This window comes from Triturus cristatus, chromosome 8, assembly GCF_964204655.1.
Source record: "Triturus cristatus chromosome 8, aTriCri1.1, whole genome shotgun sequence".
Classification (NCBI taxonomy): Eukaryota; Metazoa; Chordata; class Amphibia; order Caudata; family Salamandridae; genus Triturus; species Triturus cristatus.
This window is the reverse complement of record NC_140591.1, coordinates 1,468,257,769-1,468,401,947: the sequence shown is the minus strand read 5'-3', so window position 1 is coordinate 1,468,401,947 and position 144,179 is coordinate 1,468,257,769. Positions and strand designations below refer to the sequence as shown.

Here is a 144,179-nt window from a genome sequence, read left to right as displayed (position 1 = left end):
ATCACTCCTTTACTTCTGGGTGACAGGCACATTTCTTACTAAGATGTACATCTGTACCGTGAGTTTCCCTATATGGATGGGAATAAAAGCATGGGAAAAATAATATGATGAGAGTTGAGGAGATTTGCTGAAGTCAGATCTGAGACACTAGGCAAAAAGCACATCCAGAACTGCAATGATTGGTTTATTGTATCAAAAATTTAGATGAGAACACAATTTACCAGAGTAGAGGCTACCCCCCACAAATGGGAAAAGATTTGTGGTGCTTGGATAAAATATAGGAGTGAGTTAAATGAGGGATCTGGAGGATAGTCTAGGAAGAAGTCATAGGGCTGAGGTAGCAGAAAATGAGCCAGCCTCCTCAGATAATAACTGTATACGGAATTGGAAATGAGAGAAGTGGACACTTGTCAACCTTTTGTATGTCAAATTCCATGCAGTTTATGTATCGTGCTGCATTATGTCTGAATCATATGTTTAATAAAAATATCTCTAAAAAAATGTAGATGATAAATAGTTGCAAGCCATTAACACCACCATTCCTGTAGTGCTATATCAACTTGACTTTGTACAATTTATAGAATACATGCTAGAGGGTTTAACTTCACCAACAGCCAACTCTCTGCAGTGTTAGATATTGCTTCTGCATATCAGAGAGAAGTAGGCACAACTACATGGAATTCTTGCTAGACAGTAGCCCCTCTTTTGACACAACGATCCTTTGAAGAAAGAGTTTAAATTCACATATTCTTACTAAACTAACTCTCGGATTCCAAGGCAGCTTGAACCCATCATCTCTGTGCCCCACCTGGAATGTTTACTAAATTCTAAACTATCAAGGGGACCTCATATTGATGAAACATCTGCCAGTAACACATTCTATAGAAAACAAAACCACAGATTATACAGGATGACTTCAGAACCTCTGTTATATACCTTCATTTGTCAAATTTGCTGCAAAATGTTTCGAGAAAATGAAAGCTAGCAGGTGTATTCCCCCGCGGCCCCCCACAGAGTTATGCTTGTATGGGAAGGGTGGTAGGAGTCAAACAAATCTATCAGGGTGTCTTTCATCTGCAGGTGAAAATGCAGGAACCCCTCCCCGAACCTCAAAACCAAAACAAATAAAAAATATTGGTATTTTTCAACAAATTATGTGCTATTTTCCTACAAATAATATATTAATTATTGACATAATTATTATTATCCACCATGGTAAAATGACTGACATGGTGGCACATAAAAATACCCCAGCCAATCATATTTCATCAAACATCCATAACTAGTTATTTTAATCCCTGCTACTAGATGATTTCCAGAATTGTTTTTAATATAATATCTATGTCGAGTAATGGACCGCCCCACATACCTTTATGCCATTAGGCCTGAGGTCAGAAATTCCTCTCTCAGCTTCTCTCTTGCAACTAGTCTATCTGCCTGGCCCTGCCCCTCTACCGGTATCTTTCAAACCTCTTTCTTATATGGCAGTCTACGGAGCTAGGAAGGGTCTGCCATGCTTGACTCTTGTTTTTATTACACTGAAGGTAAACAATGGTTTCCTTCAGACTTCATGCTGAATACTGATGATGCCTCTTTTGTATTTTTTGGTTCCTCTGATAGACCAGAATGCAAGGCCATTCATGCTTGCAGAGTTGTCCCACAACTTCCATGAAAGCACCTGTTGTGTAAAGTGAAAACAGCAGTTCTCTGGCTTAATAATTAGAGCAACAGAAATTGAGTGACACTTGAGTACACATAATTTAAAAACTGAAATGTCCATATTAGTTTTGAACAGACCTATTTCTGAGGCCCTGAACTACGGTTAAGTGCACTCAATCCACAAATAATTGTCATATTAACATTCAGTAAGGCCTGTGTTGTATGTAACATCACATACACATTTTCGTGAAAGCTACTAAACCAATTACAGTAAAGCACTAGTGAAGCACTGAGCCTGATCACTATTCAGAAAGCCAGAAAACACAGCAAATGCACATTTCTTATGCCAACCTTTCAATGTCCCTTTTTGCTACTTCTGGATGGTTGTAAGTAACCTTCGTTAGCATGGGTCCATATGTGCAATGTGGGTAATTAACAGAACTTACATCCTCAGCAGGGGTCAGGAATGTGAAACTATTGTGGGATCCTTTGGAAATGTGATTGAATATCTTTAAAGCAAACACAAGGAGATGATGGACAGAGCACTGAAACGTTTCAGACACTCACCCCCACTCTTTAGACACATTTTTATTTTGTTTCCTTTATTGTTGACATTACTTACTCATGGAGGGAAGAACTCCATCCAAGAATGTAATTCAGCGGCTCTGCCATTTTTGTCTTTTAAAAATGGATTCTCCTCACCTGCCACATCATCACCATCTGATACATAATAGTAGTTTGCAATAAAAAATATTTCTAGTAAAACGGATCAAAGGTTACTAACAAAATGCTACACCTGGTGCTGCACATTGGTAGACCATTTGGCCAGGATAACTGATCATCTCTCCACTGGATTCAGATGTTAAACTGGGACAATGAGGTGAAACGTTTTACCAGACCATAATAATGTGTGTTAAAGTCACACATTAGTGAAATAATATAGATGGCATTATGCCACAGCATTACCGTTTCCTTGCTGCATAATTTATTCATCTCCACCTCTTAATTTCAGTGGCTCTGACTGTAGTGTAGACCAACTCAAAACAAAAAAGTAGGGTTGGATGCACCTTTGACATGCAAAGTAGGCTCCGCTGATGTCACGTGAGCGGCTGGGATCTTAGTACATCTCAGTGAAGGTATACCACATAGTTGTTGTGTGATGCATGCTGCAAAATATGGATACAAGCCATATTATTCAATTGTAGAAGATCCGGAGACTTCAGGGAACAGACATCGAATGCCAAAGAGAAGCGGCTGTAAAGAACCTCTTCATCTGAAGGTTGATCAGAGGCGCATATGTACAAGCCCCTATCGCCACCACAACTTCACCTATAGTGACGTTGTGGTGGTGATAGGGGCTGCGCCTTATGCACAAGGCAGAGTTAAGCCACTTAACGTGGCTTAATGATGCCTTGTACATAAGGCCCCCTCTCACGCTATGGTTAGCGTGAAAGGGGTGGGCAGTGGGTGTTTCAGTGGGCATTCCACCGCAACACCCATTCATTTTGACGCTGCCCCCTATGTACCAGGGTGCCATACATAGGAGGCAGCGCCTAAATTAAGACCAGGTAAAAACTGGTCTTAAGATGGCGAAACTAGGACAAATGCATCATTTCTCCTCGTTTTTGCTTTTTCTATGTGTGCTGCACAAAAGCAAAATGTCATTGTTTGTTTATGTGTAGGAAGGTGTCCCTTCCTGTACATAAACAAACTTTTTTTTAAATGCCATGAAATTGCATGAAGCAGCACACATGAAAGCGTTAAGCCAGGAGGGCTAATGCCTCTCTCCGCTGGCTTAACGCCTCTCTCCGCCACTTCACTGTACATATGGTCCAGAGCTCCTTTGATTAGGAGCTACTACAAGCAAATATATTTAAAAAGGTCAAATGAAATGTGTATTTCTCTTTTTTGCCTTTAGAGTCTATGACAGATCCTTATAAATAAATGCATTACAGTCTTCTGTATCATTTGACGACCTCCTGTGCCATTGCTGCTTGGAAGGAACAAAGAGACAATTTGGCCTTGGATAAACTCTCACTTACCAACCATTTCAAGAAGTAAAATTTAGATCACGCTTGCTCGTTCTAAGAATACTTTCATATCAGAATTGCTGCAATATCATATGTTTTCTTTTTTCCTTGGATTAGGAACTTTCTGAATTTTTGGAACAGCCACACTTAAAGAGTGTTGTACATGCATTATCCGTGTCCTAATTTATGAAACCATACCATTAAAGGCACCCCAAAGATACCCATTAATGCCTATCATCGACCTCTTAAATGTTTAAAGAAGCAAAGATCAGCAGAAATTGTAGATGACTGCCATTTCACAGGGCACAAAGAGGCACACACAAGCAAATGTATTGTCTATACACTTCTGTGAATCGCCACCATCTCTTCGATGTCCATGTAGTGGACACCGCAACTGGAATTTCGGCAACTGTCCCTCCAGAGGCTGGAGACCCATCATTCTCATTGGCTAATGGAATATGAGGCTGCAGAGGCGAGGAACCATCATGTGACATGCACAGCTCTTTCACAGGACAAGATTAATTTTCAGTTCTCTTGAAACATCTCCACTCATAAGAATGGCATCTTTCAGGTTTTGTGAGCAAGAAGTGGTTGACTCTATGTAGGCCTTCAAAGTTATTTTAACATATGCAGCATAAGTTACTGCATAGGCACTGGAAGTAGGGTTGCTGGAGTGTGGGGCTGCAGCACCCCCAAAATAACAATGCTGGGGTTCACAAGGTGAATGAGTAATTACGTTTCCTTAAAATTTAGTTTTTATCTTTTCACATTTGCTGTGCTTTTGAAGACAGAGGCTAAATGTGAGGCTATGCCTTCTAACAAATTGCTGCTTATTCTTTTAATGTGGAGATTGGTGTTTACTTTTCTTTGACTCTAAAGTTAGAGGTTTCTGTAAAGTGAACTTTTTGAGAATCTTGCTGGGGTGCACGGAGTGTGAAGGGAGAGGCTATAGGATGTCATTTTTGTTTCTAACCCATATCAAACTGTAAATATCTATAAATAAACTGTACAAATATTTCAGAATATACCAGAAATAAGGAACGTACAAATAAAGCATAGGATTGAACCAAACCACAACACTATAGTTGTTGATGTGTAAATGAAAAATATTTGGTGAAACACAATTTCCACACAATAGCATTTCTGCACCATGTGGTTTCATGAATAAAACTGTGAATTGTGTGGTCGTTTCAATGAAAAATGTGCTGTCTGGAAATGACAGTGTCCTACCACACCATGCTTCCGTAATATATTTGTGACAGTGTACTCCACTCTCCTGCTGGAAGGACGTGGCTCCTTTGCTACACTTGTTCTTTGTGTGACACTTGGATTTTTCGCATTGCCTATGACTTTAGTGATTTAACATTGATGGCAGCAGCCCTACTCTGAAAATCGTCCCAGCACCACTGAATTATTGTACATTTTGAACTGAAGATTTTGAAGATTATCCACACTTATCAACACTCTCTTCAACCTGCATCAATGTGCAAAATTGCTAGCTTACTATGTGTAGAAGTATGTGGTACTTCACAGTAACTCTGCGGTATATTCACAAGGAAATGGTGCAGCGGCAAATTCTGCAGCACCGTGCTGCGTAATTTCAAAAATGCAAGAATATGGCAAACCTCTGTGTTTCGCCTTGCGCTGGCGCTAAAAATAACAGCCTAGCGTAAACACAGAGGGGCTTATTTACAAGCCCCTTGCGCTGCTAGTGCTCCACCTTTAACATGGGAAAAAGTGACTTACTGGTGGTGCAAAGGGCTAGTAAAAAAGCCCCAGACACCCTTATACCATAGTACAAGAGTGTTTGCATTGGAGGGTATGATTGTTTATGTGCAGGAAGGGACACCGTCCTGTACATAAACAATCTTTAAAGGCGATTTGCTCTTTTGCAAAATGCAGCACACATACAAAGAGCAAAAAACAAAGAGCAATAGAAGTATTTCTCCTCATTGCACCAATCTAATGCCTGCTTTTGCATGGCGTTCGTATTTGGCGCTGCCTCAGATTTACACATGCTTGTAAATCTGGGGCAGCATCAAAAAGCAATGGTGTTGAGCCCACAGCACCACCAGTTGCACGTCCCTTTCAAGCAGAAAACTACATGAAAGGGTACAATATTTACAAAGTGGCGTTAATCCACGCAAAGTGGCTTAACGCCGCTCTGTAAATATACTGCAGGGCATTGTGCCACTGGAACGTCAAAAAAAGTGACGTTCCGGTGGCGCAATCTCCTTGTAAATATGTCCCTATGTGTCTTAGTGCACTTTCGTTGCATAATATTCTGCACCAACACATATACGTGCAGTAATAGCTTTCACAGAGGTATTGTCAACGTGTAGTGTGCCATTTATGGAAGTACAGTTGCTCTCTCAATAAGGGGCTTCTGTAGGAATTATGGATGCTAAGGGGTTGCTCATCTAACAGTTCTTTTGCACATCAACTGAAATGTTGTACAATAGAGCACCGCCAAGACAAAAGAAGGACTTAAGATTGTTTGTGTTTCCGACAAACAGCACTTTCTGGTGCGAGAGCATGCGCACTAGTAAAGGCAGTAAATAGCCTAGGCAGGTATAGAAAATAAAAGATGCATTGATGTGGTTTAATGTATGAAAATTGAGGATTTCTGAAGCACTTAGGTAATTTTTAGGGACAATTGAAGGCTTCTGAACCAACTTCTTTAAAACAAAATATTTATTTAAAATGATAAATATTACCAACGATTTTTAAAAACCAACGAGCTGCATATGGTAAATGTGGAAATATATGGCGGTAAGTAACTTGCAACATAAGAAGTGAAATGAAGCAAGTAAAAGATGTTAACTGTCTGTGTCTACCCCCGTGCCTGTAACTGGAACAACAAATCCGAATGTTTCCTTCTCGCCTAGTTGAGGTGACTGAGATAAAGTAATGAGTTTAAAGTTTTCTTTATTTGTGTTAACACCTTCAGGATTTTGTATACTGGAGATTTCTTTTTAATGTATTTGTGAAGGAGATAGTGAACACTAAATGAATGACCAAGATTGGGGAGTATGAAGTTGCCAAGTAACGTGGCACTTGTGGAAAAAATGCCAAATTGTGCAAAACATGCCAAAATTCCAGCACGCAGTCTTGGAAATCAGTGAATTCAATTTGGTGCCATATTTGTTTTGTAACTCTCTGTAGCAAAGGGGGGCAAAAAGTCCTATAAATCTACAGGCATCGATCAACCAAGACCATGTTGGCAGTATGCATCATCGAGCATTTTAAAGTAAACAGAACCAAAATTATATTTGTAGGAAAAAAGTGTTTACAATACATTTGAACAGTTAGAAATGCTGAAAAATAGCACGTTTTGCAGAAATATGATCTTACATACATGCAGACACATAACTTGCCTGCAGTTCACCTTCTCGTGAATTGGACTTGGGTAGGACCCGGATGCAGGTGTCAACACTTGCTGGGAACGAGAATTTATATGTGTGGAGATATAGACTGATAGTAGTCCACAGAGTATGTATAATATGTGAATTTTAGGTAAAACATAAAAGTTGGCAAGCGTATTGTTTATATCAAAATTGAGATTTTAAGGGAGAATTTGTGAAATTTGCTTTCATGTAATTAAACATAATTTGAAAATTATGCAGAATTACGCATAACTACCATCCACTACTACCCAAATTGTGAATTTAAGGGAGGATGTGTGAAATTTGCTTTCATGTAATTAAACTTAGTTTGAAAATTATGCGAAATTACGCATAACTACTTGAAATGCAAATCAATCATTTAGAGTTATATTTCAACATGGAATGCATCCTTGTATCAATTTATGATGCGAGGACACATTTTGCGCTTAAACAAAGGACAAGAAACACAATTGCCGGAGACAGCTAATGAATTGTTTCTGTTCTGATTGTTCACATTGTTCCCACTCTATAAATTTACCGCACAATGTATAGAAGTTATGTGACATAGCGTAATGGCATAATTTCAAGAATTTCACATAATAAGCATAACATGAAATCCCCACAAATATGTAAATTGTGCAAGAGTAATTTCAATTTCACCCAGACCAAATTTTAAGTATTGCAGGCCCATGTTCCAAGCAAGTGTTATCATGCACTGCATTTATTATGATGCATCGAGGCAAACTGAGTGCTGGAGTGTGAGGCAGTGTGCGCCCACCCTCCTCCTATTTTAAATGGCTCCCTTGAGCGAACGAGCTGACGAGCTCTGGTTGATGGACCTGCGCCCAGCGAGTGGTACTGAGACCTGAGAAGACTTTGGGCAGCATCTCCAGCACCCCCCAAAAAAGTGTTTCTCTCTACTGAAGAAGGACAATTATCCTGAAACACGTGTCTAGAGATACACAGCACTGGCTGCACCAACAAGGGTGAAAAACTAAAGCCTGACACCGAAGAAAGTGTTATCATGCACTGCATTTATTATGATGCATCAGGGCAAACTGAGTGCTGGAGTGTGAGGTAGTGTGCACCCACCTCCCTCCATGTTCCAAGCACAAAGTGGCACCATATTCGAAAATGGCCACAAAAATACATTTTTTCACTCATACTTCCTTAATGGATCAACTGATTTCCTTTTTTTTGTTTAGCAGTCAGGAAAGAACAACATTTTTGCAGGATCAAGTTTTAGCTATTAAATTATTAATAACTGTTAGGCCCACTTTCTTCCAGTAATACTGAAAAATCATGAATTATACACAAAATAGGTCAATTATGTTTCCATGTTACAAAGTGAATTGAAAAAAGTAGAGTATTACTAAAAAACGTAATCTCAAATATCAGTGAAATTTCTTATTGTTAGTAACATTTTAAAGTAAACTACATTTTGTAATCATTTAACAAAATGAAAACCAAGTTAACAGTGGAAAATTGAGTTTATTTTATTCCATTTTTTACTTTCTGTCCCTGGTAAAAAAAGATTTTGCAAAAAAGATCGAAATTGATTAGGTTTAAAATACCGTGTTCCAATTTGTTTCTTCTTTGTTCTAACTTGAAAGTTCGTTCTCTAAAAAGTTTGAAAAAGTATGTTCATGAAATTAAAAATCACCATACTCATTAACAGAGAGGATGTCTGGGTAAATGATCCTTTGCTTGTTTGCATGTGTTGGATTCTGGACTGGACTGAGCCTTCTGTCTTGACTTTGGTGTTGACTGATGCTTGCACAACTCCTTCCTGTATCTATGATGCCATCTAGACTGGTTTGCATATGGCTGGGTCCAGGTCAAGACTGATTTTGCATATATTTTTACAAATTTCGGTAACTATACTGGTTATTCAATCAGCTGGTTTAAATCGGTGATTTTTGCGATTCATGGTCCTATTCCAAGACTACCCTCAGGATATGAGGTAGAGATAGCTACCGTGGGATTCCAATACCTTCGAATATATATAACTTCGGATCCTCAGATCTTTTACGACAAAAACCTGGCCGTCCTTCTGGAGAGACTGCATAATGACTTTAAACATTGGAGGTCATTTCCCCTCTCCTTACTGGGACGTGCAGCCTTCTTCAAGATGTTGGCTCTTCTCCGGTTTTTATATATCCTTCAAAATTGTCCGCATAAGGTCCCCGACTCCTACTTTAGGAGCACAGAGAGTGAGGTTAGAACCCTTCTATGGGATGGAAGAGCGCCATGTATAGCATTGCATAAACTAACCAAAGGCTGGTATGATTGATGTATTGCACTCCCCGATTTGCGACTATATTATTGGCCTTCACAGTTAATAGTGGTGAATCACTGGATGTATTGCTTACCGATGGACCCGGCATATCTGTTGGATAAATATTAAATGGGCAGGAAGGGCCATCTAGGAGCCCTCTACTCGAAAGTCTGAAAAGACCGATACCTGGGCCCAACAGCCCACACTGTTGAGATCTGGCACCAAGCTAATCGACGCCTCGGATGGTCGGACAGACTGACTCAAGCCACTCCATTATGGTCCACCCGAAAACTAGGATTACTATGTGACCAACTGGGATTTGATTGGTGGGATACTATCGCAATCTCCACATTAGGCCACTTAGTAAAAATGGGGAAAATATAAACATTCGCGGAATTAGGGGAGCAGTATGAACTAGCTCAGGGGGAGATCTTCCGTTACCTACAGGTCCGTCACGCCCCTAAAGCAGCACTCTTAGACCTATCAAGCATACCGGAGTCATCCCCTCTAGAAGACCGATTGCTCTCGGAACCTATGTCAGAGAAAGCCATATCGCTGACATATAGGAAACAATGTGATAACATGCCGGATCCGTTTTGCACTCTTCGAGAACAGTGGCAAGCCGATATTGGGCAAATTCAAGATCATGATTGGCAAACAACACTGATGTCCCCGAGAAAAGCCGCCATTCCTCCTAGGCTCCGTTTGATTCAATTAAAAATGCTGCCTAGAACTTATCTTACGGGGGTGACACTAGCAAAAATGGGGCATAGACCAGATACAATGTGTCTCCGCCGCTGTCATAAAGAGACAACCTTTAACCACATTATATGGGATTGCCTCCACATACAAACACTATGGGAAGAATGATTTGCATATGGCTGGGTCCACGGTCAAGACTGATTTGCATATGGCTGGGTCCAAACTGGGGTGGTGAAGTGAGCTAAAGAAAGATGATGGATTCAACCCAGATCTGTGACTGTGGGTGATTGTCTAAAAAGTTTCAGCGCTCTGTCCATCATCTCCTTGTGTTTGATTTATTCGCCTTAAGTTGGCATGGTATGTCCAGACGTGGATCCCTTACTCACTTTGCCACTGGATTCAAGCTAGCCTGGCTGATGAGGAGTGTTACCCCGAAACTGGTCCCAGGATGCCTGTTTCCGGTCCAGGGAAGACCTGGCTTGGCAGTTCGGGCTGGACTGTTCCCATGAGGAACGGGGTCAAGACAGATTTTATATGGCTGGGTCTGAACTGGGGTGGCGAAGTGAGCTAAAGAACAATAATGGATTCAACCCAGATCTGTGACTGGGGGTGAGTGTCTGAAAAGTTTCAGTCCTCCGTCCATCATCTCCTTGTGTTTGCAATCTAGACAGTGACAATAATGAAGGGTCAGCAGGTGTCCTTAAGAAAGGTAGTAAGGGAGGAAAACTCCTGAACGGAAAAAACCTCCAGAGGCAACTGGAAAAGGAATTTTAGAGAAACAAATCAGGTGTTGATGTGACGATGAGAATCAGAACACTTCACTTCCCCAGGACTGAATAATGAAGAATTTGGAATCAGAGGACTTGGAGGAGAGAATCCAAGGAAAAGTCAAAGGAAAAAACAATGAGACACTTATCTAGAGCAACGGGCGAAGAATGCAATGAAAAATACTATTAGTTGCATTTCGACACATCTTCCTCTGAATTCTGCAGCCTTTTATACTAAAAATAATTAAGTGACATAACAGAAAATACATGAGGCATCTTGAATTAGGAAGCAGGCATAGGGATCCACTATGACCAAAATCTCGTACTGGGAATAATAATCTATTCCAGCTCCGCTTCTTCCTGAAGACCTATGAAAGTGAGAAGACAATTTGGAGCATTCAAGAAGGTAAGCCAGTGTCATCCTGGAATAAGTAAGCTTTCTCAAACACCTTGTCTCCTAAGATGTTTCTTGCAGAGATTTAGGCTTTTATGTGGAAAAAATGAGTAGATTCATGTTTCCATAAACCTGGAATAACATTCTTGCATTCTCAGCATCGATGAGGCACAACACATCCATTTACACTTGCACCTGATTATGGTTCTTATGACTTGGCACATGAAGGTGGTTGAGTAATCTATTGAGCTTATCACAGAGAGAATGGTCGATTTTGGGGCCAAACTGGTAATTTCACTGCCCACTCTAAATCGAGCGGGCACTCAAATGCCCAAACCTCTGACAGCCCTTAATCTGTCGGGCCATCAGAGATGTATGTCAGTGGCGGAGACAGAGTAATCTAAATGAGGTGGGTGGACCTTCAGTTTGGCAGAAAGTGTACTCTCATGGGTGTGAAGAAGTACCTCTCTGTCAAACTCTAAATCAGGCTGTAAGATTGGAGGATGTCGTGCATGTCCTTTTATTAGACTGGAGAGCTGTTTTGCATCGAATGTCGGGTTCATCTGCCAAAAGTGGGGAGTCATTTGATCTGATCCAGTGGGTGAGTTGTTCATTTGTACTTTTTTGCTTTTAATTAAGGTTTCATTATGGTATGTTTGGTATTTCAGAATCTCTGATGTGTTGAAATAATGCTGTATAAACAACTTGTTTAGCATATGCACCATTTTACAACTACATTATGTTTGTGTTATGACTCTGCAGCCACTGTATTGATGCTATTATTGCCAACGGTCTGTACTGGTGTTTTGTGTTGTATCAGGTTTAAATGAAACTTGCAAAAATTAAATAGTTTTAAAAAGTCAGGTTGTATTGTTGAAACTGTATACTTGGTGGGCTAATATGTGCGGGCTGTATACAGGGACCAGGTTACGCCCACTGAGCATTGTACCTTTATGTCCTTGATGTGGGCCACTGTGCCGCACAGCAGTGGTTCTGAGGAGCGCTGAGGGTTCCTGCATTGCGATGCATCATGCAGCATTGGTTCCAGTGAGGAGCTGCAAGGGTTGCAATGCGAGGTCCGCGTTGCGTTGCATTGTTTTGTGTCAGATCTGATGCGGACCACAGCTTTGCTGGCAGAGTACCTTTATCCCCACTTCCAGGGGTAAAGGACTGGGGACACCACCAGTGACTATAGCTTCAGGGGGGTGTTTGGGGTGCTACACCCACACAAATACATTTTCTTTTGAGAAATAGTTGGGCACAGGTGCTTTCAGTTGGGTATGGTGAGGTGTCTGTCGGATTGCACCAGGAATGTTTGCATACACACAGGCAAAAAAGCACACACACTCTCGCCCTCTCTCTGTTTTGAAAGTCTTTGAAAATGTTGGTAAGTTAACAAAATACTGTGTTTTCCCACACTTAGTAACTCCACCAATCTGCATTCCTCTCCCTTTCCACTGCGCCTTAAGCCCCTCTCATACACCCTGCCCCCGTATAAAGTATTTTCCCATTACATAGCAGTGTGATTGTTGGAAAATCTGAAGCTCACCACCCCAAATCTTACTAACCAAGCTACGCCCCTGGGCACCACTTAGGGGGTAACAGCAGGCAGAGTGCAGGTGCAGGGTTCAGGGGTGGTGGACCTTGTTGTATCCCTGTAGCTTCAAAACAGGAGGCCCGCCCCCTACTTCTTAGAGTCACTGCCAAGTTTAAGGTGCAGAGCAGCATGGCAGTAGAGCAGTCCTTCCTCTGAGTCTTTCACTGGTCCAGAAGTGATCTGAAGAGTTGGTCTAATATTTATACCTGGTGTCCACTTTGAAGTGGGAGAAGCTTCTGGAAGTGTCTGGAATTTCCTGTCTCCCTGCCCTGGCCTGTCTGTCTGGGGGGCACAATAGGCTGTTGAGTAGTCCTTTGTGTGTGAAATGAGCCAGTACCTTTGAAGTGCAAGTGTTGTAGGTGACAGCTCCGCCCCCACCTATCAAGTCAGAGATGGCCCATCCTGCCACCACTTATAAACTTTATTGTGATGCTGTCTTGTAGGAATGCACAAAGGCCAACTGCCAAAAAACCTAGTCTTGTGACTCAGGAACAGCTACAGGCAACCAAGAAAATGCCCACCTTCTAAAAGTGACATTTTCAGACGTGCGACTTAAAATACGACTTTGCCATTAAAGAAGATTTAAAATTACAATTCCACAGACACCAAACTTGACTTTCCTACCTGCTCTAAATCTAAAGTTAACACTTATTAATTGTAATACGGCAACCCAATGATATTATATGGGAGAGATAGGCTTTGCACTAGTGAAAAAACAAATTTAGGAGTTGTTCACCATCAGGACATGTACAATTTAAAAGTACATGCCCAACTTTTTAACTACACAGCACCCTGCCCTATGGGCTGTTTAGGCCATACCCCAGTGGTGGCTTATATGTATTATAAAGGAAGGATTAGGCTTGGCAAAAGGTTAATTTTGCCAGGTCGATGGGAAGTTTAAAACTGCACACACAATTACATTCTATTATTACTAAAGATATAAGGGAGAAGAAGAAAGAAAATCTATACAGCGTGTGAGACAACAAATCTTTTATTATTGGCAATTGAATACAAGCAACAGGATGATCTGCCATAACAAGACGTGCTCAATAGAATTAAATATAGACCATATTATTCAATTAAATATTACTCTATGTATGATGTTTCACGGCCATACATATCTCTTTTGTACTCTGCTTTCTAGTGTATGTGGTTTAGAGTGAATGTTGATGCGAAAGTTGTATACATGAACCACTGTCGTTTTTTTTAGATATGCGTTTTTTAACTCCATATTTTTGTTATATTTTATACATAAATTATTGACTGTTAACCAATAATAAAAGATTTATTGTCTCACACGCTGTATATATGTTTCTTGTCACCTCCGGTATATCTTTATTAATAATAGAATGTAATTGTTGTGGTTACCTAAGGTTTTTTCACACATAGGCTGCAATGCTAGACGTGCGACATGTTTAAAAGGGCTTCTTAAATGGGTGGCACAACAAATGCTGCAGTTCCACTAGTAGCATTTAAATGACAGGCCCTGGGTATATGTAGTACCACTTTACTAGGGAGTATAAGTAAATTAAATGTGCCAATTGGGTGTAAGCCAATTTTACCAAGTTTAAAGGAAAGAGCACAAGCACTTTAGTACTTGTTAGCAGTGGTAAAGTCTGCAGAGTCCTAAGAGCTCAAAAAAGTGTTCAGAAAATAGGAGGGTGAAGGCAAAAAGTTTGGGAACGACCCTGCAGAGAGGGCCAAGTCCAACACTAATATTTCCAAGAATGCCTTACTGTTGGTACATAGGCCTTGGGAATGTATTGAGACTGGAAAACGAAGGGACGCACAAGCTGAGAGGAGAAGAGAAATTAACTTCCCTCAGGACTTTGCCGAAGGGGCTGGGCCATGTGAGGAGCTGAGCTGAGCCCCCTTTGTGAGACGCGATATGAAGCGCTGGGACCCCTTGTGCAGCGCGGGATGCGCAAGCTGAGAAGAGAGGGAGACTTCATCTCCCACAGGACTTTGATGCATGGGCTGGGGCACATGAGGAGCAGAGCCCGCCCCCTTTGTGTGATGTGCTATAAAGCGCTGGACCCCCCCTCACCACGAGAGATGCAGAAGCTGAGAGAAGAGGGGGGCTTCATCTCACACAGGTCTTTGCTGCAGGGGCTGGAGCACATGAGGAACTGAGCCCCACTTCCTTCATGAGATGTGCTATAAAGCGATGAGATCACCTCGTGTGGACTGGCCCAAGGGCAGGCCCATCCTTGCCCATCAGTGGCCAGAAGAGGCCAGGCGGAGCTACCCCTCTTGGCCTCTGAACTCGGGTACTGTAAGGTGCTGTATAAGCAAGCACCTCTACTCACTTGTTTTGGTCCTGATTGCATAATGTTATTCCAACAAGGATAAGGACCAAGGACGTTGCTATCAATTAAACTCAGACATGGTTTTAATATTATCTTGCCACACCCTGGTGTTTTCTACAGCGATTGTTACAAGGAGAGTTAGTGAAAGAAGTTAGCGGAAAATTGGGCATAGTATTCATTAGTGGCCTTTGTATTTGGCAAACGCTCATTTTGTTAAGTACTGCACAGTTTAACTGTATTTGGTTGTAGGAACTTTTGTGCTGTATATGATTGCCGCTCTCAGAGTACCTTGTAGTGGTGGCTGAAATCATTACCTGGCACAATCAAAAATCTTGTTAAGGCAGAGAAAGATCTAGTGTTATCTAGCATTCTTCTGTCTGAATTTTAATTAACACTCGTATTTACTCATATGCTGTGGTATATAGGTGTATATTGTAAATTATATATTTAAAACAATCTGGGTGGATTGGTGGTAAGCAGTTGATTTGTAGTAGTCAATTATGGGGTAGAGAAATACCATGACTAATTCTAGCTCCTCTGCTCCACATATTAGGGTACCATGTGTCACAAAATCCATTCTTAACTATCTAACCTTGGCCGTAGGGGCTCTAGATGACCAAATAACATCACTAGAGGAGGAGCTAGCCCAACTCAAAGAGGCTCCACTTTTAGAAGGGCACACCAGTAGCAGCATTAGTAGCTGTCAGATGCAGTCTGTATGTAATGCTGACTCTGTGCCACCTCTCTTTACCCGAATCTCCCCGGTATGCACGAGATCCACAAGTGCGCAAGTCCATACCACCTCGAATGACCATCCTCCTAGGTTACCAATGTTGATTCAATCTTTAATTAAAGACCAGAGAGGTTCTGGTGCTGTAACAAGCATGGAAGTGGCCAAAGCTAAAGGGTTAAGCAGTACTCCAAAGAAAAGCAGCCCCCCCAGGAAAATCTAAGACCAGTAATCCCATTAGGGATGGTACCCAGGCTAGGAAATAACATAAAAACCTGCTTCATAGCACTTTGACCAGACTGGTAGACCAACAGGGAGAGGACTTAACACAAGATACCCTAACCAATATACCCTTAGACCTGCCACAAGTGAAATCTCCCGTTATTCCACAGGGTTCGACTGTAAGCTCTACTAGTATAACTACGCCACCGCGCTCATCACATTTAAGTAGGGACTCTTTTAACGTAGCAAGACAATACTCTAGGGAGCAGCAAGGGAAAGGTTTGGCCGTTGGGAACAAAGCTCCCATTCCATACTTAGCAGGCTCCAGGGCAATAAATTCACCCACCTGACCTCATCAGAGTAACTTGGACACAACCACTAGCAACTCTGGGCACAAGGGATATGCACTACATGCCAGGGACACTTTGAATTTACCGCCTGAGGCAGAACCTTTGGTATTGGTTTTGCCCTGGCACGTAATAAAATTATTCACAGCACAAAAACAAGGTTCACTGGTTCAACACTTATGTAGGGGCTCTATTTTCAGTTCTGCAAGATAAATAAGGTCAGCAGAGTTAGCTGGGTGGCTTCAGATCAGAAGACCTTTGAAGGAGATTGTGTTGTTATATACTTTAGGGCAGAGGAGGTTGTTATGGGCATATTATCGGCTTCTGAACTTCACCCCCTGTTGAATACCAGCATTAGTTTGTACCTTCTTGGTTTCTTTTATAAACACTTCATGCCTTCCATTAGTAGTCATGTCCCTCCTATACCTCGCAAAGCCACATCAACTCAAGTTGAAGGGTTTTGGGGGCTTCCCTTTATCCCTACTTACAATCTTTTACCCCACTGGAGAACATGAACAAAGTAGACTGACTAACCCCTACCTTAACCATTGCGCCATCATCCACAATTGGCAAGAGGTCCATTTCAAGAGCACACAACTCTAATAGGCACACTATCAATCTGATTATTTGTAATACGTCTTTTAAGGATTTTTGTTTTGTGTAATTATTACATAATCACATTGCAAGAAACTTGGGATACATCTTGTACCTTTTACTTAGATGGATATGAGTCCTTGTGGGTACTGGCCAATATTTTGCATCATGGAAGAGCAAAGGGGGGTTTATTGCATTTGATAGCATTGGCCCTAAGATCTGAAGAAATTCCATCTGGTTCCCCGAACTTTCAAGCAGTTTCACTTAGGTTTGGCAACAACCCTAGTTTGTTATTAGTGAATATAAATAATCCCTCTCCCCAGGTCGATTTTTCTCATTTTTCCAGCGAATTGAGAACTTTTTCACAGAAATTCACATCAGCACCCCGGGAAGCATTTTTTAAATGGGTGACTTTAATGCTCATCCCTGTAGTGGTGTTTGTCATGCTTACACTATGGAGGAACTCCTACTTTTGGGTCACTTTGAGCATACACAAGCTGGTGACTGCTTTTATGACTTGTTTTGCAGGTTAAATCTAGTCAGCTCTTACGACTTCCTTTGGAAAGATGAATTCGCTCTTCTACCAGTGAAATCGTAGGGAGAAATTGTGCCACTACTGTTGACTACATTGCTGTGTCTGGGGCTCTGTTTTCTTTAATTTAACGTATGAAAGTGTTATGAGTGGGTAATAGTGATCATTATCCTATTTGCCTCTGTCTTTACCATCAGGGGAGGGACTGTATGGACCCTGCCATTAAGGGTCCAAAGGCAATCATGCAAGAGACAGAAGAAAAAGGCTAAAATGGACGGGTGAGGTTCCTGAAACTTTTTTTCAGTTCTTACTTCTCAATTGTCAATCTAATTTTGACACCTTACTACATCTGGTTTCACAATTAGGAATACATGTGGGAACATAACTAAAACAACAAAAGCTCTTCTGACTAGGGCTCCTGCACGGCCCATTTCCAACTCCCCATGATAGTTCGACAGGGCCTGTTCCAAAAGCTAGTTGAAATCTGCATTCAGCGCTGAATAGTCAACCGAGAAACAGAGATATAGTAACCACTAACAGGAGGGCAACAACTTGGTTGGAGGCCCCTGGGTGGTATTTCTGATATCCAGTATGGATTCAGGCCCGTTCTGTGCAAAATTGATCAAGGCTTAAATCTCCACCATGGCAGGGACCGGGTCGGTCCATCTGGCTTTCATGGATCTCACCTCAGCCTTCGACCGAGTAAACAGGTTTAAGCTTTGGTCTCTTTTAACCCAGATGGGTATAAACCTGGAAATAGTTTTATTTTTGAGGGACTTACATAGTGATGTGAACGCCATCATCCATTATCACCCGGACGGAAGCTGCTCAGAGGAGTTTGCCATGCAGAAGGGGGTATTTCAGGGTTGGATACTGGATCCTTTTCTGTTTACTCTATTTGTCTATCATTTAGAGCAAGCTCTATTAAGGTGTAGATCAGACTGCCCTAGTATTGGAGTCCATGCGAACCATCATGTCTTGTATGTGGACGATGCAGTCCAAATTTCCCGGACTGCGTTGGGGCTGCAAAATCTCGTGGACACAATTGTGTTCTTCATGGAAGATCTAGACCTCTCAACCAACTTTAGTAAGTCTTTTGTAATGGTTGTAGGGCGTACAAATACAAGAGGCAGGAGATTCAGGGCTAATGACCATGAGCTTTTAAAGGTTAGCTCTTTTCCCTATTTAGGGTTGGTATTTGGTAATGGCTGCTCCTGGAATCCTCTAATTGAGTGTAAGAGAAATATTTTTAGCTGAACAACTACAGCAATTTTTAGCTTTGCAAGGCTTTTGGGGGAGTCTCTGGTTGGTACAATAATTAAGCCATTAGGCTGTGCAACTCCAAGTGTGTTTCTGCTGTGGTATATAGTAGCGACATATGGGGTTATAAAGACATTACCACTCTACAGGTGGTCGAAAACAATTTCTGTAGCAGGTTGCTGGGTGTACTGCAGAGCAAACCTCCTTGGATGGCCCACCAAGAGTTACGCTACTGTATTTATCAGATGTCATCGCCTTTCTGCCTTTACTGAAATGGATGATTATCTGGACACTCCCAGAATGTCATCTAAACAGGGCGCTTCTTTGACCCTGTTTGAAAATGGATAACTGTGCAGTTATTGGATGGCTAAAATTGGTTAAGGAATATTGGAGATCAATGGGAAGGGAAGAGCTCTTCGACCACCCTGAGTCAATTGTTTAAAAAGACATCATTTAGACCAAAATGTATTTTAAATTATGGAAGGATACACTCAGAAAGGAGATGGAAATAACAAAATCAACAGTTAGAAGTTACCTCTCATTGAAATACTCTCCCCATTGTGAACCATATTTGTTATAAGTCACAAATGGTTATCACTGTAAGCTGTTAACACAGTTTCGTTTGCATTGGATAAGCAACCTTTTAGGCTGCGGATGGGAGTTTCGTAATCGAGGTCCCTGCTGTTGCGAAAACGTATCTACGCAGGATGACCTACATTTTTAATGATCTGTACGTTTTATGAATTACCACAAAAGGCTTTTATCCTTCCACTTTTTTAAGAGTTGGGATTTATTCAGGTTCACCCAGCAATGCAATATTTGAAAATTTTGCACAGTGACTATTTGAAATTTTCAATTGCATGTTTATTATCAGCTGCTGTGAATAGTCATTGTAATTCTTGCAACAACCCAAGGGCTAGCTAGTTGGAGACTTTTAATCTCCAGCCCTTTTTCGAGGTAGCATTTAGTACTTTATCCTGGTCTACACTATTCGCTCATAAAGTTATTTATGTATTATACACTGTAAAGCAGAATGAAGTAACCTCTTTTTCTATTAGCTGAAAGCATAGTGGACCCATTGAGGTTTTTTTTCTCGGGTTTGAGAACTTTTATTGTTTTTATGAGCTATAGAGGTTTGTTTGTATTTTTCTTTTTCTTGTATGTACCTGTGATATGTATACATATTTTATTGTTCTTTTATGGTTCATCTTAAACCCTATAAAGATCTATGACTGACTGAATGAATCCCAGTTCTGAAGCGGTCTCAGACCTTCAGCTTGATATTTACACTTAAGGTGGTACGATTGCTCATATGAGCCTGGACTTTAACCCCTCAATGGGAAATAAACTTTTTGCAGGGAAGAACCTCCAATCACATATAGGTTTAGATTTAAGATTTATACTATAGGTTTGCTTAGTGGGTTATCATAGGATTTCTTGGTGCATTATCAAAATTAAAACAGATAGCCTTAAGGTAATTAAAGATCAGTCAAACAGAAAGCTAGTCAAATGTTCCTGAAAGAACTACATTTTAAGTAATTTGCAAAAATCCAAGTGGTTGAGCGAAATGAAACATGAATGTCAGGCTGTTCCAGAACTGAGGATCCAGCACACACAAGGCTCTACCAACGTTTTACTTTGTGGGATAGTGAGAAACCTGCAGATAAAGGAGGGACAGTGGTGTTTCTCCCCAAGGAGATGTATAGACAAGAATGTCTAAGACTTTTAAGTGACAGGAGGAACTATAAGAGATTGCTAAAAGATCCAACGAACAACATTGTGGAGGATACATGTTCAAACAAGCTGAGGAACAAGAGTGGACCACAAAAGAGGAAGCAGACTTCCTTTAAAAAAAAAACAATATGCTGTATTTGTATGTCCTGCCCAAAATACACAAGGGAAACCTCCACCACCTGGACGGCCAATTGGGCAGGCATTGGTTCAGCCCTGGAGCCATTATCTACGTTTGCTGATCACTTCCTGATACCTTTGGAAAAAAGAATGCCATATTTTGTGCAGGATACCAAAGATATGCTCAACACCCTCAGCCACAGTGAGTTCAACCCAGAATGTCAGCTACTCATGACGATAGACGTCGAAGCTTTGTACACAAGCATTCCCCAAGACGAATCATTAAGAGTACTAGATCATCTATGACAACAGGTTGAATGGAACTCCATAACCCCACGAGAATTTGTGATGGACTGCACACATACAGCCCTGGTAAAGAACTATTTCAAATTTGAAGAACAGTTCTATTTACAGATCCATGGGACTTCAATGGGCAGCACTTTTGCCCCCAGTGTAGCCTGTTTGTATGTCCATGCATTCGAGTGAGGTCAACTCGTTCGTGATCACATAAAAGTTTGGAAGCGTTATATAGATGATATTTTCATAATTTGGTCAGGCAAAATGGACTCGGCACAATGACTGTAAGCAGAAACGAGACAGCATTCTTGGACTTGAAGATTACTCCACATGATAATACTTTACACAGTGAAGTATATGACACGCCCACTGAAAAGAGCAATCTACTCCAATACAACAGCAACCATCCTAAAACCTTACGGGGCATCCTGCCAGTAGGAAAATTACTCAGGTTGAGAAGAAATTGCACAGACAAAAAGGATTTCTCAAAACATGAAGATATCCTCGTGGAAAAGTTGAGAGAGAAAAAGTACCCGAAACAGATTATAGCAAAATCAATCAAAAGAGCATCAAATATTCCAAGAGAAGCGCCTTGGCTACCTCCCCAAAAACAGCACCAGAATGGCTGATCACTGTGACAACATTTGGAGTACACTCAACAGGAGTCCAAAAAATTGTAAACAAACATTGGAACATCTTAACATCTGGCTCTTTGAAGTACGAGAAACCTATGTTCTCCTTCAAATGGAGCAAATCTATCAAGGCTGATCTAGTTCATACTCATCCAAAACTGGGTAGGATACAAAGTAATATACCAACACTATGGAACGCACCAGACCTAACAGGACATGCACCCTGTGAACACTGCAGTACATGCAAGCTGAAAAAAGAAACCTAAGAGCTGGATTTAAGTGTGAAGACACTGCGGATTCAAATGAAATTCACTAACTGACTCTAAAAATGTAATTTATATATTGACCTGTAACTGCGGAGAAAGATATGTGGGTATTACCACAAGAAAAGAAAAAACTCAGATCAATGAACACCGGAGTACGTTCAGGTGCCAGAAGAATCTGACTAAACTAATGAGACATTTCATTGAAAAAAGTCATGCAGCAGATGATGTTGTATGAACCATCATTGAGCAAATCAAACAGAATGGTGGCAATAATACCACCCTGTTCAGAATGGAGCAAAGGTGGATCTATCGTCTGGATACATGAAACAGGGACCTAAATGATGAAGTGAAATGGACGCAGCTGCAAGATAATGAACCATTTCTGCACCAGGACTGCTAGGCCATTACATTTCATACAACATATACTCTTCTCAGCCAACAATAGGGAGGACAATTTATTTATATACCCCTACCAGACTCCTTACTTCTAGATCTGTAGTATATAGTACAAACCATTGGAAAACTAACATCATCCTAGCTCAATAACCCTGGGACTAACTGTTGTAAAACTAACATTTTCCAAAGCTTAGTAATCCTGGGTATGAGGAGATGGAGAGAACCAGACACAATACCTTTATTTATAACCAGCATGCTCGTAGCCAGCTAGGTTCCAATACGAGGTTATATGTATTACATTCACTTAACATATGAGAAACTAACCAATGCCCTTACGGGCAACCGCATACATATTGCGGGCCCAAGGTTAGAATATAGTGTGTTTGGGCAACACTTCCACTAGCTAGGGGTCCCAGACTACAGTTCCCAGGAATATTGCAGTCCTTATGGTTTAACGCCTGCAAAAATGGTGTCATAGAGTAGGCGGCAACAAGCGACAGCGGCTTACTCAAGTAGCGATCACCTCTGTGGCTCGTTTCCCAACATACGGCAGTGGACGGGGCACGATTAGGTGCAACCACCGCGTCATCCTTCTAAAGAAGTAAGTGGATCTTATAATGACATAACATCACCTTCCTCTCGCAGCCCCGTGGTGAATCATCAGTATGTGAACAACCGCCTTCTTTTTTGTAGGAATGTGTCCGTTTTAGTACAGCCCTCTCTAGTCTAGTGGCATATACCTTGATGCAGCACTTATATTATTAAAGTATTGTGCATGTTATTCCATTTTCTGGGTGATTGTGACACTCCTCGGTGATGTCGGCATGCTAAAAATATGTTGTCCAAAAACTATACTCTCACAGACAGTAGACCTGGGATACAAATGTTCGAATGCTTGCCTGTTATACTTGCATTGACACTGGTGGGTATTATGACATATATATTGTATTGATAAAAGAATGCTACATCGTTATTGGAAGCTGATAGCCATTTGGCATTGTATATGAACCTAACTGTTATTTTATAAATGTGTGACAACAAAGGTGACGCCCCCCACTTCTGGCCATGATGCCCGTAGTACATTTTAACCCGGGTAAGTGAAGAATGAAACAAAAAACTCTTGCATGGAGTGTTGTATGGGAAGACAGACGTATGATTCACTAAGGAGGTGGGGTTTATGATCTGGACCCTCCTCACAGTGATATGAACGATGATGTATACCTTTAGGAAAATCCATTAAAAACAAATGCTTCTAGTGGTTATCCATATGCTGGTGAATCAAAATATGCCAACAGTGGGAGCTCATTGCTATCGTTTCCCTTCATCCATACCATTAGAATATGCCAGCAATAACAGTATCAGAAATAACATTTATTTTAAATACGGACTATAATAGTCATTGTAGTGGTGGGAGGTTAGGTACAAGTTTACCCTACTAATATAGTTTATTATTTGGATCATCAACAATTAACATTGTCCCCCTTTATTTAATTGTATTTGTTGTTTGTATTTTAGGTGGTACAATGAATACAAGGGACTGGTAGGGTTTCAGTAGTTACCCTTAATTTTCTTACCAATTTTCCACATGGTGTGTTAACATACCACATTGTGCTTTAGATTACCCTGAAAAACATGTTGTAAATTACAGTTCCTAAAGGTCAAGTGTTTCATTGAGTACACATTATGACCTGTATCAGAGCATTTTAATCATATCATAGGTACTCTGTAATAAACTGATGGACTATACCCCTAGGTATTTTTAATTAAGAGTTTCCTTCTTGTCGAAATAACAGGAACTAAGACATTGTCCTGACAACAGATTTCAAAGAACTCCCAGGGTCAAGATTAGCTGCCGTCGGTTGAGTTCGCTGGAGTGGCACTGTTCACTCGTAGAAAATCAGAACTGTGAGATACCAGTTTGAACCTTTTGACTCTCAAGTAGCCTTTTGTTGTGCAATTTGTGTCAGGGGGACATATTTGAGTGTTTTATCTCCTCCTCTCATAGCGTGTGGAGCAGCTTAGCTCCGAGAGGTATTAGCGACATTGGTAGTCAATCGACTAGGGACAATGTATACCAGTTGACAAAAATAGAACCATGGCACAGCGCTGTACCCTACAATGTTGATACTCCCACAGATTGTTCGGAATCATAAGTGCGAGTGCCCAAATTGAGGTGCTCGGCAGCATTCTAAACATCTTGCAGGTGGTTCATCAAATACATATTCAGAAACAGAGCGTTACCATGAATAAGTCTGGATTCCACCAGGGCTTTGGTGGCTGAGACGCCACTAAATGGAAGAAGACATGGTAGGTAGAGTGCTTTACAAAAGCTTCACTTGAAAAAATACAAGCATAAGAGATGGACACAATCTTAGACTCCCATGGGAAACAGGCGGATGATAAGTGGGTAATGAATGAGTAAGTGCAAAGATTGAAGGATGGGTAAGTAAGAGCATGAATAGATGAATGAGTGCATGAATTGATAAATAGGTGTTAGAATGACTGCTTTTGTCCTCCACTGCTGCAGCCCATGAGTTGTACTCCATTCTGCATCCCTTAGTTCATGTTCGGCCTTGTACCATCACTCATTATTCCTAACTACCAGTGCAGTTTTGCCCCACCACTCATCCTTAATTCAAACCAGATTTACCCCTTCCCTCATCATTCCTTACTGTTTGCTCAGACCCTCAATTACTCCTATTAGTACTAAATGCATGCAAATTGGCACCATGACTCAGAAATTTTGCAAGTCTGTCAAGATTTGCACATCACCCGAAAAGCTATATGTGGCCATGATTTGCACCATCACCAACGAATTCATAGTGAATGTTCCAATTTGCCCCATCACTAAGTAATCCTTAGCGCAGGTTTAAGTTTGCCTCATTACTCAGTAGTCCTTAATGCTTGTTTAGATTTTGACCATCCCTCACTAATCATGAATGCATGCTCAGATTTGCACAATTATACAGCCATAATCATTGCATGCTGATATTTGCACAATCATAAATCTTGAGTGCCTGCCTAGGTTTGCATAATCACTAATAGTGCTGAGAACAACTTACTATTCAGGCATCGCTCAAGTGCTCACTCATAAATTTGCCCCACAAAGTGCTGGAACGAAGACAAGGGCCAAGTTCCCTTTTTGGGTGAAATATGTCTGGGACCTATGAGCACAGGAGAATGTTTTGGGAAACCTCTATCCTCACATTTGCAGTGACAACATTCGCTTGGCTTTTGTAAAGTAGAGTCTGTCACTCAGAACCCAGAAACCTTGCTGTACAGGTGACAGTCTATTCTAGACACAGCAAAGAGCTGGTCTAGGCTCACATCCACCTTTGACCAGGGCAAACAGAAAAGCAGTGCCCCCAGAACACATAGGGAACCAGGATGGGACACAGCTAGCTGTGATTTTCCCCCTCCTCCTTTTCCCTTCTGCTCCTACAGTGTTTGCAGCACTCCATTGAATAAAAATAAATTATATTTCTCATGCAGGTTTAGATACCATTTGATGGTTGCAATCACATGACATCTGATCCAGTGGAGAAGAGGCGCAATGCAGTTTCTTGCAATGAGTCTATTGTGCATGAGGTTTCCTTGCAGAGAAGAAGGCAGGACATTTGTTGGTGTGATATGCAGGTGGTTGGCCATGCCAAGTCCCACACCTGTGTCTGCGCCATTCAAGTTTCAGATATGTCATCTATGTTTTGACTAACTATAGAAGAGTCGGTCAAAACACAGCTGCTGCACGGACATACACCTTGTTCTTCCACAACACAAATAACAGGGCTAAAGATTACGTGTGCAGCAGGTGTACTCCATACGTCGTGAATGGCAGTATCAATCAGCCAATGATTGATCACTGTCAGTTGACCAATATGTGAATGGCACCTACGACCACCAGTGTCTGAAGGGGGACGATCCTTTCTCTGTATGGAACATAATAAACACTGTGACAACTAAACTGGTCTTTAACCAGACATAAAACTCATTAGTGCAGTGTTTCTTGAAAGAAATCTAGGGCCAAATAATTTCCTTCAGGCAGTGTGTCTATGCTATGGAAACAAATTTGAGGGCTTTTGTAAATTTGAAACTTTATGGGCATACTGAGAAATAAGGCTATGACTAGTTAGCAGAGAGGTTGACATTTAATATTTTAGTAACTGGAGCACAGTGGCAATCCTGCTGATTCCTATGTCAGATTACAAGTACAGTGAAATATCAAACTGTAACAATAATATTATATGGACATAAAAAACAACCTCAACTTTCAATAAAGAAAAATGGAAATAAATAGGGTGTGCCAGCTAATGAAATATGGACAAAGCATTGCTAATGTTGTTAGACAGATGAACGAGGGAAATTGCTGGCCATGTCAGCACATTAGTGCAACCATCATTACCACTGCACTTTGATCAACTTGATGTGTTTACAATACATGTTTGCAAATTATTATTTTAGCTCATCTTAAGCTGTCATGCTTCCTTTTTCAGTGCTAAATGTAAAAAGGGCAAACATATCCCAGACCTAAGCTGCCAGATAATGACCTGGCATGTGTAGTGTCTTCTCCCAACAAAATACAAATGAAAGTCATTCTTCTTCAGCATTTATTTATATTTGAAATTATTTTGGGCAAGCAAATCTCACAAGCACGTCACAATCAGTTGGTTATACATTAGTATCTTTAGTCATTCTCATACTTACAAGAATGAAATAGCACCAAGAGTGGTGTGCCCAACACATTACATAGACAATCTGTGATATGCCACCAAACCTAGGCCACAAAATAACAATTAGATACTTCATATCTGCCGCCAGGATGAACCATGGAGTAAAAAAATGATTGGCTGTAATTTTAATGTTACGTGGCTTTGGCATGAATAGACATGTGGGAAAACATTGAGTGCTTGCAAATGTAAAAGTTGTAGCATTTCAATAAATAAATAACAATAAAATAAATATAATACATACAAAAATCTTAAATAAGCAGCAAAACATTTAACATGACATATATATTAATTACTTGTAACAAGGTGTAGTTACAGTGTAATACAAAAAATGGTCTATCTATACCACAGACATGTGATGAAACGTAATTGCCTAAGAAATTCTAAAATAGAAAAAGGATAACCTTTAGTTTATTGTTTGCTGGATAATGTTATACCATTGGGTAAACCATGCTACTAACTGCTCAGCATTTACATTTTCATACATGTAATTAATGTGCATTTTATAAATATATGTACAATACTTACAGTACATTGCACTTACACAATTTATTGAGTTACAAAAGGGCATGAATGCTCAAAGTACAAATCAGTGTGAGGAGCTGAATTCAACCATTGTGAAACAGAGAATGGCATATTTAATAATTATACCATTACTAGAACAATCACAGTCAATCTGAATGCCTACAGTGTGTCCTCACTTCTATCACATCCAACAAATTATCAAGCAATTACCAATCAATAAAGAAAGCTTGGTATAGAAATTAAAATAGTGCATTTGCTTCTATGTATGTGAAAACTGTTTACCCCACAGCACAACACATACCTGAGGTGTCCATTGGAGACCTGGCCCTCATCAATTTAAGTTATGTGACTAAATATTTGTGCATGATTATATGAGAAAAATATTTGAACTTCCATTTCCAAATATCCCTTTTGTTTTATGCCTGAAATTGGAATCAGTTGGCAATATATTCAGGTTTTATCAATTTCTCTAATGAATATTGGAGCTGTAGAAATTGATGGACAACAGGTATATTCTTATGATGATTAATCATTTCACATTAACAGTAATCTTGGATTATTAAAAATCCACTTGAACCTTGTGTTTCACCTGTTTGAGTTACTCTACACCTTCTTCTGTTTAACAGTCCTCTACCTCCGAGTCCGGAAGCTGTTGAACCTATAATCAGTAAATAGAAGAAATGCCCATTTAAAGAGACTCTTGAATATGGAGATAAATAAACAAATATTTGCAGATCTGGGATCTTCCTAAACATTGAAAATGTATTTTGATTAAATTAATGGTGGAAACTGGCATCCTAATTCAGCGGATTGGACAAAAAGTGAAATTCATTTTGTAAAATTTGCATGAGTCTCGGGGCATTGATTAAAGTAGTTGGGCTTTATCATCAAGTGGCCCATTTAGGTCCTTTGCATTCAATACTAGATCTGTCGGATTCCGAGGTTCATTGTTTGTTCTGGAAAAGAGAGAATAAATAATATATTTACTGCTGAAATACAATCAAATCAAATTTGCGTCCTGATGCGGTATGCAAAGCAGTGTTTATTTACTGCAGTCAGGGCACTGCATCTAGGTTTTGACAAATACATTGGTGTGAAGGGGAATTCAAAATAAAAGTGCATGCAATGAACTGATGCTGTAAGGCAGTGTGGATATTGTGATCAAATGCAATTAATGGATCTTGACATGCTTTAGGTAGAAATGACCACTGTTGATATTTCAAACAGGTTGTTTCCCAAAAGCATGCATTCCTGGATAAAATATGAAGTGATCCCAAATTTAGTAGAATTATTGGGTATCTATTAGGAAATAGGCAAGACTAACTGGCATACACTGTACAGAGACATTCCTGCTACTTTGTACTATAGTATACAGCTCTACCACAGACACAGTCCACTCTAAGAAACACACCACTAATCTTAAATAATCACCTTTTAAAACCTGCCATAATTTCCCAGTTTATAGTATAAAAGCACATTATACAACACCACCATGCTTTGTGTGACTCCCTTAGTCAGGTCTGAATCATTTGCTCAAGGTTTTCTCATCAAAGTGGAAGGATTAAAGTGTATATTTTTATTCTTTCCCTTCAGAAGCCTTATTATTCAGGTAGAAATCTATTCCTTTCAAAGTACTTCACATTTATAAATGATTAACCAACGTAAGAGAGAGAGCACCTGTGTTACCTAAGATCAGACTTAGAATTTATGACTTATGATGAGAAATCCCTTGTTAAAGCTACTCAAGTACATCTAAAATCGGCCAACCACAGAACACAAAGTCTCAAAAGTGTAGACACCACTTGCGGTTCATCGGATACTACATTCTTGCAGAACGGAAAGATATTGTAACTTCCTATTATTTGTCACTGGTTCCATAATTAGCATATATCTTGCTTTTGCTCCTAAAATTGATAAAGGACCTCCGGCATTTATGATGCTTAGATGTGCTTTTCCTCTATTTAAAACAGACTGTGCAGATGCTTGGTAAAAAAGAAAGTATGCTGCTTTCTTTGACCTGTTATCAAAATCATCCAGTTAATAATTCCTACTGTGCTAGAACACTCAATCTATCAACTGGCAAGTATTGTGCCCCCCCATAGGATTTGCAGGTCAATTTAGGAAAGGATCACATTTTTATCCCATCAACATTGATACTGCAATTTTAACAAAAACCTGGATTGCAGTAGGCTACAGTTTCATCCTGTCAGCAAAAATATATTTTGCTTTAAATGCATTAGTTTGCTGAGCTGTAGGAACTCATAGATGTGCGAACCTCAATTAAATAACTAGAAAAATGTCTACTATTTTGATGTACAAAGGGAAATTACAGATAAAAAGTCCTTGCTAATAAAATCACAAATCATTTTTCTCTTAGAACACCAATAAATTGCCATTAACAAATCTTTCCTCCAGTTTCAAGAAGATGGAAAGCAACAGGGAAAGTTAGAAAAAGCTGATGGTTCGAAAAGTGCGAAAAATCTAATATAACCCACCCACAAGTGATCTTTTTCAATGCCTTGATTTGATTTCAAGTATTCTTTCTTTACACATGCTCTTAATTCACAAAGAATTGTGTATGCTGCCACAAGACCCTCTCAAGATTCTCTAGGCATTCACTTTCCTCTATCATGGGCTATATAGCATGATGCAATCAAATCATTTTACACTATACCTGTCCTCTAAAATGAGGAATTCTATTTCCCCTTTTGGAAAAACAAATCAATACAATCAGAATAACAGCAGGTTTGAAGCTTCTAATAGGTTTTGCGGCCTTTGTTAAAAACAGAACAAAACCAAAAAAAAAGTGCAGTGAAATTACTCTTTAGCCTCTGCCAATTTATTGTTAATCTCTTTGCTTTTCTCTTTGTCCTCTGGCTTTGCAGCAGTGGCACCCTCAGCACTCTTTTTCTTGGTAGCACGGCCAGATGGAATCAGCTTTTCTTTGGCCTTTTTCAAAGGTTTATGGCTTGTTGTCTTCTTCAGCTTTGGAGTCTGAACGCTAGGCTTCTCTACCTAGACAGACATGCATAAAAAAAACACAAACACAGAGAACACACAAGAAAGGGTGGAAAACAGGAAGCAGCATCAGAATACAAATTCACCATAAGCAAATGATGACAGTAGTCATAAAGATCTTTATAAGAAGCCTTATATATTGCTTTGTTTAACATAACCACAAAATAATATTTAGCACACCAGATCACCATAACCCCAAATAGCCCTTTTCCCCAACCCTTCGACCATTTCCTACACATTTCATCATGTCACTTAAATTAGGCCTGAACTCCACAATGTTGTAATACGCAGTCATTGCTCTATTTAACAGCCATCTATGGATGCTGTGCATCCAGATAATTAAACATCCATCTCCTTACTCCCCTCCCCTGATGGCCACATTGTTGAGAGAAACAGTCACAGAGGAGCAGTTACACATTTTTTTGAGGCTTCGGGTTTTCTTGACCTGCCCTAGGTAGGGTTTCAACTATCAAGACAAATATAATTTGTGCTGCAAGACATACTATTGGGACTTTTGATGATGCTGATACTGCTGTAATATAACATGTGGAGTTACTAATCAGTGCATCAATGTGATTTTCTATTTATAGGTTGGATCTTCTGTATGGCTAATGACACTGAACTGTATTTCTAAAATGCATCATTGGTACAGCCTTATGTCGCTAGAATGAATGTCACACAACACAGGTTTTTCATACATTGTTGGACTGCTTTGTTATGTAACTGTTTTGGACGTTAGACTACATGATGGCCCCTAAGCACTGACTTGCATTGCTTTGCTTCACCTGGTTACCCTAGCAGAGACATCTTCATCTTACAATGCACAAACATTTCTTCCATTTTCAGTAATTTTCTGTTAGGTTCTGTCAGCTACAATATGCGCACAACTTTTACTTCTGCCTAAATTGTTATTTTTCTAAATTCAGACAATCTTAATCCTTTTTTGAGAGTTTAGAGTTTTTTCTGAGCTGAAGTGCAAGCAATGGCTGTATTTTATCTAATCTCCTTAGCTGCTGCATCTTTCCTCTGGTCTGCAAATCTCCTGAGCCTATTCCTCTTTGCTCATGGTGATTTTCATTTCAATGTCCTGCATGGCATTTCAATTACCCACTTGTCCTTAATGATCCCAGTGGTTATTATTTGTTAAGCTCCCCTTGAGGCTTGGCTTCTCTTTCATTAGCATATATTTTGTGTGACATTCCCTTGGGTTCTTTACCAACAACTCTCCTTTTTCTACATAATTCTCATTTGTAGGTCCTCACCTAAAATGACCATCATTGAAGACAGCAGTTGCTAAAAATAAAGTCATTTTTTTAAATTCTTTCACTGTGATTGTCTACATTTTCACTCAATTGATGTGGGTCTTTGGGGGACACATTTCGAGTTAATATTGACTCATTGAAGAAGTAATAGGAGTTCTCACACCTCTGTTGGATTTACGGCTTGCTAAATTTGTATTTATGCAATGCATGAACTACAATTGTTGGGCTTGGTCCTCAGTTACTCTTTTCATTGGATGTCTATCCTTTTGGTGTAATTGATATGACCCTATATTTAAGTGGAATAGGTTTCAATATGTTGTCGCATAATTCTGAATTGTCCACCCCAAAAATGAATGGCAACAAGTACGCAACATGCTATTGCCTTGAGCCACACCCTGTCTGATACTTGATAATAATGTTGAAACATGGATATATTCCACAAGCAGATTGTTTGGATTCAGACTATGGGGCTGATTTATATGTTGGTAGTAAAGATCCTCTGTTGCAATGGTAAATGTGTATCCTTACAACCAACATAATAGTCTGCCCGCCTGATCTAGATGCGGGTGGACCATAGGTTTGGGTACAGCGGTGACCAGTCCGTCACCACGATAACCAAACCTACCTCCAGGATGGAGCCCAATGGAGAAAGTGCAGTCGAAGAAATTGCTTTATGTCCGCCTACCCAAACAGGAAGGTTAGATATATAGCCATTTTGTTTACTGTCTGCCACTGCCAGGGAACCCTGTGGGAGGTTGTTTTTGAGAAATGTAAAACTCTATAAAAATTTGGTAACCGGCCATCCTGTTTGACAGAGCCGTCTGTCAAACCTTTACAACACTGACAGGAACTGCTATGATGGTGGTTCCTGGCAATGTTAAGAGATGTCCATGGAGCCGGCAGACACCTACAACTTTGGTGGATGGCATGTAACAGTATGCCAAAACATAAATCAGGCCCCAAAAGGCCATTTGTCGACCAGGGCGGCAAAGTACAATAATCTATCGCCCTGATGAACTTGCCATTGACCAAAGTTAAAGATGGAGTATGCCCCGTTGTCAACATACTTTCAGTCTGCCTGCCTCTAAATTATATTTTGGCTGGGAGAGTACTACGTCTGTATTCTGAAGCAGACGAACAGTGTGTGTTCCTTTGCCTTTGTTGGGTGAAAATAGTAGGTCAGATGTTAATTGCATTGTCACTCATATGCTGCCTGACATTAAAAGCTGGTAACTGCCATCAGTCTTATTTTTCATCGATGCTCCACTTAGGTCCATTTTTGCTGGGCGGGCTGCTAAATGTTGACTCTGCCAAGTGTGTTAGCACCATTAATGACCTGAGCAGAGGTCAGTAATGCAGTAATGCTTAATAATAAATGTGTCACTGAGGCCTACCAACATTGCATTCAATACTCAGTAAATGTTCGAGGATTTGCAATAACATGAACGCATGATGCATTTTATTGCACGTACCACAGATGTAGGGCTACCCCTATACCAGCTTTCCGTTGTTGCTGCACTTTTGCATTCTGTGCACTATGATTTGCAACTCTGGACTTAGTGTTTGCAAAACCATCAACTTTACTCTGTGCCGGCTTTCTGAATTAAAAAATCTTCATTGAATGTGGCCATTGACATTCCCAGACGTAAAACAAGAGAAGTGATTTGCACTGTTAGTTGGTTAGAATTAAAATGTGTTTTCTATCATGATGTTAGAATAGAAGCAATCTAGTAGTGGGAGGGGCTTCATGTCTCATGCAGACGGGCATCTGTGTTTCCTAAAATGGCTGTTCTGCGCCTACACCCTTACCTTGGATGGTTCTTTGTAGGGCTCGCTGTAGAGGCTGCGTATTCTCCTGCGCTCAGTCAGCTTGTTATCCCCAGGTGCAGGCTTGATTAACTCTCCCTTGAAGGTGGCCTTGTAACTGGTTTCATGTATCACTTTGTCCTCAGGAGGCTTGTACTGAGGTTGGGCCTTGATAGGTTTCACTGGCTTCACATCCGTCCAGGCTCTGAACTCATTCCTGTAGAGAAAACACAGGACACAGTCAAGTACATTAAACCAATGTATTTATTTATTTATGCTATTTAATATAGTGTGGGCATGGCCCGAAGGCATCAGAGCGCTTTACAACCAGGGCTGGACTGGCCGTAGCGGGCACCAGACATTCCCCCAGTGGGCCGCCAGGGTGGGGCCGGTTTTGGGACCCTACGGGACCGGTTTTTTTATGGGGAAATGCAATATCGGCCCCCTGTAGCAAAATCAGCCAAAAACGGCCCTGGCAAACAGCTCGGCCGCACCTCTCTCACTTTATCTCCTCCTCTCTCTGTCTCTCTCTCTCTCTCTCTCGCTCTCTCTTCAGGGCTCTTACATTTCCATCCGAGTCCACTTCAACTTCAATCACCTGTTTCCCCATATTTCTGCTTCAGTCCCAGATTAAGGTACCCTGGTCATCCCTTATCTTTAGTTCTCCAGACCTACACAACTCAGAGGCACACAGGTAATCACTGTATCAGTATTGCCATTGTGCCTAAAACTACAGAACTAAGTTACTACTGCATGTTCTCTAAGATGCAAATGCTTTCTCTTTAGGCTTCCGCTTCCAATGAAAAGTGACATTGAACAGGTAAGGTTCACTCTAACAGAGTGGTTAAAATGCAGAACATCTCGTTTAGACTGCACACGTATCACTCACAATAGATAGTTTGTTCAATGATGGCTCGGCTTCTCCAACTTCATCACAGGAAAACGTTCTCCCTAAACTTTCGATGAGCAGGTTGAGTCTCTCACACCTGGGAAGTCTACCTCTAGGATCCATTAACAACAGCCGAACAGTTTGTTATCAGCCGCAATGGTATAGGCATTACCCCAAAAAGAGGGTTAGGTTAGCTGCAGAATCTTCCTCTGGTCCTCATCTTCCTGGTGTGCTAGCTCCTGGGGTGAAAAAGTAAATACTGAAGATGGTAGAAGGGCAGCTTATATCCAGTACGGTGGATGGATGGCTTTTCCAATGTCCAGTCAAGTTCAACGTTGACACCACTGGCTTGCAGTGAAATGCATAATTCTTTTGGTTAACTTCAGCTCCATGGCAACCTTTTGAAATTAAGATTGATACATTCCTTATTGTGCATTCCATATGCACTGTTCTTGTCCATAGTGCAAAGGATTAGGTGTATCGCAAGGGGGTCAATCTTTCGATGATGTTTGTGCCGCATGCCAGGCGTACAGAACACAGTCTTTGTTCAATTGTTACTCTCTGGCCAGGTCACACCTTGACCTGCTCGAACTTGTTAAATTCAGTAACTTAAAGCAAATGGTCCTTCCTCTAGATGATGATTCACAGTCAGATACTGACTTGGCTTTAAAATACATTTCGACAGGGGAACCTAAAGAACAGTACAAGGGATTGTGCAGCCAGAGCGGTAGAGCGGAGAAAGATTCCTCTGGTTACCCCCAACCCTATAGTGCACCATAAACCTTTATGAGCTATATACATACAAGTGAGGCCCAAGCATGGGTAAACAACTTCATGTTACCCAAGCACACACAAGCAAGTTTGAGCACACTTCATGTACCATCAGGGGCAATGAAGCAGACTAACCAAAACATGATCTATGGATTCATTAAAGACAGCCAGATGGCAATCTCTGCACTGTGTTCAGGTAAACGTCCTGTACCTGTCTACTAGAATCAGAGGGGCACCAACTTTTATAATTGCAATGGACTGGTTACGGAGACAGCAGTCATCCATGCTAAAAGGAGTGCCTCTCTGGGTGTTCTTCAATATCCCCAACAGAGTCTAGCACTCTGTTGGTCACCAACATGACATAAGTATGGTTTACACTGGTCAAGAGGCTAGTGTCATGAGTCTCTTACATAAGAAAACATACCACGTTAGGCAAAACAGAAAACTGAGCCCCAGGTTATCACACAGCCACTCCGCCGAGAGTCTCTCCAGACCCTAGAGTCTCCCAAATGTGGTTTTAGAGCCATTGTACCCCCTTTAGAGTACTTTAGTTCCTTCTATATTTTTTATTACTTTGTATGGATGACCACTAATGACTCTTTGAAAGACTCTCATCCTTTGGGCGTTTCTATCTACTTTCAAGTGTATCAACCTTCTTCAAGCTCAGAGTGGATGCACACAGGAAGACTTTTCAGACTGTGCATTTTCGCTATTTAATGCTTTTTGAATACCTCTCCCTCTTCAGTACCTACCTCTTGTACCATTGTGGTTGGGGGGTGTACCCTGGGGTCATGTCCAATAAATAATTGTGTGAGGGCTAATTAGCATATGCTACGTTGTCACAAAAGTCATAAACATTTACCCCTATGTAAAAGGAAACTATTCTACTTTACAGTCAACCCTGAGACACTGTTCTTGCTATATTTAAGAAGGCAATTATACGTAGACAAGCAATGTATTCATTTCGTAAATAAAAATACATGGACTTCAACTTGTTGATTGTGAACACAAAGCAGTGAATGTTTTAGACAATAAGGGAGACTACATTTAAAGCATAATCTTTACGTATAAACATTTAATCTTTTGCATAGTATTAAAAATTTGACAAATGTATATACTTGATGTACTCATAACAATATATTAATACTTTTATAAGCCTTTGGTGACCATGCTTTACATATTGAACACCCTAAGGCGTTACTGGCCCCAATTTTAAATCTGTTATAAAAATGTAAACTTACCTCATCTGTTCTCTTTTGAAACAGAAGTATCTAATATTGTGGAGTTGATGTACTCATGCCAAACAACTTACTCAGTCAGACACACTGTCATCTGTCTTGCTCTTCCTTGGTGTTAAATACAAATACTCATTGTGCCATGTTTATTGTAAATGAATAGCATTTGCATCTAATATTGAATTTCTGAGATTCATCTTTTATAGTTTTTGCAAAACATGCTGCATTCCATGGCATTAGTACTTCAGCATAGTTATTAGACTTCACCCTATCTTGTTGAGTTTGATCTAAGGTTTTAGATCTGCTATCAAGATCAAAGCACCTTTTAGCCCAACCAAGTATTCGTAAGTTCCAACTTTGATATGGGTGATCTAGAATGTGTAGTCAACTACATTAATTAGCTTCTACATGTATCTGGAGTGCCTGACGGTTATCATATGTAAAGTAAAATTCATGGCATTCCTTGATAAGTGAAACGAATTTTCTGGTTTGTAAACTCGACCCTCAATAACATGCAACATTTAGGGTTTTTGATCAAACAAAGCTTAAGTAAATTTTGCTGGATTATCAGCTTTGTAGATAGTAAAACTTAATTCAAATTGTTAGGAAAGCAGAAGTTTCGATATTTACACATGTTCTTATATGGGATATACAAAAAGTGATCCTTATTGCGTCTTGGTGAGAATTATCATCATTGCTTCTCAGTGAAAATGTAATAAGATTACAATAACACAAGTTCTTGAGTTCTTGTAATCTTATTAGATCTTTAAAAGATGTCCCTCTATTGAGGTAATCATGCTTCCCAGCTGAGAAGAACATTGGTACAAATTTGATGAATTTAAGCATGTCACAAGCCTCAAATGACCTAGACATATTATATAGCAAATGTTCCTTTGATGCCAGTTTTCAAAACATAGGTAAATTTGCTCATATCATATCATAGTCTGCATTCTGGGCGGAGAACTCCACATGGTAAAGTATAGGAAAATATAAAAAAGTTTATTTAAACGGAAAATAAGTATTAAACATGTTTTGATATTAAATAAGAATGCACATTAATTGTATGTATTTATTTTAAAATGTAGAACAACAAACAAATGCTACAGCACTATTAAAACTTTAATAGATGGAAATATAAACACACAAATGCTACAGCACCATTAAAACTTTAATAAATGGAAATCTATTAACTTAAATTTAAATTATTTTTCTGAAGCTTAAAATAAAAAACAATTTCCACCTAAAGAATAAATATTTTTTATCTTGCATTATTAATCATTAAAAATGTAATTTCATTTTCTTAATGACATTACTGTAAAATTGTATAACTAAATAATGAATACAGGCTATTTAAAAAAAAAATATTAGCATTATATTTTATCTATTCATATTTTTAACTATTTTAAATGATCTAATTTAACAATATTTGATATGGAGTTATCTTTTAAGTCTCTACCTCAATTATTTTCTATAGCAGGGTTTTGCAGTGCCATATGGTTTTGCAGTGCCATATGTGGTGCTGAACTGACTATTGGTTTTTTAGTAGCAACCTACTCTTGGATTTTGTGAAAAAGCAAAAAGTAGCAAATTTACACATAAGTATAAGTTACCTTTGTGAATCAGGCCTGTTGTGAATAGCCAAAATCAGAAAAGTTACTTAAAAGTGTTAAGTTACCTTTGTGAACTAGGCCCTATGTATTTTGGTTGATTGAGGGAAGTTTCCAAGGCAGAACCAATTCTGTGAGGATGATTGCTTTGTTCCTGTTGCTGCCCATGATTTACCTTTTCTGTGTGCTAGAGAAGCTTTAATTGGTGCTACTTTATATTTTGTACCTGTTCTGTATTTGTTGGAATCTTGAAAACCTGTTGCCCAAACTTGAAATTTGCTCCCTTGGCTCTAAGTGTTCCAGATGGGCAGGAGCGGTGCACTGGTGATGCCTCTGATGCAGCTATTTTCTCAGGTAGAACGTGTATACACAAACTTTGTGTATGCACCGTCTACATGAGAAAACCTTTTTTACAATAAAACAAACATAACTATTGGCTTTGTCAGTACTTGCTGGAGGTTGGTGATGGGGGTAGTTGATAGTCCTACACTGCTTAATATATTTTGCATGGCACACATCAGATTTGATGGGGTGAAGATGTGTCTACGTGGGTATCTTTGAGAGCGTGGATCTGATTCTGGTGGATGTTGCAGTAATTTGGCAATGGGGCTTGTGCTCTGATTCCTTCTACCATGATATCTTTGATCTTAGATCAAATTTCACCAGTACAGATTCTTTTTTATTTGCAAAACATGAACAAAAATATATTATTTATCGTCAATTTGAAAGGAGAATAAAGAAAACATGCTATATACATTTCAAATAGATAATTTAATAAAATTATTTAATTTGCTGCTAGCCCTAACATGCAAATGTGCGCATCTTTCCCTTCTCCAAGCCAAGACATAGCTCCCTACACACAAGGGGGTTTAATTGTGTGTGGGGGGTATGGTCACAGGAGACACCCCCTATATAACTCATACACACAAAATCTCTGGCCCTGATACCTTCATATAATGTAGAATGAAAAATGAATGAGATGGCAGAGAATTCTAGCGATAGATGGAAACCCCCTACCCACCTTGACAGAGGCATGCTTCATCATTAGGCCTCTCCTGCCACTGGTCAAAGAGATCCAAGTGCAAGCTACAACCATAAATGGGAGCTCGGGAGGATTTTTGAAGCCAGGAAGAATCAGGGTACCCGTATAATGTGAAGTCTCAATGGTGGTGCTGGGACTCGTGATGCAGAGGGGTGTCAGGAGTGATGGTAAAATTACCTTTTCTGTTGAAATATGGGGAAGAGGGAGAAGAACAGGTACCACTCAACAGGTTCACTGGAGAATGCTGCTCTCACCATGCAGGATGAGGTGCCAAATGATGAACAAATGACTTTGAACGAGAAGCAGCACTTAAGAAGCCGATTTCAATGTCGGTCGGAAAGCCTCCAACCGGCATCCGCTGTTTGTATTCCAACTGCTGTATTATGAATACAATGGCCAGAATTCAAATCGGCCAGTCATTCTGGCTGGATTCCGACAGGCTCGAGGAGTCGGTCAGCCAATCAGGGACCGGCCCGTAATCCCTATGGACAATGTTTTCGCCTTAGGGATTACCATGTTGGGTTTTTGGACATGGAAAGCCTTAAGGAAAGTGACATTGGGGACTCCTAGCAGGGCCCCCTTCACCCTGCGGCCTCCTGGTGGGGGCCGAGAGGGCACCTATGGCTCCTGTGCAGGGAAGAACAGATCCTCCAATTTGTCTATGGGAGCTTGTGCTACGGCCGGGTTTATCGCTGCAGCACAGGCTCTCATAGACAAATGGAAGTATGTGACCGCACCATGTGCAGTTACATCTGGACTGCCGATCTGAGGTCGGTCCCGTGACCGTGATGGTGTTGGTCGGAGGCAACTCTGACCGACTTTAATATGAGGCCCTTAGTGGTTAATCTCAGCAACCCCACCCTCTCGGAACCAGAGAATAAACTTCTAAATCAGGGCTTGGTTCCATACCTACACACAAAGTAGACTGGTTTACAGCCAGGTTGGAACTTGCAGGAACCACTTGAAACATTTCTTTGCCACCTATGGACAACAAAGGCCCAGAGAAAAGAATACTGGGTTAATATAGAAATCCACTTTCAATCCTCACACAAATTGTGCTCCACTGGAAATAGCCTTTGGGCAGAACATCATTAGGACCATCTAAGAATGAGGAGAATGCAGAACAATAGATTTTCCAGAATCTATTTAAAGAAGAAAAGACACTAATCAATGAACTGTCAAATAACACTTCAAACACCATGAAGCTAGCAGACAAAAGAGGACTCATGATGGTATGAACATTGAAGTATACAGACAGGAGTGCCTTAGACAACTTAATAATCATTCTTCAAGAGGATCTGGATAAACCCCACAAATCGACTAAGAAAGACCATAGACAAAATGACTGGCCAGGCGGTCAACAACCATTGGATAACCAAAGCAGAAGCCAAATTCCTCAATTCATAAAACTCGAAAATACCATATTTTATATACCCTAACAAATACATAAGAATGTACTACCTCCACCTAGATGGCCTATAGTGCCAGCAATTGGCTCTATGTAGAAGCTTCTTTTGTAATCCACAGATTTCTTTTGATAGAAGAAATGCCAGCGTACACAAAAGACAGCAAAAACAACCATTCATACTTTAGAAGACATACCATTCAATCCAGAAGAGCAATTCCTTAGTGGATTAGATGGGGAGTCACTGTACACCTGCATCCCACAGACAGATGCACGGGTAACAATTGAGTGTCTACTAAACAATACATATAGAACATATATGAGCCCAATACAGTATATATTGTAATGCTCATGAATATCCCTAACTGAGGATTTCTGCAAATTTGAAAACCAACTCTACTTACAGAAGAACAGGACCTCCATGGGACGCACGTTCACGCAAAGCATGCAAATGTCTACAGCCACAACTTTAAAACCAAATTCATATATGCAAACAATAATTAATTTCCTCAGAAGATCTGTTTGTGGAGATGGTACATTGATGACATTATTATTATATGGCAATCGGAGACATATTCCATAGGGAAGTTTTTATTCTGGATAAATAACCTTGACCCCAACTTAAAATTCTTCTGTACCCATAGTATCTCTATTCTACAATCTTTTGACATCTTGAGTTAGGCCACAGCAGGAAAACTATATAAAGAGGACATTTTTACAAGCCCATAGATCTGAACTCCAATGTGATTTACAGTAGTTTGTATTCCATAGCACTCAGTAACAACGCCCTTTAGGTCAAGTCCTATGATTACAAAGGAACTCTGATTTGTATAGTTTTCAGAAACATGCACATCTAATGTAAGAATCGTCAGTAATGTGCCTACACCAAGAGGATAATCACCCAGGCTAGGAAAAGGCAAAACACAACAATAGATTGGCTCTACTGACATCCCATGAGAAGATAGCAGTGGAACAATGTTTCTGTGTAATGACGTTTTCCTCACTCACAGACAATATTAAAAAAGCAGTCCTAAAGAATTGCCACATTCTAAACTCAAGAAATGTTAACTTTGAAAGGCCATTGTTTGCCTTTGAAAGAAGTAAGAACTTGAGTGATTTGTTGGTCCATACCTGCTCAAGACCATCCAAACCATCTATGACAGAGAACCTGTGGAACCTCCCTAGAGCTGAAGGACCTTTCACCTGTGGTTCCTGTACTGTTTGCATTCAGACTAGACTTATGACACCGATAGACATCGGATTTAGGACACCCAGGAAACAGCAATCATTTACTAACTGCAGTAGTGAAGGTGAGAGATGTATGGTTGCTTGACCGTCTGGTTTATCGTAAGGAATATTAGAATCAGAACTATGGAACATAGGAGCACAATCAAGTGTCTAATGTAATACTACAAAAATGACCAATCACTTTCTTATGAAATGACATCCGGAAGAGATGATACAGTGGACAGTGATTGACAAACCTGTACTTAAAGGATCACAAAGGAGAAGTCAGACATATTCCTTCTATGGGAACAACATTGGATTTTCAGATTGAAATAAGAAAATAATGGTTTGATTGATTACATGGATCTCGCTGTACCAACTAACCTAGCTGTACTAACCAGCCTTGGACCGGAGTGAAAAGGCCTCTTTGCACCCTACTGGCTAGTATTTCCTGATTGAGAATACTGGCACACCTCCGAGTGGTGTTAAATAATTTCCTGCAGCAACGATGCCATGACATGATGGAGATTCGGTACATTGAAAATATCCATGTCTGGAAATAGGACTCTTGTCCCCATACCGTAATGTATGTACCAAAATATGCAACAGCAACAAGATGTTGGATGGAATGCTAAAATTAATCCCAGCTACTGGCAATCCCACAGGCTGCACTCCAATCCTTGGTTTTTAGCCCACTATGCCACGTCTGAATGGACCCAGCCATATGCTATTCAGTCTGGACCCTGCTCCAACAGGAACAGTCCAGCCCTGATACAAGCTAAAACATTCCTTGATCATTTTACTATTGTCTCCTTGTTGTACTGAAGGGACGCACCTTGGCGGGAACCATGCAGCATCTCAGGTAAGTTCTGTGTGCGTTATTTCAAGAGCACAGTAGTTTGCATTAATGGGCCACTGTAACTGGCCTTTTTACTTCTCACTCAGTTACATAGCTTTGACAAAGGAGGTCAGACTACTCCTCAAAGGACAATATGCTGCCTATTTCCCATAGTAGTGTGGATCCTACCCTCAGCAAATAGTAGAGGCAACCCATCCTCAATAAGAGGGGTAAGATGCTGTTTATGATATCACACAATGAGTGTACAGTGCTTGCATGTCCCAAATGAATTCACATATGAGGACAGTATTTTGTGTACCATGCTTGTGTTTTTGTCCTTTTATAATAATTCCAGTTCGTCAATATTATATGTGAGATTTGTCTGTCTTTGCTTTTCAGAACCAAGACTCCATTACTGACACATGGAAATACAACACAGTCAGACTGCAGCGGTGGGTTGTTATCACTTTCTTTCATTGATTTATAACTATCAATTTCCCAGCAGACGGAGACTTAGATGGTCCTGATGAATTCCCACACACATCTTGAAAGGGTTGAGAAGGGCAAAAACATATTGAGCAGAAATAACTGGTCAAATTAGTCACAACTCATTTTAATCCTACCTATCAGGGACCTGAATAAAGCTTACCTGCCACTCCACTAATAAAGAGGTTTTAGCATCACCCCTGACACCTCTCTGTAAAACGAGTCTCCGCACCACCATTGGGACTTCACATTATATAGGTACCCTGATTCTTTCTGGCTTAAAAAAATCTCCAGAGCTCCATATTTGAGGTTGTAGCTCGCAGTTGGATCTGTTTGACTAGTGCTAGGAGGTGCCCGATGATGAAGCATGCCAGCATCAAGGTGGGCAAAAACATAGCTCCTGCATCTACTCAGTGAACTGTCAAGTTTCAATGTGAAAACTGATCCTTTATTCACTTAATCTGAAGAGACATGTATCTAATTTATAAACACACAACAACAACAAATCCAGAATGTTATCACCTATTCCATCCCAATAAATAAAACAGGTACAGTATAAACAAACACAGCTAAGTTACCGTGTCCTGTAACATTTACAAAAGAGATGCAAAATCACACTAACAGGTTGTATTCAGTTGTTTTTAAATTATAGATGCCACTTCGATTAATGAGCGCATGGAGAACTCAATTCATCCTCATTCCTTGACCATCCCAATTAGACACTTACCTCCCTACTGGTTACTTTCAGTACTAGCTGAATGAATGATGTACTCGTTGAGTTGAATAATACTCATTAGGATTGTAGAACTACAGCCACAATGCTGGTGTCTCCTTTAATCTTCTGTCCTGATGATGACCCTTTTCTGATTTTTTTGGCATTGCGGGCCGAAACTTATACAATTTTCAAGTGTGGACTGTTTTAAATTTGATTGTGAATTGTGAGACTCTTAAGACGAGTGTCTTTATTGATATCATACTTTTCTTTTCAGTCACCGGTATATAGTATTGTAATATAGTATTGTATATAACACCAGTGCACTACTTACTCACTTTATCACTTTACACTGTGCCATCGCCAGATAGGAGCACCTTGATTCAGTATTGGATATTACTTGATTTTGAATTAATTATTTGTTTAAATGCAATAAAATGCATTACATGTATGAATAATCCTTACTTGTCAGAAAGGTTCCTTAAGAAACTATTGCCATGCAAGTTAAGGGCTACACTTCACCTGTTGGAAACATTTGTGTCTTTAATCTCTATTCTAACAAGGTCCCTGGGTTACTGGATGCCCCCTCTTTTTTCTAAAAGTTATGAATTATTGACACATTTGTCCTCCACCTAGAGGATGATGGAATAAGCATCCCGAATGACTGATTTGAAACACATTTCCTTGAGCACTACATCTACAACTACATACAAAACAACACATATCCCTCCATGAAGGACCCATATTAAAAAATGTACGGACATAAAACAAAGCTATATGTTTTATGTTTACATTTGAAGAGAATGGAGTTGCACTCAAACAAATTAGTATGTCAAGTACACTGAACTGGGGGTCTAACAGTGCACTGGCATTAATTAGTCTATTATCTCTTATCATGGCCAAAGATGTTGCTCCACAAAGATTCTATATACATCATTGACAATTAAATTACTTTGCATTCAAATGCATCGTGGTGAATGTATTTTTCTAGAATAATCAGATATTTGCTTTACAGTTGCATGGTTCCTAATGATATTTTTGTATTTCTTTCCCCTATCACAGAAGTATGATATGTACATTGTGTGCCAAATGCATGCAGTTACAATCAAAAACTTAGGGGGTCATTTATGGCCAGGCAGCCAGACAGCTAGGTCAGCCTAGACACTGGCTCCCCTTGTGGAAGACCACCCACTGAACTGAGAGATCAGTGAGGTTGTTGGATGAAGCATCGAACGGTTCTTGACAGATGCCTCACATCCGCCTACCTCTAATTAATCTTCTTAGTGTCTTAAGTGCCTGCTAAACCAACAGCCTGCTGTGCACGAGGACATTCTCCTCAGTGTTTTCTCACCTGGATCTATTGATTGCTCAGCATAGTTGCAATTATAGAAGATGTGGCCGTACTCGAATAAATCAGCATGCTAAATGTTCACTATGTGTGCTAACATCAGTGAGGCAAACCTTACGTAGTTTCTATATAGTAATGCAGCCCAATTTTCTTAAATTGAAGTTATTTTTGAGTCTGAGTTGACAGAACAGCTGTTGCCATACCTTATGTGATCAACAGAAAAATAGCTTCATGAAGCATTACTGAGAGAGGGACTATGGCCCGCACAAATGTTGATCCCCTAGAGTACAGAATCTGATTGAGCAGAAGTTGTGTACTCCCACTAAAAAAGAGTGTGAGTATTGCACTCTTTGCCTTGTGGATTATGCTCAACACAGCAGGACTAAGTCAGTTATAGCGACAATCCATTAATCAAGGCCATAGGTCTGATCTGTTTATTGTCACTCAGTTGCTTCAAAGCATGTAGGTCTAGTTTATTTATTGTGAAAAGCAATAGGCCTGGGTGTATTGTAATTTTTTTGTGTTAAAGCATGTAGGCAGGTATTTTGTTACAAAGAATCTCATAGACTGTCACAGAAAGCATGGGGTTCGGTATTAAAATCCCTTATGACAAACATTCGGGGTAAAAGATTTGCACTTTAACAATCCATGCTATGCCGTTTTAGGAAGGGATGTACATTGTTTTGACGATTATACCTTTGCACATATTTGTGATTTTAAGACTACACTGATCGTTGCCTTTTTGAAGCATCTTATACAGACTATGGGAGGCCTGTGTTGGTTATTGTGACAAGCCAGTGATTGGTTCATTTGAAACTTTATGGCGGAAGCCAGAGGTCTAGTCTTATTATTATAAAACCTGACAACAAATTTCGCAGAACCCCGGATACTAAAGTTTCCTCTCGCTTTCTTGACTTGGGGTTGGTGGTGGCTAAGCGATTACTAACTAAGAGGTGAAAGGCGCACGACCCGTCGCACATACAGGCATGGAGGTATTCGCTCCTAGCGTGGGATAAAGCAGAAGGAACAGCCATTCTACGAGAGGAAACGCTGGGACTCCGGAAGACACCTATTGCGACACAATGGGAGGGACTGCTCCAGGCCTTGGCACAAACTGGGGAGGTAAGCTTGGAGGGGCAACCGGGACATAGGAGTGGTGCCCTAATGGAGAGTGATGGATAGCCTGTCAGTAGACAATTGCAACACCATGTAAACACACGTGCTCCGTCTGGCGCCCAGGGAAGACACCGTCATGGTCGCTGGGTGTTGGTGGCGGCCTGTGGGGAGCCATGGGATGGGACAGCAAGGTTGGAGGGGAGGCGGGGGGGACATGGTGAGGAGCGTACATCCAAAAGTCGAACTGCTGCTGTTACTGGTTTTGAGGTTTTTTTGCTTTTGTGTTTAATTCCTAACATCTGTGCACTTACGTATGCTCAAGAATCTGAGAAGACTCTGTATACTACACTAATAGAACCATGTCTCTAATGTATGATAGCATTTACCCTGTCGAGGTCCCACTTGTAACTAGGCCAACAATGGCATCGACATGTACGTTTGTACTATTTCTATACAATCGAAATGATGATTTGCTATTGCTAAATGGTTCAATGTATGGTTGGCTTTATATGATGCATTTAGTCTTTAATGACGATGGAAAAAAAATTGAAAACAATAAAAACAGATGTGAACAAAAAAAAAAAACCTGACAACAAATATTTATTTGTTGCAAAGATAATGAGTTAAAGTCAAAGGGCCCTTATGCATGGTTGTTATTACACTGTGTTAAAGCCTGTAGATGGATATTGTGTTTCATGGGTTATCACAGATTAAAGTACTAGCCAATGGTCGTTTCCCTCTCTGGTTCCCCCTTCTAACAAACCCTTTGGGTAGAAGATATGCACTTTGACAATCTTTATTATGCTGTTTTACCAGCTATAATTGTGTGTATATTTATAATTTTATGACAAAATGCATAAGGGGTGCCTTGTAGAAAAGCTTAAGTAGAATTCAGTAGGCTTGAGTTGGTTAATGTGACAAGCTTATGAAAAAGGCTGTAGGCCTTACTTGGTATAATTTAAGACTTTAGGAATTCACCTTGTTATATGGATTCTGAGGTATTACCATATTAGGCCAGGCCAGGAGTTGATTACACCCTGTGACAAGCAGTTTCAGAATGGTTGTTATGTCGGTTTAGGATTAGGTGTGCCTGGATGGGTGATCTGCTTACTGGATTGGGGGAGCGCAGCAGAGAACTGCACTGCCTTCACACAAAGGGTCTAACAACCCCGCATTGTCACTTCATTCAGCTTGGAGCCAGAGCAGGTGAGGCAGGGAATTCCATGCACATCAAAGTTACTGTCTAGAAGCTTCTCTCACTTTCCAGAACCATGCCACCGGGGTATAAAAGAAGGACCTCGCACACCAACTCTTCTGTACACTGTTTACAGTGCTGGGTAGAATGACTGCTGTGCTGCTACAAAGACTGCCTCTCTGCTGGATTGCTGCTCTGAAGGAATGGCTGCCCTGCTGTGCTGACCTGCTGCCCTCTTGCTTGGGGAAGAACTGGACCTGCATCTCCATCTTGAACCCAGGACCACAGAGTGACTCAAAGGGCTAGTCTGCTGGCCTCCTGATCTGAGCCACAGGAATATAAAAGGCTCCTCAAACAGCTCCTGGACCCAGCTGCAGTGGGTTCCTGACGACCATGTGATGCCCTTTCAGGTCCTGAACCCTTGTTGTAGTTCACGGGTCTTTAATCAAGCTCGTGTGCTCTTCGCGACCAGTCACAAGCCCTTGCACACCGGAACCACGCCACTCGCACCAAAAATTGGTGTGAGCTGCCTCCAGTCCGTCTCTTCACACAGCAAGCATTGATTGCCCACCGAGGGCCGCCAATGTGAAGCCCCCACCCGCCCGTCCATGACGTAGCCCTGCTCTTCGTGCCACGCCAACCACCACCATTGACGCACTCCTTCCTCTATGTGACCCTCCTCCTTGCAAAAGGGACTCTTGGCACAAAACCTGAGGAGGTAAACCTTCAGTGGGACTAATCTGGGACTGTATCCGACCTGCACTTCATCACGGTCAGCCTGAACTTTTCACTTTGACCCGGTCCACTGCGATCAGATAGCCATGATTGGTGCTTTATGCTTTCAGGTACTATATAGCAGTTTATTCTTTAACAATACATAACTTCGGTTCTACTGATTGAATCTTTGTTGTTTTGGTCTTGTTTTATTTATTAAATTAATCTCTATTTTGCTAACCTGATATGGAATTTGTATGTGGTGTTTCCACTGTTTACTGTTAGAAGTGTTGCACAAATACTTTACACACTTCCTCTGAATTAAGCCTGTCTCCTCTGTGCCAGCTACCAGGGGGTGAGCACAGGTTACTTTGGGGTTTGCTAGTGCCTTACCCTGACTAGGATTGTGGATGCTGCTTAACCAGCTCTTGCACCCCAGTCAACCCTTAACCCAATTTCTAACAAGCGTCATGGAGCAGTAAATACAACGATACAATATGCACATTAACATTCCAAGACAGCTGCTTAGTAAACATCGCACTGCATGGCCATGTTTGAATGTTAAATTGTAAAGTGTCTCACAGTGGTACTGAACCAAGAAGTCAACATAGCAATTCTAAACATGGTGGACAACTTGGAAATTTCACACAGCGGAGACGATGAGTCAGTTTTCTCAGGGTTACGCAGCAGAGGAGATGTGTCTCTTCTGCTGGATACACAGATGGGGTGGCAGAGACCGTCAGGATTACTTCCAAGGGTCCAGGACCGCGGTGGCACCACGTGGCTGTGTAAGACTCATAGACTGCAGAGTTCAGGTGCTGGAGCCAAGGTTGTTGGAGCCTTCTGTCCCAGAGGATCTGGTCAGGAGGCCAGCCACCTAGCCCTTGGAGTCACTCTTGGGTCCTGGGTTCAACAGATGCAGTTCCAGTACTTCTCACCCAGGCAACAGGGCAGCAGGCTGCCGGTTAGCATGTTACAGTCCTTTGTCACTGATTTGTGCTCCAATGCACTTAAAGCTGATGCCCTGTCACTCATGCTCTCCTTGATAAGCAAAAACTACAAACAATACGTTGGCATGACTCTTCAAATACTTCCTGATGCATAGAGTATTTGTATAGGTATGTAGCTCTACATAAGAGCAACTGAATAAAATGAGCATTGAAAAACCATATAGATTTGGCTTGTGTATGTTACATGCAGTCAGAAACATAACATTAAGACCCATATGCACACATAATACACTAATACCGGTGCCCTGATCAGCACACCCACATTACACATTCACACATACAGATGTTTACACACTTCCCTAATTTTGCTGATTATCCCAAAGCCATTAATTCCGCATAAAGAACAGAGAATGCCACCAACATTGTTAATGTTAGTTAGAAACCAACACTTAAATATTGCTGTGAAACATCTGGGGTTTCTTATCACAGTGAGTAACAGGATGAAAAGACAGTGATGTTTTAGGAAAGAGAGGTGAAGGGGAGTTATATAGCATGAAAGGTGAATTAAACGAACCACTTCACACAAGGAAGTTTTCAAAGACAATCTCTGATTCAGCCCATCAAGAGTTCCCTTTTTTTTTTAACTAGACCGATAATCTATTTAAAGGGGATTTCTAATATTAGAACATTTTTCTAATCTTTGGAGAATGTTTTCTCATCTTCAAAATGTGGTGGTTCTTAAAGCTTTTATTTTGTTTTTATATTATCATAATGTATCAATTCCTGTATTCAAATTGCATTTGTTTCTTTTTGGTATTTTGTTTAGTGGTTTAATTTGCCAATGGCCTCCATTGAAGGTAGGCCAATCGCATTAAATCATCTCCGGCTGACCCTTTTACTTGGTGCAGGCAGAATCACTATTAGAGGCACTTCAATTTAATCTTACAGCAGTCGAAGTGCAACGGAGTGGTGCAGCCAGGTGCTTTCTTGTGTCTTGCAGGCTACTTGGTAACCCCAGGGGAATTAGGTATTTATTGCCTGGCTTACATTTTCAGTCTTTGAACCTTGTGTGCAAGAGTGCACACATGTGGCTCTGCATACAAACAGGTGTTATTTATACACACTTGTGTACGTTACACTCATGTTCTAGTACAGTGGATCATTGGCACCCACGCTTGCCTTACTGCACAATTCTGTAGTCATTTCTATTCACTTGTATACCAATCAACAGATCTGTCATGCAGTAAACACATGGATTCTATGGCAGGACCGGAGGCACCTGATTAGGCTTTACTTTCTTCCATTTATTAGCTCCAGCAGCCTTACAAAGCACCACAATCCATATAGAAAACTACATTTCCCATGATCACAGGGAAAATGGAAACAAAGAAAAGTTCATCAGAGGCAGCCAATCCTGCGTGAGGAGGTCCCATTACTTCCCCCGCGGACGCTCTATCTTCCTCTTTCTTCGCTTTAGCGTCGCTTCAGCATTAAGATGAGTGACTTTGTTTTCTTGTCCTAATAGTGACTAAGTGTGTGATTTGACTGTATTTTTTTCCTCTTTGGCACATGTAGAGTTTAATCCTTGCATTCGCTCAGTTGTTGTGCTGTGTCGTAGCTTCTTTAACAGGTGCGGCTGTGGGAGCGCTGTTCGCTCCTTCGCGGCTGTTGCACTTCTCACACGCTCTTGGTGCGGTGCGGCCTCCCACCACTAGGGGACCGCGCGCCCTCGTGCTCTGCGCACTCTTCAGTGCGAATACCCCCCCCGGTATTGTTGTCTAAGCGCGTTTGGCTGAGTACTTTCTTGAGAGCCCCTGCCTGGAGCCTGAACACTCGCATTGCGATTAAGCAGTGGCGGCTCTCCCATTGGGGCGTGGGGGCATTACCTCACTGCTTTCTCGCGGTGCGAGAAGGCAGAAACATAAATGGTAATAACTACCATTGTATGTTTCTGCCATCTCGCACCGCGAGAAAGCAGAAGTCAAGTGCCTGATTGGGGGTGGGCAGTCCTGCTCGAGGGCAGGGGGGGAGTGGCTTGCCCACTGTTGTGCATACTGACTGTTTGGTTTGCCCAGGGCCGACCAAACAGTCAGTATGCACAACAGTGGCAAGCCACTCCCCCTCTGCCCTCGAGCAGGACGGCCCACTCTCCCTTTGTTCTCTATAGAGAAAATGGCCCGCCTGTGGGGCGCTCTCCAATGCGGGTCACCAATCACAACGCTGCCATTGCAGCGTTGTGATTGGCAGAGGGAAGGAAGGGAGGCTGCCTGCCTGCTAGCTGATGACGACCTCGGAACTGAATTCGGGAAAGGCAGGACGGCGGGAGTCGGAAGTCGGTCTTTGGACCCATCAAGATAGTGGCGCAGGACGGTAAGTTAAGTTTGATATTATTTGATGTATTTTTTTAATTAAACAAACCCTCCCCCCATCCCCTACCCCGAGCCAACCCCATTCCCATTTCCTTCCCAGTGTGTTTTTGTGTTTTGAGTGTCTGCCATTTATTGCAGTATTATACTTTTACTTGTATTTTGAACGCTTTTGTAACATGCACACATGTCATTTTTTCCTTATGTAACGTATCTTTTGCTATCTCTTGTATTTTGTGTGCTTTTGATACATGCACAACGGCCACCACTGCCTCATGTAACGTAACTTTTGTTTTAGTGTTTTGAGTGTCTGCCATTTATTGCAATTTTTTTACCTCTACGTGTACTTTGTATGCTCTTTTAACCTGCACACGTCACCTTTTCCTTTTGTAACGTATCGTTTGCTACCTCTTGTATTCTGTTTGCTCTTGATACTTGCACAATTGTCACTATTGCCTCATGTAACGTACCGTTTAATTTTGTAACATGCTCACTTGTAATTTTTCTCCTTATGTATCATTACTGCTCCTATTGTGAAGCGCTCTCACACCTTCGGGTAAAGTCCGCGCTATATAAAAACGCATTAAATAAAATAAAATTAAATACAATAAATTTTCACCCCCTCTCCCCCACCCGCCCGTGAATGCCACAGTTTACGCCCCACTACTTTAAAAGTACACCAACCGCCACTGCGATTAAGTTTGTAGAACATAGGAGGGGACTGTCCCAGGCAGCCATTTCACTACCCTCAGTATTAAGAGGATGATTTTGGTCCCAGGCCTGTGCCCATTCACTGCACGTTCTGTGCTCCTCTTGTCAGGGTTTTGCCCTGTTACTGTCCCCTGTTTTGGTTCTGGTATTGGCCAGTATGGAGTATGACAATTATTATGAAGAGAAGGAGGCGGTCTTGTACCTATAGTGGATGACCATTTCTATCAGGTCATGGACTCCTCCATCCTAAAAGCGGTGTCCCAAGTGGTTGCGCCTTTGGAGAGGAAAATTGACTGTTTACAAGTGCAATGTAAACTACCCCTCGACCAGAGGGAAGATCTGACGGGGAACTCTCCCCTACCTCCAGGCCAACCCTCCACTAGTGCGATGGAGCGTAAGCGTAAGCGTCCAGATGATGCAGGGGTGGACACAGACACATTTGCTTGCCTCAAGAAGGCATTCATGGAGGCCAAAGACCCAGCGCCACCCAGCCAACCAGAGGAGGTTCTGGGGGAACCCTCTGGTGTTCCGGATGATGTTGCTACAGTGGACTCAGATGAGTCTCCCCAGACCTCCAACAGTGACGAGGAATCGGAGAGACCGTGGCGCCCATCCAAGCCTGCCCAGGCAGTCTCTCACGACCTAGGTACAGACATGCTTAACCCCGACGATCTTTTGCACCCGCTTTCTTCGCAGTGGGTTCCTGCACCCAAGGTGGCAGCCTACAGTGCAGCCAGACTGCACAAACCGCTCAACCAGGAAGTACGAAGCTGCCTGCGAGCTGAGTGCCCGAGACCTACCCTAGAGCGTTAGGTAGCAGTTACACCTGAAGTGGATCCTAAGATGTCCACCTTTTTAGCGAAATTCATCCGCGATCCCAAGAAGGCCATCACTCGCTCGTGGAGAGAGTGCCAAGATAAGCTCTTGGACACGGCGGGCCCCTTGGCAAACATTTTAGATATGGCCGAAGACACCAAGGTTTCGGGAACTCTGATTTCTTCGGATACCCTCTCTAGTTGGGCGCAGAGAGCGATCATTTTCTTGGGGAATGCCAATGTGGCAATATCGACAGAGCGTCGCAGATCCCTGCTCATAAAAATAGATCCTAAGCTAGGAGAGCTGGCCACCTCTGAAGGGGGTCCAGTTGCGGAGGGTAATCTCTTTGGAGACCCCTTTGTTAAAGAATTAGGGAAATTCGTTAACACCTTTAACTCTCTGGACTAAGCCCAAACGTCGATTAAACAGACCTTCACCCTGCGATGTTTGACGCAGCCGGTCGTGGCAGAGGGCGCTCAACCGGCCGCCCTTACAACAGAGCCTCCTTCAAGCAGGGCGAGTCCCATAGAGGACAGTACCAGGACCCGGAAAAATTTGGGAACGTCTACCAGACCAGGAGCTTCCCCCATCGCAGGGGTGGCAGAGGACGCAGAGATGGTTCCTATAACAACCAACGAGGTAAGCGTCCAGAGTATTGGGGAGGTGAGGTTGGGAGGCAAACGGCAGTATTTTCTTCACACTTGGTCTTTGCTCACCTCCGACGCTTGGGTTTTGCAAACCGTAAGAGGCTTCCATATAGAGTTTTCCAACCCACCTACTCAGTCCCTCCGCCCCAGACCCATCCTTTTCACGCAGGAGCAAAGGAGCCTTATTGATGGAGAGGTCTCAGTGTTGTTACGAAAAGGGGCAATTACCCCCGCCACTCTGCATCCCCGAGGTTTCCTCGGGAACATCGTTTTGGTGGAGAAACAGGACGGGGGCTACCGCCCCGTAATAAACCTTTGAGAGTTTAACGGGTGGCTCATTTACCGCCATTTCAAAATGGAGGGTATTCACCTCCTGAGGGATCTGCTGCAGGTGCGGGACTGGATGGTCCGTCTGGACCTCAAGGATGCGTACCTTACGATCCCGATTTTTCCCCCTCACAGGTGCTTCCTGCAGTTCCAGTGGGGTTCTCAAATTTTCAAGTTTGCTTCCCTTCCTTTCGGGCTGTATTCCGCACCGTGGTGTTTCACCAAGGTGATGAAACCTGTGGTGGAGCGTCTCAGATCGGAGGGCGTTCGGCTGATTTATTTGGACGACATTCTCATCATGAACCAATGTCCCCAACGTCTGTTGGAACAGCAGCAGCGAACTGTGTCCCTCCTGGAGTCTCTGGGATTTGTGATCAATCAGACCAAGTCAGACCTGACCCCCTCCCAGAAGATGCAATTTCTGGGTTTCATGGTAGACTCGGTGGCGGCTACGTTGGCCCTGCCCTCTCGGAAGTTATCCAAGATCAGGCACGAGCTGAGGCGTACGTTGGCATGTCCCACGATTTCACTACGCCACATAGCCAGAGTGGTGGGCCTTCTCTCGTCCTCGAATCAGGCCATATTCCCGGGGCCCCTACACTACAGGGCCCTTCAGCGCCTCAAAGTCTATCACTTACGCAAAGGCCTCACCTACTCTCAGGTCGTGCCCCTCACAGAGGAGGCCAAGACGGAGTTACAATGGTGGGTTGATCATATGGAGGCCTGGACCGGTCGAGCGATTTTCGGTTCTCAACCGGATCTGGTCATAGAGTCGGACGCCAGCGGTTCTGGCTGGGGTGCCCGTTGCGGCGAAGTGTCTACCGGCAGCAGGTAGTCCTCTTCCGAACAGGCCCTCCACATCAATTGCCTGGAATTGATGGTGGGATCTTTCGCAGTAAAGTGCTGGACAATGGACAAGATCCAGAGTTGCGTGCTACTCAAGATGGATAATCACCCATCTTGGAGGGACACGGTCCAGAGCATTGTCAAATCTCACCCGCGATCTTTGGGAGTATTTCCTATCCAACCAGATATCACTGTCAGCAGAGCATCTCCCGGGTTCGTCCAACCTAGTGGCCAACTGGTACTCTCGTCACTGGAAGGATACCAGTTTATGGCAGCTACACCCCAGTGTTTTCCGGGAGATCCAGTCTCGATGGGGTCCCTTCTCGGTGGACCTCTTTGCCTCCTGTCTGGATGCCCAACTGAAACGTTATTTCAGTTGGCACCCAGATCCGGAAGTGTTGGCCGTGGATGCCTTCCTCCAGGATTGGAGCAAGGAACAGGGTTACGCGTTTTCCCCCTTCGCAATGATCATGAGGTTATCAACCCAGGTGAGGAGACAACAGGCGGACCTTGTGGTGATCACTCCAATATGGAGGTCGCAAGCCTGGTTTCCAGTTCTGATGGAAATTTCCTGGGATTCTCCAATCCCTCTACACCCCGGTCACGATCTCCTCAAGGATCCTCAGGGGAATCCCCACCATCTTCTGGTCACAGGCAGCCTGCGCTTGATGGCCTGGCGGGTTACAGGCAATGCTGGAAAGTCCCAGGCCTTTCGGAGGAGGCTGCCATTTTGCTCTCTAAGTCCTGGGCCGAGAGCACCAATAAGAGATACAGGTCCGCATGGTCACGGTGGGGAAGTTGGTGTCTGCGACAACAGGTGGATCCCATGGGGGCGGACATTGTCTACGTCCTAAACTTTTTAGCCTACCTGGCAAAGGAGGGACTGGCCTATAGTTCAATCAACACCTTTCGTTCAGCGATCTCGGCGGGTCATGTTCCAATGGATAATCGGCCGATTGGCGAACATCCTCTACTTTGTAAATTATTGAGAGCTATCAGGTTGTCAGTGCCTCCAGAACCACATTACTCTGTGTTATGGGATGTGAACAAAGTTCTAAACCTGTTTCGGTCCTGGCCATCCAACAAGTATTTGTCGAGAAAGCAAATGTCTGCTAAACTCGCCATGTTGCTGTGTTTGATTTCATGTCACAGGGTTTCGGATGTGAGAGCCCTAGATCTCACGGGACGTGTCTACACTCCGGAAGGAGTTACTTTTCACATTTCAAGACGTAAGAAGTATAATTCACGGTCTGTGTCCTATCCTGCTTTCCCTGACATCCCAAAATTGTGTGTGGTCAGAGCGCTCAAAGCCTACGAGGTGGCGACAATAGATATACGTCCACAGGGCGTGAAACAAGTATATTTATTGCTCTTACCACACGGGGCAGTTTCGTCCCCTATGATTGCAAGATGGGTCCACTGTTTATTTGCTCTTTTGGACATGCCATGTTGATCACGTTTGTTGCATAGAGTTCTATTCTCTCGGACTTACCTACATTTTTCTTGCCTTAGGATCGGAGGCTGGCAAGCAAGAATAACCAAAGACTGCCTTGATGGGTCGCACGAAGAAAGAGGAAGATAGAGCTTCCGCAGGGGAAGTTATGGGACATCCTCGTGCAGGATTGGCTGCCTCTGATGAACTTTTCTTTGTTTCCATTTTCCCTGTGATCATGGGAAATGTAGTTTTCCATAAGGATTGTGGTGCTTTGTAAGGCTGCTGGAGCTTATAAATGGAAGAAAGTAAAGCCTAATCCTCGCCTCCGCGTCCTTAATAGCATTGAAACTTTCTTGCACGTTAGCTAGAAAATTTTGCATTGCAGTGCAAGCTCTGTTACTGCAGAGACATAATGTACAACAAAAGTGATGTGAATTCTTCAGTTCATATGTTCTTTTATTCTAGTAACTCCAAAATGTCTCTAGTACAAGTAGGCCACAAATTAGCACAGTATTCCACTGTCCTTAGCAGAGTTATCAATACCTCAGGCATTGGTATTTCCCAGGACACAAATTCTCTTGATTGCATGTATTTGGGGAATACAATAATGGAATCTATGTTACTGTACCAATTTATTACTATTTTTCTCCGGAGTTTCATTGTGACACTTCACCTACTTTCACCTGAACAGCAGTGTCAAGTTGAAAACTTTGAACCCACAGCGTCCCCACACATCTTGTAATCCCAGTTGGATCATTAACAACCATTAATCCTCCAATGGGATTTATTGGGCAGGAATAATGAGTCACTGGTGTAAATTTAACCTGTACATAGATATATTATCTAATCTGTCTGTTACAACTAAACTCTCTTTTGATTAAAATGTAATGTGTTGCTGGCTTCATGTAAACTCTTCAAGTTTTTGTGGCAGTTTGTAGTAGTACTTGATTTTAAATACAATACCGAGATCTTAAAGAAAATTACAAATCAGAAGTACTTCTCTCATTTAAGGCCATATGTAGGTAATTTCTATTTACTGATTCCTAAATACCGAATTTTACCGATTCGGTATTTAAGAATCGGTAAATAGAATGTAGGTAGACAATTGGTAAATATTACTGATTCGGTAATATTCGTTATTACCGATTCGATATTTACCGAATCGCTAATAAGGAATACCTTCCCATTCATTCCTATGGGTCTGGAGGACCATAAGTATGAATGGGAAGCCATTCACTATTACCGATTCGGTAATAGGGGGAGCATATTCAAGAGTGGCAGGGTGTCACATTGACACCCAGTTGCACCCCTGAATCGTGCATGGCACTTTTAACAAAGCACCAAATTACTTTTGGAAAAGTATTCGGTATTTACCACCAACTTGTAGTTGGTGGTAAAAAATTAATCCTTAAAGCAAAAATGCACTCACTTGAGTGCTCTCTACATAGGATTTAAGTATTCGGTAATTTACCGATTCCTTAAAATAACTAATCGGTAAATTACCGAATCCTTAAATCCAGCCTCCTACATCGCAAAGGGCTAAATACCGGTCGGTAACGGGAAATTTACAGATTTTGGCTGTTACCGACCGGTATTAGCCCACCTACATATGGCCCTTAGAGTTTGGTGGGAGACACGTCATTCACAGAGAAGTGAAGGTAATACCCTTTGCTGCCTTGTGGGACTAACCCCCGCCATATTTAGAGATCCCCGCGTGCCTTGTAGAGAACTCTTTGCCTTCATAGGAACTTCCGCCATGGTGGCTCCTCTGAAACCATTGGATGTTTACTGAGTGGCTGCTTTGTTCCATGTGTGACTCCGCAAACTTTTTTGTTTTAACATGACAGTTTGTTTCTGTAAAACAAAAACAAAAAAAGAATGACCATGACACATAGAAGGTTTTCTGCCAGGGTGTGGGAATCATTTTTCTTTTCTCTTTTTTCAAAAGAGGAAAAAGAAGTAAATCAGACCATCTGCTCTAAACAGGGTGGTCGGTTTGAGATACTTTCCCCCTATGCCCCCAAGTTCATTAGGCAGTTGGTGTAAGGTTTCTGACGGTGGAGCCGGCGGGGGCTCATAAACATGACGGTCCACCTGACGCTGAATAGAGTGGGCGAACATTCACTTTGGCAGACAGGGTATCCTGCCATGACTGTGGCAGAGTACCCTGTCGACTAAACTTTAATCCAGCCCCTCTATCATATTGTTATCCTACCTTTTGGAGAACATATGGCTACAAGTGTATAGACAGCTTTTTGTTAAACAAAATATCTAGTTTTAAGGTAGTTTGTTTGGCACCAAGAAGAGACATGGAATTAGAGCTAGTGTGTCTGAAAAAAAGGAACATGGCTCCTTCTTGTGATTTTCACTTACACATTACTACTCCAGTCTCCTGGATCCTTGCCAGAATGGCCTATGGATTGTAGAGTCATGGTAATGATTTATTTTACAAAGTACATCAATAGATGCATGGAATTTGTCTTGCTACTCTCCTATGTAAGCTTCTGGTCCACATATTTCAGATGCTCCCCCAATGCCATCCAAGCTTTCAGGACCACTGCTGGTTGGTTATATGATGTGTTATAATTTTATAGGACATGCTGTTGCCTATAAGGGTGTCCTGGCACTAGGTACTGCGAAAAAGAGAAGTTACAACTATTGCATATTCCATTGAAAAATCTCCATTTTAAAGGGTTGTTAATTTCCCAAGTTCCTTTTTATGCTAAATTTGGTGATTCTCTAAACTAGGGCAAGTTGACCCAAGAGGTAACATATAAATCTTAGAGATAAAGTTTCCCAGCACCAGACAATTTAATTGTCTACAGGTACCCCAAAACGTCTAACCTGGCCATCGACATTGGTAGACTCATGGAGATAATCAAACATTTTGGAGCCAAAGGGGAAGTCGCACAAGGGATTTAAAACCCATACTATGATATGCTTGTTGCTCTCAAGATATTGAGACATACGTTTCGACTTAATATACATAAGTTTTATGTGTATGTCAGCAGTGAGGGTTTAGCATCCTGAGACATCTTACTGTCGTCTAGAAGGCGTACTAAGGTATGGGTTTTTAAGTAATGACTGATATGGTCATTTGTAAGATCATATATTTTTTTGATGCTGTGCTTGCTACCACAGTGTTGCAGTTTCATAAAGGTGATCATATTAGTTAAGAGTTGGGACCTCATGCTGGGAATTTTCTGGAGGACTGCACAGAATAAGAAGAGATGGAGACTATGTGAATGCTACTGAGGGAAAGGCAGTCATCAATGCAGACTAGATTCCCCTTTTGGGAGTGAACTGAAGTGCAGTCCCCTATGGCCAGCAGCGGCCTGTCCGAACGGGCTGAGGGGTCACACCCCCACCTTTTTCCAGGCTGGAAGAGTGTCTGTCAGGCGGAGCAAAGGTCAGCCTGACAGTTTCTTTTCTGGTTCAGGTCAGGTACCCAGGAGCTAGGCGTGTGCTTAATGCGCAGGCTCCTGGCTGCCTGATCTGAACTGTGCCAGGTTGAGGATTTCACAGCACTGAGTGCGTGACCTCCTCAGCATGGCAAAAGTGCTTCGAGGCCCTCCCCCTCGTGATGGTGGGGAGCGTCACTGATTGCCTCGAACCTGGGCACTTCAGTTTTAAACCCTGAAGTGCCCAGGGCCAAGTGTCACAGAATGGGGTGGGGTCAGCAGTCTCACTGACCCCATCCCACTCAGTGACGAAATTCGGACTGCTGCCTTCCCTGATTGGCAGTAGTAGAAACCCCAAAACTCACAAAAAGAGAAGGAACTAATCCCAGTGCTGTGCAACACATCCTACTAGAAACCTGAAAAATATCCCCTTTGTGACTGTTAATTTCCACATGAGGTAGAGAAAGGACAGAAAAAGGTGAAACTCAGTTATAAACCAGAGTCTGAAAGCAAGCCCTCGGGTTTGTTAAAGACTGCCCTCACCCACTAAATCGTGGCATGCTTCATCATTGGGACGTTACATACACCCTGGTGCAGACCAACGCTGATTTATTTCAGAAGGAAAAGAAAGATAGGGAGATAGTCCTCCAAATGAGGGATATCAAAAATGCAGAGAAAAAAGATCGTAAAACTGCCTAAGTGGTAACCTGTACACTTATTTTATTTGTGGTCCCACTTGACAGGGTTAAAAATAATGGTTGGGTGTGTAGGAGAAGCTACCTCTCCAACACCCCTTCTGCTCCTACCGAAATTTTTCAGCCAATCATCCTAGCCCTAATGGGTCTCTGGCCTTCCTCAGGGTCCTGATCCCTCTAGGTATGCTTTGCAATTTTCAATTCTTTGGCTACAGCCAGCACTGAAAACAATAAATCATTGCCTTACTTGGTTCTTGTAGAGTAACCACACTCGTCTTTCATACCCGAGTTGCATTAGTATTTCTCTCAACTTGGGGCCGGAGTGGGAACACCGCCCTGTAGTCGAACATTCATGAAGAGTTTGGCATCTCCTGCGAAGCCACTCTCAGCGTTCCGACTAACTAGTAGAAATCCTACTAGGACCTCTGAGGCCAGCCAATGAGGGAAGTCAGCGGTCCCAACCCTCCTGGGACCTCTGAGGCTTACCTGTCAGAGAGTTGCAGTTGAGGTAAATCTTATGTGTTTTTTTATGTTTGCTGCATGCATGCATTTTTGTATGAATATATGTGTATTTGTTAGTGAGTGTTGTGTGTGGGTGTGTGTGCATGCGTTAATGAATGGGCGTGAGTGAGCTAGGCATGTGTAATCACCCCCCCCATCCAACTCCCTGGTAAAATTACCGACTGCCACGGCCCATGGCTGAAGAAAGTCCACACAGGAATTAGAGGGTGATCCAACACAAACATATTCCAACCAAGGCAAAGAAATAACCTGTTAATAAATGCTTGAAATAGGGCCACAACCAGAGAAAGGATCTGTTCTGCCGAAGACATTGATTACTGTATTATGTACAGCATTATCAGGTAGTGGAATGATTAGAGGTGGGCCCCTTTCTCCACAAGACCGAAGGCAGGAAGTTACAACAGCAGTGTTTGTCACCGGGAATGGGGCTTGCATGGTCATGGACAGCGAAGGGCCCTTATCTGCCTTGTCACGTTCTGCCGTCTCCCACCACTAAGAGCAACTTGGAGGAGCGCTCACCTTTTAGCAAATAATGCTGAATGCAGAGCAATTTATACATCTGAAATACCTTTAGTGGTTAACAAAAGCAGCTCTTCGGCACTGCCAAACATTTGACATATTGCTGTGAAAAGAAATGGCATCTGCAATATTTTTAAATTATAGGAGAACCTTTTTTATAAACTCAGAAAGTGATAAATTAATTCAGCCTAGAGATTGACAACAGTGAAAACATTAACTTTCATGTAACAGCATCTGATCTATTAGTGGATAATTAAGCCATAATCTTTCAAAGGCTTGAAAAATCTAATTAGCACCTACTAATTGAAGCTAATGGGAACAGCAGCGAAGGTACATTTATAAAGTGAGATTTTACAGCTCAGGTACCATAGCTTGTGTAAAACAATCATTGAAATGCACTTATGATAAGGGATAAAGATTTGTGAAATCTCTTCTAACCATATTTTTGTCCAGAATTGCGGGAGGCATAATGTCTAATGGTGGCAACCTGTTCCTTTCCTCCTCTTACACCCTCAACTCGGAGAAGACAGAAGTCCTCATCCTTGGACCCACCCCCTATGCATGGGCCAACACCTGGTTGCCCACCGCCCTCGGCAACCCCTCCACACCCACAGACCAAGCCCGCAATTTTGGCATCATACTCGACTCCTCCCTCACCATGACCCAACAGATCAACGCCGTCACCTCCACATGCTTCAACATACTCCGCAAGACATTCAAATGGGTCCCCTCCGAATCCAGAAAGACCCTCACCCACGCACTCATAACCAACAGAATGGACTATGGAAATGCTCTCCATGCTGGAATCAACAAATCCCTGCTCCGAAAACTCCAGACCTTCCAGAACACCGCCGCCAGACTCGTCCTCGGCATCCCACGACAAGACCACATCACCCAACACCTACGACACCTCCACTGGCTCCCCGTCGAGAAGAGAGTGACCTTCAAGCTACTCACCCATGCCTACAGACCCCTCCACAACACGGACCCCAATACCTCAAGAAAGAGTCTCCTTCTACTCACCGAAGAGAAGCCTCCGATCCACCGACCTCGCCCTTGCCAAACCCTTCCCTCCTCATCCGCAGAGCCAGCACGGGTGGAAGAGCCTACTCCTACATTGCGGCAAAGACTTGGAACGAACTCCCGCTCAGCATCAGATGTTCACCCACCCTGCTATGCTTCAGGAAGAACCTCAAGACCTGGCTTTTTGGGTGAGACAGAGCTGCACAATCTCCCCCTCGCCCCCAGCGCATTGAGACCCTTTTGAGTGGCGTCCTGAGTCAATGCTTCATCAAGTCAAATATGCCCAAATCCAACAGGAAGATAGGCAACATTTAACTGGAACTTGAGGGGGAAAGTGCCTGGTACTAACATGGTTCCTAAACACGAAACTCACTGTGGCAAGGGCGTCCGGCCAGCACGAGGGTGTATGTTGCTTGGAAATGCAAACAGCATTAAAGTGTAACTTCCTCTACATGGAAAGACCCTTCCCGGCTGTGCATATCAAGATTATCATATGAACAGTTTGGGAGGATTAATAGAAGCAGCATCAAATTCATTTATCACACAGTGCAAGTTGCTCCCATGCTTCAGAAACCTTCTAAACAATGTGTACATGTAGGCTAAAGAGACTGCAGAACATCTTCTCCCCATCACAGAGGCTGGGTAGATTATGCCTCCTCCCCACACTTGTTGCCCACACTAATTGTAGTGTGGTCGAGAGGCACAGAAGTCAGCTGAGGCTTGCTTCTTCTATAGCTGCACGATTCCCATAATGCTTGGGGCATGCCAAAGTGACCCTAATCACATTATCCTTTAGGGGGAGAGGTAACGAGGAACTACTCTTCACCAAATCAATGAGCTTTGCCAGCTGAATGTACCTGGAAACAGGGCCGATTCTAGGTGTTTTGCCACCCTGGGCGAGAATTGAAAAATGCCGCCCCCTCCCTTTTACTGCCGCCGGAGTCACATAACAGGTTAATATTAAAAATCGTCACCATAGAGTGTTAATTATTCATAAAAATCAATTTGAAGACCTCCAAAGTATAGTGTCAAGGACCCCATCAACTCAATCAGCAATAACGATTATTGAGCACGTGCAAGAAAGCGCATCATCGTAATGCCAACTGTACAAAGCACAGCTGACCACGTTCCCGAGGTTAAAGCGATTTTAATGTATGGATGTTTACTCTCCTTTGCACCGTCTGCTAATATAATGCAACATTCATAACCCGAAGACAGTGTGCTTATCCACGGTGCTAATGTCACTTTCCATCATGCTACCTTCACATTTCCCGGTGCTGTGGAACCTGCTCGGTCGTGCATGTACACTACAGAATGATGCATGGTGTCAAAATCCGCTATGGTGTTGGAGGAAAGTGATGAATGCAGGAGGGAAGGAGAAATGGAAGTGACACGAGACGTCCAGTTCACAATGTATGACTGCTGATGTGACTTCCGGAGTCGTGTTAAGGATGTTCCCCCTCTGAGACACCCTTGAAGGCAACTCAAGAGCTAAAGTCAACGACCTGAAGTTCAGAAAAATACTGAAAACTAGGGGGCAGATTTATGACGACTGGCGCATCCCTGCATATCAGCAGGGATGCGCCAGTTATTATGCGCCACAGCTGCGCCACCATGGATGCGCCGCATTTATAATGCGGCGCACCATGGGGCAAAAACGGCACAGATGCGTGACGCATCTGTGCCGAAAAGTGGCGCATTGCTGGAGTTGCGTCGCAAGCGCGACGCAGCTCCAGCAATGATCTGGGGGGCCCTATCTGTACAATGCTGCGTCAATCCTTATGCCTGCTTCAAGCAGGCGCAGGGTTTTGACGCAGCATGGGCCTAAAAGCGACTGAGTGAAATCTTGTAGATTTCACTCAGCCACTTTTAGGAGGCGTTCCTGCGCCGGAACGCCCCCACCTGCCCTGGAACGCCTACATGTGGCGCAGGGCTTTACAACGTGACGCATCTGGGAGATGCGTCACGTTTGTAAATGCCCCGCACCATGGCGCAGGATTTGCGCCGCTGCTGCGTCACAAAAGTGACGCAACGGCGGCGCAAAAGTGACGCAAGTGCAACATAAATCTGCCCCTAGGTCTTCAGACTTCCCTTCAAAGGGATTGATTGTCTGTGAACAAGGGTTGTGCTGAGGAATATCGAATATGTTTCATCCCCCTGCCTGACAACATGCTAATGGGCCCTCCCAACAATAAGGTTTGTTCTTTCCACCTGCTGGTGCTCTGACGTGACACGGGGGCACACACTGTTCACACAAACTTCTCAATAAATAACGCATCATTTCTCGTTATGAGATTATTTCTGGGGAGGTAGAATTGAAAAGAGGGGGCCGGTTGGGGGAGTAGAGATGCTAGAACGATCAAGGTAAAGGTGAGGCAGGGGGTCCCGGTTGCTGTGAGGACGGCAGGTAGCTGAAAGAGAAAAGCCAAGTGATAGAAAGAAGCCACACAGGACCCCACCCTTGTTCGTAGAGAGGTTGGAGAGACCATAGGCAGGCCTTGCTCAAGAATGCACATGCTTAATGTAGCTGGACCTACCCTGTCTCGTAACGACTCAGTCATGCTTATGTCCCGCATCAGAGACCCTCTGATATACAGCCTACCCTTAAGACCGTGTCAATGGGGCTGGGGAAGAGTCAACCACACGTCAAGCTGACCTCTTAAATAACAGTATTCGTCGACATACGATAGCCTGCTAGCGCTTGGTGGGGTCAGTCATGCCAGGGGCGCCTCTGAAAGGCCAGTAGCAACGAGGGCTGTTAGTCACACAACGAGGCCTCCAAAAGGCTGTTGTTGATGAGAGCCTGGACACAGCGGACAGGGCAGGGAGAGGCCAACGGAGAGTCTGGCCTTTGTTCGGAAAATCGAGGTGCCCCTGTGCCTCTGACGGATCGGTAGCCTCGTGATTCTGGGAGGCCAGTAGGGCTGGGGTTGAATCAACGCCAGTCACGCTCATCTCACTCCTGCGTGTCTGCGACACGTGCCTCCATGCTTCTGAAAGGCCGGTAGTATTGAGGAGCAGTCAGCCAGTCTCTGGGTTGGCTATGCTCGTGCCTCTGAAAGGCTGTCAGGGCTGGGTATGAGTTGGCCTCTTTTGACTGCTGTGTAGCTCAAAGACTAATGCTGCCCCAGGGTCGGACTGGAAGGGACAATAGGCCAGCGGTCAGCTGGTATATTCCATTTGGGGCTGTGGCCCACAGGTAAAGGCCGAGTACATGAAGTGGAGAGGCGCCGTGCCCGCATTCAATTCAGTCAAAAAGTCACCCAAGTGCCACTGCCGGGAAAGTGCAGCTGGTGACAAATTTCAACAGTGCACGCATGGGTTGTTCCTGGAGCTGAGGGCCAGCCCTTACCTCTCAGAAGAACGGTACGCATGCTCCTAGAAGCAAGCAGGCACCTTGGGGTCAGCACAGGGTGCGAGCACAGAGGTCTGTCCCACTCCGATCGGGTCGAGTTGATAGCGAAATCGGAAGTCGCATAGTGGCGCACCCGGCCCCGGCCCATTGTGCCGAACCTGATGTCACATCACGTTAAATTCGAAGACTGTTCAAGGGGATTCCCGCCTGCCCAAACTCATGTATTTTGCCGCCCTCCCCCTTCTGCCGCCCTAGGCAGCCGCCTAGTCTTACCTAATGGTAGAGACAGGCCTGCCTGGAAACCACCTCTTTCACGTTGCCACAACTGAGGTTCGGAGAAAGATGGCTGTTGCACCTAGCTGCTGTCTCATCCCACCACCCAATATGAGGCCCCACTAGACAACCCTGCAAAACAGAGTACCTGGACCATATGATAACAACCATGCACTGTTGGAAATGGCCCTTTTTGCAGGGTTATCCCTAAACTTTTTGCTTTTTCCTCCTATTGTTTCCTGACCTCTGTGTGTTGGTTTTAGAACTCTGGGCACTTTACCACTGCAGATCAGTGCTAAAGTGCATATACTCTTTGTGTAAGCTGTGTTATGATTGGTGTTTCCATGATTGGCTATTTGATTTAAGTGTCAGTCCCTAGTAAAGTGCACTGCGAGTGCCAGGGCCTATAAATCAAATTATGTTGGTGGGCTGCAGCACTGGATTGTGCCACCCACGCAAACAGCCAATAAAGTGTGTCTAAGGCCTGCCATTGCAGAGCCTGTGTGCAGCCTGGGGCTGCCATGTCCATTTGGCAAGTGCACACACTTGCAAGTCCCTAAACCTTCCCTTTTCTACATGTTAGTCACCCCTAAGGTAGGCCCAAGGTACCCCTGTGGGCAGGGTGCATTGTATGTGAAAGGTAGGACATGCCCTAGTGTGTGTGGCATGTCCTAATAGTGAATTACAGCCATTTTTGATTTTCACTATTTTAACTTACCTGTTCTCCATAGGCCAGAATGGGCAGTTGGATTATTACATCCTATAATCCTAACTGACCCAGGGAACATGGTAGAAATTCGAGTTTAGTATGCCTGAACTCAGAATAATAAAATATATCTTTTAGTGAAATTGGTTTTAACATTCTGAGTTTGAAAATACCACTTTTAGAAAGTAGGTATTTTCTTGCCTAACCATCCAAACCTGCCTCTGCTAGGTTGTGTATTCCCTGTCTGGAGTTTGAGTGACAGGGCTGGGGAATTCCAGGAGACAGGGTGAGTCCGTGAATAGAGAGATCTGCATCTAGATGGGAGGGAGGAATTGCACATGGGACCTGAATAGGACTGTGCCTGCCCCCCACAGTTCTGGCTCCACCCCCTGTGGTGCGTCTGATGTCTCTGCCCTGCGAGAGAAGGAATCATGTCAACAGAGTGCTCCAGGGCTGTGCCTTTCCTCCACAATGCTGGCTCCACCTCCTATGGGGCATCTGATGTCTCTGCCCTGCACTCTGAAAGGAAAGAAGGAGTCATGTAAACAAAGTGCTCCAGAACTGGTTTGGACTAGGCAAAGGCCTCTCTGCCTCCAGAGAACAAAGGATTTGGTGGTATAAATATTGGGGCCCAGAACTTTAGATTACTTTTGAACTAAGGAACCTGCCAGGAGGAAGGACCGGGAAAGCTGGGGAGTACTGCCCCTATGCTGTGTATTGTGGGGTTGTCCTGCAGTGGTTGCTTCTGTCTGGGATAGGGAAAGGACTGGACTGTACTTTCATCATCCTGCTGTTGGAATTTTCTCCAAGGGCATGAAGTAGAGCTTGCCTCCTGTTGGAAGTCTCAGGGATAGAAAAGACTTCACAGATCTCGCTGGAATCAAGAAACCTGCCAAGACGAAGAGCTGGAAGAGCTGCCAGGAGGAGTACTGCCCCTTTGCTATGTTGTTGCTTTGTTGGGTTGGCCTGCAGCTGCTGCTTCTGCCTTGGGCAGTGAAAGGACTGGACTGAACTTTCTCTACTTGTGCTGAGTATCTCCAAGGGCCTGAACTGAGCTGGCCTCCTGTTAAGAAGTCTCAGGGACTGCAAAGACTTCACCAACCTCTGGGTACCGCTCCTGGAACCACTGTTTCAGTTGCCACAGAGAAGAGGGAACCGCGAACAATTCCGTCACCGACTCCGTCGCTGGCCTTGTGTCCTGAAGGCACCGCAGGCCGCACCGACTCACCCTGCACCGCAAGCCTTGGTCTCACCGACTCCGTCACCGAACCGCTGACTGCACCGCATGGAGAGACACCGCAACCTGCATCGCCTCACTTCACTTCGCTGGCCTGGGCTCACCGACATGGTCGCTGCTGGCTCGAGACCCGTGCCTGACTCGTCACGCACAGCTGTCCGGCTCGGCCAGCGCCAATTCCCGCCAACCGGCTCTGTTGCTCGCATTGCAACTTGCCAGCACCGCTTCGAGCACCGTTTCACCCTGCACCGTAAGCCTTGGTCTCACCGACACCGTCTACACGATCGTCACCGAGTCGCTGCTCGCACTGCATCGAGGGACACCGCACCGTGCACCGCTTCCACTTTGCATCGCAACCGCAACGGACACCAAGACCGACTCGCACCGCCATGTGGGTCACACTAAGTAAGGTACTGTGAACAAATCTGTCCCGCTGTTGCTGGCCCGTACTGACGCGGTCAGCGGGAACTGCGAGACTCTGTTGTTTTCAGCATCGCAGTAGGCTCGGACCGTACTACCTACTCGTACGAACTGTGTTTTTCAACGTATTTTGCAACTTAAAGACATTTTGAGAAGTAACTATTTTTGAAGTACTGTATTGTGGATTTTTATCGTATTTGGTCTTGTTTATATAAAAATATTGGATATTTTTCTAAAACTAGTGTGGTGTCCGTTTGTATTGCTTACATTGTATTACTGTTGGTTTTGTGCAATGCTTTACACACTGCCTCTAAGATAAGCCTGACTGCTCGTGCCAAGCTACCAAGGGGGTGAGCAGGGGTTATTTTAGGAGTGTAACTCCCTTGTCCTGAATAGAGTGGTGGTTTCTGCCTGGCTTGGGTGCAAACCTTAGCCAACCAGAAATCCCATTTCTAACATTGGTTGTCAGCGGTGAGGATAGGACTTGTGTTTGCACTTGACTTACAATGATTGGTGTGCACTACTACCATATCGCAGACCATTACGTACCACGTACAGGTTCTTTTTCTTTTTGGCCTATTTTTGACCTTGCCAGTTTAAACTTGCATCAACATGCCTGAATCAATTGTGTCATCACTTGCATCAATGGATATTGCCTTTGAGGAGGATCGATTGAAAGCCTACACTGTGAGGGAGTTAAGATCAATTTGCAAGAACCTGAAAGTCCAGGTCAGAGGCCTCACCAGGAAGGAGGAGCTACAAAAGGCGATGAGGGCCTGGGTAGCAGCCAGACATGCCAGTGGGCAATCTGGTGATCTCAGTGGAAAGGCGGAGGAGCCTATTTCTAGGGTGGGGGGAACCCTCCAGGCAAGGCAGCAGTAGCTTGTCCCCAGAGGAGCTGGAAGACAGGTGGGAAGCAAGGAAGTTTGAGTTGGAAATGCTCTGGATGGAGAAGGAAATAGAAGACAAAAGAATGGCCATGGAGGAAAGGAAGATGATCTTGGATCGTTAGCTTAAAATGAGAGAGCTGGAGCTGGATTGGGAAGCCGGTAGGGCTTTGTCCAGCCCAGATGGTGGCAGCAAAAGTGTTAGGTCCAGTACTGAGGGTGAGGTACACGCACACACAGATCTGGGGCCCTGCTTCAAGGAGGTGGTTGACATACACCAGGGGGTGCAGGATTGTGAGGTAACTCAAGTGGTGCTCAGTGTCCCTGAGGTGGATTGGGGAACTGGCACAGGGGATCATTTTCCTGGTAATGGGAGGGACACTCTACTGACTCTAGATGAGATGTGCAGGGAGAGGGGTTCCCCCATGATAGAAACCCTGGCAAGTGAGTATGGAGACCAGCCAGAAGAGCATGGGTTGAGAGACAGCAACAGTCAGACACTGTCTCGCCAGTCTTGTGAGAATAATGTGGGGTACTTTTCTGAGGCACTGGATCATTTGGGTGAATGGTAGTTTGGTTAACACCTGTGGGGGGCTGTGTGATTCAATTGTTGGAGAGCGTATTTTAAGTCCATGTTTTCCAGAGCTATGCCAACACCCGGTGGAGTGTGAGATCTCTGACCCCAGGAAGCTTGCACTGGAGGCAGACGTTTTGGTGGATTCCAGGGGGTCTGCAGAAGCATCTGGGGGTGACCCTGTAGGAAGTGATTCAGGTATTTCCCAACCAAGGGTGGTGGGAAAGGTTTGTGGTAGCCCAGATAGGGCCCGGTGTCGTGGGAAGGGTGTAGGGACTCACGTCCTGTCTCTGCGGAGAAGGAGTGGGAAGGGGCTGAGGCCCAAGGTGCCCGAAACCCGGTCCCAGAGCCTGGGTGGTTCCCTGAGGGAACCCCAGGTAGGGAGCCTAGGCTGTACTGGAAGGCCACCCCTTGAGGGGGATCCCCTAGTGTGTGGGGGATTGGGGGGGACTGCTGTAACCAGCATCCCACCGGTTTTGGTGTCTGGCAGCACTGCTCCAGTTGGGAGAGTGCATGAGTCCAGATGGATGGGGGAGAGGGGGATGCAGTCCCCAGTGGGAGAACCAGTGGATCAGGGTCCAGCCAGAAGGGCTGAGCCTCCTAGCAGTGACCATGGTGACACCACTTCTGTCCTGGGGGATCTTCGTGCACTGTCAGATGGACAGAGGTCAGGAGATCTGCGCCAGGCAGACTATCATACAACACATGAGTCATGTGTTACCCTCAGGGGGGGCATGCATGCTCCCAAGGAAGTCCTGGTGCGCCGGGCAGGTGCTCAGCTGCAGGGTTTAGTCCCTGGGTTGGAAAGCCAGGTTCAGGTCCTGCCTGACCTGGAGGGAAGGATGACTGTAAGCAGTGTCCTGACTGGGTTGTCTTCTAGGGGTACCACTCCAGGTGGGAGGGTGCAGAACTCTGGAAGGGAGTGCAGAGGGAGGGAGTCCTCGCCTCTGCCCCCGGTTCAACCTGAGGGTTTAAACTCTAGGTTGATAGACCAGTTGTTGGAGAGAGGTCCTGCACTGGTAGGCGAGTTGGGCAGGGCATCTGCCACAGGTGCCCTGACAATTTTGGAAGGTCCAGTGGGTCAGGGGTTGCCAGCTTTGAGGTAAGAGCACCCCAGGACTAACCCTGGTGAGGCCACTTTTGGCCTGGGGGGTCTTCATGCTCTGTCAGGTGGACAGGAGGCTGGAGACCTGCGCCAGGCAGACTCCCGCACAACTCATGAGGAGTGTGCTTCCCTTGGGGGTTTGGTGTACTACCCTGGATGTCCTGGGTTGTCAGGCACAGATCCAGCCTAAAGGTACAGACTCTGGGTTGGAGGGCCAGGTGCAGGGTGTGCCCCCTGACCTGGAGGGATGGGTGACTGCTAACAGTCCCCCTACCAGTTGGTCTTCTGGGCGTGCCGCTCCAGGTGGGAGGGTACAGAGCCCCAAGGAGGAGGGCCGGGTATGGGAGAGCCCACCCCAGTCCCTTGTTCAGCCTCAGGGTACAGACCCTGGGCTGGTGTACCAGTTGCAGGATAGCACCCCTGAACTGGTGGGCGAATTGTGCAGGACACCTGCCACAGGTGTCCTGACAATTCTGGAAGGGGGTACTGCTCCAGGTGGGAGGGTACAGAGCCCCAAGGAGGAGGGCCGGGTGTGGGAGAGCCCACCCCAGTCCCTTGTTCAGCCTCAGTGTACAGACCCTGGGCTTGTGTACCAGTTGCAAGATAGCACCCCTGAACTGGTGGGCGAATTGTGCAGTTCACCTGCCACAGGTGCCCTGACAATTCTGGAAGGGGGTACCGCTCCAGGTGGGAGGGTACAGAGCCCCGTGGAGGAGGACAGGGTGTGGGAGAGCCCACCCCAGCCTCCTGTCCAGCCCCAGGGTACAGACCCTGGGCTGAGGGGTCAGTGCCAGGATGTCATCCCTGACCTGACAAGAAGGAGAGGGGACAAAGTGTGCCAGGCACCTGGGGCTACCGCCCCCCACTCTCTGACGCCACAGAGGTTAGAGAGCCCTGAGAGTCATGAGGCCTGGGTCTACCCACTGACAACTGTCGATAGCCACTGTGGCTTGCTGTCCTGGTGGACAGGGTTGCCCCTGGGAGGGGGGCAGGAGTCCCTCCGCAGGGGTGGACTGGGCCACACCACTGTGTTGGCCATGTGGGCACTGTCAGCCTGTTGGGACACATCTGTGAGCAAAGTAAGTTTAGGCGCTGCACAGATGGTGTTCACAGGTGAAAAGAAGGATTCCCCATGGGTCAGCTTAGTGGGCCCTGAGAGTATGGATAGAGGTATGGATTGGTCTTCCCTTGCTTTAGGTTGGAAGGGGGTTGTGTTGGAAATGGCCCTTTTTGCAGGGTTATCCCTAAACTTTTTGCTTTTTCCTCCTATTTTTTCCTGACCTGTGTGTGTTGGTTTTAGGACTCTGGGAACTTTACCACTGCTGATCAGTGCTAAAGTGCATAAGCTCTCTGTGTAAACTGTGTTTTGATTGGTGTTTCCATGATTGGCTATTTGATTTATGTGTCAGTCCCTAGTAAAGTGCACTGTGAGTGCCAGAGCCTATAAATCAAATGCTGTTGGTGGGCTGAAGCACTGGATTGTGCCACCCACGCAAACAGCCCGTAAAGTGTGTCTAAGGCCTGCCATTGCAGAGCCTGTGTGCAGCCTGGGGCTGCCATGTCGACTTGGCAAGTGCACACACTTGCAAGTCCCTAAACCTTCTCTTTCCTACATGTTAGTCACCCCTAAGGTAGGCCCAAGGTACCCCTGTGGGCAGGGTGCATTGTATGTGAAAGGTAGGATAGGCCCTGGTGTGTGTGGCATGTCCTAATAGTGAATTACAGCCATTTTCGTTTTTCACTATTGCAACGCTACCTGTTCTCCATAGGCCAGAATGGGCAGTTGGATTATTACATCCTATAATCCTAACTGACCCAGGGAACATGGTAGAAATTCGAGTTTAGTATGCCTGAACTCAGAATGATAAAATACATCTTTTAGTGAAGTCGGTTTTAACATTCTGAGTTTGAAAATACCACTTTTAGAAAGTAGATATTTTCTTGCCTAACCATCCAAACCTGCCTCTGCTAGGTTGTGTATTCCCTGTCTGGAGTTTGAGTGACAGGGCTGGGGAATTCCAGGAGACAGGGTGAGTCCGTCCAGTGGTGAATAGAGAGATCTGCATCTAGATGGGAGGGAGGAGATGCACCTGGGACCTGAATAGGACTGTGCCTGCCCCCCACAGTGCTGGCTACACCGCCTGTGGTGCGTCTGATGTCTCTGCCCTGCACTGTGAAAGGAGAGAGGGAATCATGTCAACAGAGTGCTCCAGGGCTGTGCCTTTCCTCCACAATGCTGGCTCTACCTCCTGTGGAGCGTCTGATGTCTCTGCCCTGCACTCTGAAAGGAAAGAAGGAGGCATGTAAACAAAGTGCTCCCGGACTGACCAGAACTGGTTTGGACTAGGCAAAGGCCTCTCTGCCTTCAGAGAACAAAGGATTTGGTGGTATAAATATTGGGGCCCAGACCCCAGAACTTTAGATTACTTCTGAACTAAGGAATCTGCCAGGAGGAAGGACCAGGAAAGCTGGAGGAGGAGTACTGCCCCTATGCTGTGTGTTGTGGGGTTGGCCTGCAGTGGTTGCTTCTGTCTGGGATAGGGAAAGGACTGTACTGTACTTTCATCATCCTGCTGTTCGAATTTTCTCCAACGGCTTGAAGTAGAGCTTGCCTCCTGTTGGAAGTCTCAGGGATAGAAAAGACTTCACAGATCTCGCTGGAATCAAGGAACCTGCCAAGACAAAGATCTGGAAGAGCTGCCAGGAGGAGTACTGCCCCTTTGCTGTGTTGCTGCTTTGTTGGGTTGGCCTGCAGCTGCTGCTTCTGCCTCGGGCAGTGAAAGGACTGGACTGAACTTTCTCTACTTGTGCTGAGTATTTCCAAGGGCCTGAACTGAGCTGGCCTCCTGTTAAGAAGTCTCAGGGACTGCAAAGACTTCACCAACCTCTGGGTACCGCTCCTGGAACCACTGTTTCAGTTGCCACTGAGAAGAGGGAACCGCGACCAACTCCGTCACCGACTCCGTCACTGGCCTTGTGTCCTGAAGGCACCGCAGGCCGCACCGACTCGCCCTGCACCGCAAGCCTTGGTCTCACTGACTCCGTCACTGAGCCACTGCCTGCACCGCATCGAGAGACACCGCAACCTGCATCGCCTCACTTCACTTCGCTGGCCTGGGCTCACCAACACGGTCGCTGCTGGCTCGACACCCATGCCCGACTCGTCACGCACAGCTGTCCAGCACGGCCAGCGCCAATTCCCGCCAACCGGCTCTGTCGCTCGCATCACAACTTGCCAGCACCGCATCGAGCACCGTCTCGCCCTGCACGTAAGCCTTGGCCTCACCGACGCCGTCTACACGATTGTCACCGAGCCGCTGCTCGCACCACATCTAGGGACACCGCACCTTGCACAGCTTCCACTTTGCATCGCAACGGCGACGGACGCCAAGACCGACTCGCACCGCCGTGTGGGTCACACTAAGAAAGGTACTGTGAATGAATCTGTCCCGTACTGACGCGGTCAGCGGGAACTGCGAGACTCTGTTATTTTCAGCATCGCAGTAGGCTCGGACCGCGCTACCTACTCGTACGAACTGTGTTTTTCAACGTATTTTGCAACTTAAAGACATTTTGAGAAGTAACTATTTTTGAAGTACTGTATTGTGGATTTTTATCGTATTTGGTCTTGTTTACATAAAAATATTGGATATTTTTCTAAAACTGGTGTGGTGTCCGTTTGTATTGCTTACATTGTATTACTGTTGGTTTTGTGCAAATGCTTTACACACTGCCTCTAAGATAAGCCTGACTGCTGGTGCCAAGCTACCAAGGGGGTGAGCAGGGCTTATTTTAGGAGTGTAACTCCCTTGTCCTGACTAGAGTGGTGGTTTCTGCCTGGCTTGGGTGCAAACCTTAGCCAACCAGAAATCCCATTTCTAACATGCCCCTTTCCCCGAAACAACATAGGAGTATGCCACTTGCACCACCACCCACACATATGGCAATGCTGCAGTTCCTGTGTGTGGGGGAAGCTTGCACTCCTCAAAGTCCTGTAACTATTCCGTATGTATGATGGAGGTATGATTTTACAATGTTAAAGCTTGGTTGCATTTTTACTTGCAAATGGTTATTGTGAAAACATGTTCATAGCTTACGCCTCTTCATAAGGAGGAGAGATCAGACTTAATCAGGGAGAACAATATCAAAACAAAGCAAAGTGTATAAGCATTCTTCGTTAGGGCAGAAGCCACTTCACACATCGCGGGTATTGGAGAAGAACCATTTGTTTGGGGAAAGCAGAGGCACCGGCTATAACCGAGCGGTCTTAGCATGGCATTGACTATATTGACTGAAGCTCTGCTAACCTTAAATCCCTTGACGACTCTAGAGAAGTACAACATTACTTGTAATTTTTTGGTTGCTGGAACCAAAGAGATTCTCTGGAGAAGAAAAATCTCAACAAACGATATTTAAAAGATTTTTTACATTTTTTATTTAATATTTAATTTTTTCCTCATAAAAGTGCTGGGTTCCTTGTCTGATTCTTGCAGACAGGGTACCCGGTAGACTGCTGTAAGTTATCACTATGGTATCACTAAATAATTCCATTTAATGCTTATGGGGTTTAACTGGTATTTATACCCATTAAAGTTAGACTTCGTGACTGCAGTAGGCATATAAAATAGGGACATTTTATAGATTTATAAACACCTTAAATAAATGAATACTTAAAGGAATAAACCAGTCCCTGCGCTCAGCAAACAATATGCCATGATGTCTTTATCTTCACTTTAGGTCTCTATCTCTTTTGTTTAGTACATAATGAGGTCTATAGATTGTTTGTCTTGGGTACTTGCAAATGTATGTTGAATTATTTCACTTTGCTTTACTTCAGATCCTTCTTTCCCCTGTCTCCCATGTGACAGGTTGTCCCTTCTCATACCGTTTTATGACACTCCATATCTGTGTTTTTCATATAAGCTCCTTTGGGTTGGATGGTGCAGTCCCTGGGTCTGGATTAACATTTCTAGCTTACAGCGGTGATTGTTGGACCGATAGGATGGCTGCGTGTGCTATGTCAGTGTTGGAGCCGGCCTCGTGGCGTGGTCCTGTTCCCCCTCGCTAAGCCGCACGAGGTCCCATGCACCTCGGGGCTCCTCCCTTTTGGATTGTACGTGACTCTACGTAACCACCTACGTGACCCCGCTCCACCCGGCCTCGGTCCCAGCGAGGCCCGACATCCGGGCGCCAACCCCTGGCCAGGGGGATACCACGTGAACACCTCCCCACTCCCGGCGGAGGGCAGTATCGATGGGACCCCCAACCGTCCTTCCACACCTAGGTGCGATCGCCCCACAGCTCTCTTGGGCCTGGCGCCTCTCCTGCTGGGCGTCTGGCCGCTCCCGACCCGGCCTCTCCGCCCCCCCAGCCGCAAGGGTCCGGACATCAAAGGGCTCCAGACCTATATCTGGGGCGACCCGGCAACAAGACGGCAGTTGTATCCCGGAGTCAAGAGCCCTGCTGATCGGATCGCGGCTGACCCTACGGAGAAAGACTCATCCTGAAACCACACTCTGAGCCCTGCTGACGACGTCGCGGCTCCATCGTGCTTAAAAGACCTTCACGAACCTTTGGGGCCCTGCTGACGCTGTCGCGGCCCGACCTTGTCGAACTTACCATCAGAGCCCAGCTGACCTCGTCGCGGCTCGACCGAAGCGGACCTACCACCGGAGCCCTGCTGACTGTGTCGCGGCTCGACCCAAGCGGAACTACCACCCGAGCCCTGCTGACACCGTCGCGGCTCCCCATGTCCGAGCTGCTTTGAGACCAGCACGCAAGGTCTGGCGCAGAGCCTCCCCGTACCAGGCTGGTACTAAGACTGTCCCGCTACCCTACCCCCACAAAGACATTGAGACTCTTCTGGATCACTCGATCCTCCTGTACATATATTGAATGTGCTACCATTGATAAAGTACCAAGATAAGTAACTGATACGGAGTCCTGTGTAGTGGTGTTACTGGGCCTAGTACGGTCACAGGAGAAGGACCTGTTCTAGGAGGCTTCTCGGCGGCGCTCGGCTATAACTTTGCGGTAGGAAGGTGGCCCGGAGTAGTCCCCCCGACCCCCCGGTGGTCCTCCCTCCAACAGTCAGCAATTTGGTCCGCCACCTGACAGCCATCTTAAGAGGACCCCTCCACTGACAATGGAAAATCCCCTCTAAGTTATGAGCTCTCTTTGAGAACATTCTGTTATTGGAACAGATTCTAATTATAACAATAACAATTTTTTGTATAGCACTTTATGCCACACTTCTACTGTTCCTAAGTACCATGCATAAGAGGTATTATTATGATGCAAAATTCTAAAAAAGGACGGCTAAGTGGTACTCATGACCTGCGCATCACAGAAGATATGTCAGCAATATATAAAATTATAGATGGGTATCTGTGAATTACAGGGATGTTTTTCACCTCGGGATTCTGTGTGACATCAAATAGACAAGGAGTGCGAAGCTTTAGTTGTCTATAATGTCACCCAGAACCCGAGGTGGAAAATATCCCTGTAAATCTATTTTTATCCATCTATAATGCTATGCTATGTATGGCCCCCAAAATCATCTGCCCCTGTTTACAGTGCTACTCAGGGGAAGAGAAGTAATTGGGGAGCCACACATGCCTCCCCTCCTTGTCCCAAATGAAAAAGAAATACCCAACCACCTTCCACCCGCCCTCTCCACTCTCTGTGCCTTCCCTTCCCTCTCCTCCAGATGCTGTGCTCACTGGTTTGCATCTTTGCTCTGATAGGCTCTCACAGCCCCTTGAAAGAGGAGCCTGGAATTCCTTCATGCCATGACAACAGTGAGTCATAAGTTCTGGTGCCCACTAATTGCCAGTCTTTCAAACTAGTGTCTCTCTACCAGAGCCACACATAACAAAAGTTGTACTTAATGAGCCATCTTGAAGGTTGCAAAACAAAGCTAGCCGAGGATGACAATGACCCTGGCCTTCTGTAGCCTTTGTGGAAGGGAAAGATCAACCACTGTCAGATGCATTTCTGCAGAAGTCTGCTACTGATGATCAAAAGGTTTTCCCAACTGAAACAGTATTATTTGCAGATTCTACATAGCTAGGTTATTGGCAGTAAGCCTTCTGCAAATTTTCATCCGTGAGGCCATTTATTCAGTTAGAGTTTTTACACAGTGCTGCATGGTTCCCTTTGGTTACTTCAGAGCACTAGGTGAAAAAGACAAAAACAAAAGAAGAGGTAGTTAGATGCAGTTGGGGAAAGAATGTTCCCATTTCTGTATTCTTCAATCACTGCCTGGAGTTATGGCGCTTGATTGATGGCACGCTGGAAATGTACTGAGTCAATGCCTTTACTGAAAAGAAAAATGTGTTTCTGCACTGAAGCTTGGGTTCATGAGCGCCACACTCTGTGACACTGGACTCCACACTCTGTGACACTGGACTCCACACTCTGTGACACTAGACTCCACACTCTGTGACACTGGACTCCCAGAGATATGCCTCCATTTTGTTCCATCTGAAGGGTGCCTGAAATATAAGATCTGCAACTGTTAAAGGCAGGTTCCTGGTGGGAAGGAAGTGGGTGGCCAACTTCTGCCGGTATCCTGGACCATAGCCACAGTAAACTGTGTGCACAGTGCAACATATGTGAACTTTATTGTTGCATAGACTGAGACCTGGTGGAGTGCTTCTAGTGCAGGTTTTTCATAGTTGTCGCTCCAGACGTTCAGACATGTTCCGACTGCTTGGGCCAGGAGGCTTTGCTTTTCAGCCTTATGTAAATGATGTTACAATAGTCTAAACAGAGCATCATAAAGAGGCCTGCATCAACTCAAACTGGTGGGAGGATCAATGGAGTGGAAGGATTCTTTATAGATGAGAGAGCTGCAGATTGATGCCCTTGATCTCTGCATTCAACCTGGGAAGGAAGGAGAGATCAGATTTGCATGGTTCTCAGGTTACTAACTTTTACTGTGGCAGAAGGTGATATTCCTATGTTGAGAGGCCACTCGAAAGTTAGAGGCTGAGATTCGTGCTCCACCATAATCAAAATGTCTGCCTTGGATCTTTTCCGGTGAAGGAAACACTCCTACATCCAAAAGAAAACTCATATATAAAATTTGAAAAGTGATGGGCCATAAGATAGGCCAAGGAAGAGTCAGATGGGCCCTGCATGAGTCTTTTGAGAGATACCAGGGTAAAAAGAATCTATTACAGCCGTGGTAAAGAGAGTCGTAGTCTGAGTTGCTTATGGGTGGTTGGTCTTAGTAGTTGGCAACATTTCTAGGGATGAATGACATTGGTGGCACGATCTGGTACCTTTTCCTTTATGGGAAGTAAATTGAGGGACTTCAAAAGCAGTGTTTTTAGGACACAACATTGTAGCCTAAAGATGAGGTCAGAACCTTGGTTCTGCACTCAGTGCTACGCTCTGTATATGGAGATCTGTGTAGATGGTGTTGCAATAGACGAGTCTGCAGATCACCAATGCTAGTTACAATGCTGCAATGTAACTCTGCAGAAGCTGGCACAAAGTTAGTGTCTTAGGTACCCACAGAGGGTGGTATCATCACACATTTGTTGACTGTTTGGTGAATTGGGGGAGGGGCAGAAAGGTTGATTTTGAAAAAATACTGCCTGCATTGCTTTTCAACAGCATATATGAAGTAATTCCTAAAAAACGTTGGATGCATAGTGCATTGTAGTTATGCTTTACATGTAGTACATTCTTTTTTAATTCAGAACTCTAAAGCCTCTGGTTTATAAGGAAACAAAGATAACAAATAACATACTGTGCTGGTTGTTCTATTTGTTCCCTATCTTTTTTGGCACAGTATTACCATTATTTAGAAGAGAAAAAACCTTTTCTATAAAAAGGAAAATTATTTTCTTTAATTCGAAAAACTCATGATGATCACAAATGAAAGTCAAAAGACATCAGAAACTACATGGAAGCATTAATGCAAGAGCAAGCCACTTTCTTCATTGTTTTAACCCTTCAATGACTTATTAACATATCTCCACTTCATCAAAGGGTGTGCAGAAGAACAAGATGCCATTATGAAGATAACCGACATCCATATAGGAAAGTGTCCATCTGCCCATGCGGCCATTTAAAAAAACTATTGCCCCCCAATAGGTAATAACACTACAAATACTTACATAGAGCCTATTACACCCCCGCCAGGATGCATAAATATGGCATGAGGGAGGATGACAGGTGTCCGCCATGTGGTACAAGCGAAGCTAATTTTGTGCATCTGGCATGGGAGTGCCCTGGTGTCTGGGCATTCTGGTAAAAGTATTTGCTGCACTAAGTGATATGGTGGGGGAGCATCTCAACGACTCCCCTGTGGTTGCACTGCTGGGGTACGGTAAAGATATACAAAAAGCAGGCCAGAAACTAGTGGCAATATGCATTCTCTTGGAGAAAAGGAGAATGGCAATGCGCTGGATGCAGGGCCAGTACCTACCCTTCCAGACTGGCACACAGATTTGGCACACTGCTCCACACAAACAGATAATTATAACGCCTCAATACCCATACGGTGCAGGCCCAGAAATATCTGGAGACCCTACCAGCAGTCCCTAATAAGGAAAGCAGAAGACAAAGAGGAGAGTACAGTACCAGAGGCCACAGGTATTGGATAGGTTACACCCCAGAACAGTTTGCTGTATGTATGTGAAACCACTGGAACTAGAGACCAAAATGTTATCCAATGTGATCAAGAATGGGGCATGTACATATGAAGGTGAGAAGGGAAACGTAATAGAAGTCCAACCTGGTCTGAGTCAAGGAACACACAACACAATCTAGCTCCCCCGCGAAAAGACTATGAAAGTAATGGAATCCCTACAGTAGAAGTATTAAATAACTGTATACAACATACTGCATGATATGAATATTGTAAAAGTCACCTATCAACTGTATGTTGTAATATTGGAAATATAAATAAAGTCTTAAAACAAAATAGGTAACAGCTTTCACTGCCAGGGGTAGAAGAAGGAGTTTGGTAGTGCCTGACCATTTTGGGCATCAACCCCTTAAAGCGGTAGCCCAGTACTCATTTCTGGGCACTCACACAAATATGCACCTGACTTCACTAGTTAGGTCACATACATATCAGATGGGCCAGGGAGGGATTCCCTAACCCTTCCCAGGTTCATCCATGCATTGAGCTTGTGGGAGGGGGTACAGGAGGGGCTAGGGCAGCAATTACTGCCCTCAACTTCTCCCTAGCCATGCCCGCCCCCTCGAGCCTCTTTGGTCCATTGGTGGAAGGAGGATGGTGGAAGCGAGAGTTGGGGGAGCTGCCCAGGGGAGTTCCAGCTTTCCCACCTACCCTTCAACCCTAGCAACAGAACAAATGAACCAGAAGGGGGAGGACTAAGATAGTTCCTAGTTCTTACCTTTCCAATACTCACTTTAGCTCCTTCATCTCCAAATGCTTCCCTGTCCAAGAAAGGCACTGGGAGAGGAAGGAGCTGTGTGCCTGGATTTCCTTGAACCAAATTAAAAATATAAACAGTGTCCGACTCCTTTCTGAGGCACAAACACACGGTTCTGTGCCCCATCAAGGAGCCAGATATTGTTCTTTTATACTAAGAAAATATACACGCCATGCCTGGCTCCTAGCTGGGGTGCAGAAATGCACACACACGTCTGTGCCCGAGCAAGGAGCCCGGACACTGTTTGGATTTTTTCTGCTCTTCAGATAAAAACTGAAACAGTGTCCAGATCCTGGCTAGGGCACACACACACATACACACATCTCTGCACCCCAGTGAGAAGCCTGGATGCTATTTGGATTTTGTCTTAGCACTAGAACGATGCTCTGCTCCTCGCTGGGGTGCACTCAGACACACATGCATCTGCGCCCCATCATGAAGTCTGGACACCTTTTGGATTTTTGTTTTTATCTTCAGAAAAATCCACAAAGTGCCTCGATCTTCAACACATATTTGTACCAGAGCGAATAATGAGTTTATCCTAAAAAAGAATCCAACCAGCAGCCAGGTCCTAGTTTTGCTGCATACAAACACAAGGCGGGAAACTAGAGCCAAATTTCGGAGGGGTGGGGCTGAAAAAGATTTGGGGGGGGGGGGGCTAATTCTCCCAGCCATAGGCAGAGTGGCTCTAAGAAGGGGTGAAAACACAACAAAAGCCTCATTAACAAGTAAATGTTCTTTTAAAGACCTGTGAAGTACTTGGGTGCGGCTGCAATTAGAGGGTCGACAGCCCACGAAGATGTCTCAGCCCGGGCTGACACACATGATGACGGGGGGGGGAGGGGGTGCTGAAGCCCGGTGAGCCCAATGGGTGTTGCGAGCCTGACACACACAAGCCTACACCACAGCGAAGAGCTGGGACACTGTTTGGATATTTACTTATCCTCAGAAAAATCCAAACAGTACCAGCTCCATGCTAGGGCACAGGAACAGACATCTACCTAGGGAATCCTACCAATCCCAGACATTTATGAACGCTAGACACACGGAGGAATTGTGGGTGGTGTGACTTTGACTTGCATGGATATTGCCACTTTGTCTTACTCAGAATGACATTCACAGGTCGCACTGATCAATAAAACAATATTTCCAACCATTTCTGTGATGACAAGTTACAGAACATGAGCAGAATAGCAAAATGGCCCAATATTCTCATGCTTCGACTAATACCTCAAGGATTATGTCAATTTACAGGAACAGTTGAAATATGTGATGTGTGAAGTCAAGATAGCGCTAATGTGGTCTTCACATGATCAAAATGTCGGCCTAGTCCTGACCCCGTGATTTAGGCCCTCCCATACACATGGGGTACACACAGTTTTTATTGGGAGGTGTGTGGGAACATAGGATCACATGACATTTGCCAAGTTGTGGAGTTTTCTGTCTCAGAAAAAAGCAAGAATTGTGATTTTCTTTAACCCATTCTTGGACTTTTTCGGGGGATTTGGGGTAATAGAACGTGCTGGTATTCATGCAAGTCACATGACTCTGGATTCCCCCTGTGACTCCAGTTTTTTTAAAGTCACTACATCTAGTTTATTGCCTGTGGGCAGCCTGAACCCATGGAAAACCCATAATATCAGGTACCCCCATGCTCAGGATACCCATAGGAACAGAGTCGGAGGTCAATCCTAGGCAGTGATATGTTTCTGTCAGGGGAGACTGGTGGGAGTTATCATGTTTTGAGAAGAAAATGCTGCAAATCTGACACACGGCATATTCAGCACAATCTCCCAGACAGTAAATCAGGGTGAGGGAGGACTGGCACCCAGTGTTAGAAATGTTAGAAAGTGTAGATGTTAAAAATATATCATATGTAAATATTTTACTCACATATTTTTGTTCATTCTGCCTTTGTATGATCTGTTAAAATATAATACTTTGTTGTTTGTATTGTTATTTTTTTGTTCCACCAGCTTATCACAGCCATGTTTACATGATTGTCCTCTTTATCGTTCTTTCTTTTTCGCATATTTAAATCTGCACTGTGTTTTCTGCTCTGAATTTTTATTCCGTGTTCTTCGATAAACTTATTTTTTTAACTTAAAAAAATATATACATATTGTTGTGGCATGTTTTCATACAGCCTAGTGGTGACATCTTAGACTAAATGAGGGGTACCCGATACTAGGATTTCGCTATCAGTTGCTTTCCAAATTTCTAAAACTCACTAAACTAAGTTTATTGTCATAGGCACCTTAAGCTCACAGAAAACCCATGCATCATTGATAACTCCAAGCTCATATGATTCGAGGGAATGCAGTTCTGTGTCAGTCCTTGCATTTGTTCCTGTGCAATTGAAGACTGGAAGGAATTAAAATGTTTTGCAAAAAATCTAAACTTCTTATTAAGCCTGATCTCACTGTCTGCAATTCAGGGAGAGAGAGCAATAGGAGCCTTAGGATGTTTAAATCATATGGTTATTGTATTTATGTATACAGCCCAGCGGTGATATCTTAGACCAAAAGACTGGTACCCTAAACCAGGAGTTCAATTACAGCTGCTTTCCACATGTATAAAATGCATTACTTCTTGTTTATTGCCTGTGAGCACCCTGAACTCATACATATCTGGTACCCCACTTGATTAAGAGACCCAAAGCTGGGTGGCAAGTCTGGCAAGACAGAGTGGAACAAATTACAATGTTTTGTAAAACAATCGGTAAATATCCGACAAACATCATGTTCAAAGCATTATATTGGCCAGCAAGTCAGGGCGAGGGAGATCTGGTTCGCACAAATAGATTCCTTAGTTCGCACAGAATTAGAAAAAATAATGTTTTCATACTTTCTATTTAGTCCTAAGTTTGGTATTTGTCCTTAAAAGAACAGTGAACCATAAAGACGATTCTTTGACAATTTTGTGATCTGCGCTAAAATTAAATAATTTGGGACAGATTTACAAGAAAGTGACGCATCTGTAAAGATGCGTTAGTTTCTCTGTGCCAGGCTGCAATACCTTTGCGCCATCATGGATGCGCTGTATTAACAATACGGCGCACCATGATGCAAGGTTTGACAGATGCGTCTGAAATTCGGACGCATCTGTAGGCGCAAAAGTCACACATTCCTGGAGTTGTGTCGCAACTCCTGCAATGTATGGGGAGGCCTATACTCATTATATTGCGTCACTCCTTACGCCTGCTTCGGTTTTGACGCAGTGGCGTCCTAGAAGTGGCGCAGTGAAATCTTGTTGATTTCACTGCGTCACTTCTACAAGGCTTTCCTGCGTATGAACGCCACCCTGCATACATTATACCTGAAGCAGGGCTTTACAACGTGACACATCTCCCTAGATGCGTCACACTGTAAATTGGCCACATTGCTTGCGCTGTCACTGTCTCACAAAAGTGACGCAACCTCAGTGCAAAATTGATGCAAGTGGCTTGTAAATCTGTCCCTTTATGTGCAGACTCCTTTCCCTAGAAAAAACACACGAGCTGGGTATTGCTGGACTCTGGAGATAGTGGGCAAAATATTATTAGTTAGCGTTCTGGAAGTACGGTTGACTAGTTAAGAAATGCAATTTGGTTATAAAATTTAAAGCATATCCAAATTTGTTATTATATCGTCAGGCTGCAAGATATATTGATGAGCGGTATGCACCAATTATAGCCCTAATGCACAAAGACTCTAAAGAGGTGAATAACCTAACATGAATGTTTAAATACAGGGGGGCTTATTTACAAACCCCTTGCGCCGCCAGTGCATCACTTTTAATATGGGAAAAAGTGACGTCCCGGCGCCGCAACGGGTTTGTAAATAAGCCCCGGGTCTGGCCCAGAGACGAACAAACACCCCGGCAGTGGAAGGATTAAAACGACAAAATAGAGGCTAACAATAAATAACATATACTGTCCGTACTATCTGAAATACTTAACTGCGTACAAAATGTGTTTATTGTAATATAACGTTGTTCTCGTGACGAGTGTGGGATTTGAGGGCAGGCCCGCTCTGTGCTGAGACATAGAATCCACTCCATTGAGTGCAATGCTTCATTGCGGTGTTCTTTCCAATGGCAGCAGCTCTGATTGGCTATTAAGCCAGCACGTCACAAAGTGAATGAGCACCCGTGGCTCACCACAGCAGCCCCCCAGGGGAGTCTGAAAGGCTCATCTCGAGACAAGGGGAGCAGGTGCTCCCAAGAATGGCCATTCCTAATTTGGGGCGTAGCAATAAACAACAGACAAGTGATCCATCCATAGAAGGCAATTACCGGCCCTCACTCTGGCGGCCAGTAACGAGCTACTTACGGTTTCCCTTTCAACCAGCCCCCATCTCAACCTTGCTTGGTAAAAGCCTCATCTCAATTCGCCTCCTAATTGCTGCTCGGACCATTCTATCACACAGCATAATAAAAAGCGGTGATGACACTCGCTGCACCATTAAGTTGATGGCTTGTCATAAATTAATGCAAATTGTGGTTTTGCTGCTTGGCCCTGCTGTGGCCACTGCTGCTTTCTGCTCCCTGGCCTGTGTCCCTCTTTGTATCTTCGTTTCCGGGTCTTTGCAATATTTCTTCTATGTCTAGTACGCTCTTCATTTTCTCTCATCACTGAATTGTCTGCCGTGTCTGCTTATAGCACTGTTCTTACCTGAAATAGTTTATTTAATATTCAGTCTACCAGCCACTATAATCACATGTTTTGTGATTGTCTATGCACCCAGTGCGTTAATATGTTTCTGTTGCAAGCCACCCCTTGCCAAAGCTGTCATATTTTATCCTCAAGAATCCCCATTCTGTCAGATTCAGGCAGGGGATTCCATTGTCCCGATTTTTTTTTAAATTATGCATCTTTTGAGGAAACCATCACATTTTAAGCCATTTTGGTAAAAGTTTGTGATGGTTTTGCATATGCGTGGGACAGTGGCGTGACGCAATATGGTGGCCCCACCCTGCAGAATGTGAAGAGGGGCTCAAAGTCTCCCATATCTCACAGATACTCATTGACCTTGGGTGGAACAAGGGCCCTCTGAAGGGTTAGCGGGGCCCCTGAAGGTTGCCCCCGCCTATGCCGCAGGGGATGCAGGGGCCTATGTTACGACCCTGGCATGGAAGGAACCCACACCTCTGCGTTCCACCTTCCTTTTCTCATTCCTCCACACTTCACTGCCTTCATAGAGAAGACTGTCCTACTGCCTACCTGCCCTAAATGATGATCCAGGATTTTTCTACAATTTTAACTTTTCACATACTACTATAATAAAATCTACTTTTTCCTAATTAAGAAGGCATCATTCTAGATTTTGTTTAAAGTGCAAGCTGCGTCACGTCTATGTCTTCACCGTACTATACTTCCGTCCTTGTTCTAGACACAGACTGGCAGGCTCGCCAGCTTGCTGTTGGCAAATGATGGTGTGATTCTGCATTGCCACAGTATGAGAACATCAGCACTCCTGGCATAGGCAGCGATTCTGGTTTAATTAAACGATTATTGGTCTATGTTAAGACACCATTTGGCCAAATGAGAAGCGTTGGAATTCTGGTTGATTTTTTAACCCACTGAATGGGGGAAATTATGAGTTATTATCAAGGAGCATGAATGACCAAGTTGCTTGCTTTTCCCACTTGGATTGGGGAAGTGCACAATTGTACTGGCCAAGCTGGAGTGAAAGGGACTGGCTTGAAAGGACCCAGCAGCAATATATCATTTGTTTCCCATTACAGCCAATCATTCTGTATTTGCAGATGAGATAGACCTGATTAGTTGCTGTCTTAGAGCTTGATATACAACTCTCTATTGTAGGCATACATGTACTATTCAGTCATAAAAGAGTTTAAAATGGCACCCAAGGAGGAGCATGTAAGCTCTGAAAAGCATTTATAACAGGATAAAGGCCAGAGGTACATATTCAATAGAGACCCTTATGGAAGGAATGGGCCCAACTTGACTTTATAAGTGCAGGAAGGAAGCGAATCCTAACAACTCTGTTCCACTGATGCCGTCCAATATTGACAGTGTTTCGAATATTTCCTGATGATAAATGGTGTCAAAGGTGGTAATATAACTACTATTGACTCAATCCTGAGCATGAAAAGTTGGTGTAAACCAGTCCATTGTGAGCTACCAGTGGCTTGCAGACACCTTCAGAGTAGCTCACAGTCTTGAGTTAATTCTTAAATAAGCACAGGGGCACATTTCCCTTTTTAAGTTAAGGGAAGGCTGTCTTTATTTTACATTATTACCATCAGGCTGCAGATTGCAGGGCCTGATAATGAGCAGTGTTCAGTCAACTTTATGACCCAGACTGGGGCACAGAGGTGAAGAACTGAAGCACTGAGGTATTTAACTCGTAAGCAAAAGTCCTTGTCAACTCAATACTAGAGGGTGAGAACAAAATTATGTTTCTTAATGCTTGTAAATGGGAGAAAATTAAAACGAAAAGTTACTTTAATGATTACGTTAACTCTTCCTCTTAATTTTCTCCCATTTCAGAATGTCACGTTTACAAACAGCAGGCCTCTTGCACCCAGTGGCCAGTAGACATTATTACATATTTATAACAGAAAAATACAGTATTTTATTTAAATGGGAGGAATTAAAGTAAAGAATAACATTTCTATGAAACATTAAATCTTAATGTCTTTCTCCACTTTCAACTGAGCCAAATATGTTTTAATGTTTTATGAAGCAAGTTTAATCACTTTAAATTCCTTCCATTTAAACAAATAGCTGTATTTTTCTGTTATAAATATGTCACCTTGTCTTCAGGCCACTGGGAGCAAGATGCCTGGTGTTTGTAAATGTGGAATTTGGAAATGGGAGAAAATGTAAATGATGAGTTTTAAGGAATCCATATAAAAATAAAGTTAACTCTTCAATTTAATTTTATCCCACTTCAAATTCTCGCCCTTACACACATCAGGCATCTTGCTCCCAGAAGCTGGTAGACACTGTGCCATATTTATAACTGAAAAATAGAGCCATTCTTTTAAGTGTGAAAAATTTAATGGACTTTGGAACAGTATAAATTACTATTCCAGTCTAAGCAACAGTAGGATAGGTGTTGGACCTAACATCCAACACCAGTCCAACAATGCGCCCCCTAAAGCAAGTCGTTGTAACAACTTTAAGGTTAAAGGAATGCGTGGTGACGTTGCAGTCAGGGTAGTCAGGGTAGTGACTGCATTGCAATGGCAGGTTGGTCTGACTATGGGGTAAAAGAAGTTTCTCATATTTTTTAAATATGTTTGCAAAGTTTGAGTTAGCCAATCTTTGTGGAAAAACGGACTGGAAAATCCATGGTTTTGCTATAATTTTCTTGGAGAGGATGTGACTCAGCGCCAATGCTTAATTTGAGCAGGTGTTTTCCGGTGCTCAGCATCGGCACTTAATCATCAACAATAGCACTTTTCATGAGCCCCAGTTAAGGCCACATTCATTTATGGGGAGATTAAGTGATTTGCCCTCAATCACAGGATGTTGAGCTGACGCTGAGACTCAAACCAGATGGTCCGCTGTCCTTTCTCTGCATCTGCAGCCATTGGCAAGGTTTCACAGATGAAATCCTGTACTATGGCTATTAATGAGTCAGGATTTCCATGCATCTTGTGAATAGCCTCTTTGAGCTGTGTGTAGGATGTCACGTTGCACACAACTCTACTAGTTGCAAGCAAACTCTGCAAACACAACCACTAGAACATGTGGGCCATTAAGTCTAGATGTTTGAAATAGTAGTACTCAAAATATGCCGATGCTTAGGGCACCTCTGAACAGGTTCAAGCTGTAGAAAGAAACTGTGCTGCATCGACACAAAAAAAAGTGGAATTTGGATTATAGAACAGGCCAGGCACGGCCGGCATAGGTAAGAGTGATGGGCAGTGGGGCGGGGTGGTGTTGGGTGGCAGAAGTCGACAGACGACAGAATAGGTAAAATTAAATTAAAAAAAAATAAAACCACTTACCTTGCATTTGCTGCATCACCGACTTGGCGATGCGGCAAGCGCAAGGTAAGCGTATTTATTTAATTTTTGTATTTAATTTTACCTATCCTGTCTGTCGACTTAACCCCCCTGGCCCCCACCCATCCCCACAGCTCTTACCTGTGCTGGCCACGCCTGGAACAGACACACCCACATGCGGTTGTAAGCACATGCACACAGAGGTCCTTTCACATGGATAACCTTGCATCCAACTCAGGGGCGTAGCTCCCAGGGGTTATTGGGGTCTTACACCTCCCCTAATAACTTTATTTTCTGGTAAATTGTTGGGGGTAGGTGCTTTCGGTCGGTTATGGTGAGGTGTCTGTCAGATTTCACCAGGAATTTTTTACAAACACAGAGAAGAACGCGCACACACTGTTTCCTTTGACTCTGTTTTAAAAGTCGTCATAAATGCAGGTTATTTGACAAAACACTGTTTTTCTCACTTAGTACCCTTAACAATCATTCATCTCCCTTTTCACGGCTCCTTTACCCCCTCTCTTGCATCTCGGTTGTCGTATTATGTAATATAACATTATGTGACAGCATGATTGTTGGAAAATCTCCCCCCCCACCCCCCCTCAATCCTACTGGCAAAACTGCGCCCCTGATCCAACTATCTCCATGGATTACAGAGCAGCCCTCAGAAATGTATTAATCCTGAGGAAGAAAGATCACACGAGGACACCGAGAATCAGATCCAGCGAGGGATTAATCATGTAACAGAGATTACGCAATCACCAAGTGGGACAACTGAGGGGAAAACAGGCCAGAGGCAGAACTGCACTGAAAGTCACATGGTTACCGCCAAACATAAAGAGAACACCCTTGCACATGCAAGCAAGCGCTGCAAAAAAGGGAAAAGATAAGAAACACTTCTGGAGAAACACCTAAACCACATGCACAAACTGTGGTAAGAGCTAAATGTGACGCAATCCTCTGCTGATGACGTCAGATATTACATCACTGATGACATATGTGTCTTTCTGAAAAATAAATATTTGTAATATATGTATAGCTAAAGATTAATGGAAGAAGACATGGGTAAATAAGTGTCTAAATACAGTGATGTAATATCTGACGTCATCAGCAGAGGATTGCGGTCGCGTGAGTTATAGTTGCCATTGGTTTTTTACGAGTGAAATGTCCAGCTAACTATAACATGTGTGAAACCTATGGTTTTTTAAGTGAATTTGCAAGGTTTTTTAAATGCTAATTCGTAACTATAACGTGTGTGAAACCTATGGTTTTTTCACTGAATATATATATATATAATATTTTTTTGGGGGGGAGTGAAATACATTAATAATTAAACATAATTACATAGGACGCAGGTGCAGCATTAAGCACACCTGATGCACATGTGGACACCCACAACTGCAAAGACACTGCAAGACCCTAATGCAGAGTTCCCTCCTGAAATTTTGTAAATATTTGTAATTTTGAGTATTGTATTCAGTTGTGTGCACATTAAAGTGCTTTTCCATTTCAATGGCACAACATTGGTTGGTAGCACATGAATTGAGTCCTCATTGTTAACGGGTGTTGTTTCTTCCTCCTTGCCTTGTTTAGTAGGTAAGGTAAATGATGACACATTAGCAGTCAATTATTGGCTGCAGAAAGCAGTCAGTTAGTGTACCCCACGGAAAACTCTGGTGAAATATAAGCAAGTCCCTTCTGCCCTGTGGTTTCTCGTCCTCGCTTGCAGAAAAGAAACAACACTGTAAACAAGCATTGGCAAAGCCAATCGGTCTCTGCAATCCGAGAGCTATAGGTGTTGGCAATGTTAATGCATTTATGTACAGTACTGGGACAGGTTTTATTAATATATCTGGGTTCTCAGCCAAAGAATGGTCCCGTAGCTGGTGTTGGCTGTTATGCCACCACTGTGCATCGCATAGCGTTTGTCAGTGTTATTGGTATAAAGTCAGCACTCTAGTTGTTTTCGCAACCCTGCTTTGGAGTCTTTCTTCCATGTGCATGACCCAGCTAAATATACGGTAGACATGGAGTTTGCAGGAATCGTTATAGTGCACCTGCTGCAGGAACATCTCTAGCACTTGCAGAGTTTGTAGTAAAGCATGCATAGCAATTGTCATCCGAGTCGCACGTTAGTGACCACGCGCTAATCCTGCATGCATCCCACCATCCAAAATCCATTAGCATTCTCATAATTTACTGTTTTGCGTAATTCAAAAGGCTTAGTCCACACGTTCCAGAATGTTAGTCATTTTGATGCCCAGCCTTTCTTATGTGGTGCGCTTCCTTCACAGATGCCATTTCTGTGAAGTAAATGAAGGTGTGCGCATGGACCATGTCAGCCATTGAGATATGGGCGCCACATTCATAAAACCATTTGTTAAATAATGTATTCCGATTGACTAGCTTTTCCCTTGCCCATTATGTGTTCTACTAAAATGAATGCTAGGAAACCTTTGTCACGTGTTTGTGCACAAAGTAAGCAGCGATGAGGGAAGGGGTGGGGTGACGGGCTAAAACTGTGAACCGGGAAGGGTTTAGGTGACGGGCAAGCAACACTGGAATGCACAGCAATGTGATGAGATGAGAACAAGATTTACAGGCCTGTTTAGAAAGACACTTGAAGCAAATGTAAACACAAGTGTTCATGAAAAGCACTGTTAACCAAAGAAAAAACTGAAAACGTTTACTAAAATGGCTGCTGTATATGGATATTAGATATTAGTCCCTACTCTTGGGGAAGGCTAAACACAGGAAGTGGCATGACGCATGCATGCCATGGACAGATGGGGATAAAGAATAGAAAAGTGACGATGGAGCCAGCAAATGGGAAGCCGATGGGCGGGCTGAAGGCCACAAAGTAGATACAACATGTCTGTTTAAAATCAAGACCTAAATACTGGAAAGGATTTGTCAAACAATCTAATTCCCTATAGATAAAATCAACTATAAGGACACCTTAAAAAATATCACACAGCCATAATGTTAGCTTACAGTAGGTATAAGGAAGCTTCTTATGTGGCTAAAATGTCACTGGAAGTTTTTTTAAATTGTCACCAATTTCCTCCACCCCAAATACTTTGATTTACCCCATTAAAAACTGCTGTGAGCTGTGTACTAAATTAGCTGACTTTTTTGAGGATAAAGTTGAAATGAATTAAATTCATCTGCCATCTTTGCCAGCATTAGTGGCAGAATTTGACACTTCTGTAGGGAGGTCATTGCCATTAGACTGTGAAATATCTCAGTTTAAACTGTCCAACTATGAGGATTTCAGAAAAGACTGCTGTCCACCTTCTATTATAACGCAGGTAGTCGATATTATCAATCCTATCTATTTTAAATATATATATATTTTACCCCGACAGGCCAGGTTCCCTCTATTTGGAAACAAGCAAAAGTGATCCCTCCTATAAAAAAGCCATCATCCAATAAGTCTTTGTGGGCTAATTTCAAACAAAGTTCTTTTCTGCCTGAGGGCTCAAAAATACTGTAAAAAATCAATAACACCCAGCTTTCTGAGTACTTGGAGAAGCACAGACTGTCATATTTTTCTCAGTTGGGCTTCTGCTCCCAGCATAGCTCAGAAACTGCTCTGCTGGAAATCTCTGATTCCATTTAATCAAGCCTCGATTAGGGACATAATACCACCCTGGTTTTTATATTTCTGCACCATTTGATACTGTCTCTCATCCCATTCTCGCCTGACAGATATAGGAGTGAGAAGACTGGCATTGGAGTGTACCAGTTTTTTTCTTGATCATAGAGGACAGTCTGTTTGGATGGCCCCTTACTCATCGGATACCACGATCCTCAATCAAGGCATACCTCACCTCAGGACTCATCTTTGAGCACAATGCTGTTCAACATTTAAATGTCCCATCCTGTTGCATTAGTGGCATCGTTAGGTATGAAGACAATTTCTTATGCAGATTAAGCTCAGCTTCTCCTTTCACTGGACAAAAGCGGTTCAGCTGCACAAGAAGCCTTCTCTGCATGCATGAGGGCATTTAAGAATTAGATGAAGGCTAATATTTGCAATGCAATCCAGACAAAACAAAAGTTCTCATGTCTGGTCCAGCCCCCGCCCTTCTATGAGATAGCTGCTGGCCAGGAATGTTACTCCAACCACCCCAGCCAGCAGTAGCGGCCAAGAATCGGGAATTCGATTTGATCATCAACTCTCATTTCACTCCAGATATCTTCAGTAGCTAGATATTCCTTTGCGATTATGAAGACATAAAAAAAGTCTACATCCACTCCCACTGGAAACCCAGACAATGGTAGATCATGCCATAATTGCATCTCGACTGGATTACCAGCATCGCCGGCATCAGACTTAAACAACTCGTCAACACACTGACCCACAGAGCAGGACACACCCTCGACCCCATCTTTGCGGCAGGAAACATCATCCAATTCAGCCACACAACGCAGCTGCCATGGACCAACCACCACTGCGTACACTTTGCCATCAACAAACCCAAGGCACCCAAACCAGCCCCACGCCCACCACGAAGGAACTGGAGCAAGGTTACCGACGAGCAACTTAACTCCACCCTCACCCGAGACAACCACACCTGGGCAAAGGACGCAGCCAGAGAACTCCACACCTGGATCTCCGACTGCGCAGATGAGCTTGCACCGCTACACAACCCCGACAGACAACGCCCCAGGAAAGCTGCCTGGTTCACCACCACTCTCTGAGAAGCAAGACGCAGCTGCAGACGCCTGGAGAGGAACTGGAGAAATACCAAGACAACCTAAAACCACACCACCTACAAGGATGCCATGACGGACTACCATAACCAGATCAGAGCCACCAAGAGGATCTTCATCCACAACAAAATCCTGGCCAACTCCAAGGAACTGTTCAGTGTCATTCAAGAATTCACCAACCCACGCAGTGAAGCCACAGACATCACCCCATCCCAAGACCTCTGCGACAAGCTTGGAACCTATTTCCACCTCAAGATCAAAAACATCTACGACAACTTCATCGACCATCCACCAGGCGCCACAGACGGCCCTCCACCCCCCAGAAACAGCAGCCAGCCCACCATCTCCAACTGGACACCGATCATGGCCGAAGACACCTCGTCGACCATGAAAAGCATCCACTCGGGGCCCCCACCTACCCCTGCCCCCCTCACATCTACCACAGAGCCGCGGCTGCCATCGCACCCGAACTACAATGCTCCATCAACACCATCTTCAAAACAGCAACCTTCCCAGACGACTGGAAGCGCACAGAAGTCAGACCTCTGCTCAAGTAGACCACAGCTGACCCCACCGACCTCAAGAACTATCGGCCCATCTCGCTCCTCCCCTTCGCAGCCAAAGTTGCAGAGAAAACAGTCAACCGGAAACTGACATGATTCATTGAAGCGAACGCCATCCTCGACCCGCCCCAATGCGGATTCCGAAGCAACCACAGCACAGATACCGCCCTACTCGCCGCCACAGATGACATCTGCACACTCCTGGACCAAGGCCACTCTGCAGCCCTCATCCTACTCGACCTATCAGCGACCTTCGACACAGTCTCCCACCACATACTAGTCGCCAGACTACATGACGCAGGCATACAAGGAACAGCCCTGGATTGGATCCGATCATTCCTCACCGGAAGAAGCCAAAGGATCAGACTCCCACCCTTCCTATCCGACCCCACGAAAATCACCTGCGGAGTCCCACAGGGTTCATCCCTGAGCCCCACCCTCTTCAACATCTACATGGCCCCCCTCGCAGCCATCGTCCGACAACACGGCCTCAACATCGTATCTTATGCTGACGACACCCAGCTCATCCTCTCCCTCACCAAAGACCCCACCATTGCCAAACTCAACTTCCAGAAAGGAATGCAAGACGGCAAGGTCTGGATGACCAACAGCTGCCTGAAGCTCAAAGCCAAGAAGACAGAAGTCCTCGTCCTCGGTACCACCCCTTCTGCATGGGACAGCACCTGGTGGCCGACTGCCCTCGGAAGCCCACCTACCCCCTCAGACCATGCCAAGAACCTCGGCATCGTACTCGACTCATCACTCACCATGAACCGACAGGTCAATGCCATCACCTCCAACTGCTTTAACACCCTCCGCATCCTCCGCAAGACCTTCAAGTGGATCCCCCCTGAGTCAAGGAAGACAGTCACCCACGCACTTATTACCAGCAGACTGGACATGGAAACACACTCTACGCCGGCATCAACAAGTCCCTACTCAGCAAACTCCAGACAATACAGAACGCTGCCGCCAGACTCGTCCTCGGCATCCCCCGAAACGAACACATCAGTCAACACCTACGCAGTCTCTACTGCCTCCCCGTGGAGAAAAGAGTCACTTTTCAAAATCCTCACTCACGCCTACAAATGCCTACACAACAACGGACCCAAATACCTCAGCGACAGAATCAACTTCCACATACCCAAAAGAAACCTCCGTCTTCCAACCTCGCACTGGCCAAAACCCCGCGCACCCACAGAGCCAGAGCAGGCGGAAGATTCTTCTCTCACATTGCAGCCAAGACCTGGAACGAGCTACCGGCAGACATCAGACGCGCCCCCTCCCTGAACACCTTCAGGAAGACCCTCAAGACCTGGCTCTATTCGGCTAAACAGATCTGCGGACCCCCCCCCCCCTCCGCGCCTTGAGACCCTCACGGGTGAGTAGCGTGCTTACAATTCCCTGATTGATTGATTGATTGATTACGCTTTTTCGCTTTATATCGGCCTACCTGACTACTTCATTAAGCGTTTGGCAGTGGTCCTAGAGCACAGTAGCACTTCTTTTACTTAAGGTGCCTTGGCATGCCTCTATCACCGCCTGTTTGGTGGAGCTACATTGGTTTTATATTATTATATTTTAATTCTGTTTAAGTCAATGGTATTGGCACATCAGGCTTTCTATGGGGCAGGACCACGTTACCTCTCTGTGAGGCTCTAGCCCCATCCCTGACAAGAACTCCTCACACCACCAATGCTCTTTTATTTAAAGTATTTCTATTCAAATTTTGACTATATACACAAAGTCGACCTTTACATAGTAGAACAATTGAATCAATTTTCCCATTGCAAATCTTACTATACCACAGTTTCTGGAGTGTGCTCGCATCCCACCTGCATCATCCTGATCCCTCTATATCTCTCTCTTCTTACCCAGCCGCCCTACAAATGGTATGGCCAGTTCTGTCTTAGGGTTCCCAGTCATCAGGGCGTCCTGGTTATGGGGAGTGCCTTCCCTAACCAAGGCCATAGTGATCTCTCCAGACACCCCAAATTCTACCAATCTTTTTGAGACATCCCTTTGCACTGTAGACTGTCCTTTCTGCTTCCATTTAGGAGTCTATGCCTGCTATCCATAATTAGTTTTGTTGGCAGTTGTTGCTTGCCCCAGTGCATAGCACTGTCTGTCTTTGCCAACATGAAGCCTAGATGACAGAATAGTAGCTGGGCTCTTGTAAGGTCAATGTCGCAAGAGGATCTCCAGGAGGAGGTACTGTGGTGTGGCAGGAATGGTCAATGCCAGGATAATTTCCAGTTCCCGGACTATAGCTGTCCAGTAATTAGTCACTACAGGGCATTCCCAAAGATAAGCAAAATGGTGCCTTTACCCATCCTGCGTCTCAAGGAGTGTGGGTCTGATGCCATGGCCATTTTGTACAATCTGGTTTGATTACAATTAATTCTGTGGAGGATTTTTAGTAAGGGTGGGCGTAATTGCCATTTTTTAGTAAGGTTAGGCGTAATTGGCGGAGTACTACTACGAGGAATTCCACGACTTTGCTCCCTTCCGCGAGAGTCCCAATTAATAAAAGAGAAATCTCATATACTTTTGGTAAAATAACAAGTATCTCTAGTCGTTACTAGGTGTTCCTCACGAGTCAAATGCAAAAGCATTGAAATTATTACATCAAGCTGCAGTTCCACTAGTCGTTACTAGGTGTCCCTCACGAGTCAAATGCAAAAGCATTGAAACCCTTTCATGAAGCTGCAGTTCTGCTAGTCGTTACTAAGTGTCCCTCATGATGAGGGACACCTAGCAACGACTAGTTAAACTGCAGCTTGATGTAATAATTTCAATGCTTTTGCATTTGACTCGTGAGGGACACCTAGTAACGACTAGTTGAACTGCAGCTCTTTGTAGAATTATTTTGATATTGGATACTATAATATTCACTGCCCACTGCTAATCTCGTCCCATAATGCTTTGCAGGGCCTTTGGTTGGGATTGTATTTTTGCCCATAACTGTGATTGGGGTGGTCCTAAGAGGATGGGACCACCACTTAATCGTTCAGCGTGATCTGCTCTTTGTGTTCAAGGCATCTGCTTGGTCCTCCCCCTATGTTAGGGGGGCCCCAATTTCATCACCTCTCTCATTGCCTGACATTTTTCATTGTCAAAGTTCACTTTTGTGAATTGGTTATATGCTTTATAGCATGTAAAGTTGCTTTATCACAGCATTTGTGGGTGCAGTTTAGTAGCTGACTCTGCTATGGGGAGGAACAGAGTTTTTGCCTGAATTATGTGGTTTTAATGGCTTGCATAGATGACAAATCTCCACAAACTACGGCAGCAGAGCGGAGTTCATTGCCCAGGCCTAATTTTTAGTTGGACTAGTCTCAGTTTAGATTTTAAGGCAACTTCTCAGGGGTGCATTTGTGCAGCCCCCCAGACCACGTCATCCATGGAGCCCAAATCCCTTTCACAGGCATCCCTGAGGTTCCTCAGAGTATCAGGCTTGTTGTTCATCATGGTGCGGTATATGTAGGATGACACTCTATTTTCTTTTACTTCACGAATGACCCTCCTTTCTAGCGGGCTGGTATCGAGAATTGAGGACCAGACTATTTGTTTGCTTGTAAGGCGTGCCATAGTTGCATGTATTTATAGTACTGTATGGGGCTTAATTTGTGTTTGTTCTGCAGGATATCAAACAATTTCAACTCCCCTATATCTAGTATATTACAAACTGTGGAGATAAAAATAAGGTCCCATCTATGGAACCAGGAACATTTTCTCAGTTCTTCCACAGTGGTGTGAGCCTGGTCACCCAATTGTAGCAACCCAAACTTCTAGTGGCCTTATCCCATACCTCTAGGGTGGTCTGAGTGGAATGCAATAGTCGCTGTCTGCTCTTTTTACCATACAGATAATGGAGCTGATGTTCTCTTGATGGTGGTCACTCGATTCGGCGTTGTAGGAAAGATGGTTCCTCCTTTGTTTACCTCACCACACAAGCTTTGAATGGTCTTGCATGCAAGCTCCGTGACATCCGAAATGAATCCTAGTTTCAAAAAGCTTTTTGTTTGCTCTACACTAACTCTGTCGGTTTGGCATCTTTTACTCAGTCTATTAATGGGCACATGTTTTCTTTGGCTACACCTCAAGCTGAAAGAGAATAAAATGTATATGATGTGTATAATTATTAGCACTACCGTGGGCTAACTACAGAAAATGATATTGTGGATGCAGGCTTTGAAACCAAGGATGGCTTAATGGATAACAGATTTAGTAATGTGGATATGCATTGAATGTTAAATTAAAAAACAGAAGTGCAAATACTTAACCATATGGAAAACGTTTGTGACTTATACATATAAATAAAGTCTTTAAAAACGTAGTTTTTCAAGATGACTGTGTTGTCTTAAAAGTCATCAATCAAACCTGAAGAAACTGAGTAAAATTTTAGAACACAGTAGGTCTCAAGCAATGGATTTTTATTAATAAAACAAGCAACAAATCACTCAATTAAACCTGGCATTGCAGAATAATGCACAGATATCTTATGTACATACACACACACACGTACAATTTCATATAAACCCATTGTACGCTAATTAATGTACATGATATTGATATGCATTCAATTAACAGCTAGTTCTTTAGAAATGCTTTGCTTAATTTCTCCATGGTTCCCTACTTTCCATGATGCATTCAATTAACAGCTAGTTCTTTAGAAATGCTTTGGTTAGTTTCTCCATGGTTCCCTACTTTCCATGATCCTTGATTTCTAGCAAGATCGTAAAATATAAGTCACTTAACTTAAGATAACAAGTTCCAGTACCTGAATATCTATGGATCTTGAAATAGTCTTAGTTTGGGTAAAATTGTCCATTCTCATTTGTCCAGTTGTCATCACACCGTACTCATGGATACGGAATAGAATTGATGACTCCTGGCTGCTGATATTACATGTGTGTGCTCTTCTATGTGGTAAGGTTGGGTACCATTCCCCACAGTGGAGGGCAAATTACAGGCTTTAGAAATACCTTCGGACTCTCCTTCTCTTTCAAGTAACAATGCAGCAGATAAAAATTAACATCCACAATTCAAATTCTATTATTTTAATATAGCAAACACTATTACATTAGAACTGAGTCGGCTGCAATTCTAACTGCTGGAAAGTATCTCAGAGAACACTCCTGAGGCTGTGAGGCTCTTTTTCACACCCATCTGCACCCCGCTTAGCTTTCCTATGTTTAGCCTTCTGTGGTCACGTTTGAGCATTCAATCATTCGGATGATCTAAAAACTCTCGCAAAATGTTTTTGCTGTCAGTGGGAGACCAAAAAAATCAATGAAGTTGATTAGGATGGACACTGAAAGTGACACTCATGGTTATAATGGCAACAGAAGGTTAGCACTTAGAAATACAGAAATGACAGCAACAGGTACACACAAAAGCAAAGAGAAGCAGGTAAGACATTCTGTAGGGCAAGCATACACATAGAAAACAATACTGTTAAAATTAGAAATCGTTTAAATAAAACATTGTTTGCATGTCAGTGATAGGAAAAAATACATTTCTTGTTTTATGAGGCCAAACACACTGAACACAAATAGGAGACTTCTGAATTATTCAAAAATACTATTCTGCTGAATTTATTACAGACACATCTGAAATGGGTTCTTAAACAAGCTTCAGAAAAGCAATGAAAGGGAGGGAAAGTGTATAGGAGACTCCTATTGAGACCAGGTTTAAGCAGTGGTTGAAGCAATGGGTCCAGATATGAAAGAAACTAGAAAATTAGAAGATCTCAGAAAGGTGGTGGCACTACGCATACTTGCTAAATTATATACTAGAGACAGAAGATGCTGCATAACACTAGAAAAGAGCAACTGCTGTAGGTCAGTCAGCCGCTCATCAGTAAATCAGGTTGAAAATAAACATTAGTCCAAAACCAGAATGCACAATTATTTCTTCATACCAACCATCAATCAGAAGAGGAGTTGCTGAAGGCATACAGTTCTTGTCATCATCTTTAGAAACCTCAAGTGGCAGCCGCCACAAAATAAGAGTGGGGCCCGGGTGGAGGGAGCACCGAAGGGGGAGCACGGGGTGTGTCTGTTAATTGTATTGCATTGTAATTGCATTTATATAGAGCTTATACCCCTGATGAGGTGTCGAAGCACTTTATAATAATTACAAAAGAAAGAACATACCTTAAGCTGCGGCCGCCAACCGCGTCGGACCTCCTGTGCGCCTCCTGCTCCCAGCAGACACTGGGCTAGACTCCCTGTGCAATCCCCGTGCTGCTTTCATGCTATGAGAGCAGGGCGGGGATTGACCTGAGCGGGCTGAAAAGACGCTCCACTCAGGACAGCGAGTCTGCGCAGTTTCTACAGCCCAGCCGTACAATACAGCCAGGTTGGATAAACCTAAATGCACATGTGTGTTTGGCCGACCTGAGATGTCCGGCCAAACACACATGCCCACTTAGAAGTGCACTTAGCACTCTCCCTCCTATGCCCCAGCCCACCCCTCCCTGCATACGCTGACTCAGAGCCAGCAAATGAAAAATAAAATGATGATAAACATCGTTTTATTTTTCAGCTGCTGGCTCTAAGCCAGTGGGGCGCGCTCCTCCGCCATAGCGGAGGAGCCGCCCCTGGAAACCTCTGCCAATATCAGATATTTTGTTTTTCCCAATATGTGCCTCATCTTGTTTGCCTCCTCTCTTAATACTTGCATCCAATGCTGAATTAACTCTTATTGATCCGTATGAAAAGCTACTGAAGTACAGTTAGCGCCATCACTACACATAACTCACCATTTTTTAATAGTACTTTGTGTTTCCTAGTGCCATTTTTGGGCTATCAAATTTTAGAAATAAACACATGTATCTATCTTTTATTTCTTAGTTTTAGATCCATTTACTTTTACACGTGTTAAATATGAGTGTTATGTAGTACAGGTTTTACATAGACATCTCTCCGAAATATATTCAAACTGTCTGAGAGAGTTAAGTAAAAATCATGTCAGTGTAATGTGCCTAGTACAAATTCCTTTATATGTAATTACTTAACTTGATGTGGTGTAGCAGACTAGTGCTTGTCCTGTTTAAAGATGGAGAATGATTCTAACTTTTCTCCAGTTATCTGCGGTTGACGTGCAGGTACCATCAGTATGAGGAGCGATAGATTATTTCTGTCCATGGGAGCCGTATTTGTGTTGGTGCTTTAGCACTTTGCCACAGCTAAACTATCTATACAGCTGCTAAAGTAGAGAGGCATTTTTGTCTAGAGAAAATGTAGTATGTGGTAGTGGTGATGACTATTACAGTAGAAGGAGTTCTTCCAAAGCACCTGCCTAACCAAACTGAAGTGGGCTGGCATAAAGGTTCCCACAGAAACCCTTAATCTCTGGCCGGTAGAAGTCTATGGGATTCATTTATAGGTGGACTGTAATGGGACCAAAATCATATCTTATATGCCAACATTTTGGCCCTCCCACCTCAATTAAAAGTGAAAGAAGTACTGTTGTCACCAAAGTCAATGGTGCTGATGACTCATCCATCAGGAAATCCTTGACCACCTGCACATTGCAGGTGGAAATTTAGGGTCGGTCTTTGACACCGTGGCCTCAATGTTTTTTGCCTACTCAAGACCGAAAGCCATGATGTTCACAGGAAGGAAACACCAATGTTTTCAATTAAAAGGAAGAAAACTTACAGCAGGTCAGCGACATTGTCTTAAAAAAGCAATCCTCCACAAATGTATCCAATTTAGTAATTTTGTGCAGAGTGAGATACAGCAATAAATGGACCTGTTGAAACTGTGTCGAAAGCGGATTTTTACAAATTTAATTTAATTTAATTTAATTTAATTTAATAACGATTTCTAAAGCGCCTGGTGACCCAAGGGCATCCCCGCGCTGTAAGAATTGTAATCCGGTAGAGGGGAATGGAGAGGAGAGGGACACTTATTGAGGGACTCTATTTCGGGAATAAGTGAGTTTTTAATTTTTTTCGGAATACCATGTAGTTGGGTTCCAGTCTGAGGGGGCGAGGAAGAGCGTTCCATCCAGCAGCTGCTTGAACGGAAAATCGTCGACCTCCTGTACGAGTCCTTTTGAATCTAGGAGTGTTGGCCAGGTTCTCATTCTGGGATCGTAGGGATCTGGGTGCTGTGTAGGGGGTGATCATGTTGCTAAGGATCGCTGGGCCAGATCCGTTGATCAGCTTATGCGTCGTGCACATGGCTTTGAATTGCACCCTTTGGCGCACAGGGAGCCAGTGCAGAGCTTTGAGGGCCGGCTGGGCGGACATTCTGGGGGGGAGGTTGGCTAGCATGCGTGCTGCAGCGTTCTGTGTCCGCTGGAGTTTCGTCAGGGTGGTCTCAGGGGCTCCCAGGTAGACCAAATTGCTGTAGTCTAGGCGAGACAATACCAGTCCCTGGATAAGCAGTTTCCTGGAAGTGGGTGGCAGTAAGGGGACAAATGTAGGGGTGAAACCAGGGCCAATTGCAAGGGCGGGTCTAGTTTAGATCATTACTGAGGTGACAAAAGTGAAGTGCCGTCTAGAGGGGAAATATCTGCCCTTATCTCAAGAGCATTGAGGGGCCTGGATCAGCCTCCTTCACTGGTTCATGGTGTCTGGATTCACAGCATCAGACCTGACTGATAAACAAATAAGGTCCATTCTGGGGAGTTCACTCTGAGCGAAGTGGCCAGTAGATTGCGTGATGGAGGGAGGAGTTTGAGGACCGGTGCTTTTCAAAGGATTCATAGGTGAAAAGGAGAGAAACAAATATAACATCATAAACAAAAGCTGGATGAGATCTAGGAGGTGGCAGCCTGTGATGAAAAAGAGACAAATGCAAAGAGATGCACGCCTGCACCTGTACACCTGTCTATGAAACGTGGGAAACAAACAGATCAGGTGTTTGTGAAATCCATATTGATGCCTCATTCCCAAGATCACAGGTGTTGCACCAGAGAGGGAAGAATGATCACAGTCACAAGGGGAGTCATCCGTGTAGTGAGAGGATGGGGTCAGCCAGGTTAATAGAAGGATAAAGTCTAAGTGATCAACCAGGCAATGAGTGGGATAGAATGTATGTTGAAAGGGCTGTGGGCAGAAAGAAATTAGAAAAAGAGAGTACCTTGTTGACCGTGCTATTTTTGATTTTGTATTTTTGTAGATTCACATTGAGGGATCTGGCAATCAGCACGGGGTAATTAAGAGTCTGTGAGTCCTGTGAGGGACCTGTGAGTCCTGTGAGTGACCTGTTCTTAGGACACCCCCGCGCCGCACGGCCACCAGCTGTAGCGTGTGCTTCCCGCCTGCCGCTGCCCTCAGCCTCGCTGAGCCTGCCTGCTGACCCCGCCCCCCGCCGTTGTTCTGTGTGGTCTCCTGCGATAACTCTGTTTCCTTTTGTGATTATTCTGTTTCCTTTTGGTCTAATCTAGCTTTTTTGTCCCGATTCTCTGTATTTGTGTGGCCTCCTGTGCTGTTTTCCCTGTAGTTGCCCCCTGTGCCCACCCACCCCGCTCCCCGATTCCCGCCGCCGGGAGAGCGGCCACGCCCCCTTTTCCTTCTGTGCCCTCCCCGCTCCCGCCTCCCAGCTGCTCCTCCCTCCCTCGCACTTGGCCATAAATGGCGACCGCGCGGCGCAGTTGAGTGTGACCTGTTCTTAGGACACCCCCGCGCCGCACGGCCACCAGCTGTAGCGTGTGCTTCCCGCCTGCCGCTGCCCTCAGCCTCGCTGAGCCTGCCTGCTGACCCCGCCCCCCGCCGTTGTTCTGTGTGGTCTCCTGCGATAACTCTGTTTCCTTTTGTGATTATTCTGTTTCCTTTTGGTCTAATCTAGCTTTTTTGTCCCGATTCTCTGTATTTGTGTGGCCTCCTGTGCTGTTTTCCCTGTAGTTGCCCCCTGTGCCCACCCACCCCGTTCCCCGCTTCCCGCCGCCGTGAGAGCGGCCACGCCCCCTTTTCCTTCTGTGCCCTCCCCGCTCCCGCCTCCCAGCTGCTCCTCCCTCCCTCGCACTTGGCCATAAATGGCGACCGCGCGGCGCCGGTGAGTGTGACCTGTTCTTAGGACACCCCTGCGCCGCACGGCCACCAGCTGTAGCGTGTGCTTCCCGCCTGCCGCTGCCCTCAGCCTCGCTGAGCCTGCCTGCTGACCCCGCCCCCCGCCGTTGTTCTGTGTGGTCTCCTACGATAACTCTGTTTCCTTTTGTGATTATTCTGTTTCCTTTTGGTCTAATCTAGCTTTTTTGTTCCGATTCTCTGTATTTGTGTGGCCCCCTGTGCTGTTTTCCCTGTAGTTGCCCCCTGTGCCCACCCACCCCGGTCCCCGCTTCCCGCCGCCGTGAGAGCAGCAAAAGGTTGCACGCAGAAGCTGGAGCAAGATCACAGCCGACCAGCTCGCCGCATCCCTGAGCCAGGACCCCCCCGCCAGCTCAGCGAACCCCAGCCAGGCCGCCAACAACCTCACGAAGTGGATCAGCAACTGCGCAGACGACCTCGCCCCTCTGAGGACCCCGCCTAGCAGACCCGGCATTAAGAAGGCACCATGGTTCACCGACGAACTCAAGAGCTCTAAGAAGAACTGCCGAGCCCTCGAGAGAGCCTGGCGCAGAGACCCAACACCAGACAACATGACCACCCTCAAGCTCGCCACTCGAAAACACCACCAACTGATCCACACCACCAAGAAAACCGCATTCAAGGAACGACTGGACAACAACGCACACAACAGCAAGGAACTCTTCAACATCGTCAAAGAGCTCTCCAACCCCAACGCCGGAAACAACGACATCACCCCATCACAAGACCTCTGCAACTCCCTCGCCTCCTACTTCCACAACAAGATCGCAGACATACACAACAGCTTCATCACACAGCCAACGCACCCCACGACCGCACCTGCACCCCCCACTACCACCCTCCGCGCCTGGACCCCGATCAACACCGAAGAAACCCGACGCACGATGAACTCCATCCACTCCGGATCTCCAACCGACCCCTGCCCGCACCACGTCTTCAACAAGGCCGACGCTGTCATCACACCCCACCTGCGGGACATCATCAACACCTCCTTCGACACCGCTTCCGTCCCGGAGAGCTGGAAGCACGCCGAACTCAGCGCTCTACTGAAGAAACCATCAGCGGACCCCACCGAACTCAAAAACTACCGCCCCATCTCGCTCCTCCCGTTTCCGGCCAAAGTCATCGAGAAGACCGTCAACAAGCAGCTGGCCGCCTTCCTCGAGTCGAATGGTTCCCTCGACCGCTCGCAGTCTGGCTTCCGGGCCAACCACAGCACCGAGACCGCCCTCATCGCAGCCACTGATGACATCTGAGCCCTGCTCGACAACGGGGAAACAGCGGCCCTCATCCTCTTGGACCTCTCCGCGGCATTCGACACTGTCTGCCACCGCACCCTAGTGCAGCGCCTCTGCAACGTCGGAATCCAAGAGAAGGCACTAGAATGGATCATCTCCTTCCTCGCCGGAAGGACACAGAGAGTCCACCTCCCCCCGTTCAGATCAGAAGCCACCGAAGTCATCTGCGGCGTTCCTCAAGGCTCCTCGCTCAGCCCCACCCTCTTCAATGTCTACATGAGCCCCCTTGCGGCCATCGCACGCCAACACAACCTCAACATCATCTCTTACGCCGACGACACCCAGCTGATCCTCTCCCTCACCAACGACCCCGCCACCGCCAGAGCCAACCTACACGAAGGGATGACAGACGTAGCCGAGTGGATGATGAACAGCCGCCTAAAGCTGAACTCAGACAAGACGGAGGTCCTCATCCTGGGCTCCTCGCCCTCCGCCTGGGACGACTCCTGGTGGCCCCCTGCCCTGGGCAGCGCACCCAAACCAACAGACCACGCACGCAACCTGGGCTTCATCCTGGACTCCTCCCTCTCCATGACCAGACAAGTCAACGCCGTCTCCTCGTTGTGCTTCAACATCCTGCGCATGCTACGTAAGATCTTCCGGTGGATCCCTACCGAGACCAGGAAGACAGTTACCCAGGCCCTCGTCACCAGACGACTGGACTACGGCAACTCCCTCTACGCCGGAACCACTGCCAAACTCCAGAAGAGACTCCAGCGGATCCAGAACGCCTCAGCAAGACTCATCCTTGACATCCCCCGACACAGCCACATCTCCGGACACCTGAGAGACCTGCACTGGCTCCCGGTCAACAAGAGAATCACCTTCCGTCTCCTCACCCACGCACACAAAGCCCTACACAACCAAGGCCCAAGATACCTCAACAGCCGCCTCAACTTCTACACTCCCACACGCCAGCTTCGATCGAGCAGCCACGCCCTCGCCGCCGTCCCCCGCATCCGAAGAGCCACCACAGGAGGAAGGTCCTTCTCCTACCTGGCCGCCAAGACTTGGAACTCCCTCCCGACCCACCTCCGCCTGACCCAAGACCACCTCGCCTTCAGGAAGCAGCTCAAGACCTGGCTGTTCGAGCAGTAGCGGACCCCCCTCCCCAAGCGCCTTGAGACCCTCCGGGTGAGTAGTGCGCTATATAAATGCTTTGATTGATTGATTGATTGAGTCCATAAATAGATATTTAAAGAAGAGTGCAGTGTTTATAGGGTACTGCAAAGTACAGTAATGTGTACCCTACTATGCTTATAGATTGGGATAGCAATGTGTTCCAGGATAGAGGGGGAAGTGTCAAAGGAGTTAGAATGGATGGAGGTGAGGTATGTTAACGTGGAGGTCCACCCTGTGACTTCTAAAATACAAATGAAGTGAGTAATTGAAGTTAGCATAGCCTGCATCAAGGGAAGCAGATACTAGATTATTGTTGGACCTGGCCCTCTCTGCATGGTCATCCCCATACATGTTGCCTTCACTCCTCCTATTTTTGCTGAACTAATTTTTGTTGGTCATAGGACTTTGTGCACTATACCACTGCTAACCAATGCTAATGTGATTGTGCTCTCCCCTCTAAACATGGTAACATTAGCTTAAACCAAATTGGCATATTTGATTTGCTTACAGGTCCCTAGTAAAGTGGCACTACGTGTGCCCAAGGCATGTAAAATAAATAGGCCTAGTGGATCTGCAGAACTGATCTACCACCCACTCAAGTAATTCTTTAAACATGCCTCAGGCCTGCCACTGCCAAGCCTGTGTGTGCAGTTTTGCTCTTTCGACCTAGCAAAATAAACCTTGGCCAGGCCAAACCCTCCTACCACTCCTCACTACTAGGGTATGCCCTGGAATGGCCAGAAGGCAGGGAGCCATGTATTTAAAAAGTTGGATATGTACTTTTAGGTTTTACATGTTCTGGTAGCGAAAAACTCTTATATTTATTTTTCACTACTCAAGGCCTATCTCTCCAGTAGAATAACATTGAATTGCCTTACTACATTTTATAAGTGTAATTTCCAAAAGAGAAGAGAGAACCAGTTCATGTTTGGTGTCTCTGGAATCATAATCTAAAATCTTAATTTATGGTGAAGTCAGATTTTAAATTACAATTCTGAAAATGCCACTTGTAGAAAGTTGCTGCGGCAACAAAGGATAATGACATATTCTTGCCTTAGCCATTTGGTGCCTGCAATCTGTGTCTGGTCACATGACTGGGTGTAGTTGGCAGTTAGGCTTTGTGTACTCCTTCTAGAAAGCCATACACAATGGGAGATTATGTGTGACTGGATGGACCATCACTGACAGGATGGGAGGGAGGAGCTGGGCTCAGTCTCACTTGCACAGAATAGGCTGTGTCCTGTACCACACAAAGGGCTGCATACCTCATGTTGTTAGTCAGGAGCCAGGGCCAGGAAGGCAGGGCATCTGTACACTTTGACGCCATGCCTCTAGAAGCTTCTCCCCACTTCAAAGTCCCAACTGTGTATAAAAGAAAGACCTCAGACACCACCAGTTCAGGTCACTTCTGGACCTGTGGTTACTCAGTGGAGGCAGAGAATTCCATGAACTTCAAAGCCAATGTCTAGAAGCTTCTCCCCCCTTCAGAACCAGGGCATCAGGGTCTAAAAGAAAGACATCAGACACCAACTCTTTTGTACACTTCTGGACCTGTGAATACTCTGCCAGAGAGAAGGACTGCTGTGCTGATACAAGGACTACCACTCTGCTGGACTGCTGCTTTCAAGGAACCTCTGCCCTCCTTTGCTGACCTGCTGTCTACTGCTCTCTTGCCTGGGGAAGAAGAACTGGACCTGCAACTTCATCTTGAACCCACGACCCCAAAGGCTAGTCTTCTGGCCTTCTGATCTGAGCCTAAGGGACATAAAATGCTCCCCAACAGCTCCTGGTCTCGTCTTCAGTTATTTCCTGACCCCCAAGGGGTGCCTTTCAGGTCCTGGATCTTTAGTGCGGCTATCAAGCTCTCGAAATCAAGCTTTTGGACACAAATGGGCCAGTTCGAACTGGAACCGTGATACTCGCTCCGAAAATCAGTGCGGGCCGCCGCCAACCCGTCTCTTCGCGAAGCAGCATTGACAGCCACAGGGGACCACCAACACTAATCTCCAGCATGCCCATCAGCGACGCTGGGTCTGCTGTTTACGCCACGCTGACTGCTGGCTGCGATGCTCTCCTTGCCACTCGCAGCCCTCTCCAATGCAAACGGGACTCTTGGCACAAAACTTGAGAAGATAAAACTTCAGCGGGCCTGATCTGGGACTGTATCGACCAGATTGACGCAGTTAGCACTTTATGCTTTTGCACTTTATTCTTTAAGATTTCAACACTCTGGTTCTACTGATTGGATTTTTGCTATTTTGGTCTTATTTTATTTATTAAATTAAGGTATATTGTTTTAACCTGGTGTGAGATTTTTTTGTGTGGTGTTTTCACTGTTTTACTGTTTGAGGTGTTGCACAAATACTTTACACATTCCCTCTAAACTAAGCCTAACTACTCTGTGCCTAGCTACCAGGGGGTTGAACGCAGGTTAATTTGGGGTTTGTTTGTGCCTTACCCTGACTAGGATTGTGGTTGCTGCTTGACCAAGGCTCACACCCCAGTCAACCAGTAACCCAATTTCTACAATTATCTTATGGGCCAATCCATGCTTTAGTGACAGAACTAAAGTGATGCGGGAGGAATGAGAGTCAAAGTGGCCTGTGAAGAATGTAGTCTTACACACTGTTCGTTCTACAGACAGAATAATGCAATTACATTGGAGGGTTGGTGATCTGGTCATCATCAATGGGTTAACCGTCTAACACCCAGGTACCTCTTTCGTCGACGTTTTTCTTGTCTTTGGCCCTGTACAGTGCTTCGCATTCTTTGCCTAGGTTTGCGCTGCAGAAATACCACATATGTACATGCATACAGGGTTTATTCAAGTATTGGTTGAGATGAAGAAGGAGTCCTGGGGGGCCTGTGGAAAGAGTGAAATGAATCCTTGCCTTGATCAGGAGTCAGTGGTCATCCACAAGATTAATGCATTTCTCAAGCCTGCAGCAACTCTTAATCCTGCATTTTATACCACTGAGGTTGCTCCAAATAAAATCCTGGCATCGCTGAACAGAAAACAATATGGTAGTCTATCCTTACACTAACCAATACAGTGACTAACCTTTCTTTTTAGGCAGCAGAACTTGATGAAGGCTTTCAGGAAAACAATGGCAGAAATATTTTTTGTTGTGTGTGGAATTTGCAGGCAAATGGATACATCCACACATTTTTTCAAAGTATGTATCCACCAGATATTCAAATACTGTAAAATGTATTAGCTATAATACGTGCCTATTCATAGGACATTTCCACTCTTTGAGGCTGGATTATCTCTAACATGCATCAAGTGTTTGGACCCAATTCAAATCCATACAGCCCAGGCTATTCATGGCCTGAAACAACCTGATCACATGTCTTCTGTCCTTGAAAGGTCGTCCTTTGCTTCCTTTAAAGCATAGATGAGGTTTGAAGCTACTAGGGCCTATTCACAAAGACATTTTGGAGTTAGGTACTCCTGTGGTACTCTTTTACCTACTCTTGTATACCTCTGTGAATTTGCCCCAAAACATCTTAAATAGGAATAAAATGCGAATATTCATATACAATTAGTAAAAACAGAAAGGACTGTGTCGTCTTTGCCCTTTTATTAATAGGGAGTGCAGCGTTTTGATGCTGCTATACAAAGGCGTTTATGAATATGTAAAAGAATACTTCTGTAGGACTGCATCCCATACTCCTAAAAGCTTTTGTGAATCAGCCCCCTTATATTTAGTGTGTAAATCATTCTGTGTCTGGCTCGTGAATACATATCATCACATCAAATTCATTAGGTCACATTAAGAGAAACAGTCCTCATATTATCAAATGTCAGAGGTTCTGGCTTCAAAGAACAAATTGTTGTCAAAGAACCTTCTCTATACTTGGAAACATTTGTTGAATAATATCCTAGTTTAAGAAAGGAAAGACAGCTCCCTTTGAACTCTGGAAGTGGAAGCTCCTTTTGCTCTTTGAGGTGAAGTGTGTGAAGCAGGACACAACACATAAATAAAAAGCAGAATAGGCTCTCGAGGCCTCAGAGTGTGAGGGCTTGAAATACTGTGGCAATATTTCATCACTCGCGCGGCCACTCGAGACAGAGCTGAGTACCCATCGTTGCGATAGCTGCCTAACTGCAGTTTGTCATGAGACACAATAAAACCTTGAAGGAGGGGACCATGTCGAACATAAGCTTCAGGATTACACCCTCTGCCTCTACAAAAAGCTAACCAGTGACAGGAAAGAAGAGGACGGTGTATGGAGGGGTTTGGAAGGAAAGACGATGGCGTCACTCCTGTGGCATAACGCAACATTATGGAGTCCCCCTGCAGAATGTAATGAGGGGCCCTGAGTCTCCCATATCTCATAGACAGTCATTGGCCTTGAGCCGAATAGAGCCTTCCCGAAGAGTTGGGCGTCTTCTGAAGATTTGGGAGCCCCCTGCACCACAGGGTCTGTAGGAACCTATGTTACAGCCCTGCGTCACTCTAGAGCCTAATTAGCAATCAGAGCTCGTGGGTTATTTAACAGTAAGCATTTAACTTAGGGTCTCATGTACACATCTTTTTGGGAGATTGCAAAATCGGGCCGTTTGTGACTGCCAAAAAAGCATTTTGAAATGAACAAACTCCAAATAGTGAATTTTGGTTACTTGTTACCATATCGCAGTTTGGGTTTGCGATTCGGTATTTGGAAGGAGTGTGATTAGGGTGTCCCTTCCAAATACTAAATCACAGCGGTATATATTAATGTTTTGAAACTGAAATTACTATCACAAAACATATTTTTTTACAGACTACTGAAAGATAGTGATAACCATTCGCAAATGGTAAAGGATCCCGAGTGGACCCCTTCTCATTTGAGAATGTTTAGCAAAACATTGTTTAAGAAGAGGCAGTGGTCTCGTGGACTACTACCTACTCCTAATAAATGAAACTTAAAAGTTTAATTTCTTGTTTTTGAAACACATATTGTTTTCCTTGAAGGAAAACGAGCTGCATTTAAAAGCAATCACAGACATGGTGGTCTGCTGACCCCAGCAGGCCACCATCACTGTTGTGGCCATCATTCCAAATGGGTGGCAAACTGGAACCTACCTCATTAATATCCATGAAATAGGTCGATTTGCGACCCACTAGGAATCGCTAAATTAAAAGTTGTACGGTATCTTACATTCAGAATTTTGATTTACTGTGATTCAGTAAGACTAGCGCAATTTGTAAATCGCAACTCCTAATTTTTGGACATCTGGGCCTTATTTACTTGGGCGGAAGTGCTGTGGGTCTAAAAATTAGTAGTAGTTGCTGAGAATCGAGTGACCGAGAAGTTATGATTACATTTATACACACATTAGTTGGCCGGGGACTAGGATTCGATTGGACTCTGTGTGCTATAACTGCTTCCTAGTCCCTGTGTGTGTGTTTTTTATTGATTGACAGCCGGCACAAAGGCTGCCAAGACAAGCCAAGTATCATCTTGATAAAGGAACCCAGCATATAGGCCCCACCCCCTTATCTAAAATATTAAGCAGAACCGACCTACATGTAAAGATACTGCAGCAAGATCCTGCCTGAGAAAGTCCCTTGGTGTTTTCAAGTGCGGGCTGGGCAAGGGAAAAGCGCCTAGCTCACAATGAAACTGTTTCACAGCACATGTGATAATATCGAGCGCTGTCAAATGAGATTTCAGCCTCAAACATGGCAAACAGACTCGGGTTCGCTCCAGTAGACAGTGAGCAGGTCACGCCTGAGCCGTCAGCGTCAATGAGGGGGCGGGGCCGATTTCATGGGTGAGGGGGCACTCACACACACACAGCTAATGATCCGCCGACGGGATTGTGGGATCACCTTCCACAAGGCCATTTCTAGCCAAACAAATCACCAGCCGCAGTTCAATGACAGCCTGGAAGGTTCACGACTAAATCAGAATGCTGCAGACGCAATGTATGACACATTCCGTGCCCTGGAGAGGCCTGTCAGCTGCACGAGACGCCTGCCAAATCACCAACAAATACAATCAATAAATAAATATTTGCACGAAACTATAGTTGTGCAATCTTTTATCGTTAAAAATAAAGGGATGTAACAAGGAAGTCTGACCCTGAGGTCACCTCTAACCTTTCTTCCACTCTCTGTGCGGCACATTCAGCCTGTCTTATGGGGGGCACATGAAAACTGCATTTGTGTGTTCTTTGTTGCAAGATGCTTGAAAGGAATCAAAAAAATGGCATAACAATACACATTATCGAGCACAAAACTGAAAGAATTAACTGGCATGTCATATGACTTGACAGTTTTGACAACCAGAGCTGAATGTCAGGGAAAAAAATATTAAAAAGAGCCTTCTCACAGAAAATATGTAAATGTATTCACTGGGGGCATACACATATGAACTAAAAGATTTACACATTTGCTGGCATTCAAAGAATCCACCAACGCATGCTACGAAAATAAACATAAATAGTGGACTTTCAGGCGCACTCATGGCCAGATAAGTATACTTAAGTGGATTACACACTTGGCAAGAAAATCACTGGAGTGCATATGGCATGAAGGTATAAAAGCACACTATATTATTTTTTTCCTAACAAAGGGAAACATTTTCTTAGTGATGTAACCTCTTCCTGTGCACCTCAATGAAATATATGGAAACAAACCCATTCCTTTTCCAAACTGGACAGGGACTAACTTTCACGAATGGGAAAGACCCTGCAAAATGCTAGTGAACATTCACGCATTTACTAGTTTGAGGATTTTCACAATATTTCTGCTGGACCACAGCCTGAAAATACCCTGTTCCTCACTCCCTTGGACCTTTTCCAATGACAAACCGCAGTATTTTCAGTAAGGTGTTGGTACAAATCCGAGCTAACATCTACTAAACCTGCTGGTTCTGATTCTGTGAATCAGGATCAGGGAATTTCATGTTTTTTTTATATTTTTAAATATGTTTGCATGTATAGATTGGTATTTATATAGGGAGCACCTTAGTGGGGAGCGACGGAGCACTGCACATTATGGAGGCAGGGTGAAGTAGGTGATTCAAGATCTTGTATCTACATCAAGTGGGGCTCAGTGGTGGCAACATTTTTGTTATGCTGGCCTTATCGCCCGTAACTGTAGTAATTTTGCACTCCTCTTGCTACGTGAAATTACCAAACCCGCGCTATCTTGCCTGCTTGTAAAATGTAGACGCTGTTGGGGGGAAAAATCCTAACAAGGGAACAACAAAAGAGCAAAGTACGAGAACGGCCCTTCGCGTTTCGATGCATAGAGCGCTATTTTCTGGGCACAAAATTCATCCCCCGTGCCCATTTTGGATGCTCAACTCTAAAGATATGCCTCTGGTATAATTTCGTGTCATTTCCCGTAATTTTGCACTAATTTCAAAAACAAAATTACACAAATTGTACACAGCCTTAGTAGGGATTAAAATGTTTTAATTATTACACAATTACATTACATGCCACATATTAAACATTGCATTTCATATATTTATATTTAGGTACCACTTCAGGTGCAAACTATTATGGGGCTGACTCACCAAAGCATTTATGAGTATGTGAAACTTCACTATATGAGCACGACTGGTTATAACATAAATGCCTTTCGGAATTGGCCTCTGTGTGAGTTAGCCCTAAATACTTTTTTGTTTTCTTGGAATTCTCGATGTGGGAATTAAAAAAAATAAATCCCACAAACATTACACAAATGGCTCTACTCAGAAGCAAAATTGATTGAAATATTATACTTGACATGCAAATCAGTTGATAATAAACCGAGATTGATAAATGTGCCCTAATTTCTCCAAAGGAAGGCTAGCAGATCTGCATATGCATAACATCATGCAGCTAGTCCTCATGGGACTCCTGACCCTCCCCTGCAGCTACTAGAAAAGAAATTACCGAACAAAATTACTGCTTCACAAAATAATTCTTGTTTTTATTTCACAAAGTCACAGGCCAGTAAAAAATAAAAAGGAACGTATATTCTAGGAAATTCTATATTACTAAAAAACACAAGTTACAACATTTTATGAAAAAAGGTCAAAACATGAAGTGACCTTTTATGTTACTTCTATGACACCTCAAAGCAGTGGTATGGAGGAAGTCATCTGAAAGCCTTGTTGCACAGTGAAAGAGCCCCTTGCTCTCCTGCAGAATCTAAAAGTGACACTTCTGGCTAGGTGGAGCCCTTGGTCCCAAGACCAAGAAACCACACAAGTGAATGACTCGAGACTGTGTCTGTTTTGGTGTTGAGAATTAGTCTCAGATTGTATTTATTATATTAAAACAATATGATCAAGGTAAAATAATCATTAACCTTTTCTTGAGCAATGCAAAAATATATGTTGCCAGCAAATATACTCTGATAGAACAACATAAACTACAAAGCAAGCTAGCCATGGAATTCCTCTCACATAACATTTCCAGATTCTACCTGGTAGTCTCGTGAATGACCTTCGAACCGACCCCACCTTCATCACACGACTGGGGCACCATGCCAAAGCCAAGGGGCCCTAACAAATTTGTAAACCAAAACATTCCATTCCCAAAACCAGGGAGCAAGACCAGCTCAGATGCTGCCCCGGATACCATGGCAGATGCGTCCCTGCTGGGACTGCCTGCCATCCTCCTGGGAAATGTGTGTAAGCAAATAGGCCATAACATGGCCCCGTGGTGCAAGCCCCCCCCGTTCCCAGGGCATTAATATGGAGGATCCACTAAGTGCTATGAACAGTAGTGTAACCCCCACCACCCCACACCACTTCCTGTTACCTTTAGTGGGCCAAAGCCCAAGATTTGCGTAAAACAACCATTCTTTAAGAATTGTACTAACTTTCTGATGCAGGATGCCAAGGGCTTTACTTGTCTTGATGCCAACCACGAGGCTACCCTGCTCACACAAAACTGATACAATATGACAAAACCATCCTCCATTCGCCAAAGCACTTACATGACCGTACCCCCGCCGCCACTGCAAAGAAGATAACCCTGCACGATTTAGAGTTTGATGCTTGGTGCAAATGAACGCTCACGGACGCTCAGCGAGCCATGGGCGGCTGGAGGTCCAGGCGAACAAAAAAGTCACTTGACCTTCAGCCTGCGCATTTGTACTTTGTGCAGGACATGCCACCAGCCACCCAAGGCCAACCAAAGCTTCCTGCCGCTACATCCGGCAGAACACCATGTTGGTGGGCCTCGACCTCAACCCATCCCTCAATATGCCCCGACATGACCATTGCCATTGGACCTCTACCCGCCGCTTGCAGGCCTGCTACTAAGGCGAAAACCCCAAATTGAGGGTGTCCATAGCGACAATATTCATAGCTGCCAAGAGGCAACCTTTCAAGCATGACAGCTTTAGCCAAATCAAGCTTTTTATCCAACAACCCTTGGATACTATGACTTTTGAGCCTATACTTACAATCTTAAAAGCAAAACTACATTTCCCAGCATGCAACATGCTACTGGCAAATAAAGCCAGGATTGATTACAGTGTTACCCTTGTTCAGGAGCTGTTTGGCAGTTAAGAAATTTCCATTTGGAAAGATAATATCTGTAGTGCATTTTTAAGAAAGGAAGAGACACTTACTGAAATATGTACGGACAAAATAAAGATAAATGAAATATTCTTCCATCTGTAATGAATTTTAACCAAAAGTAACAGAAAGCGGCAGAATGCGCTGACTTGCTTTACTTGGCATCAAGGGGGAGTTCCATAGGGGCGACACGTGCGTTCCCATGTAACTATAAATTGTAGACCGAGATTGGCACCAAAATCCTGTGCCTACTTGAGGAAGGCGTAACATGAAGAAATGTTTTCATTTCTCCTCTTTCTTTCGCCTCTTTGGAAGTGTAATGCATTCTACAGCAAACATACAAGATGAGAAACGTAATAAAGCATAGCTTTTGTACTGGATGGGACCCCTTGCAGTACAAAACCTATGCATACCGCAATATAGACACCCTTGCACTATGGCACATGGTGTCTGCGTTGGCACACGGCAGCCAAAACTGCGCCAGCACAGGGAGAGAGCAAAACAGCACCACTTATTAGCAGATATGTCTCTGTTCTGCTCTCCGATTCATGCAACGCAGCGCAGCAACATTACTTGCTCACCCCCGTGGCTTTTTAGTAAATCTGGTCCTTGGCGAGGAGGGGATATTTGGGCGCTAATAGGCGCTTTCCCCCTTCAGTATGAGACCAGAGCCATCAATGCTCGAGCCGAGATGGTGCACAGTTTTTTGAAGACACGCCCCTGGACATGCAAGGAGCTTTGCCTCTCTAGTGCAGTCTTTTCACGTTATTCGTCCACTGTCCACCTTTTGTTTCTATGTTTTATAGATGCCGCAGCATGGCAGCCAGCAGGAACGTCAATGAAACACGGGGGACCACACAATGTGTCTTGCACAATGCACAACGCTACACATTTCAGAATGCATTTTATATTTAAGAGCAAATCCATGGCTGGATCATGAGACCCCTGCTTACATACTGTGGTTTATTGGGTGTTCATTTATGGTCAACATGCTGCATTTCGACACTTGGATTGTCGTGCACAAGGTGTGCGGTTGCCCTGCTGCTCGGAAGGTTGAAGGGTGCTGAAAAGATCCTTCCCTCTGACTGAAGATGTAAAACTATAAAGAGAGAGAGCAGCCATCTGCAAGCAAGAGCTATCCCAAGGACTATAGAGCTCAGAAGCATCCTTCCTGACACTTAAAAATGAGAGGAGGGACCGATGAACAGAAAGAACATTTCCTTTAAGGAGACACTGTGTTTGTAAAAGATGCATGCAACCCTGGAGAAGTCACATTCCTTTCCCTATGGAGAAGCAGATGAAGCTAGATGTGCAGCAAGCTTAGGGCAATAAGTTCCCATAATGTGTCACGGGTCCTCCTTATTCAGAAAACCCCTTAATTAAAGGGGGGTCCTAAGTGAGATGCAGGCACAGTCAAGAAATGTAGCATGTATTAACGCAGGACTGCGCAGGAAGGCGAATACCAACCACATACTGCAAAACTGTCCAATGAAGATCCATGAAGGCCGGATCATGCCAGATTTTCCCTATAACCACAGAAAAAAAGTTACATTCAATAAAACTAAGTGGAACACTGCTATTTATAGATTATTGGAAAAAACAGCCATGCATCCAGCCCTCCTGGACCTACATTGGACACCCTTGATGTAATGTCCCCTCAAACCAATCCCTGCAAAAACGTTGGGACTGTAACAAATGATAAAGTTGTTGAATTGGCTATTAAATAAGAGGCTTATAAAACACATCAGTTTACTTAAACACTCAAAGTAATAACAATGTTATTGCATTGGAAATTTGACAGGATCATTTATTTTTAATCCAAATGTTCGCTTCTGTGTGGCCTAATTTATTAGGAAGTTAGATGCCCCACTCAAATGACCCCGCTGTTGCCTGTGAGTCTCAACTGTTCAAGGTCCAGATCAAAATTTAAACATACTGGTAAATGTATTTTCTAAGCAATTTATGGAAGAGTGGATCCAAAGTGAATGATAATATGAAACGGAATAGTTTTTGCAACCAAGTGTAAAGCAAAATACATGGAAAAGAAAATTAAAAACGCATTTTACCTGTAAGATGTACCAGGTCCACATTCCTCTTTGATCTGCCTGTTGAGGGCATCAACGACAGCTCGGCCCCTTCTCTCAAGGGAGCCAGTTGTTCTCTCCACCACGGTTGGGTTCTTCTCTGTTGACTCTCCTCCAGGTGTGGCAGTGCCACCCTTGCCCCTTGTTGGTATTAAAGGCTCCTTATCACTTGGCACTGTCCTCTCGCCTGCTGCTGCCTTGTCCAGGCCCTTGCTTTCAATGGGCCCACCTTTGCCTTTGGTTGGGATCTGTGGTTCCTTCTCATCCACAGTGGCCCGCTCGCCAGCTGGAGCCCTTTCTAAACTCCCGAGTTCTGGTAGATGACTCTTCCCCTTCGAGGACATCTGAGGATCCTTGTCCCCAGCGGGGCCTCTATCTCCGGCCGCAGCCCTTTCCTGCCCTTTGCTCTCGTCTGGTCCTCCTTTACCCTTGGTGGCTATCTGGGGTTCCCGGCCATCTAAAGCCACTGCTCTCTCTTGCTCTTTGGAGTCAGCTGGTCCACCCTTCCCCTTGTGAGCCATATGAAGCTCCTTGTCGCCCACTGTGATCCTTTCCCCAGCTGCCACCTTTTCTTGACCTTTGGTCTCAGCTGGGCCACCTTTGGCCTTTGTGGACATCTGAGGATCTCTGTCTTCTGCCTTAGCCCGCTCCCCCTTCTCACCTGCCGCCGGCCTCTCAAGCCCTTTGCCCTCCTCAACGGCCTTCCTCTCCAGAGCCACGCCTTTCTTCTTGGTCTCGGGGGTGCCACGTTCCCCCGCAGTAGACGGCGTTGGAGATGGTTTGGGTATCCATGGGTGATCTCCGCGGCGGGGGATGGGCCAGGCTTTAAAATCCTTCTGGTACTGGGTCTCACTCTTAAAGGGTGTTTCTGAGGGCAGGTACTCGCTCTTGGGTTTGCAGCTGGGCTCTGGTCTCACCCTCCAGGCTTTGTAGTCCTGGCGCATCACCGAGCCAGGGGTGGCAGGGGCATGGCCGGTGCCAGCCCCTCCTCCTGCTCTTACTGCCGCCTGGCTGCTGCAGAACTCAGTGGGGAGCCCTGCAGCGGCAACGTCGGCGTCGCCTCCTCCTACCACTGCAAAGGATGGCTGCGTCTCTATGGCGCTCGAGGAGAAGGCTGCAGCACGTGGCCCCTGCTGGACAGGCAGCTGGTGGTGGTGGGCCGGCGGCTGCGCATCGGTGGCCTCGGAGTACCTGGTGAAGACCAGGGGCACCGCAATGTCTGCCTTGTCCAGCTGGTTCCAGAAGCGGGCAATGCAGCAGGCCCTGGTGATACAGGGCCATGCCATGCTCTCCAGGGTGAGGGTGGAGTTTCAGGCAGCCACACTATTAAACTGATCGGGGAGCAGGCTACAACATACAGAAATCACAGAAATCACAATCAACCCCCGAGCTTCCTTCTGCACAAGACAACACAAATGGAAAACGAAATCTAGATGAGGGAGTAGGTTGCGCTCCTGCTGTCCTTGAAAATGCTCCAGTTCAATAAAGCCGGAGGGCGAGCAGACGCTTCCGTTTTCCCCGCTGGCAGAAAGGGAATATTTGTTTAAGCCATGGTGGGGCTTCAGAGGCTGCCGCTCCTTTCTCCTCGCTGAACGGGATCAGGCGCTGTGAGACTGGCTGAACCAGCTGAGCGGATGAGATCCGAGCATCACCGTCGCCGTCGCTGCAGGAAGGGACCCCACCCACTCTGCTGCTACAGCAGCAGCATCAGCATCCCAGGAGCGGGGAGGGGAGGGGGAGGATGCTGAGGAGCGGTACCCAGCACCTGCCTGCGTCACCGCGCCCCGACGTGCCAGAGAGGCGGGGCAGGGGAAGGGGCGGTAGTGGAATGGAAACAGTGTCCTTCTTCTGTCTCTATGATCGACGAGGGTGTGTGCCGTAGAGTGATGTCCTTACACCTGGCTGCGTCGACCGGCGCGCGGGTGCAAGATATCAGTGCTTTGGGCACTCCTCTCTGATGACATGGGAGTAAAGATGTATTCGCTCATGCATAGCCTACTAGAGGTAGAAGAAGGGCTTCGTGCCTCCTTCTATACCCGCAAACATAAGGGTGGCGATGCCTACATGCCACCCTAACCCCTCCCTTACCTAAGGTTGGAAAAAGGCATCAAGAGGGATTGCAACTGTAATCATAATCACTGAAATGGGTCGTATCAGTCACTGATTACCTGATAGGGGGAAACAACTATCAGATCAAACGCTCCGAGTGGGCGTGCGCCGGAGCGGAATGTGGTGTGATGTCTCATTGATTGCCTGTCCACGTAACCCCACGCCCTGTAGCCAATGGCAGATGGCAGCTTTGAGTGCGCCTGGCTCAGTTGGACGCCTTAGACGCCTTTCATCCAGGATGTGTCTAACAGACCAACGGGGGTGAGGGTGACTGTTCCATCTTCAAAGCATAGGCTGTGGATGTCTCGTGTGACATCTTTCAGTACCACACGCGATGGACAGCTCACCCATTGGACCAAACCTACCGGGAGGCAGAGGGAGGTAAGAGCGAGGGAAAAGCGACTGGCTGCTTCTCCGTGGAGAAGGGCGAGCCAACGAACTGATAGGGAGAGTCGAGCGAGAGTCGGCCGTGGCTCTAAGAAGCTGTGCAAGAGCTGAAAATTAAAAATGTAAATCATACAACAAAGATCACGTTAAAATATGATAAGGTGTATTCAATATAAAAAAGTGTATTTCTTCACGCAGAAGTGTTTCAACCTTAAAATGTAGATTATATCAGTGCATTGATAAGCATTTATTAAGACAGAGAGTTTATTGACGTGAACTGAGAAACATTCCTGCCCCTGGCAACGGTATTAGTGAAGTAAGAAACAAGCCAGGGATCATGTGTAACCTATACGTGGGCTAGATTCCTATTATCCATGGAGCAAAATTATATTTGGGATAAGGTATCCTCATCTGTATATTACAATGACATTGCAAGGCACTGAGGTCTGTGGCCAAGGTGACTTGCAATACCCTTGCAGTGTATGTCAGTGAGCACTTTTATCCTCCTAATACATGGCTATGCCATCACCCTTCCCACAAAACACTTACATCCTTTTTGTGTTGCTCATTTATGTCAAAGAGACAGCATGTTTGAAAAGATGAAGAATACGATTTGAATTTCTAGTGCAGAATGAAACACACTAAAAAGCAGGTAGATGTTTGTTGCAAAAAGACATTAGAATCACTGTAATACAAGTCAGAGTTAAACAAATTCTGCAGCTCACAATGTGTAGAAACATTCACAGAGATTATATCTTTCTCATCATTACCTGAAGTGTGGACTAATAAATATATTGCTATACATATCTCATATCTGGTTATCACTGTTCATCTAGAAAAAGAGGCAGAAGAAAGAAAAGCCACATTCTGTGTTTGTTTTTTAAACTGCAGTTTTCATTCTGCTTGTTGACCTGCCTTTCACTCTGCTGCTGGCTCTGACGGCAGGCATTGTGATGTTAGAATGGCACTTTAGTAAGTTATAACAGTACAAAAGGCTATGTTATTTCTTTATTTCCCGTGACTAGTTGTGTCACAATTTGCCTGTAATAAGGAAAGTAGAGATGGGATTTTATACCGTGTTTGCAGGCTCACATGTAATGTAGTCTACTAAATATAACACAAGAGAGATTTTTGAACAGCACAGCGTAACCCGGGCCGGGGAGGCAAAGCCGCACCCGATGGGGGTCCGGGTCGAAAGCCTGCCCCGCCTCCCCCTCATTAACATTACAGCCTAGGCGGGGGGAGCCAAGATTGGTCCCCCAGGTACAGGCACGGCCCCCCCCAATAAGGGGGCGAGTAGGCCAGGGTGAGGGGGGGTTAAAAGGGGCCAGCAGGGCTCAGGTAGAACACATCTGCTCCCCTCGCAGCAGAGAGAAGCAAGGAATACCACCCACCCACACACAACTAACAGAAGCGGGCGTCGCAGCCACAAGGGTTGAGGGGAAGCGGAATGAACACAAGGAAGGTAGTAAAAAGAGAGAACGTACTAAAAGATAGATGGATGGCTCTCACAGGGTCCTTGGGATGCCTAACGGCAGGGGCACTGAGGGAGCCAAGGGCCGGCGGAGCGCCATTGAAAGAGTAGATGTGAAGCTCCCGCAGGACCCTTGGGATGCCTCACGGCAGGGGTACCGAGGGGGAAAGATGCAGGGACTCAGCCTCAGGAAAGATAGAGTAGATGCTCAAGTAAGGTCCTTGGGATGCCGCTCGGCAGGGACCCCTGGGAGCAGGGAGGGTCCACAAAAGGGTACAGGGCGAGCGGGACGGCACTTGCAGCCCGGGCAGATCCAGACGGACACCTTCCAAGTCGGTAGCAAGTTGAAGCCTAGACCCGTAAATCGGAGCCCCAGACAGAGGGTCCCTCCCCTCCCAGGAAATTGAGGAGGCTGGGGTCCATACTGCGCGCAAAACAAGGGCAAAGACCAGTGAATGTAAACATGTAGATTGGGCACTAAACAATCAGAGGTTATGAGCATGAATGTGGCAAATGTATAAATACATGATGTTAAATAAACTGCGACCTGTTATGGCACCAAAGCACGCTTGTCAGTGGTGATTTATGGAAGTACAGGAACGCAGTTTGGTGGGAGGGGGGAAAAAGGGGAGGGGGCGACTCACCACCGGGAGGGGGTTCTGAACTCACATATTTCAAGGTGCTCTCATGTAATAAAAGAGGTTTGCCGAAATAAATTGGCTACTTGCAAACAATTTAGTCAAGCAGGGAAGCCGAGATTGATGCCGGAATTTACAGTTTCACATGATGCACTTCAACCACTAGACGGGTATCTCTTTCTGACATCAAAAATTAATGCTTTGTCCTTATTTCTTGGAGAGTAAGATTAGAGCTTGGATGTATAAGGCAGAATCCACATTTTAGTTTTGGCAGTTCTACTTAGCGCAAGCCTTGCCCAAGAACACAAGAGTGTTTCCCAACAGTGACACAGACTATGTTGCACTTTCTATTTTGGCAAAGGGATGCACAGGCTGCTGAGCCTAGGCTAGGATTTGAACCTAGTTCCCCTTGTTAGATCGTAAGCAGCTGCATCCAATAGGCCACATCGCCTCCTGCGAAAGCTCAGCTCATTTTGGGCTAAAGGTTCCAAAAGGAAATTGAGCTGAGCCAGAGGCTGGCTCAAGCTTTCAGTGGCTCATCCACCTCTACTTCTCCAACAACCACCACACAAGATAATATTGTCTTTCACAACTGTTATAGAAAGGCAAAGGCAGTGACGTGTATAATTTCCAGCCACACTTCAAATCTGTGCCAGCATCACCCACACACAGCTTCACTATATCTGGGGACAAGGCCTCATCAATGCATGACTGAGAAAGCATGGCACACCTGTGGGCCAGAAAGGAGGTGCTGTAATTAGCGTTCATAGTTGCAGTCAACTGTCAGCAACAGTGCTTTGGGGTGTATTATTAGGTGAGAATCTGCAGGGAGATTGCCTGTGTGACTTAGCGAGCACATTAATGACAGATTACCCAGGTTTTTCATGGCCAGAGTCCCTCTCTGCAGCTCAGCACAGAGCTGGAGAGGGGGAGTCACATGTGTGTGTAATGCAAGCAAGCCAAACAAGCATTGGCAGTGCCAAGAGGTCTGGTCTTGTAAGCCTGCAATTTCTTTTTTATTGGTATTCTTTGCATTCATATGCAGTAGACATTAAAAGTTGAAAACTAGCAAAAAGTAACTATACCACCATATGTTTAAAAAGGAGTGAAAAAAGTGACCCATCACCAAAATAAATAAAACAAAACATGTAATGAAAGCATAGATAGGCCCACCAGCCTGGGCTCGGAAGTTCAACTCTCTTTGAGCCGATGTTCACAAGCAAAATGTCATAACTCACACTAAAGACATCCAATGGCCAAAGTGGGCTGACCCCAGTGCTCCATGCTGAATGCTGTGGTGGGAGAAAGTAAAATGTGAATGAAATGAGGCCTATGGATGAATTGTGTTGATTGAAAACCCATCTAAGAGTGTATGCATTTTTATAGTGATTTTGTTTTTGATTACATGAGGCTGTCCTTCTGGCTTTTCCAAATGTATCGAGTGGGGATACTAAAAATCACACAGAAAGCTCCAGTGCCTGAAACAGAGTGTAATATACACCAGGTCCCTGGTTATGTCCCTCTGAGGCATATACCTGCTGGTCAGTGCACCTAGTCCTGTCCCTTTTCTCTCCACATAAACAGTTGTTATCAGCAACCAGTTCAAAGACTAGAAAGGCATAAGAAAAACAAAAACAAATGAAAGATACAAAATAGCTGGGTTTCAACTGCTAAGTATCCTCAGCCTATGAGCTGGATAGTAAATGCCAGACATCCCACTAAATGCCTGCCAACTGCTGGTGCATATGTTTCATGGCTGCTCACTGTATGTCAGGATCTTTGTAATTGTATGCCTAGCTACTTAGGCAACTGTTGAGACTATGGGCAAACAAGTGGACAAACAAAAACCCAGATCAAGATCTATATTAGAAACAGTTTATTAGTATCAAAAAGGCTAAGCATACAAGAAACATGATCAATATGTATTAAATAATTGCATAATCCAAAATAATATTTTCAATATTTTCAATATTTTCAATATTTTAAAAGAGCGGTATGCTCTTCCGTCTGAAGGGTGATGGAACAAGCCTATGTATTCAATCACACTTCCACACTCATCCTTCTAGTTTAAATACATATGGGTTCATTCATTTTGATAAAGAACAAACCTATGGAGTGTGCATATACATCTACGGATCTTTGTAACAGCCTTTCTGCAAGCCAATTAATAGAAAAATAAAAAAAAACTCCTGTTTTAGAAATATCCATTGGTATTGTTGCTTTTATGCCACAGACCCTCCCTTTTCGCGAGCTCTGACTTTAAACTCATCCTGTTTCGTATCTGTCTTATGAGCCCTTCTTTCCTATATGCTTGGTCCACAGTCCCTTTTAGTCTTCTTTCTTTCTGCAAGCCTGCTCTTTGTTGGTCATATAAGTATAATGTGTATTTGTGAAGTGCATATTCACCCTTCGACGCCTTGGTGCTGAAACAAGAGATGTTTATTGTTAGCCATCTCAATGGCACTCATTATATCAACCGCACAAGGATAAAAGGCTAATGGGACTGGACAGAGTTCATACTGGTGACTATAAGGACAAGCAGGGAGATCTAGAGACGGTGCAATAGTCCACAAAGTCATAAAACCTGGCTACAGTAAAACTGTGTATGCCCAAATACACCCCAACATATAGTTTTCATTGAGGAACTTTAAAAATGTAAACAGTACAACTAGTGGAAGGGGTTTGGGGCAGACCACCAGGCTTCCATATATGTCACAATCGCAACTTTTTCAAACTGGGTATAAACAAACACCAACACCTCACCCTACATACTGGCAAGACAGTCAGAATCAGGACCTGGATTGATTGCAATAGTAAATTCACCATCTACATTATACTGTGCCTTTGTACCTTACCATGTATTGGCAGCACAATGCGACCTATCAGAACCAGGATTCAAGAGCATTACAGGCATATACACAAATTCGAAACTAGACATCCTCTCACTGACCACTTTCATAATGTGAATCCCCACAACAAAACCATTTCCGGCCTAGAAGTCATCACCAATCCACAGAGAGGTGGTGACCAGGAACAAAGGCTCCACAGGAGAAAAGTGAGCTTATTCTCAGATACTAAAATGTGAAAAAAGGACTAAACAAAGATGAAGAGTTGCATCACTTGTTAGCTGTATACTAATGAGTTTATACGTCTGAATCCTTGGCCTCTTACTGAATACACAACCAACCACAGTGCCATCTTCACCATTATAATAGATGCGTACAATACTCAGCCTTTCTGGTTTTTAAGACTCCATGTGAGGGTCTCTCCTCCAGTTGATTCCCACTTTTCTCTGGGCTTATTTTTCCCTTCGTACAAACTTTTCTCTAGCATGCCAGACCATATGGGCAGAGTCACTGCAGCACCTTTTCTGCAGTGATTCCTTCGACCTTATCGCTCAAATGTGCACTTTAATTGATAATACTATACAGTATGAGAAACTACATGTTCTCCAGTGACATTTCCGGTAGTTTGAATCCATCTGCTATATATGTCTTTTATCGCCATTCTTCTTTGTTCTCACCTCCCACTTTAGATCTCCTATCCATATTTCTTACTATTGGTTGGCATACTGCAGCATATGAATACCCCCACTCACGTCTAATAGGAGGTTAGTTATTCTTTTATGTCAAACTTTTATTATTGATTTTATAAGGTACAGAAATGTTCATGGCACTGTCGATATGACTGCAAGCCAAAAGCAATTTAACAACAATTTGAAGCGGATGTATGACGTTACAACGCATGCTGTTACAACGCATGCTGTTACAACGAAAGTTTTACAACGCGTGTGCATTGACAACGCAGGACATTACAACGCAAGTCTTTACATCGACTTGCACTAGATGGCGTGCTAACATTAAAAAAGTGTAATTTACTATTCCAACTCCAGTCCACGTAACAGTAGGGAAGGTGTTGGGATAGTAAACTACACTATTTTTAATGTTAGCACGCCATCTAGTGCAAGTCGATGTAAAGACTTGCGTTGTAATGTCCTGCGTTGTCAATGCACTCGCGTTGTAACAGTTTCGTTTTAATGGTAGTGCGTTGTAAAAGTTGCGTTGTAAAGGTTGTTCCCCATTTGAAGCTAATGACAGTTAAAGTGTAGTAAAAATCATTGGCTGACAGAATGCAAAGTATACATGTAAAGTAAATGCAATATAACTATCATCCAGTGTTGCTATCTTAAGTGATAAATGTACCTTTCCTGTAAAATAAAAAACACCCAGGCTTGGAAAACATGTAAAAAGATGTTACAAATACAAAAATATCAACCAACATAACTTGCATGGAGGCTGTAGTGGAAGCGTAAGGACCCAGGAGTGGGTTCTATAGTATGGGTAGGGATTAATCACGCGTGTCAATGCGCATAATTAATCCGTTTGAAGGGATGAGTTGATGTTATTATGTTTGGAAAAGATTATGCGCCTGTATTCGGGTGTGGCATGAGAAGAGCGGGAGTTCCTGTGAGAGAAAGTGTACCAAGGCGTCCCCATATATAACCAAAACCTAACCAAGTGACAGCAAGAATATCGGTCATTTGCTCCATTGTAAAGCCCTGCCAGAGTCGAGCGTGCCATTGGGACATGGGTGGGGCTTCTAGTTTCTTCCATGCTGCAGCTGATGCAGCAGGGTTTTCACGAAATTAAGACCTGCTTGAATTGAACCCTCAGTTGTAGTGTAGTTCTGCACCATTTTTACCTTTCAATCCCTAGGTATCCCTAGAGTCATCAAAATCTGCTTGAGTGTTTAGCCCAGCCGGTTTGGAATTATCCCCGGCTGAGCGGTAAGCACTCGTTTTACTAGTTTTTACTCTCTTTCTTCAAATTCTTTTTTCTACCCGCCTTTTTCTATCTCTTTTCCTCTCACAGTTTCTCCATGCACTAGTCTGATAAAAACCTGCACTATACTTTCACCTTTTACAACCTAAATCTTTACTCCTATGGCTCTTTCCTTATTGTTTTCCCGCCTCTTTCTCTATTCCTCTTACAGACGACCAAGACTACTATTCTCTGTATACAGGTACATCAAAGTATCTTCATACGCACTAATTCAATGACCTATATTCCTCACATCTTACATAGTATCCACGCATGGTCTTTGGCTAGTTTTATTCTCATTTCTTATGGCACTTGAAAAGTTACATTTTTTAATGTATTTTCCACCAAGGACATGAGCACTTGCCGCATATCTTCAGTTATGCTTTTTTTTTTCACTGGTTGTGACACAGTCTAATGGTGATGTGGGTTTCCACTAAGAAGCTATTTGTACTCAGATTATATTGTCTCCGTTTCACAACACTTCTTTGATGTTTTGCCATGATATATGTAGCATCCATACTCCTTGTATCCTTCCCAGCCCTGAGGAAGTCGCGGAATTATTTTCCAAATGCAACAAAACACGTGTCGGCTGGTTTTCTTCTGTTCGTTGGCTCTAAACTAGAGAAAAATGAAAAGACTGAACGTTATCCAACTCATCTGAAGATATTTCTTTCGGAATTGTGGCTACTACACTAGAGTTTTTTTATTTACCTACATACTGTTTGTTTACTATTATGTGTGCCTAGGTTTTTGCTTTAATTGTTATTGTGAGGGATTTACCCACACAAAAATGAGGGGTTTCAGGCCTTATCCCCTCACCTGGTTGCACCATACTGATTTGTTTTTCATCCAAACACTTGCGTTAATTAGCAGAGCGCCAGGAATTTTCCCTGGCTACTAAAAACCCTTCTCTAAAAGTGTTCAGACTTTACAGGGAAAGACATCGGATTAATGAATGGTGTTGATCCAATTCAAATTTTGGTCAAACACGGTGCAAAAGTTCCGAAAACTCCACAGTATAAAATGAGTCCTTAGACTATTGCAGGAGTTACTCCTATAATTGAGCAAATGATTGAATAGGGTATTCTGAGAGAGATACTAGGGAGTCCTTGTAATGCACCTATTATGGGAATTAAAAAACAGAGCGTTAAGTATAGAATTGTGCAAGATTTGAGGAAAATGTATAAGATTGTAGTACCTTGTTGTCCAATAGTGCCAAACCCAGCAGTAATTCTTTACTAAATTCCCTGTGATGCAGAATGGTTTACAGTGATTGATTTGTGCCAAGCATTTTTCTCGAAACCCTTGCATCAGGATAGCCTTCAATTTGCAATCAAATTCTGAAAAAGTGTCTGGAGTCATTGGTTATGCCAGAAGACTCAGTATTGGTGCAATACATCGCAGACCTATTGGTGGCATCAAAGACACGAGAAGCATGTGTGACAGATACAATTGCTCTACTGAACCATTTAGCAGTAGGTGGGCATAAGGTGTCACCAGCAAAATTACAGTTTTGCCAGAAAGAAGTTAAATATTTGTGACATAAAATTGAGCAAGGAGTCAAGAAAGTATCACAAGATCGAATTGCTGTGTTCTTGCAAATGGGTCCTCCCAGAGCACAGAAAGAAGTTCAAATGTTTCTGGACATGGTTGGATACTGCAGACAGTGGATCAGTGGTTTTTCACTGATAGCCAAGCCATTACAGAGATTGACTCACAGAGATGTAGTCGATCCGATAGAACTGGATGAAGAAAGCATGAAGGATTTTGTTGAGTTGCGAGATAGTCTTTGTCGAGCACCTGCATTGGGAATGCCAGATTATTGTAAAGATTTTGCATTGCTCTGTTGTGAAAAGGATGGATGTGCACTTTCAGTTTTGACGCAGGCACATGGAATGGAGCGTTGTCCAGTGGCATATTTTTCTGCTACGTTGGACTCAGTGGCTGCAGCGTTGCCAAGTTGTTTGAAAGCAGTGGATGCCACTTGTGTGAGCCTGGAGCAGAATGAAGCAATTGTGATGGGAAATCCATTGAGAGTGTATGTGCCACATTCTGTTGAGATTTTGCTGACAAGGATGAGAACACCGCATATGACTAGTAGTCGTTTGACTAGACACGAGAGAGTGATCTTGGGTGCTGAGAATGTGACAGTAACAAGATGCACGACACTGAACCCAGCAACTTTGTTGCCGAGTTTAAGTTGTGATAAGTAAAAGATGAAGCAGATCATGATTGTTTGGATGTGACAGAGTTGTGTACAAAACCAAGGCCTGACATAAGAGATGTACCATTGCCAGAATCAGATTGTGTGATGTTTGTAGATGGTTCCTGTCTGAGAGATGAAAAAAGTGCATTGCGTGCTTCAAATGCAGCATGTACGGTGGCTATGGTTCTTGAAGCATCTTGTCTAAGAGGGATAAATTCAGCACAAATTTCTAAATTGGTCGCTTTGACCAGGGCTTGTATGATTGGCACAATTTGAGACTAACCATAATTATGGACAGTCAATATGGTTCGGGGTGGTGCATGATTTTTGTCAATTGTGGATGCAACGTGGATTTCTGGCTTCCCCAGGATCACCGATCAAAAATAGTAAAAATGTAAAAGATTTACTGAATGCATTACAATTGCCCAAAGAGATTGCAGTGATCAAATATCTGGCACATAAACCAGGAAATGATTATGTGACTAGTGGGAACAAATACCAAGTGGTTCGTTTCTGTGCACAAAATTCGGTTTCAATTAACAAAGGAGCGGAGAAAAAGAATACAAATTGTCACTTGATGTTCTCTTCTGTAGAAACATGGGATGAAGTTAGACAGTTGCAAGAAGAAGCCAGTGAAGAAGAGAAAGACATTTGGATTAAATCAGGTTGTACAAGGAGACCTGAAGATGGAGTATGGGTGTATGTGGATGATAGACCAGTAATGCCAGACTGTTTACTTTCTCAAATGACAAGGATGTACCATGGTGTAACACATGTGGGAAGAGATGTTATGATTAGACTTTTCAAATAGGCGTGGTACAATCCTAAATTCAGGGTGATTGCAGAGAGTCTTGCCAGAGATGTGTAGTGTGCCAGCAGCAGAATCCAAGTAGAAAGACTGTTGTTAGTTGGGGGCGGATTGGAAAAGCAGCAGGACCTTTTACTAGGTTACAGGCTGATTTCATTGAGTTACTTCCTTTAAATGGTCTGAATATGTTTTGGTTGTTGTTTGCCTATTTTCTTGTTGGGTAGAAGCATATTCAACAAGAAGAAATGATAGTTTAAAAGTTGCTAAAATGCTTTTGAGGGAGATCATTCCTAGATTTGGATTTCCAGTCTCCTTAGAAATGGACAGAGGTACACATTTTAATAATGAAATAATTCAGATGATTTGCGCATTACAAATTGAGCAAAAGCTGCATTGTGCCTATCCGCTAGAAGCCTCATGTGTGGTCGAGCAAATTAATGGCACTATTAAATCAAGACTGTCAAAGGTGTGTGCATCCAGAGCACTAAAATGGCCTGATGCTTTACCCTTGGTATGGATGAGTCTGAGAAGCATTCCTGATAAAAAGACTGGATTATCCCCTCATGAAGTTATAATGGGGAGAGCAATGAGACAGCCGATTGTACCAGCAAATCAACTGATGAATATTACTGATGATCTAATGCTCGATTATTGCAAAGGATTGGCTGATGGGGTGCGTTCTGTTTCTCATCAGGTTGGAGAAATTGCAACCACAACACAGCAAGAACAAGCGCATGATTTAAGCCCAGGAGAGTGGATCCTGGTGAAGAAGCATGTAAGAAAGTTGTGTTTTGAGCCTCGTTGGCACGGGCCATACCAGGTAATACTGGTGACAACGATAGCAGTAAAGTGTGGTGGCTTTCCAAATTGGATACACGCGAGCCATACAAGAAGAGTCCCAAGTCCACTTGAAAGACTAGAAGAGGAAGAACAGCAACAGGCAGAGAGACAAGCAGAGCCTGAAGCCACAGAGTCTGAAACTGCAGATCCTGAAGCTGTTGAACCTGTGATTGAACCAGAACAGAGTAGAATAAAGTGGGTACCAGCTACTGGGTCTTATAAGACTGCTGTTGAAGTCAATGGTGAAAACGTTTTGAGTGAAGATCAAGAGCAAGTACAACAGAGAAAAGAATCGAATAAGAGGAGTTGTGAACTTGACTTTCAAACAGAGGAAACTGAGAAAGTTAAATAAGGAAGAAATGATGATGTGTGGCTAAAAGGGGTGAAAAGACTGAAATACACTCTGAAAAAGAAGCACCAGATACGATTATTGAAGTATCAGGCCAAACAGAACAAAGTGAGTCAGAAGAAGAATCAGTTCTGAAAATGAAGAGAGTAAGAATTCCAAACAAGAAATACACAGCCCCAGAATAGACTTATGTGGTATTAGATGAAAGTGAGCACACAGATCAGAGTAAAGAAAACGCTGGTGCAAAGCAGAGTGATGCAAACAGTTTTGAACCACCTTAAAAGAACTGTGTAAATTAAAGGTGCAGAAAATGAACCTTTTCCATGCGTTCGACTTCATGGTGGGCGTGTGCGGAGGATGGCCAGGGGCTGTCCGATTTGCGCTCGCATCAGATTCGGCCGCACCACGGCAGAATGTCTGCTGCGGCGAAGCGGTTAAAGAAATCGATCGGAGAAGTGCAGAGAACTAAAGAAGAAATTGAATTAAAAGACTGTGAAGAAATAAAAAAAAGAGAACAAGAAAAAGAGGGGGTGAAGGAAGAAGGTTTGAAGTGTTTGGATACACTAAGATAGTTTTATAGTTTTTCAAGTGTTTATAATTTTTCTTTTTCTTTTTGAATTGATACAAATTTTGAACTAAAATGGCAAAAATAGCAGAGACTGGAAATCAAAATCATAGTTTTGAATGCAGATGTATTAATGCTTACTTATTTAGTATTTTGTTACTAATGTTGGTGTGGTTAACACTAATTGTTATTGTGCCTGTCTTAATGGTAACTAATCATAAAATAATACTAATGGTGTGATGAGTGAGAAAGTAGATTTTAAAAGTCTTAAAGAAATTTCACATACTAATATAGAAAAGATGGAAGATGACAGTAAAGCAAGAGATATAGTGCAGGGCGAGTGTTGTGGAAAATGTCTCGCATGGAGGGCAAGGCTTTAAAGAAGCCAGAACTATATTAGGAAGATCTACATTAGGAAGATTGAAGTGGGCAACGCCAGACAGACCATGGAAGATAGCTGCAAGATAAGAGTGGCGTTTACAGAAAGTGTAGCGAATAGAGCCGGCATTGAAGCTTGGATCATAGAAAAACATCTCCCCAAGTTGTCCCGGGAACAACAGGAGTCCCTTGGTGAGGAAATAACGGGGGGGGGGGACATATTGGCAGCAATAAAGAGAATAAAAAAGGGTAAAGCGGCCGGCCCGGATACGATTCCTAGTGAGCTTTATTCCAATATTGCGGAGGAGATTATTCCAATCTGGATTAAGCTCTGTAATTCAATTTTAATGGACGGTAATCCAATTCCAGAATCATGGAATTAGGCTGTGATAACATTAATCCCAAAGGCTCGCAAAAATCTCTCCCAATGCCAATCGTTCCGTCCTATTTCTTTGATTAACAGTGATTATAAGATCTTCACTGGTATCCTGGCTGCTTGTAATAACAAGGTTGCCGGGAATTTCATTCATGAAGATCAAACAGGTTTAATCCCCAGTAGGCATTTAAGAGAGCTGAACCATGCCTTGATCTGCACCATAGACCTAGCTATATCAAAGGGGGTTCCCCTAGGAGTAATAACGGTGGATGCGGTCAAGGCCTTTGAACGGGTTACCTGGAGCTACCTTATGGAAGTCCTTGACAATTTCGGTATGGGTAGGCCCCTGATTGAAGGTTTAGAGAAGATCTATAGAAAGCCTATGGCACGCATTTTGGTGAATGAGAGTTTATCAACTCCAGTCATGATCAGCTGGGGGACGAGGCAAGGCTGCCCCCATCACCAATTTTATTTGACCTGTTTATCGAGCCATTTGTCCAAAGTATTATATTGAACGAGGCAATAAAGGATTTTAAGGTAGGGACATTCACCAGGAAAATTGCGCTGTATGCGGACGACTTAATGCTTTTCACCTGAGATGTTCATTCCGCTCTTCCTCAGCTCGTAGCAGAGGCAGGAGCATTTGGGGCTTTGTCCAGATATAAATTTAATGAGGAAAAAAACAAAATAATGACATGGAATCAAGATGAGGGGGAAATAAAAGGCGCAACAGAAATGAAATACCTAGGGATAAAGATAACTAGGGATTTAGGAAAACTAGCGGAGGATGGAGAATAAAAGGTGGGCTGATCCTGTCTTTCAGGGAATCTATTATGTGTGTGGTAAGAATGCCTACTATAGGTTGCCTTCACATTGGTATAGATGTTGTTATATTGGGATAGTATTTCCTAAAGTATATCATTTGGATAAATATGATAGAATCAATTAAGTAAAGAATGGATTAATACGTAATAAGAGAGGAGCGAGTTTTTCAGAAATAGTGAGAGATATTTTTAGAGCACTGATACCTTCAGTTGGAGTTATATTAAATTCACATAAAATTAGAAAATTGTCCACAGTGGTTGATTGTCTATCAACGGATACTGCTGGTGATTTTTTGATGATTGATACTGAAATGGTTGTGATTAGGACTATGGTTTTACAAAATCGACTTGCCCTTGATGTATTATTGGCCAAGGAGGGTGGAGTCTGTAATATGTTGAAAATGTATCAATGTTGTACCTATATCCCTGATAAGAGTAAAAGTCAGGAAGGGTATATCAAGAACATTACAGATCTTTGAGAAGATTTGGCTGAACAGAAGGTGAGGGTGCTTGGGAGAAGCTTGGTAAGAGTTTTTCCTGTATGGGTAATTGGTTTTCGACCTTTGGGAATAGTGTATTAGGGAGAATACTAACTCCTATCATTGCAGTAGCTACAGTGATACCAATGATATTTCTGATCTATAAATGTTGCAAATGCAAAAAGGAGACATCTGATGTGAAACAAAAGGGAGAAGAGATAAAATTAGAGGACAGAAAAGGAAATTATTATGAAATAATAAAGGATTTAGATGGAATAATGGTAAAGCGAGAGAGAACAACTGCTTTCTGAAAGTGATATTTTGTATTGGTGGGTATTTTGGTGATGGCTCAAAACGGCATCAAAGGGGGGATTCATGGAGCAGGGTTTTCACGAAATAAAGACATGCTTGAATTGAATCCTCAGTGACATTTAATTAACAGTGTGCGGTGAAAACGAATGAGGAAAAGAGCCTAACATGAAGGAAAATGCTATTGCGCAAGCGCGCACTAGAACACTGGAGTAGACCGCAAATGCTTCTCGACAAATGAAAATTAAAGGACGAATGCTGCTTTTGTGCACATTATTAATGTTTGCTAGGAAAATACTATTAACACGGGTTGCGCATGGAAAAATGCAGCATGGGTGGATGTGTAATAGAAGCATAATACGTGATTAATAATACCTGTGTTTGTTTTCTGTAGAAGCACGGTTTTCTGCCTTTGCAGGAAACATTTGGGTTAATGAAATGAAAATAAATTCTCAAAATAATATTGAACGAGATGGGGAAGGTGGAAGACAAGTGTCCTTCACAGTCCTGTGTGCCTGCCAAGAGTTTGCATGAAGAAACAATATTTAATCGAGTGAAGGAACATTTCCTCTGAATGCTCCACAAATGGACAAATGTGATACCGAATTTGCTAAATGACCGAGTTTAAGGAAATAAATACTATGACACTGGCTTGAATTTGTATCTCTTAGGGTGGAAGTAAATAAAAGGAATAAATGGATAATAAAACATTGAGTGAAATGGACATGACGAGGATGGTGTGACAGTACACCCCTTTCCTTAACCAATCATGTGTAGAGAAATCTTTTGTTCTGACACAAATGTGGGTTGGAACTCTGTGTTTTAGGGTATAATTGAGGTTCCTGGTAGGAAGGGTTAAGTTGGACGATGGCTTGCTTTCCTACCTGCGTGAGGAGAGGCCTTGTTTGCTGTCTCCTATTCTTGAGCTGGCTGTTCCTGTTACTGATTTCTGACTTAGTCTTTGCCTCTTCAAATCTTCTTGAGGGGCCTTACCGCTCTCCTGGCCAGAGAGTAGATTTCCTTTTTCAATTGGGTTAGTAAAGACAGAAAACTGAATTTGCATAATCATTTGCAAATGTAATTTGTCTCTGAACCTTTTGTCTCTTCGCTTCTCCACTCCTTTATGCACTGTCAATTTGGGATGTATTTTTTTCATTATTTCTTTGATATTGTTACTATGTGATGATCTATGATTTGTGCTGTATTTAGGTGTTGATGAGCATTTATTCACATTATTTAGATAAAACATTATACATACATAAATTAGTCTGTCTTTATTAGAGGTGTTTATTATAGCTTTATGAGTATTTTAGAAACACGTATAAGTTTGCCAAACCATGTCAACTATATAAAGATTGCCTCACCATAACTGGTATAATAGAAATGAAGATACAATTTGGTCTTTGGTAAGTTTGGTAATTGTTTAGTAATTCACTAACCCAGTGTGAAGGGACTTGTTGGGTAATTAAATTGGGCCTTGTCTGTAGAAAATTATTAGTCCCAGATCGCTGGATCACAGCCAAGGCCATCTTAGCCACCCTCAAACAAAGCCATAGAATAAAGTGGTCCCCTAAAGTTTGGCATTTAGGAGAAGGGTCTTGGAGGCCTCTAAAAGTACAATCTCTGGCATGACTGGAATCGGGTAGCCCAATATCTCTTTTATCAATGCTAATTTCATTCCAATTTGGCTGAATAGTCGGGCAACCCCTCCAGACCAATCATAAAGGAGTTTGTAATGTGCCTCCCGTAGCCCTACTGAGTGATTACATTTAGAAATATCACTGTAAAGTGTGTGCCATTGCTTGGGCTCGATGTTGATGTTTAGTGTTTGTTCTCAGAAGGATACATGGCGTGGAGCAGGGTTACACCTGTGGACAGCAAGAGTGCATATAGAAAGAAATTGCATCCCCACGTGTCCCCGGCAGTCCGGGCGAAAAGATATGGGGAGTGGGTCTCTAGTAGCAGCATTCGTACATTTGGCTGTAGCACCCATTTTTCATTTTCATAAGGCTTAATTCGGAGCTTAAAACACAAGTCCATAAAAGCAAAACAAATACACAACAAATACAATAAACATATCATATTATAAAATTGCGGACAGATTTCATAATTAAAACATTTAAATAATTAAAAAAGCATACCAGGCCTTGCTTTGATAGCTAATAAGAGGAAAGTAGCAGTAAAAAAGCATACATCAGGATATGGTTTAAAAAGCAACTTCATAGCATCTTGTATATTCCTAACTCCATATTTTAACAGAATAGGTTTGAGGTAGGCTTGACGATAGTTATCATATAGGTTACATAGTAAAAGAAAGTGCATGGTGCTTTGAGCTGATACATTATCACATGGGCATGGGCCTACCGGATGTTTTTTGATACACGGGTAGGCCACCAGATGATGGACTATCCCAAACCTTAATCTGGTAATAACATACCGGTGGGAGGGTCGAGTAACTAGACTCAGATACGGCTGAAATCCCTCGTTTTCACAGAATCTGCCGTAGAACATACATGTACTTAAGTTACTACTGATCCTTTCCCGTTGCTCTGACTTAAAATTCATAAAAACCGACTTCATCACTTCTTTGGGCAGACTGGAAGGGGCGTTACAATCATCTTTAAGTTTAATACCATAAATCTCTAAATAACAATTTATGACATATTTAATCCAGGGAATTTTTAGATGGCCGTCAGTGGAGAGACAATCTCCAATTATTGCTCTGCTTAAGGAGGTCTCTTCCTTTAACCAGACGGAACGCCACAACATTAAAGGCCTTATTGCCAATAAATCAGAGAGGTGGAAAATACCTAGCTCTCTGTGAGCCAAGTCGTTGGTAGCTGATTTGGGCAAACACAGGAGCCTTTTAAGAAAGAGGTTTTCCTCCACTTGCAGGTTCCCTGCTTTGATATGCCCCCACACCCCGGCTCCATAAAGGGCCACCGAGAGACATCTCATTTGAAAAATCGTTAGCATATCTTTAATCCGTTTATCTCCGATATTAGTAGCAAATTTAAACACCCCATAAGAGCTTTTCGCCATCTTAGCCTGGACGCTATTGATCTCACTGGTCCAGCTGCCCGATTTAGAAAAGGTGATGCCGAGGTAATTAAAAGACTCCACTGTTGACACCTTATGTCCTTCTATGAAAAAGGCATGGGGTTTTTTACATACCACACCACATTCCATAATAAAAGTTTTTGTTTTGTTAATCAACAGCTTCCTGTCATTGATGAACAGTGAGAACCTGTCCATCAAACGCTGTAGGCCGATGGGGGTCCTGGACAAAATTACAGCGTCGTCCGCATAAAGAAGTACGGGGACGCTGAAGTAGTTAATTTTTGGTGCATCGGCCGCGACCTCCTTTAAAACTGAGTCCACTTTATTAATAAAAAGAATAAACAGTAAAGGGGCAAGCACACACCCTTGTCTAATTCCCCGTCTAACCCTGAACTTGGGGGTACACTCCCCAGCCTGACCATAACGGACACTAGAATTTAATTTAGCATAGAGTCTCGCTAAGAAATAAACAATAGACTCCGGTGCCCCCATTTCCAATAATGTGGCCCATAAAATATTATGGTCCACCATATCAAAGGCGCTACTCAAGTCTGCAAAGCAGAGATAGAGAGATCCTTTTTTTGCCTTGGTATATTTCCCGATAATTAAGTCGAGGTTGAGGCATTGTTCTAATGTTCCTCTGCCCTTCCTGAAGCCATATTGGGAATCAGCCAGGATATTGTTGGACTCCGCCCATTCTTCCAGCCTAACCATAAGTACCCGGCTCATGATTTTCACCGAGGAGTCCAGGAGGGAAATTGGGCGATAGTTCTTCGCGTCCCCCCTGTCTCCTTTCTTGTGGATTGGTACAATAATGGATTCCTCCCAGGTGTGGGGAACCCCGTTGCAAACGGCAGTATTGAATACCTTTGTAAGCAACGGACCCCATATCTCGGGCGCTGTTTTGTATACATCAATGGGAACCCCATCTGGTCCCTGGGCCTTCCCACCCCTACTAGATTTAATACTATCCCACACTTCGGCGGTAGTAATGTCCAAAGGTGTGACAGGCCACCTGTCATCATGAGGTCCCCCGTTTCTAGCCGAGTCAAAGATCAGGGAGAAATGGGTGACCCAACTCTCCGAACTAACATTTGCTGATAGTTCGGGCATATTATCATCCTTTAAAAAGGGACTATTAACAGTTGCCCAAAATAATGAGGAATCCGCATTAGAGGCTGCTTGGTCTAGTTTATCCCATGCCTCTTGTCTTAATTCTATTTTCCTAGACTTAATAGCGGTCTGATAGATCCCTCGTAATTCCCTAATGATTCCAATATCTCTCTTCTCTGCTGTCAGTGCTATTTTGAGCCTCTTAAGTGCAGTAGTGCATGTATGGTCAAACCATCCCTTATGCTGGAGTTTCCTACCCTTATGGGGTACGGTGAAGTTGCTATCTATAATTAAATTAATATTGGTAAAATTATGCACGATTTCAGCATTTCCTTCCTCACTTTCTAAAATTGTAACAATTTCCGTAAGACATTTTGACACAATGGCATTAGATTGAATGTCCGCTTTATTACCTTTCCATCTGATACGAATACCATTAGGTCGATGTGGCTCGATATTGGTAATAGTGCATGGAATATACACCTGTCGGTCCTTCCATAAGGTTACCTCAGCAGTGATACAGTTATGATCACTAATTAAGTTATCCACAACTACAGGGGTTGAACACCATGGGCCAATACCGGATGATATACAGATAAAATCAATTACTATATTAGCGTTCCTTCCCGTGTAAGTGGGAATGATTTCGCCTGAGTGATTAACCTGGTTAACCAGTATTTCCTTGTCATATATAGTTAAAATTTTGTTCAGAGAATTACCATAAGAATTGTGAGGGAAATGGCAAACACCATCCTGTAGCACCCAATGTGTCTGTTGAGTATAGTGAAAAATTTCCGATGGAGGGAGGTTGAAGTTGCAACAGCAGTTTTCAAATGTAAAAATGTCGTTTTTTCTGTCTGAAGAGCCGGGAGTGACGAATAGGGAGAAGTAACAGCTAGTAGGACATCATCTGCAAATAAAGATATCTTGAGTTCTACAGAGCCAAAACAAAGACCCTTAATAGCGGGATTAGCTTGCATCTTTGCAGCTGGGGGTTCAATGCAGAGGGCAGAAGATAAGGGTGAAAGGGGACACCCTTGTCTTGTCCCCCTAGTTAGTTCAAAGAACTCAGAGGCTGTGCCGTTTATTAAGACTCAAGCTTGATAATGAGAATAATTAGCCCATTTCATAGTAATTAAACTCTCTCTAAACCCAAAGCGACATAGAGTATTAACAAGGAATGACCAATCCACTCGGTCAAAGGTCTTCTTGGCGTCAAGCACCACCAAGACTGCCGGGATGTGTTTCTTAATTGCTTTGTCCACCAATTGTATTACCCGCCGCAAGTTGTCATGGGTCTGTCGGCCTTTGATAAATGCTGACTGATTGGGATGAATCAACTCAGGCATAATCTATTGGCCAAAACCTCTGTATATAATTTGGCGTCAAGATTAAGTAGGGCAATTGGCCTATAAGATGCACATTGTTGAGTGCTTTTCCGCGGCTTAGGAATGACTGTAATTAGGGCTTCTTCCATTGATGGAGACACCACTTGTCAATCAAGCATGTGATTAAAGAGATCAGTTAAATATGGGGTAAGGTCTGAACTAAAGGTCTTGTAGAAATGAGCATTAAATCCATCAGGACCAGGTGTTATATGGAGCTTGAGAAAATCAATTGCAAACTGTACTTCCTCTCTTGTAACAGGACTAACCAAGCTGTCCTTCAAGTCCGGGGGGATTTGTAAATTTAGGAAGGTTGATTGTTCCCCTGAGTCGTAGTCAGAAGTATAGAGGTGTTTATAAAAATATCGAAACATTCGTGCTTTTCCTTCTTCAGATTGCTGATCAGTCCCTCTCTCATCCTGTATCAGACCAATATAGTCCTTTTCCTGCTTAATTCTTAACTGCCTTACCAGAAGGGAGCCTATTTTATGACTGCGTTTTTAAGTTGTTTTTCTCAAACGTAGGAGGGTGATCTCAGATCCATTGGTATATATACATTGAATCTTCCCCCTCAGGGCCGTAACTTTCCTCTGAAGGCTAAGAGTTGGAGCAGCCTTATGGGCCTTCTCTGCTAAAAAAAGTTCCTCTTCTAATGCCTGTCTTTCTTTTGTTTTTTGTTGGTGTAGTGTAGACATTAGAGAAATGCACTTGCCACATAATACAGCTTTGAACGCATCCCATGTTGTGGAGTATGAGGTATCTCTGCGATCATTTGTCTGAACAAATTCTCAAATTGTTTTCTGACGTTCGACCTGGAAGAGACGATCACACATGAGTACATTAGGGGAGTACTACCTACAATACCCAGTCCTTGACGTGGGTCATACAAAAATAGGCTCCAGTGGGACGTCGTCTGAAATAGTGATTGGATGTATTGCGGTTGATTTGGCAGTATGTTGTAGCCGTTGACTGACAAAAATATGATCAATCCCAGAGTATGTTCTAAGGGAATGTGCGAAAAATGTGTAATCAAATCTGGTAGGATTGAGCTCACTCCATACATCTAATAAGCCCAATTGGTGGATTGCTGATTTTGCCGCTTTAGTAAAAACACTGGTCTGAGATCTATGGGGGTGGGTGGTATCTAATTTAGGGTCCCATATCAAATTAAAATCTCCAAACACTATTATGTCTCCTTCAGCGAATCCACCAAACAAAGAGAGGAAGTAAAAGAGAAATTCAGATTGACCAGTGTTAGGGGCATAGATTTTAGCTATAGAACATAAGCTCCCCCCAGTTATTCTTTTAATATGAGAATACCAAAGTCACATGCTAACATCACTAATAATTTTTCAACATGAGCTACCACAGGTCTATTTTTAAGTATTGTATTTTTGAAAGGGAACACACATATGATGCCCCACATTTTGGCTCTCACATGAGAGCATCTTTGACATTTACCTGATTCTCCACTGACTCTCCACTCCCATATGGCACCTACACCTGACATACATAGGCGAGCCTTTTTGCACAAGTCGACTTACGGGTCGAACGACTACTCGTTACACACACCATGCTTTATGAGCGCTCCCCCGCAGGAGCGTCTCAGAGACAACTTCACAATACTAGATCACTGAGACTTAACGAATGGCTATTTGCTCTAAGCCTTTGAGCTGATTTAAATTTCCTTTACCTATTGCCTGTTATTTTCCACCTTCCATTTTTAATGTCCAGCATCAAATATATGCCTTTGCCTTCTTACAGCTTTCCAGGACTACTGAACCAGCACATTCCTCCTAAGGGCGATTACCTATTTGCACCCACAGTAAGCACTACCTGACCTCGTGACCCTCGTACTATCGCCACTGAGGTCGGTGAATCGCCATACCAATGTCCATTGCTCCTATTTCAGGGCATTTACGCTGTAAACTCCACATTTGTTCCTGGAATGGAACCTCACCTTTACGGTACTTCCTTATATTTATTAGATGCGGGCACATGGTGTCCCTGGGGATATACTTTGATATTCTTAGATGCATGCTGAACTCAGGCACGTTAGTGCTTCTATAAAATCATGAAGTTTACGCGCTCACGCTAAGTTCCCTAATATAATCATGAATCTCACAGGCTCTTTATTTTACTACTCTTTCTGACACTCGTCTAACTGCATAGGACTTCCAGGAGCACGCTAGGCCTTAACATAAACAGTCATGGGCTCTAGGTACAGGGTGCACCAGCCATATGGACTCCAACCGAAACACTTTACAATATACGCAGTTTGCATTACGACTAAACTAAAATTGGCTTTCTTTTGCAATTTTTCTCACCTATTACCTCCAAGTCTCCTTTACCTGACCTATCTACATATTCTACCTAAGGGAAACCTGACACTCAATTGGACTTTGGATTGGATCACCTGTATGCAATCTGATCTGTGTGTATGACATATGCTTACTTACTACATCTATTTGATATATTGTGGGAACATCTATGATACTCTATGACCACACACCAATGATCTCTTACAATATTTTTTTTTATACATGTGTACCTTCATGCTTACAACCAATGAATTGATTGATGTGCCGTAATTGAAAATGTTTAGCTATGATGCTGCCCTGTAATTGACCTATGTTTGCATTTAGATTCTTCAATTATATTTTAATATCATATGGATTGGACTCTGTTGGCATCTGTCAATGATAATTAGGTCTCTCAATTTTATGGTATTCATTTTTTTAACATTTCTGTCTGTATTTAGGCATATTTATTTTTTGTTCCTTTTACCTGCATTTATCCATACTTATTTTGCGTTTTGTGACAAAATGATGCTGAAATTAGTGTATTTTCACATTTATTTAACTGATAAATATGCACACATGCATAAATGCCTGCAAAGTTTCAATGTTATGAACATCCGCAGAAGATAAATCAATGAACTTATATGAAAATATGCAAATTTCAGGATCAACCTTGTGCATATCTCCTGATGTTTAAGCCTCTTTAATAAAATTATTTATTTGTTTTTTAACCCCCATACCTATCAATCCACATAGCTATTGGCCTGGTAGTTATGACAGACAGTAACTGGAATCACTCAAAAAGCAACCCAATATCTGTTTGTATCCACATTTAAAAATAAATGAAGACAAGAAAACATATGTTATTCTGTCTGTATTTGTCTCTAAAAATCAGTAAAAACAGGAAAAAGGAGTCTTATTGATAATGGTATTGGGCTCTTCAGCCTACCCACTGACCATTAACTTTAAATACAGGCGAACCCCAATGTTGCTTCTTTGATAGCATCTGGGTACGCAAATTGAATTTTATATGGGTTCCTTTGTC

General features: G+C 43.8%; 1 protein-coding gene across 1 annotated transcript; it reads right to left on the bottom strand.

Annotated features, from left to right (window-relative positions):
• Positions 1-26,845: 26,845 nt before the first annotated feature.
• MAP6 (microtubule associated protein 6) lies at positions 26,846-120,434 on the bottom strand. The gene is made up of 4 exons (XM_085623285.1): positions 118,697-120,434; positions 33,588-33,801; positions 30,320-30,513; positions 26,846-28,454 (listed from the first exon to the last, which is right to left on the bottom strand). The coding sequence occupies exons 1-4, from the start codon at positions 119,998-120,000 to the stop codon at positions 28,364-28,366; spliced, it is 1,803 nt and encodes a 600-aa protein (XP_085479411.1). The 5' UTR covers positions 120,001-120,434; the 3' UTR covers positions 26,846-28,363.
• Between the last annotated feature and the right edge of the window lie 23,745 nt (positions 120,435-144,179).

Excerpts from the sequence above, each read along its gene's own strand:
- MAP6 (XM_085623285.1), bottom strand. The coding sequence starts at position 120,000 with ATGGCATGGCCCTGTATCACCAGGGCCTGCTGCATTGCCCGCTTCTGG. Across the intron at positions 33,802-118,696 it reads GGACCTGGTACATCTTACAG|GAATGAGTTCAGAGCCTGGA; the intron begins GTAAAATGCGTT and ends TTTTCTCTACAG. Across the intron at positions 28,455-30,319 it reads AAATTGGCAGAGGCTAAAGA|AACAAACAATGAACCTCGGA; the intron begins GTAATTTCACTG and ends TCTCTTTTCCAG.